This window comes from Mesoplodon bidens, assembly GCF_964165515.1.
Source record: "Mesoplodon bidens genome assembly, chromosome: X".
NCBI lineage: Eukaryota > Metazoa > Chordata > Mammalia > Artiodactyla > Ziphiidae > Mesoplodon > Mesoplodon bidens.
In genome coordinates this window covers 42821049-42965227 of record NC_138163.1, presented here as the reverse complement: position 1 = coordinate 42965227, position 144179 = coordinate 42821049, and the positions used below count along the sequence as shown (strand labels likewise).

The following is a 144179-nucleotide window of genomic DNA, read 5'->3' as shown; positions in this document are numbered from 1 at the left end:
GACCAAAGCTAACAAAATCAACAACTGTGTCTGGAAGTTTTATAATATCTTACGAAATTTTAGGTTTGCAGTGTTATAGCTGTACTTTAAAGTTCAACCATATGGATAAAGGGAGGAGTATTTACCTGGAAGCAAGATTTGGGGTAGCCCCAGCTACACGTTAAATTGCATCACTTAAAACTTTGAGCCTGTCTCTTCAGAAGATGAGTGATACCAAAATTTTCTTGAAGCTCTATATCTCTAAGTTTTTAATAAATTGATTTTGAGTAGTATTATCTCTCTATGGAGTTAGACGACAAAGCTTAAAATCTCTTCACAACGAGTTAACTGTAGTTGAAAAATGCTTCAAGAGAAATAAGAAATAATATATTAGCACTTTAAGAAATACTTTCAATACAAGTTTTAGCTAAATATACAATTACAGGTGTTCCAAGGAGCTGCTATTTCTAAGGTTGTTTTTCTAGCACAGTTTTGGAGATAGATTGTTCTCTAAAGAGCTGGAAAAGCGTTGATTTGCTATATACTGAAATACTCACCTAAGAAGTAGGAGTGGGGAGGGAAAAACATGTTAAACCAGAATTCTGTTTCAGATAAATTTCAGGGCCAGATTTTTACCCTCTTCTTAACCTCCGGTAATAATTGTTTACATTCAAATCACGCTTAGCATTGTCATTTCTAGAAAAGTATGGGATGTAAAACTGCTCCTAATACGAAAAATCTCTGGATTGAAAATGCTTATTAACCACTAATTGGCATTAATAGCGTTCCAAACTCATCCACCTACCACCATGAGAGAAGTCCAGAGCGTGGCATGATGGGCCACGCTCTGAATACCCTCCTTTAGTTAATGGCAACTGCCATATCATGGGAGTATATCACTCAAAACAAAACACAATTCCTAATTCCCTCCAAATGCTCACTAAAATTAGTATAATAAATTCAACTTCCTTTTCAATGTCTTACCCATCTGAAGAAAGCCTTCAGATTGCAATTCAGGTTCTGATCCTTCTGTTGCTGCTCTTAACTGGGAACGGAGGTGGAGGGTTCTGCCACTCACTGGCACTTCTCTCAAAATTCCAGTGGTCCAGTCGTCAAGATCTCTGCCTCTATGTTGTTGACCTTGTGGTTTGTGGTTGGCTGGCCACTCTCTGCACACATTTCTACTCACTTGAAGACCTACTCATTTGAAGATCAATGATTCCGGACTACCTGGAATTCTTTGCCCTCTACTAGTTGCCCACATTCCTTTCCACAGTAAGATTTCTGGCTGCTCATCCATAATCAAGATGCCATGGGTATGCAGTTGCACACTTTCCTCTCCACTAAGAAACCAGATTTGATTGCTATTATAGTTGGAATTTCCTATCCACTGACAGATTTTTTTGTCTACTACCATTGTAGCTGGAGTTTCTGGCCCACTATAGCTGTCCATTTTCTTTTCCACCATGACACAGGATAACCTATTGTCAGGATTCTAGAGTTTCCTGCTGACTCTGAGGCAAGACTACCACTACTTCTATTATAGCTTGCTTCTACCACACTCCGGTATTTTCCTCATACTAGGAGAATCTCTCATGCCCTTAATTATTTTTCTTCACCAAATTTGCACTTGGGGACAAAAACCAATGCCAGTCACATCCACAAAGTTTTTCTTGATAAGCTAGTTGTATATAATACAGCTTAGCTGGCCATGTATTCCCCCCCTTTCTTCAGATAAGCATTTACTCATATGGATCAGACAACATTAATAACTAGTCTAGAAACAAATGCCACTGCAATTCATTTGGGATGACACTTTTTCTTCTCTTCCTTCAAATCAGCACTTACTTACAATTGATCAAGCCCTATAACTAACTTGCCCAGGATCCTATATCACCAGAATTAATTTTGGTATTAGAATTTGTTCCCCTCCTCTCTCAGATTAGCATTTACTTATAAGGATTAAACAACACAAATACTAGCCTAGAAACAAACATAACCTCATATAATTTGAGAAGTGACTTTTTTCTTCTCCCTCTTCAGAGAAGGGGTTACTTATATGAATTGGACCCCATGAATACAGGCATATCTTGGAGATATTATGGGTTTGGTTCCAGACTACCACAACAAAGCAAATATTGCAATAAAGTGAACCACACAAATTTTTTGGTTTCCCAGTGCATATAAAAGCTATGTTTACACTATACTGCAGTTTATTAAGTACATAGTAGCATTATGTCTAAAAAATATGCATAACTTAATTTAAAATACTTTACTGATAAGAAATAGTAACCATCATCTGAGACTTCAGTGAGTCAAAATCTTTTTGCTGATGGAGGGTCTTGCCTGGATGTTGATGGCTGCTGACTGATAAGGGTGGTGGCTGGTAAAGTTTGGGGTGGCTGTGGCTATTTCTTAAAATAAAACAACACTGGGGCTTCCCTGGTGGCGCAGTGGTTGAGAGTCCGCCTGCGAATGCAGGGGACGCGGGTTCGTGCCCCGGTCCGGGAAGATCCCACATGCCACAGAGTGGCTAGGCCCGTGAGCCATGGCCGCTGAGCCTGCATGTCCGGAGCCTGTACTCCACAATGGGAGAGACCACAACAGTGAGAGGCCCGTGTACTGCAAAAAAATAAAATAAAATAAAACAACACTAAAATCACATCAAAAAGAATAAAATACCTAGGAATAAACTTACCCAAAGAGGTGAATGACCTATATTCTGAAAACTATAGAAGATTAATGAAGGAATTTGAAAATGATACAAAGAAATGGAAAGATATCCCATGTTCTTGGGTTAGAAGAATTGATATTGTTAAAATGGCCATACTACCCAAAGCAATCTACAAATTTAAAGCAGTCCCTACTGACAGATGAATGGACAAAGATGTGGTACACACACACACACACACACACACACACACACACAATGGAATACTACTCAGCCATAAAAAAGAATGAAATAATGCCATTTGCAGCAACATGGATGGACCTAGAGATTATCATACTAAGTGAAGTAAGTCAGAAAGAGAAAGACAAATACCATATGATATCACTTATATGTGTAATATAAAATATGACACAAATAAACTTATTTACAAAACAGAAATAGATTCACAGACATAGAGAAAAGACTTGTAGTTGCCAAGGGGGAGGTCAGTGGGGAAGGGATGGATTGGGAGTTTGGGACTGGCAGATGCAAACTATTATATATAGAATGGATAAACAACTGTATAGCACAGGGAACTATATTCAATATCCTGTAACAAACCATAATGGAAAAGAATGTGAAAAAGAATATATATATATATATATATATATATATATATATATATATGAATCACTTTTCTGTACAACAGAAACTAACACATTTTAAATTGACTATACTTCAATAAAAATTAAATTAAAAAAATAAATAAAGCAGCCCCTATCAAAATACCCATTACGTTTTTCACAGAACTAGAATAAATAATCCTAAAGTTTATATGGAACTTCAAAAGACCCCAAGTAGCCAAAGTAATCTTGAGAAAAAAGAACAAAACTGGAGGTTATCATGCTTCTGACTTCAGACTATACTACAAAGTTATAGTAATCAAAACAGTGTGGTACTAGCACAAAAACAGACACATAGATCAATGGAAAAGAATAGAGAGCCCAGAAATAAAGCCACACAGCTATGGTCAATTAATCTATGACAAAGGAGGCAAGAATATACAATGGAGAAAAGACAGTGTCTTCAATAAGCGGTGCTGGCAAAAACTCAACAGCTACATGTAAAAGAATGTGATTAGAACATTTCCTCACACCATATACAAAAATAAACTCAAAATGGATTAAAGACCTAAATATGAAACGTGAAACAAAGGCAGAATACTTTTTAACATAAATTATAGCAATTTTTTTGATCTGCCTCCTAAGGCAAAAGAAATAAAAACAAAAATAAACAAATGAGACCTAATCAAACTTGAAACCTTTTGCACAGCAAAGGAAACCATCAACAAAATGAAAAGACAACCTACAGAATGGGAAAAATATTTGCAAACAATATGACCAAAAAAGGGTTGATATCCAAAATACATAAAAAACTCATACAGCTCAATATCAAAAAACTAAACAAACCAATTAAAAAATGGGTAGAAGACCTAAGTGACATTTTTCCAAGGAAGACATACAGATAGATGGCTAACAGTCACATGAAAAGATGTTCAACATCACTAATCATTAGAGAAATTCAAACCCAAACCACAATGAGATATCACCTCATACCTGTAAGAATGATGGTCATCAAAAAGTCTACAGTTAACAAATGTTGGTGAGGATGTGGTGAAAAGGGAACCCTAGTACACTACCGGTGGGAATGTAAATTGATGCAGCCATTATGGAAAACGGTATGGAGGTTCCACAAAAAATTTAAAAAAGAACTACCATATGATCCAGCAATTCCAGTCCTATGTATATATCCAGAAAAAAGCAAAAACACTAATTCAAAAAGATACATACACCCCAATCTTCACAGCAGTATTATTTACAATAGACAAATGGAAGCAACCTAAGCATCCATCAACAGATGAATGAATAAAAAAAAATGTGGTATACATATACAGTCGAATATTACTCAGCCATAAAAAGCATGAAATACTGCCATTCCCAACAACATGGATAGACCTAGAAAGTATTCTGCTTAACAAAATGTCAGACAGAGAAAGACAAATACTGTATGATATCACTTATATGTGGAATCTAAAAAATGAAACAAATGGATGTATATAACAAAACAGAAACAGACTCACAGATATAGAGGACAAGCTAGTGGTTACCAGTGGTTAATCCCAAACCAGGGGTATGGGATTAAGAAATGCAAACTACTATATATATAATAGATAAGCAACAAAGATATATTGTATAGCACAGGGAATTATAGCCATTATCTTATAATAAATTTTAATGGAGTATAATATGTAAAAATAACAAATAACTATGTTATAGACCTGAAACTAATATAATAAATCAACTATACTTCAATAAAAAATAAATAAAATTCTGATAAAAGTGAATAAAGCATTTTAATCTATAGGAAGGAAGGAGGGAAGGAAGGAAGGAAGGAAGGGAAAGAAGGAAGGGAGGGAAGGAAAGAAGACAACAATGAAGTTTGCTGCATTGACCGATTCTTCCTTTCATGAATGATTTCTCTGTAGCATGCAATGCTGTTTGATGGTATTTTACCCAGAGTAGATCTTCTTTCAAAATTAGAGTCAGGGCTTCCCTGGTGGCGCAGTGGTTGAGAGTCCGCCTGCCGATGCAGGGGACACGGGTTCGTGCCCCGGTCCGGGAGGATCCCACATGCCACGGAGCGGCTGGGCCCGTGAGCCATGGCCGCTGAGCCTGCACATCCAGAGCCTGTGCTCCGCAACTGGAGAGGCCACAGCAGTGAGAGGCCCACGTACCATAAAAGAAAAAGAAAATTGGAGTCAATCCTCTCTAACCCTGCTGCTGCTTTATCAACTAAGTTTATGTAATATTGTAAATCCTTTATTATCATTTCAAAATCTTCAGAGCATCTTCATCAGGAGTAGATTTCATCTCAAGGAACCGCTTGCATTGCTCATCCATAAGAAGCAACTCCTCATCCATTGAAGTTTTATCATGAGATTGCAGCAATTCAGTCACATCTTAAGGCTGCAACCTTAATTCTAGTTCTCTTGCTATTTCCACCACATCTGTAGTTACTTCCTCCACTAAGTCTTGAACCCCTCTAAGTCATCCATGAGTGTCAGAATCAACTCCTTCCAAACTCCTGTTTATTTTTATATTTTGACCTCTTACCTTGAATCATGAATGTTCTTCATGGCATCTAGATTGGTGAACACTTTCCAGAAGATTTTCAATTTACTTTGCCCAGATCCATCAGAGAAATCACTGTCTATGGTAGCTATAGCCTTACAAAATATATTTTTTAAACAATAAAACTTGAAAGTTGAAATGACTCCTTGATCTATAGGTTGAAAACTCATGTGTCAGTAGGCATGGGAACAACATTGATCTCATTGTACATCTCTATCAGAGCTCTTGGGTGACCAGGTGTATTGTCAATAAGCAGTAATACTTTGAAAGGCATCTTCTTTTCTGAGCAATAGGCCTCAATAATGGGCTTAAGATATTCAGTAAACCATGCTCTAAACAGATGTGCTGTCATCAGGGCTTTATTGTTCCATTTATAGAGCACAGGCAGAGTCAATTTAGCATAATTCTGAAGGGCCCTAGGATTTTCAGAATGGTACATGAGCATTGGCTTCAACTAAAGGTCCCCAGTTGCATTAGCCCCTAATAAGAGTCAGCCTGTCCTTTGAAGCTTTGAAGCCAGGCGTTGACTTCTCCTCTCTAGCTCTGAAAGTCCTAGATGGCATCTTCTTTCAATAGAAGGCTGTTTCATCTACATTGAAAATCTGTTGTTTAGTATAGCCACCTTCATGAATTATCTTAGCTAGGTCTTCTGGATAACTTGCTGCAGCTTCTACACCAGCACTTGCTGATTTACCCTGTACTTTTATATTATGGAGACAGCTTCTTTCCCTAAACTTCATGAAACAACCTCTGCTACCTTCAAACTTTTCTTCTACAGCTTCCCCACATCTCTCAGCCTTCATAGGATCGAAGAGAGTTAGGGCCTTGCTCTGGATTAAGCTTTGGCTTAAGGGAATGTTGTGGCTGGTTTGATCGTCTATCTATACCACTAAAGCTTTCTCCATATCAACAGTAAGGCTGTTTCACTTTCTTATCGTTTGTGTGTTCACTGGAGCAGCACTTTTAATTTCCTTCAAGAACTTTTTCTTTACATTCACAACTTGGCTAACTGTCTGGCACAAGAGGCCTAGATTTTGGCCTAGCTTGGCTTTTGACATGCCTTCTTCACTAAGCTTAATCAAAATTTCTAGCTTTTGATTTAAAGTGAGAGACGGGCGACTGTTCCTTTCACTTGAACACTTAGAGGCCATTGTAGGGTCATTAATTGGCCTAATTTCAATATTGTTGTGTCTCAGACACACCTAGAGTCTCAGGTAATAGGGAGGCCCAAGGAGAGGGAGAGAGATGGGGCAATGACCAGTTAATGGGGCAGTCAGAACACACACAACACTTATTAAGTTTGCTGTTTTATATGAGCACGATTCGTGGTGCCCCAAGGCGATGACAATAGTGAAATGAAAGACTACTGATCACAGATCAGCATACAAGTATAATAATAATGAAAAAGTTTGAGATAAAATGTGAACATTACCAAAATATGATACAGAGACACAAAATGAGCAAATGCTATTGGAAAAAATGGTGCCTATAGACTTGTTTGATGCAGGGTTGCCACAGATCTTCAATTTGTGAAAAGCGCAATATCTGCAAAGTGCAATAAAATGAAGCCTGTCATTCATACAGAATCCAATATCATTTGGATTAATTTTGGTGATGATGGATTTCCCCCTCCTCCCTCAAATAAGCATTTACTTCGATGAATCGGACAACCCAGACAACTAGTAGGGAAACTAACATTGCTGGATGTAATTTTGGCAATAACTTCTTAATCCTCTCTTCCTTCAGATAAGCATTTAAGTATATTAGCCAGACCCCAAAGCTACCTCGTCCATCCTCAATATCACTGGAATTAATTTCAGCGCTCACCTAGAGCCTAAGCTTTCCCCTGGGCTTTGGGGTTTTGTCTGTTTCTTTGCCCAGTCACAACCTCAAGCCTTGCCCTTTTCTTGTACCATTCTTGCTCTTTCCACTCTAGTTAGCACTCTATTTCACCTCTCCACCTCATAAAAATACAAGATTCTTCAACTTGGCATCTATAAATTACTTGACTATCTGGTTTAAAGATTGTCTGAGGCTGACACACTCTAGCCTTGGGATTGAATGTAAAGAGTCTATATTGTAAAATACAAAGAGAGAAAGGACAAGCGGAAGCAGAGCAAGATAGTACAAAGAAGCCGGTCACATAATGTGGCTTATAATCAGAAAGAGCTGAAGAATGCCAGCTTTGATGTATGAAAGAAAACCCACATAAAACAGGAGTTGGTCCACTGTCTATTTAGAACCTTGAGAGTCATGCTCATAATGGATAATCAGTCTCCCTATCCAGAAATAGCCTCTGATAAGCTCTGCCTTTTATCACATAGCTCTTTTCCAGAAAGTTCTGTCCTCATTCCTCCACTTTCAGAGAAACACTCAGGGGAGGGGGTTTAGTTCAGCTATTCTTCAACCAAACACACCTGACCTTCCACCCTACTGTTTGATTCTTCCTGAATGTTCTGTTTTCATGCCCCTGCCCTTGCAGAAATTCCCAGAGAGGGGAATTCTACTCAATTTTCCTTCCATCAATCACGTTCTGAGCCTGCCCCTGATATTTTCCTCAACTAGTTTTCACAAGCACTCTTGATTAGGCTTCTTCTGCTTCCAGAGGCTAAGTTGTCTGGCCTCTCCAGAGCCTTAGGCCCAGACAAGGCCCTGAGGGAAGCCTGCTCAGGAACTGTGGCAATAGCGATAGAGAGCTGGGTTTGGAGGGAGGGGCCTCATGGATACTGTCCGTGCTGTGTGCAACAGGTGGCCCTACCCTCAGGACACACACATGGCTAGACATGCAGGTCCTGGGGAGTGGGCCACGGACACAGCTCCTCAGGGTGAACTTCTGAGAAGAGGCCTGCCTGAGGCCTGAGCTTGAGCAACTTTTTCTGGTTTCCCTCACGTCTCCATCAGTCCAGCTCAAGAGCTTTGCCTCACTCATCCAGACCATACAGCAGCTCCCCCAAATAATACCCTAATGAAATGTATAAATAATGATGAATTGTCTTCTCCTCTTCCAGCAAAACAGTCCCACTCTCAGTGTATGCATTGATGGTATTTTCATGAACCAAAAAGTAGGGCACATTTTCTGTTGTAAGGACTTAGAGCCAGACAGAGATTTTGGAATTGAGTCTACCTTGGGGGATCCAGACCTTTTGGTTTCCAGGGAGTACTCTAGACTAGTTTGGGGGAGGAATCTGAAGTCGAGTTCACTAAAATGAACATAATTCATTCAGCTGGACTTTATGAGGTACTTCTGTGGTCAGCACTGTGCACTATCAAATCAGAACTTTCATCATCCTTGTCCTCAAGAGAATGACAGATTGTTCCATCTCCAAAATGTTATAAAGAGCACAAATGTATCCTTAAATGTGAGTACGTATAACAGCTGGATATGCAAGGACTCTGATGACTGAATAGTCTGAACACTAAGTAAACATCCTCAGAATGATTATTTATACAATGTAAGTTTTGTCCATATACCACTGACTATCAATACATATTGCAAACATTTCCAAATCATGCCTTGTACAAGTACAGTGATGGGTGACAAGAGTTATGAACTGGCCATCAAGAAACCCAGGCATTGGGCTTCCCAGGTGGCACAGTGGTTGAGAGTCCGCCTGCCGATGCAGGGGACACGGGTTCATGCCTCGGTCCGGGAGGATCCCACATGCTGCGGAGTGGCTGGGCCCGTGAGCCATGGCCGCTGGGCCTGCGCGTCTGGAGCCTGTGCTCCGCAACGGGAGAGGCCACAACAGTGAGAGGCCCGCGTACCGCAAAAAAAAACAAAACAAAACAAAAAAAAAAACCAGGCATTACCTTAACCAATATAAGTTGCTTAAAGCAGGTTATCTAAAAATCTTTGCCAGTTCCACAGTGGATCAGAGCCTCCACCTTGGCAGTTTTCAGGATTCAACAGAAAGGTAAACAGTAACAGTTTGGAGCAGTAAATTGTTTCTTGGCTCTATAGGCTCTCTTCAAGTCTAGGTATATCTGGAAATATAGGTAAGGCATCTCAAAGGAAGAATAACTCCTCTCTTTCTCCAGACTAAGAAAGATGCTGTGGTATACACTGCTATCTTTGTTCAAATACGAATGACCACTCTACTCAATGGAACCCAAAACAAGGTTGAGGCATTTCTCTCTTTCTTCCAGAACCAGACATGTGTTGCTAAATTTTAACAACTGGCTCTCCAGCAGGGAAAGTGGTCTCTATTTGTAGCATCTACATATTCCAATGGTATAAAAATCTCTTGCTGTGGACTATTTCAAGCCATCAAAGTGATAGCACTGAATGGGGAGTCAGGAAGAGGTGCACAGAATTAGCTCTCGCGAGATGATGTGAGCCAGTTCCGGCTCTGTGACCAGAAATGTAAGTCATTCAGAAGAGAAGAGAAAGTTAAAAGGATAAAGAGAAGTAGCTTCCAGTTGTGAAGGGCTATCATAAAAAATGATGATCATTCATTTATTTCCATGGTGCAAAAAATACGTGAAACTGTATATTGCAGGAAGATGAGCAATTGGTATAGAATATAGAAATTACAGCCAATTAGGATTCAAGTCCTGGTTCTGTCATTAACAACTTTGGTCACTTAATCTTATGGAGCTTTAGAATCCTCATCTAGCATAACTTAAGATGGTAGTACATGCAGAGTTCTAAGAACAACATATAGCACAGTCACTAAAATATTAGCTCTTATCATCATCATCACTATTATCTGCATAATTGGTATAACAATCAGCCTATTTTCCTCACAGGGGTTTCACAAACTGAAATGCTGCATGTGAAAGTAATTTGTAATCTACAAATGCTAGTCCAATCAGGTATTTCCATAATCATTTATTAACCTAGAGATGTAAGAAAACTAAAGGCGTTCCTGAGGGAAATATATCCTTTCTCTAGGAAGCTCTAAAAATAAGAGTGTCATTGTCTATGAAGGATCGTGTCATAGTCACAATCATGGGGAGTTTGTTAGGTTTTAGAGATCATCTGATCCACACCCTCTTGTATGGATGTGAAAATAGTTGCTGAAAGTTCAGGTAACTTAACTAAGAAGTTATTAGCAAAGCAAGGATTAGCATCCAGTCCATTTGACTTACAGTATTATTGCCATCAAGGGCACATCAATATTGGACCCTACACTCTTCAATCACTTGCAGATCCTGCTGACTAGGTAGCTAAAGTGGGATAATAAATGAAAATGAAATTCTTAACCAACATCCTAAGATCAGAAACTAGTGGGAGTTTTGATACATGTTACATGCTTAATTCAGTCCCAGGGTTTTGGATTCTCTCTTATGATATTTTGTTACAAGGTAGAGAAACTGAAGGATCTGATTTAATCTAAGTTCTACTGCTGCACTTGTATTCTGAGGTCATTTTTTGCCTATCCTTTTCAGGCACAAGAAGAAAGGCCCCCTGGCCCACTGAGATCCAAAGTGTAATCTCATCTAAAAAGTCCCATCACCTCCTTGAGCTTCAGTTTCTTCATCTGTAAAGACAGATGGTTTGATTAGCTATTTTAATTTTCAGTTTGGAAAACATTTATTGAGTACCTAGTATGTGGCAAATGTGCTAGACTCTGGTGATACCAGGAGAAAGCAGACAAGCCCCTATCCCTATTAAGAGTCTAATGGAGGAAACAGACACATCGGTTACACTACAAATGTAACTGTACTACAACTTGTGCAATAATAGCAATATGTACACGATACCACAGAGGAGAAAATGGCCCCTGGTAATGAGGAAGGCTTCAAACAGTGGGTGACATTTAAGCTAGGTCTCGAAAGATAAATAAGAGTTTAATAGGTGAAGAACTTACTTAAGATAGAGCATTCCAGGCAGGAGAAACAGCATTCACAAAGGCAGAGAAGCATCAAAGTTCCTGGCTGGTTTTGGTGACATCAAGGAATTTGGAATGACTAGAATTGAGTGTCTAGTAATAGTAGCAGCTAACATTTATTGAGCACTTCATATGAGGGGAATTGAAACCACGGGGATGGATGAGGTCAGTCAAGGAAAGTGTGCGTGTATATGTTGCAGAATGAGAAGACAGGAGGGCTGGGGGGATCAGGAAAGCTTCCACACCAAAGGGGAGAGCAAAGAGAGAGAAATGGTCAAAAACTTATGAGCAGAGCCAGGGACAGAGTTGTGTCTCAGGAGCCAAGGAAGGAGAACCTTTAAAGAAAGGAATAGACAACCATATCAACTACTGAAGACTGGTCGCAGTGGTTCAGGAGCCTGTCAGCTCTATCATTATACAAATCCATGATCAGTTACCTAATGTGTTTTCAAAGATCACAAATTTAAATTTTTTAGTGGAAAGAAAATAAAGACAGTAGAGCCTGAATTAAACTGCCTTTATTTTCATTTTAGCTAAAAGCTCCCTCTTGTGTCTAGAAAAGGGATTTCTTTGACAGTTGGCAAAAGGTTTTGTGGTTTTTGTTTCTTCTTTTTTCTTTCTAATGGAAGTAGAGTTAATTTACACTATTGTGTTAGCTTCAGGTGTACAGTAAAGTGATTCAGTTATACATACATATATATCTACTTTAAGAACAACTGTTGATTTATATTTTTCCTAATATTCTTCCATAATATTCACTTTTGCCAAGAAATGTTTATGAATGTTATAATCAAACAGAAACATTATAATAATAAAAAAAAGACAGTGCTTTCCCTTCAGATTTAGGGCTGCACTGGAAGGAAAGTCATCATGTAAACACACAAAAAAAATCCGTTAAGTGGTATAACTTTCTCGAAGGGGTAGAGAGAATTCACTAAGATTCAGTAACAGCTAGGAAAGATTGACGTGTTTAACAATCATCTCAGGTGTTCCAGATCAGTTTAGAGTGAAAACTGTCTCTCTAGACCTCCAAACTCTATCTATCGTGTCTCCACTAAAAGGAGAAAATAAAAACAAAAAAAACTCTCTTTTAGGGACCCAAGACATCTGTAAGGCTCACAGTTCAGACACAGGGAATAGAGTAGCAGTGGAAGGTGCCAGAAGCAGAGGTCCTAGCCTGGTTTGTTCGACTGGTGGAGGTGCTGGGGAATTAAGAGCACTGTCCTGGGAAGCTGGAGGCCTAGGGGCTGACATTCCAGCTCTGCCTCTAAATGTGTGTGTGTGTGTGTGTGTGTGTGTGTGTGTGAGTGACCTTGGACAAAGTCCTTCCTTTTCTGGACCTCAGATTTTCCTTTGACTGGACAATTCCATTCCATGATCTGAGTCACACCCCAAAGGAGGCAAGACTATAAAGCAGGTGATCTTTCCCATCCTCTCATCTTACCTGTTTTCAAGGCTATTATCCCCATGAGAGCCCAAGGCCTGATGCCTCCAACCCTAAACTACCAAGGACCCTCTACCTCAGCACCCTGTGCAAACCAGGAGCAACTTGGACCAACCTCCTTTCCACAGTGAATCTTACCTGTGACATAAGGAATGCTTAACAATGGTTCCACAGTTACATTTGGATGAGGAACTGAGGGTTTTTGTAGAATAGGGAGTAGTATACCTTTTGTTAGGTTTGGGTTGTTTACCCCATTGTATGTGTACAAGTGTGTGTCCATATGCGTGTGTGAAGCAACACTTTGTCAGTTGGAATCTGTTTCCCTCATAGCCAAACACCTTTGAGAAAAGTAGATTCCCAATGAGATGTTACTGGCACCACATAACGATAGAAAAATATACAGCCCAGGAATGTTACAGGGTACTCAAATACAAGAAAGAGAGTTGATTTGGTACTGTGGGCCAGACACTGTGCTAGGTCCTGGAATGAGAACCCAGGGTGATCCCGTTCTACTTCCTGTCCTCTCTCCATCATATCATATACTCTCCTGACCCCAGAGTAGAGAATGGGAAGGCTGTGGCTCAAAAATATCCATCACTTGTTTAATGAATTTCTGAGGCGAGAAGCAGGGAAAGCCACATGAGCTAGGCGTGAAGCCTGGGGACAACTGTTACAGAGGTTTTCTTTTTTTTTTTCTTTCTCTCCTTTTCTCTTTTCCTTTATCTTACCATTCTTTTTTTTTCTTTTCTTTTTGAGCCAAAGGCTGAAAAAAAAATTCCCTTACCTTCATCTCCTGGAGACAGAGGTTAAGAAAGTGTCAACAGCAGCGGAGACTTGGCGGTGATGAAGGCTGATGTTTGTGTGGTAGCTATAGCCTGGCCAGGGGACAACAACCCTCAGCTGATTGATGAAGGCTCCACCTTGGATGAGAGCACAGCTTACCTGTGGAGCAGCAAAGGGCAGCAGTTTTGTAGGGGGCTGTAAGGAGGAGTGGGTTATTGTAACATGGGCTAGAGTTTTGGTTTTTTGATTTCTATTTTCAAACTCAACACTGTACTTAAAAAAAAAACAGGTATGTAGGAAACAAAAGACTCTATCTTCCCCTCATGAACAAATCAGGGGTCACGTTTGGATTAGATTGTTACCACTAGTCATTGGGAAGAAAATATCTTCGTGGGATTTAGGACACATGTGGGTATTAACTATTAAAAATACAAAGCACACACAGGAAAGTAGTGCATAGCAATGGCAATGCATCCTCTCTTCCCTTCCTCTTACTCTCTCCTCCTCCCTCCTCTTTTTCCTCTTTTTTCTGTTTCTTCTCTCTCTCTGTATCTCTCCACTCTCTCTTCGCTCTTCTCTGCTCTCTCTCTCTCTCTCTCTCTCTCTCTCTCTCTCTCTCTCTGAGGTAATCCAGAGTCTTTGCAGAGATTTATTACAATTACGTTGAGAGAAAGCAGAGTCGCTTGGTTCTCCCCTGTAAAACCCTATGCACAGATGGCAGCTCAGTACTCACCAGGGAGATCTCTAACTTCCCTTCTCCTTTAGGAGGGAGAGGATGTAAGCAGCTAGTCAGGCCCGCCCGCTGAATGGAGGCCAAGTCGGGTGGGGGGAAATGACTGAGTGCTACTCCTGTGCTGGAGTTTGCCTTGAGAGCCAAACCCACTAAAATGGGGTCTGGAAGCTATCAGAGAAGAAATCTGATGCATGTATGTTTTTACCCACAATCGTCCATCACCAAGGATTTTTGCATCTGAGGCATGTTGCAGAGACTCAGGCAAGCTGCTGTATATCAACTGTGATCAGTTTTTAACATGCTGTAATAATCTAAAGGGAAACAGCCCCTGGAATCTACATACTGACTTTTTTTTTTCTTTTTCTAATATGCCTTTCAGTATGAAAAAATTAAAACAAAAACCTGAAGGGCAAGATTGAAGTTGAACCATCACTATTTTAGAAAGACCTAACTTACTTTCATGGTGTGTGTGTGTGTGTGTGTAGTTACAGGATAGTGTGTGCATATTTAGGTAAAAACAATGAATTCAGGTAATGCCACTTGAATTGTTTTGGCCACCTGCTATGTTGCTAAGCGCTGTGCTTGGTGCTTGGTGCTTTACCTAGGTTAAAACTAAGAGGAAGCAACTCTTTCTGAGTCAAAGGGATGTGGTACTTCAAAGCATTTAGGTAAATGAGACAAAGAAAATAAATAGAATATTTCTGCTTATAGAGGTTTTTAGTTAAGGAACTCGGGAAACTTTGTAATGAACATTTTTGCAAAGCAATTTGCAACAATATTCAGAAGAAGTTACTACATTAGAAGTTGAAAAACATGCAGTCCTAAAATTTGTTAAGATCCTTAATCATATAGGCCACAAAAAAGGTTTTAGAAAGTTCCAAGAAGGAAAAATTGGGGCTACCATGTTGGGGTTTCTCATTCAACCCCATGATTCCTAAAACATATAGTCCAGGGTAAGCACCAAACTTTCCTGAACCCTCTGCTCTGTCTGCCCATTGAATACTGATAGTCCAAAAAGTTTTTATCTTTGGCCCTCCTCTATTTTCACTATACATCCTCTCTCTGGTGATCTCATCCCCTCTGATGACTTTTACCATCATCCATATTCTGATGCTTTCCAAACCTAAATCTCCTGCCTTGACATCTCCCTGGAGCTCTAGACTCATATATCAAAAAATTTCCAGTGGACATTTCCACTTGGATACCCCACAACCATCTGGAACTCAAGATGTCCAAAATTAATCTCATCATTTTTCTTCCAGATTCTGCTCTCCACTCTTGGTTGGTGAAACCAAAATTCACTCATCATTAAGGCCACAAACCTGAGAATCCTGCTTAACTCCTTTTCCATCAACCACCATATCAAATCAGCCACCAAGTCCTGCCACTTTTAATTCCCCCATCACTCCCCTCCTCTCTATCACACCTGCCTCACTTTGGTTGAGTCAGTCATCATCTCTAGTGTGAATTGTTACAATAATTTCCTACCAGGTTTTCCTGCTTCTGGCCTTGCCTCTTTTAATCTCACCCCCTCCAATCCCAGCCTCCACACTACTACTAGTCTAATAGGTGCATCAGTACCTCTGGTAGGCCCTTAATTAAATTACTTCAATGAAAGGGAAACCTCCTACACTGTTGGTGGGAATGTAAATTGGTACAGCCACTGTGGAAAACAGTATGGATGTTCCTTAAAAAACTAAAAATAGAACAACCATATGATCCAGCAATCCCACTCCTGGGTGTATATCCGGAGAAAACTATAATTCGAAAAGATACATGCACCCCGATGCTCGTAGCAGCACTATTTACAATAGCCAAGACGCTGAAGTGACCTAATGTCCATCGACAGATGAATGGATAAAGAAGATGTGGTACATATACACAATGGAATAGTACTCAGCCATAAAAAAGAATGAAATAATGCCATTTGCAGCAACATGGATGGACCTAGAAATTATCATACTAAGTTAAATAAATCAGAAAGAGAAAGATAAATACCATCTGATATCACTTATATGTGGAATCTAAAATATGACACAAATGAACTTATCTATGAAACAGAAACAGATTCACAGACATATAGAACAGACTTGTGGTTGCCAAGGGGTGGGGGTAGGGAGAGGGATGGAGTGGAAGTTTGGGGTTAGCAGATGCAGACTATTATAGAATGGATAAACAACAAGGTCCTACTGTATAGCAGAGGGAACTATATTCAATATCCTGTAATAAACTATAATGGAAAAGAATATGAAAAAGAATATAGATATACATATATATATATATATATATAACTGAATCACTTTGGTATACAGCAGAACTTAACACAACACTGTAAATCAACTATACTTTAATAAAATAAAATTTAAAAGAAATAAAATAAATTACTTCAATGACTCCCCTTCACCTACTAGATTGAGTTCAAACTCCTTGGCATGGCATATAAAGTTTCCTCAACTTGGCCTCTGCATTTTTCCCTAACCCCATACCCTACCGCTCCTACCCCTCACCTTTGATGCACTCTCTGCTCCATCTATACTGAAATACCGGTCGGTCCTCCCACATTCCATGCTGTTGCCTATCTCTGCACCCTTGCTGTGTTACTCCTACGACTGGAATGACAACACTACTCCTGTCTTTTCTTTGCTTGGATAATTCTTTCCACCCTTCAAGACTTAGTTCCAGAAGTTCCTTTTATGAGTAGCCTTTTCTGACCTCCCCTCACCCCTGAACAATGTTCTTTCTCTGTACTTCTCTAGAGCCCTGTGTGTGGGGCTCTCCCACTGAGCATACCACATTGTATTGGAACCGTTGGTTTGCCTTTGATTTGGGAACTGTCTTCTGCACTATATTGTGAGGCCCTTGAGGTGAGAGTAGAGGCCACATTGCAATTGAACTTATCTCTGTGTTCACACTGCTACTATGTTAGTACAGACCCTCATTATCACTAGCTTAAATTCCCTCCCTGTATGCAGCCTTTCCACGTCTTTGATGATTCTCTCGAGTGTAAAGTCCAAACTCCTCAGTGTGGCAGGTACAAACGGGTCTCAGTCAACCTTCAGGTCTATTTCCTGCTGATACCCACCTTGCCCACATCTGCACTCCAGCTATGCTCAACTCCCATGCATTCACCTTTGCATACTCTCTGCCCCTCTCGGTGAATCCTTGTTTATCCTTCAAAGCCAACCCTGTATGAGCTCTCTTCTGTGATGCCTTCCCCAGATTTCCCCAGGAGGGGTTAGACACGTCCATCTTTGTATTCCTATTGCACCTGTCTATTATAGCACCTTCTACACTCAATTATAAGCATCCTCTTAACTGCTCTTAGCCTCAGTTTCCTCATCTGGGAAATGGGGGATAATAATAGTTTCTGCATCATAGGATAGTTGTAAGAAGTAAAGGACACAATGCATGGAAACCATGTAGCACAAAGCGTGGCAATTAGTAAGCACTGAATAAACAGTAGCTGACATCAGTTGAGCACTCACTATGTGCCAGGTACTTTACAGGTACGAGCTTGTTTCACTGTCCACGTGAAGTAGATACAACTATTGCCTCCCCATTCCAAATGAGGATACAATGAGTCAGAGGAGGAAACGACTGGCCCAAGGTCACCCGGCTGGTTAGTGGAAGATCTGGTTGAATTCATGTGGCCTGGCACCAGGGCCATGTTCTTAACCATTATACATCTGTGTACACTTTTCTCATCCCTAAACATAAATTCCTTTAAGACAGGAACTAAAAATTAGACTCACATTCTCTAACTTTCTCAGTTCTGCTCCCAAGAGGAGAGAGGCACACAGGTTTCAGGCCCTCAGCTCTGCTTAGACAAGTAGCACTTTACCTCTCCTCCCTTAGTGGCCCCCAGCTATTCAGCCACGTTGCCCTAAAACAACTTGCTTTACATTTCTAAGCCTGTCTCCAGCTGCCCTTTTGCCCCTTCACACTGCCTCAGTGCCTTTAATGCATTCCAGATCCACCTGAGGAGGCCCAGAGCACTTCAGGTGAATAGCATGGGGTTCTACACTGCATAAGGATTTCAATCAATGCTTGTTAACTGTTTTATGGAGTACAGTTTTATAAGGATTACAAACAGAACTGCAAGGGCACCACAGAGGCTGTTATCCTGACTGATATGTCCAGGCCACAGTCTGGGACCTATATACCAGGTAAATTCTACAAACATCGCAGTCCATTCCAAAGATGTTAAAAGTTGGTATGGTTTTGCAGTCTTGAGAAAGAGAGTAGCATCTAAAGTGGATGGACAGTGGTAACTCCAGAATTTCTATATGGGGAAGCTGCCCCCTTGTCCCTATATATATATATATATACATACATATATATATATATATATATGTATGTATATATGTATATATATATATATATATATATTGTTTTTGTTTTTACTGTTTTTGTTCACATTCTCTATTTATGTGAAGGGGCTTGGTGGGGTTGGTAAAGATTAAGGGATTTGTCTTGAAGGTGTATTTGTAGAGCAAGCAAGCACACTTTCTGTAAGCTGATTTGGGGTAACTTGAGGGTGGCTAATATCCCCTTCCACAGGCCAAATGGCATTGTCACTGAGAACGGCCCATGGTCACATAGTGAGTCTTGGGTAAAAGATAAATTAGAAGTCTCCATTTCTTAGCTCCAATTGCTGGGTTACAGAAAACTTAGTTCCACCATCCTTTCCAGACACTTACTAATTTTGGAGAAGATGGAAACCCTTTGCTGGTGAGAAATCCCAATTAGAAAGACAAGAGAGTCAAGCCAGGAAAGGAGGGAGTGGGGGAAGAATGGGACAGGAGCCAGGAAGAAGGAAATCACACCCACACCACAGTCCAGGCAGGGTTTGTAGTTCCCACTAAGAAACCAGAAAGCTCAAAACAGGAAGAAAGAGGTGAGGTGCAATCCAAAAAGCAATCAGCTCACTGACATTTTATTTATTTGTACCTGGGGGAAAGGGGTGTGGGGAGGGCTGGAGCTCCCAGGCTGACCCAGCAGCTGCAGCTGCTATAAAGGAAGTGGGTGTTTGGGGGAGGGGAAGATGGGACCGGGGCGGGGGGGGAGGGGGGCGGCCGGTTCCTTGCCCCCAAAGGAGTCTCAGAGAATCTGAAGGAAGGAACCTGAGACTGTGTGAAGCCCAAGAGACTGAGATATTTCCAAGCCTCACAGAAAAGGAAGCTGCTCTCCAAGGACACGGAATCTACCCCAGTCCGGACCTGGAAACCCAGAGGAGACCTCCCAGCTCCCACTGCCTTTAGAAGGCACTGTTTGCAGATGAAGGCAATGGAGGCGCAAAGGGGATGAAGAGAAAGACGTAAACTGTACCAATAAGATATACAAAATTAACTGAAAACAAGACTTTCCTGGGATTTTTCCCCTGGCCTTATAGCATCTGGTTTCATTTCTCCTCCCTGAAGGAAAAAAAAGAAAAGAAAAGAAAAAGGGGGTGGGGCTGGTGAACACAGCACGTATGTTTTCAATGGAGTCCTTTAAAACATACACAGGCAGCTGGGAGCCCGAGCCCTGCCGGGAGAGCATATGCTGAAAGGTATAATAACACTAGCCCTAACATTTTCTAGAAGCTTTCCTGTGCTTTACCTGCGCTTTCTCACTTAACCCCTGCAAAACTTGAAGTGATTATTATTATTATTGTTCCATTTTATAGATGAGAAAAACAGATAATAAAGAAGTTGACTTGCCAAGGTCAAACAACCAATAATTGGAGGGACTTGAATTCAGTTGTACGGACTCCGGAGCTTTTAAATCCTAGATTATATAAGGTAAGATTGTTGGTATTATTACTAAATTGTACACTTCGTGGTTTCCACAGTTCGTCTGGAGGAAATGTTAAATCTGAGTACAATTTTCTTATCTGATTTCGAGAGATGAGGACTGGGGTACTTCTGCCTGTAAACTAGGAATTGAGAGAGAGAGGAACATTTGATGCCATGACGCAAATTCCCAAGTTATAACTGGAGCAAATGACACCTCCCATCAGGCATTCTGGACTCAGGAATGTCAGCTTGAGCTAGGCAAGGAGTACTTTCGCTAAGGACCGCTGTTCTCAACCTCTCTGTAATCCAGTTTTCTCGTCTATAAAACGGAACAATAATACTACTTATTACATCCGGTTTTGTGGGAATTAAATGAAAAAATGCATGTAAAGCACAGGAAACTTCCAGCCAATGTTAGTGCTTTTATTATTTGTCTCCTGTCACTCAAGAGTAGCATCCACGTGCTGCTTCCAACTACACCCTCCTAAAATCCAGAGCACATGGGGGAAGGAACATGCCCACTGGGTATGGAACAGTGGAAAGATCTCTGGAGTTAAGGATGAGATCCCTTGAGTGCTATCTTTCCCTTTCTCTAGCAGTATGACCGTGGGCAAGTCACTTGCCTGTAGGTTTATGGGGTTAATCATACTTGCCTAGTCAGCTCACAGAGTCATAGCCCAAAAGAGAGAGAGCAGTACAACAGAAAGTTATAGAGTTGGTTCCACAGGCCGCATTCTTGACTCTGCCTTGTAATATTAAAGACTGAAAAAAACATTCTGAGAACTTGAAAGTAATATTTTAACATAGTGACGCCCTTATTTTTTTTTCATGGGTTTAGAATGCAAGTTTTATTTTTGAATCCCCATTGAAATAAATATGTTAATCTTTGAAAAATATTTGGTTATATGCCACTAAAATTATCCCTAGAGCCCCCAGTGATAGTCGTGCCCCATTCTGGAAAACACTATCATAGGGAATTGTTGGAGGTACCCTGGGGTGGTAGGATGAGGCCACTGTTTGTTGGTGACACCCTTATTTTTAAGTGGCATGTCACATCATTTGTCAATGAAGAGACTAATTTTCAGCTTTGTCCCTACTGAAAAGAAACGCCCCCCCCCCCTTCACTTCCTAAATTTTAAACATATGTCTGGGTGGCTGTTGAGAGAATATGATGATCAGAGACTTAGAAGAGGAAAATGTGACCAGCCAGGAAATCACCCTGGAGAGTAAAAATACAACTCTCTTTTCTGGCCATGGCTTAGCAAGTAAATATGAAAAGGGAGTGAGAGAAGTGGGAGATGGAAACAGATAAAGGAACAGAGAGGCAGAAGGCAGAGCAGAGGCAAAGGGAGGAAGGCAGGGTGAAGGACTAGGAGTTGAAGAAATCCAGGTGGAGTCTTGGGCTTTAACACATCCAGCAGAGGCTTGACCTGGAGCAGACTTGGAAGGTTGTACAGATTTTTAATTTCCTCTGTGAAAAATACAAAATAAGCATTCGGTTCACATGAAGATAGCTGGTGATTTCTTTTGTCAATCAGTGTTTGTCTGAGTGTAGACACCAAAGGATGTTTCTCTGCTGTGAACTGACTCGACTTTTGCTCCAAGTCTTTCCCATTCCCTGCACTCTGGGGCTCTCGGAAGGTATTGGAAATGTTGGGGATGGGAGCAGAGGAGGGGAGAGAGATTCAGAACTGAGGTGACTTGGATGAGAAGGGACTCCCTGGCCTCTACAATGGTCCCCAGACTGGCCAATGATGCCAGTGTAGTATGGTCGCGACGAGTATGGGCACCGAAGTTGCCCAGACACAGGCTTGAATTTTGCTTCTGCCACTTACCAGATATGTGTCCTTGAACTCGTTGCTTCCTGTCTCTGTGCCTCAGTTTTCTCCCACGTCATGTAAACATAATAATCACTTCTGTCTCCTAATGTTATTGTGAGGATTAAATGGGTAAGGACACATCAAAGGCCTGGCGTGGGGCCTAGCACATAGTCGTAGGCGCTTAATAAATGTTCAGCATGACTCTCATAATTCAGAACAAGAAAGAGCTGCCGGGCTTCCCTGGTGGCGCAGTGGTTGAGAGTCCGCCTGCCGATGCAGGGGACGCGGGTTCGCGCCCCGGGCCGGGAGGATCCCACGTGCCGCGGAGCGGCTGGGCCCGTGAGCCATGGCCGCTGAGCCTGCGCGTCTGGAGCCTGTGCTCCGCAACGGGAGAGGCCACAACAGTGAGAGGAGAAAAAAAAAAAAAAAGAGCTGCCACCTGAGCCATATATTTCGCAAAACTGTCTTGTCTCATGCAGAGTGATCGACAGAACCAGACTAGCCCGTACCCTCCATACTTTTTCAAACGTTTTCTCAAAATAGTGAAAAGGTTTTTCTTTTATCCATCCCTTTCTGCTGCCCTAGTACCCTCTTTGGCTCTCTCACGCTCTCTTGTGCTCTCCCCGCCCCGCCTCCCCTGCTACCACCAAAGAAGCCCCCAGTGCTCCAAAGAGATATAAAGATGTGACAGTACACAGGCCCGGCTTCATCTGAAGCTGTGGGTAGACTCGTCCAAAACGGATGACAATATTGCTTTTGTTTCTCAGATCCTAAAATCTCCCACAAATCCTTAAGTGGACATTCCAGCGCCTCTTCAGCCCACTCCTAGCTACTTCAGCCTGGGCTCTCAGGAATCCAACAGTGCCACCTTTAAGGCCTCACTCACAATTCTGACACCTGCATCCTGGCTCCTATAGAAGCTCTTTCCCTCTTCTCAATGTATGTGACGTTGAGAAAACTACAGGATGAATGGGGAAGGCATAATCATAATGTTAATGGGACTTTAGACATGCAAATGTATGTTCAAAGCGGGGATGAGCTGAACAAAGTCAGTGTGAGGGGCAGGAATGGACAATTGCCATCAGAGTCCCAGATGTGTGATGTTGGGAGGAGGGGACCGAGAGACGATGAAAGGAAACATAGGGGCTATTTAGAAAAATGGGACATTTGAAGGACTCAGTGAGAGGTGTGTCAATGGACAGACAGCATGAGAAAGTCGGGGAAAGAAGTCTGAGTGCCTGCAGGGAGCACAGTTCAGAGAATTCTTGAAAGCCAGAGAGCAGGAGAGGAGCCCGGGTGGGAAACTGCTGGAAGCTGGGGGCTTTGTGCTCAAAGAACTCCAGGACAGGAGGCCATGGGAGCCTGTCCGTTCAGGCTGCCAGGTAGATTCTGAACAGTTTCAACCTGGGACCAAAACACTCACCTAGGATTCAGGCTGAAAGGATCTGGCTTTCCCCTGATGAGTTAAGATGGCCTGTGAACCTAGGCTTTTGCTGTGTGTAACCTTTGAACCTTGCATTTCTTCCCACTGTAATAATGCATTTCAAAGAGCTAGCTAAAAATCCTGGCAAAGAGGAGCGAGGAGACTGAAAGGGCACAGGAACATCCCTGTTTTTGAGTCTAACCGGCATCAGTGTCTAAGTCCCAATAAATTGCTCTTCTCTTAACAGTGTCTTTCAAATTATGGACAAAACCAGAGTATTCTGCCATTGAAGATGAAATGACATGATAGTCTTTTCCCCAAATTTTTCAAGAAAGAGCAATAAGTTAATGGATAGAATGTGTTCTGGTCCTGTAAGTTTTGCTGACATCCTTGGTGTCTATACTAGAATATATAAGATAGCACTTGAGTTAGCGTGGAATTATATTGGTAGATATTTTATGATTTAGATATGAATATTTTATGATATTCCACAACGAGCTCTGTGATTTTCAGTGCTATGTCACTTAAACAGGTTTAGAGGCTCTAGAATTAGGGATTGAGATCATTATCTTTATTCTGCATGATGATTTTCTCCCTTTCATGCTTGTTCCCTTCCAATTCATTCTCCACGATGTAGCGAGAATGATCTTTCTAATATGTCAGCAAGATCATGTCATTTCTCAGCTTTAACTTTCTTAATGGCTTCTCATTGCCCTTAGACTAAAATAAAGCCTCCTGACCATGGTCCCACAGGCCCTGTAAGCTGGCCCCTACCCGCCTGTCCACCCTCATCTTGCCCCACTGTCCTCCTTGCTCACAATATTCCAGCTACACGTGTTTCTTAGTTCCTCAAATATGCCAAGCTGGAGTCCATCTCATTGCACTGGTGCATGCTGTTCTCTTGGCCTGGAATACCCTTTCTATCTGTGGGAGGCCTGATAAGACCTTTGCAAGGGGAAGAAGAAAATAATACACATATGCACGTGCACATGCAACTTCGCATACAATTTCAGGGAATTCAGAGATGTCATAAACCTCAGATTAATTTATATGCTACTTGCATCAAAGGGTAGTCACATTTTAATAGAGGTTAGCTGGCTTTGATCAGATGAGCTTCAGATGCCCTTCTAGGTTTTAGATGGGCATTCCGGAAGCTAGGGAAAAGCCTTTATGACTCAAAGACATTACATGCCAACAGTAAGGTGACAGGTATGGTGGTGGCTAGGATTTTAGGGATGAGGCTCTAACATCCTCTATGACTAAAAACCATGTGTCCCACTGCTAAGACCTATAGGTCTGTAGCAGTCTCTCTGGTGGAACCTAATATTCCAAGTATTTGTGAAGTCACCAGAGATTTGAGAATAGCCTGAAGCAAAGTGAGTAAGAAAGCTCACCACAGAGCTGTGAGCTTTGAGGGAGGCCAGGATTCCTAACCACCCAGCTCCTGTGGTTCAAGGTCTGGGAGCTGTAAGAGTTTCCCTTTCTCCAAAAGTCCCCGCCCAGCCCTGGCTCCGAGGAGATTTCCAGTCCCCCTCTGAGGACTGTTTCATCAAATCCAAGTATTTGTGTTCCCTCTCAGCTTTGTGTAACACTTGAAATTCCTTCCAGATAAACAACAGGATTGTGCCCAAGAAGGAGCCCAGAAAGAAGTGAGAGATAAGGCCGTGAGGTTTGATTGATGAAGTCGAGTTTCTGAAAACTGCTCGTATCCCTCAGTGGCCGGCAGCAGCTGGCAGACTTCTCTTTTCCAGCTTCGCTGCCACCATCCTAGGGTTTGCCAGGGCTCTTCTGTTGCCCACAACCTTGGAATGCCACCCTCCCTTTCCCTACCTCTCATTTCCTTCCTCACAATGAGTCAGGATGACCCCAGACTCTCAGGCTGGGCTTCTGGGGGGCAACTGAAACTACTCTGGGGCAGGCAGCAAGGAGAGCATCAGTACACGCAGTTCACGTGCAAAGCTTGCTCATTCTCCACAGACAGGGGCCACCCCAAAACCTGTGTTCTCTTAAGAGTCTGGACATTTTCCAGCTAAATCTCCTTCACTTTTCTAAATGGCCTGCTTGCTCCCCATAGCCTTCCCTAGGGTTTCAGCTTCCAATTTGCAAGGGGAGAGCATAGTGGTTAAGAATCCAGGCTCTGGAGCCACGCTGTCTAGATTCATATCCAGTTCTGCTACTGTTTGCTAGCTGAACGGTGTGGCCTGCTGCCAGTTACCCAACATCTCTGGGCCCCTTTCCTCCTCAGCAGAAAGTATAGTATCGTTACTATGAAGATAGTAACTATAGCCCTGAACTCTTGGTGTTACGAGGATTCAATGAGTTAATATAAGTAAAGCACTTAGAACACTGCCTGGCTCACAGTTAGCACTCATCGAAATGTTAACTATTACGCTTTACCTATTCTGGGAGGCAAAGAATCCTCTTGTATATCCGTAGCACAACTAGATACCTTACCTGCTGCTTTCGAGGCCATTGCTATGTATCATATAGAGCAAGGTGTGATGGCCTCAACTTGGAGCTATGCATTGCCCCACCTCATTAATAATAACAGACATGACTTATTGAGCACTTGCTAAGTTTCAGGCCCTGCCCTAAACACTTCACACACATTATTTCTCCTAATGCTCACTAGAAACCTAAGAGGTGGATGCTGTTGTTTTCCTCACCTACCCCATCAAGGCACAGAGAGATTAAATAACTAGGTAATGTAAAATAAATGTAAAATAAATGTAAAAAGTGAGCTTTGTGCAAGGGGTAATTGTCATGGGTTGGGGCAATAAAGGAATGCTCTATGGAGGAGACAGAACACTGATTTTTGGATCACATAGATCCATAGATCATTCAGATAAGCAAAGGGGAAGAGGAGGGAGAAATCCAAGTAGAGGAAATCAAGGAAATGGAAGGTGGAAATGAGCCTGGCATGTGTAAAGGGAAAAGACTGTCCTGATTGGTCCAGAGGCCAATGATGGAGAAAGATAGGAACTCAGGCTGATAGCATTATCCTTCCCACCTCACAGATTGAGCAATTGAGCCTTGGTCCTGGAACAGCCACTAAAATCCAAAAGCAGCAATCTTTTGCTTTTCTGCCCTAGTCTATCCACTTTAGATGATCTTGCTTTCTAAATCATCCCTCCGGGCTCCCCCCACCATGGGCTCCATGGCCACATGATAGACCCTCAGTTTCCAAGGCCAAAATCTCACCCCCACTGAGACTTAGCAAGGTGTATAGGCTAGGTCAGGAGAGTAAGCTTTGTGAAGTCTGAGCCAAAGTGGATCTATTCCCTACCTTAAAGCAGGGCTATCCCCTACCTTAGGATCCAAAAGCAATTCAAATCCATGTCAGAACCTTACCCCACCCCCATTCCTGCCCTCATTTAAATTTCTTGCTTCGCTGCTGACCACGACTTTTGTGTTTTGCCCCAGGTGGGGAGCGCCCTTAAGAAAACTAATATTTATTTTTGCCACAAAAGCTTGTGAATCTCTCAGCCATGTCAGACTGTTGGTGGAATCAGGAGAAAGGAGTAAGGAAGGCTGGATTTCTAAGGAAGCAGCTACAGCCAGAACAGTTTTTTTCCAGGCCAGGAAGAGTTAATGCAGCACAGTATTTTATATTGCAAGCAAAATACCAATGAAAAGAAAAGCTTCTCCTCTCCCTCCCTCCCTGCCTCCCTCCCTCCTTTTCTTCCTTCTTTTCTCCTCCCTCCCTTTCTTCCTTCCTTCCTTCCCTTCCTTCACCTTAAAAAATGAGGGCATTGCAAACAGGAAGAAAAGAGAGTGTCCACCTTCTTATCACCCCACCCTGCCCTCCCCCACCCCTAACACTTGACAGTTGGAGGCCCATTCTCTTGGAGTATCGAATCCCATCTTGACAAGAATGAGAGGCCAGGCAGTATGTGAGAATTCTATCTTCTCCCTTGAGCCTGAAATGCATGCCCAGATGTTGCTATGGTAACTCACTAGTACTCAGACTCCCATCTACACAAGCATGATGCTTCTCTAGTGACCACCGGTTCCCTAGCTTTTATGTTTGTTTCACCTTTTCTGGATGTAAATAACATGCTGGAGCCTTAGCAGATCACAGGCTAATCTGAACAACAATTGTACCACCAATAAACACAAAGGGAAAAAGAGTAGGCTAAAACTGGTCTGTAAGGTGGAAGACTGGGTGTTATGTGAAACTGCATTAGTGGGCTATGTAACTTAGCAAGATGCTTCACCTCTCATGACCTCATAGTCCCTTCCTAGTATGGGGGGGCATGGGCTAGCTGATTTCCAGAGGCTTTTCTCTTCCCAAAATGATTCCGTGCATATCTTTAATATGCACAGAAATGTCAGTGGTAACTGTTTATAGAGCATCAGCTGGCATCCTGAGAATTTTTAAAAGAGGCTATTTAATGAGAGGCCTGTGAAAGGAGTGGGAGAAAGGAAGTAAATGGTGGGTTGGAGATGGCTGAGAGTAGGAGACAGATTGTAACTTTCTACCTCCCAGTTTGGTGGGAACACTCAGAGTCAAACACAAGTGGGAAATGGAGCCACCCTTTCACTCCTCTGTCCTTTGTACCTTCTGGGTAGGTGGTGTCCCTCACTTTACTCAATCTCCCAAATTTCTAGATTACAGGAACTCAGTCTCACTTTCTTGCCTTTATGTGGTCTGCTTTCCCCATCTGAACTCCATATAATCTCTGCCAACCAAATCCTACATATATGTAAAGTTTAACTTATGCTCCATCACCTCCATAGCTCTCTTAGGCTATAGAGATCACCCACGCTTCGGAATGTGTATGGCTCTTGGGATGTCACCTCCTAAATCTTATCATAGACTGCTCTCTCATTTTAGCTACCCTGATTTTTATAGTTTTAAATATGCTTCCTTTTTAAAATTTCATTACTTTCAAATTGATTTTAAGTATGGACAGATGCAAAGAAGAAAACAAGAATGAACCATAATCTTCCCCTTTCTAACACTGTTGACCTTTTTTTGTAAAAGTAATACCCATATAAAGGTTAGAAAATTCAAACTATGGAAAGGTACCAAATGAAAAGCAAAATTCTTTCCCAACCATCCCTAGTCTCTTTCCCCAAGTTAACTATAAAATATTACATATGGTATTGTCCATAAAAAAAGAAAGCAACATATACCAGCATACATATGTATATCTATATTACAGAGCATAATCCTTTATCCTAAACCCTTGAGGCCAGAAGTATGTTGGAATTCAAAACTTTTAAGATTTTAACATGGTGAGATAGTGCTTGTGACATTTAGCATGTCACTCCCACAGTGGGGTTTGGGAGAGCAAAGACAGATTAGACATGTTCAATATTAATCAAACACATTAAAATTTGTCACACTGTTTTGAGATAAATGAAGATTACAAATAGCCACATGTCAGTTAATATCAGGTTTTTCCCCAGACGAATTTGTGCCAAGTTTTGGGGAAAAAAAAATGTGTTCTGTTTTCAGAGGTTTTAGGCTTAAGGAAGAGCAGATAAGGGATTGTCTTTGCATTCATATTCTCTCTCTCTCTCTCTCTCTCTCTCTCTCTCTCTGTGTGTGTGTGTGTGTGTGTCTCTCTCTCTCTCTCTCTCTCTCTCACACACACACACACCTACACACACACACAGAGGGTACTATATACATACTGTTCTGCTCTTGCTTCCCTTTCTCCTGAATAACTTATATTAGGGAATTCTTAACGTCAGCCGATACAGATCTAACTTTTTCTTTTCGCTATCCCCCAATATTCCAATGTATGGTTGCACTAATATTTACTTATCAAGTCCCCTACTGGTTCACACTTTGGTAATATCCAGGTTTTGAGTTTTGGTTTTGGTTAGTTTTGTGTGGGTATTTTGGGTTTATTTATTTTAATTTTTTTTTTGCTATTACAAAGTTGCAGGGAATATCCTTCTTTATACTTTTTGGTGAACTTTTGCATTCTATCTGCTGTAGGGGATATCCTTACCAATAGAATTTGATAAACTTTTATGTGTTTGGATCTTGTCTTTTTAGATAAGTTGCAAGCTCCAAAGAACAGAGTTTGTCTCTTTAAGTTCTTTGTTATCCACCTCAGAGCTTTGACATATAGTGCCAGTAAATGTTTGTTAAATGAGTAAAAATAATAAAGATAATGAAAAAAATATGATAATGAAAACCTTTATGAAGGTCCTCATATAGATCTTAAAAATCAGACAAAAATATGTAGCAAGAGCTTAAAAATAGCATAACCATTCGACCCTGTAGTGCACCTCCTGGTTATATTTTTCCTAAGGAAAGATTTTAAATGTATATATTTATGAATAAAAATATCAGTTGGAATAGTATTCATAATAGCAAAACCTTTGAGAATGTCTAAATGCTCAACCCTGCTGGTTTGCAGAATGCTTGTTTGCAAAATGATATAGAGAAAATTTTAAGATCAAGTGGGGAAAAAAAGCAAGGTAGAAATTATATGTACAATTCTCAATTATCGAGAGGTGTTTTAAAGGCACTGTAATAAAACTGGACTAAAGCATGAACAGTGGCTGTATCTAGGTGGAGGAATAATCAGGAATGTTTTCATCTGCTTTATAACACTCTTCTGCACCATGCTTGTTATATTTCTACAGTGAGCTTGTATTGTTTTGATAATTAGAACCAAGATTTTTTTTTAAGTTAGCTAGAAGGAAAGTATCTTAGTCTATTTGGGCTGCTATAACAAAATACCATAGACTGGGTAGCTTTTAAACAACAGAAATGTATTTCTCACAGTTCTGGGGTCTGGGTAGTACAAGATTAAGGGGCTGGCAGATTCAGTGTCTGGTGAGTGTCTACTTTCAAGTTCAATAGACAGTGCCTTCTCTCTGTGTCTTCCTCCACATGGTGGAAGGGATGAGGGCTCTCTCTGGGGCCACTTTTATAAGGCACTAATCCTATTCATGAGTGCTCCACCCTCATGACCTTATCACTTCCCAAGGGCTTCACTTCCTAATACCATCACACTGGGGGGGGGTTAGGATTTCAACATATGAATTTTGGGAGGACACACACATTCACTCTAAATCAGGAAGGATTCTCATTTTCATCTCCACATGGAAGTGAGGGGACATCGTTTGGTACTTGCTCATATTTTCCTCCACCTGGTACCCTAGTGAATTCTCACAGGGTCCCTAGGATGCATTGCTAGCCATAAGGTATGTTCTGTCATGTACCCATTTTATAAACTCCAGCCCAGGTTGAATCACGCCTTCCTCAGAAAGTCTTCTTCTCCCCATCCCTGGCTCCACACATACCTACACCTTGGGCTCATTCTAGTTCAAATTAGTTAGGTTGACTACTTAATCATTTTAACAGCTTTTCATTCTTGGTATGTTTTTCATAAGGGTTGGCTGGTCTCTCTCTCTTTCTCTCTCTCTCTCACTCTCACTCTCACTCTCTTGGATGTTGGCCCACTTGAAGTTCCCTAAGATCTGGGGAAGAGTCATGCCATTTATCAGAAGGAGGAAAGCCAAAGAGGTTAACAAGAGAGTCTGCTTGATTTGGATCGTTGTCTGGCACCACCTTTCTTCTGCCTGATTGGTTTCAGATGGATATGTTTTTTTCTGGGTTCTTTATTCTTGCCTTACCTTTGGGACTTCATAGAGAGTGGAGGCTGTTTATAAAGCCAGGTCTGAGTAGTACCCCACCTCTATCCATCCAAAGTTATGTTTCCAATCCATTCTTGCCTTTCTTATAGTCACGACCATATTTTCCCAGCTGATATGAATGATTACATGTTCTAACTGGGGAAAGGAGGCCTCTCATCTACATGCCACCTACCATGTGAAACACATTGACTCTTGGGACTTCCCTGGTGGTCCAGTGGTTGACTCCCCGCTTCCACTGTAGGGGGCACCGGTTTGATCCCTGGTCGGGAAACTAATATCCCACATGCCACACCATGGCAAAAAAAAAAAAAAAAAAAAAAAAAAAAATCTCTGGCTCCACCACAGATGCTGCAGGGTTTGGGGGTGAGGACTGGAAATGAAAATGAGGAGAGAAGTCTAGAATGTCCCTCTGCTGCCTTATCTATGTGACTTCTCTTGTGGCCTTACACACCGGTGACCACTCTATTCTTGGAGTTCTCCACACTTTCTCCTCCATCTCTGGCCTGTTTTACTCTTTATTTCTGTGGCTCCTCTTGTGCTCTCGTCCATTAGCTCTCTCCCATTAACCCGGGGTTCTCTCTCCTGTTGCCACTCTTTCAGGCACCTGGGTAGATAAAGGGGTCACTGAATTTACCCTTGGCTCTGTTGTTCTCGCAGCATCCTTCAGATTCTACCCAGAGAGGGATAGGTTCTAGAAGGAGTTGGAAGCCCTACTTAAGCCTCTGACCTAAACTATGTACTCCAACCCAATTTTCCTAGAGAATCATGTATTGAATTTTCTTCAGCTTTTCTATTAAAGTGATGTTTTGTCCTCCATTTGGCTACTGTTCTTTGCAAATCTTTCCCTTGGAAATCTCATGAGGGGAAAGGGCTGATTGGCAGCAAAGAATTTCAACATTTCCATGTACTATAGACAAATATCACCTAAATGCAAGCAAAATTTCACCCCAATTCCCAACAGAAACCTTTTCTCTTGGTTCTCTCTTTTCCTCTCAGTCTGTTCTATCCCAGGCTCCATTACTAACCCTCCTTCTTTTGTCAACCCTTTACATGCTGCTGTGGCCCCAGATTCTTTCTTTGTTCCTTTTCTCTTCACACTGTACACACTCTTCTTGATGAATCAAAAAATCTTTATCTCTAGTCTAGATTTCTCTCCTGAGCTTCAGACCCATATATTCATCTGCCTGCTGGTCATCTTAGCCTGGCTACCCCAAAGGCACCTCAAATCAACAGGTCCCAAAATAAATCAATTATCTCTACTCTCTCCCTTCAAACCTTCTTCTCTCCCTATGTACTCTTACTGCATGGCATCTCTTTTCCCCAAGACACCCAGGTCAGAAACCTGGGAGTCATCTTAAATTCCTCCCACTATACCTCCCTCACCACATTCAATCACTCACTCTGTCCTATGAATGTCACTTCCTAATTATCTCTGAAATCCACCCCCCCTCTCCATTCTTATTTCTACTATTTGCCCTGGTTTAGGCACTCATTATTACTCATCAAAAAAGAAAAAAAGCAACTCTGGGAACAATCTGCTTCAAGTCTACCCCTTTCAATCCATCCCCCAGACTGCCAGAGTGATTTTTCTAAATTGCAGAGCAGGTTATGTCCCTTTCCTGCTTTAAAACCTATAATTCTGCAGAACATCAAGTCTAAATCCCTGTGTGTGGCATGTAAGACTCTGTATGATGTGACTTCTGCTTTGCACACTCTTCTTCAAATACATCCTGCCCTAGTTGTCTTGAGCACCTTGCATTGCTCAACTCCAAACTCATCAAGCTATTTCTGACCTTCGTGCCTTTGCCTAGAATGCCCTTCCCCATACTACCCTCCCCACAACAAATCTTGTAGCACAGCTTGTCAGTGCTTTGCTAAGTGACAAGCTAGCTAACATCTGATAGACATTCATACTGAGATGGCTGGTGGCTACTTCTTGTCAAAAAATAATACTAGTAATAGACAATACTTATATAGTGCTTACCATGTGACAGGTATTCTTCTAAGTGTTTTCTTATATTAACACAGGTAATTTTCATGACGGCTCTATGAGATAGGTACTACAATAATCCTCATGTTCTAGATGAAAATACTATGGGTCTAAATCACAGTCACAACAGCTCGTGGGTGGTAGAGATTCAAACTCAGGCATTCTGGCTCCAGAGTGTGTGCTCTTGACCACAGCTCTCTTGGTGTCACATTTCCATAATTCTGTCACCACTTTGGGGAAGGCAGTATGGGCTCTTCAGCCAGAACTTGTTTCAAATCGAAGCTCTGCCACTTACTAGCCATTTGACCTTGAAGAAGTGAATTAACCTCTCTGATTCTCAGCTTCCTCTCTGTAAAATAAGGATAGTTATTGTAAACGTTAAATGAGATAAGCAATATTTGCGAATGCGTAGAACAGAACTTGATACATATTAAGTCTTTAATAAATACTACCATTGTTGATTGTTATAGTGAATAAAAACAATGACTCTAATGGTGATTTCAGATATCAAAAGGAAGGGAATATAGAAAAGTGGTTAAGAAAAGGACTTTGACTTCTAGCTCTGCCTCTTGATAACTGAGTGATCTTAGGCAAATTATGTAATCTTTCTGTGTCTCGGTTTCTTCATCTATTAAATGGGATAATAATAGTATTTATTTCTTAAAATTATTTTGAGGATGAAATGAGTTAATAGATGTAAAACTTTTAGAACAGTGCCTACATAACTGTTGGGTTATGATAACAAATATATTCCCTTGAGGCCCTTGCCTCTTCTGCCCATGTGTATGGACCACCCTATATGCATCTTTATTTTGGTAACATTTGTGCCAGATGGCTACTGGTTTTTTAAAAATCACTAGTGTCCTTCATAGAGAATGGACTTGAGGACACGGGGAGGGGGAAGGGTAAGCTGGGATGAAGTGAGAGAGTGGCATGGACCTATATACACTACCAAATGTAAAATAGCTGGCTAGTGAGAAGCAGCCGCATAGCACAGGGAGACCAGCTCGTGCTCTGTGACCACCTAGAGGGGTGGGGGGGGGAAGTGGGAGGGAGATGCAAGAGGGAGGGGATATGGGAATATATGTATGCGTATAGCTGATTCACTTTGTTATACAGCAGCAACTAACACAGCAATGTAAAGCAATTATACTCCAATAAAGATGTTAAAAAATCATTAGTGTCCTTAAAGGCAGAGAATTGACTTTTTCAGTATATCCCCAAAGCCAGCATAGTCTCTGGAGCATGGTCTGATGAGTCAATGAATAAATGAATGAATGGGTCTGAAGAAAAACATGAATAAATAAACAAACAGAAGAATGAAAAATTGGGTTGAAGTTCTGGGGCTGATATAATATCAGCAGGTTGGGCCAATTTTTCTGACCAAACAGTAGAATGGAAAATTCCTTCCAGCCCACTCTGGGGATTTAATAAATATTTAATAAATGGCACTTAAATAGCAATATGCAAATGGCATATTCCATTTCACTTAGCTCTATGTGCTGCCTCATAGTCCTTCATTTGAAAGAAAACATGACAGATCATTCATTTTGCCTTACATATAAAGCATCAGAACGAAAAATCTTCCTTTTTTCAAATCATGGCAGCCTGAGGGTCTGCAACTGATCTAGCTAAGGAAAGCTCAGGTTGGCTTTTGTGGATACGTCCACCTGTTAGTTTTGGAGGCCCTCTAAGGCAAGGGTTTTCAATCCTGACTGTGCATCAGAGTAACTTGGGAGTTTATTAAATATGCAGATACCCAGGTCCTTTAACAGAACTACTCAATCATATCCTCTGGGAGCAGAGGTCCAGGGCCTTGCACTTTTAAAAATCTGCCCTTACTCTAAAGCAGTGCCTTAAGGGTAATCAAGATTGACCAGTAGCTGTCACTGAATCCTTCCTAGGCTCTATCACCTACCTGTCCTGTTGTCTTAACCTTTACATACTTACTTGGAATATTGTCTACAGCAAGTAGCTCTGACCATATCCCAGAGGCATCCATAGCTCAGGTCACATGGACCATGAGAGAGAACAAGGGCCCTGTCATACATAGCATCTGGAAACCAAATGTTTTCCTGGGCAGCTTGGTAGAGCAAGCTTGGTGAAGCCTGTGCAGGAAGCAGTCCCCAGGCCTGTGGTTTTTCATTCCATCTTGATGCATTGACTGCTAAAGTGATATAGTCTGAAGGAGCCACTGTTCCTTTGGGTGCCTGGAAATAAATAGATCTGTTAAATGGAGCACAGAATCAGAAGCAGCAATTTTGTTTCCTTTAAAAACGAAAGAAAAAGAAAAAGTTTAATTTGTAAATCGACTTCAATTTTTAATATTTCTAGTTCTAAAGAAACAAGGAGGGGGAAAGCACAACAAAAGAAGGTGCAGAAATAATCCCATCTGCTACAGAAGTCCTCTACAGAACTTGACCACTAAAAAAAGAAACAGACTGTTCCTTGCTTCAACAACTCAGCCTCTCATGGTTCAATCGAGACAATCGTACCACAAAAGGATTCAGGGATTTGCTCAGAAATGTGGCTTTAGTTTAAAACACAAACGACCCCCTGCTGGAAAACAGTTGTGGTGCTCCTTGTCTGGGAAGGCAGGCACCACTCATTCACACACCACACACCACTGCTTCCCATGTTTAGGGGCCTCAGATCAGGGTGGAGTTTCCTCTTGATTTGTAGCCCTTTCCTCCATGGCCGCTGTGTGCACGTCTGCATGTGCCTGAAGTGTGTTGGCAAGTACCTTAGTCAGCACGGACTACCAAATACCATAACAAATACCATAGACTGGGTGGCTTCAACAGCAGACATTTATTTTCTTACAGTTCTGGAGCCTTGGGAGTCCAAGAGCAAGGTTCAGCAGGGTTTAGTTTCTGGTGAGAGCTCTCTTCCTAGCTTGCGGACAGCCCCCTTCTCACTGTGTGCTCACATGGCCTCTCCTCAGTGTTCACCCATGGGAAGAGACATTTCTCTCTCTTCCTCTTTTTGTAAAGCCACAAATTTTATCAGATTAGGATCCCATTCTTATGACCTCATTCAACTTGAATTGCTTCCTAAAAGTCCTATCGTCAAATATTGGGGGTTAGGGTTTTAACATATGAATTTGGGGGTGGCAGGGGACACAATTCAGTCCATAAGAAGAAGGCAGTGTAGGAAAACTGCAAAGAGACACCCAGACCAGCCTGCAAGCACCTTCTGGAAAGCCTCAACCGGGAAAGAAAAGCACATATCAGATGAGGGAAGGAGCCCAAACTCAACTGACACCGAGCCAGTCAGTCTGTACTCCCCAAATCCCACCCTCCCCCGCCCACACCACCCTGTGGCCATCCCTGACGGCCAGATGTGTGCACACTGCCAAGGCGTATCGGCTTTAACTCCCATTTCAACAGGGACCCCGGCCAGAGCATTTATACTCTCTAAGGCTCAATTATTCTCCCTCTAAGGAGAAGGGGAAGTTGGATATATTGGGTACCAATTATCAGCATGATAAGTAAGAAAAATGAATAGTAACTAGATTTCACAAGAGCAGAGACATGAAAGCCTTGCATAATGATGATCATAATTGCATTTGTAGAGTGTGGTTTACTTTGACTAAGTACATTCTGATATGTTACCTATTTGATCAAAGTAAGTCAGGAGTTACTAGTCCCATTTGACACATGAGGAAACAAGTACAAATGACCTATGACAGTGCCCAAGGTCACAGACCAAGTTAGTGTTGAAACCAATACTGCACTCTTAAAGAATGTAAGCAGTCGTTGATAAATTAACAGGGCCACCCTGGCCCCCTGGGCACCAGAAGTGCTGTTATGAGGACAGCACCACACAATTTAGCACTGAATTTCTTTCCTATTCTTTCATATACATTTATTTGGTCTCCTTGAATTGTGAGTTTCTCAAAATCAGAGACCTAGGTTTGTATATTATCGAATTGCCCATAAGGCTTAGCATAGGGCTGGGTCAAGAGAAAGAAATCATTGAAAATACTTAACTGTTGGTATAGCACTTTACAGTTTGCAAAGTGCTCTCACATATACTATTTTATTTCGTCTTTATGACAACCACCAGAATATCACTTTAGAAAAAGTCATTTTGTCTTCTCACTCTCATGATGCTTATTTTAATGCATTCATTTTATGAAATATTCACTGAGAACTTACCATTATTTTTATCATGAATAACTAACACTGATTGAGCACTTACTGTGTAACAGGCGTTGAACCAGGCCCTGGGCCTAATGCTGAGAATACAAAAATAAATCATGTGTCCCCACCCTGAAGGAGTCTCCTGAATAAATAAATAATGCTGTTTGATGAATGCCTGTTAGTGATCATTTGGCTTCTGAACTGTACTGCTCTAATGATGAGGACCTAATTATCTTCTAAGTAGCTTATCTCATTTGATTTTCCAGATAGTTCTGGTACAAAGCTCTTCCTTACCTTGTATCTCCTTTGCTTCCACCCCTTTGCTCTTAGACCTAGTCCTGGGGCCACACAATATAAATTTTCCTTTTCACTTGACAAACTTCCAAATATTTGAAGGCAACTGGTATCATCAGCCACCCCATCCTAAGCTTCCCTGTCTCTGGCTCTGCCTGCCCTGGCTCTCCAGCAGCTGGGCCCACTGATTTACCCCCAAGGACTCAGCCCTTCCCCAGTTTCCAGAGCGACAGACTAGACGCTTGAGGTCAGAAACACTCAAGTGGCCAGCCTGAGCCTCCTCCATTCCAAATTCCAATCACTGAGGCTCTGCATTAGGGCACTCTCCTTGTTCTGTTAGTTTCTGAATCTCAGCTTCTTCCCCACCTATGCCCTAGTTTGTAAAGCAAGAGATGAACCTGCAGCTTGAGCACTTTAATTAAAGGGGAGGAGGAACTGATAAGGGAAAGAGGGGATTTTGTGGGTGGACCAAAGTGCTTGAGGAGATAAGGATGAAGTCCAGAGCAAAGGTGGAGATGAGGGGATTGATCTTGATCGGGAAGAAGGATGCCTTATCCACAGAGACTGAAGGAAAATGGTGAGCTGAGCGGAGAGGGCTGGGAGTTGAAATTGTTCCTGAGGCTGATTTTGACCTGGTTAACACCAACATGGTGACATCACCTGTTAAAGCTGAAGTGCTTTCTGAGTGGGCAGGGGTAGTCCTTTACCTATTGTTAAATATTTTCTTCCAGATTCAGTGAGATATAATTGACATACAGCACTGTGTAAGTTTAAGGTATACAGCGTAATGATTTCACTTACATACATCATGAAACGATTACCACAATAGGTTTAGTGAACATCCATCTTTTCATATAGATACAACATTAAAGAAATAGAAAAAACTGTTTTCCTTGTGATGAGAACTCTTTGGATTTCCTCTCCTAACAACTTTCATATATAACACACAGCAGTGTTCATTATCTTTATCATGTTGCACAATACATCCCTATACCTATTGTTACATATTTTTAATAATAACCTTGGGTTCCCAAATGAAAACTCTGCTTTCACACTGAAGTGGGAGTTGAGGCTATCTGTGAGGGAGGGAGGCAGGCGTGTAATTGCAGGCTTCTGGGAGAAGAGTGCTATGTGTGGAATACTTCCTGAGGGGAACAGGAAACTGGCCGAAGGCAAAAACAGAAGTTCTCAGCTGGAATTCCAGCCTCTGGCTGTGTAGTGGCACCAATTTCATTATCTTTCTTCAGCAACCACAACAGCTTAGATACAGGAATGGAGAATGCAGTTTAATTCATTCATTCATTTATCAAAAAAAATTTAGTGAGCACCTACTTTATATCAGGCAGTATTCTAGGCTCTGAGGATATAATAATGAACAAAAATAGGGTCATTTACAGTATCAATATGTCTGCATAGGTCAGCATTTTCCCTTTCACTTCCTGGAAATTATGCAAGAACAACAAGGAGAATGGAAAAAAACTCTCCAAGCTCCACTTATCTACCAAGACAGATATAATCTCCAGACTCCAAACTGCAGCTGCCGAAAGTATTTGAGATAGGGGAGGAATGGGAAGAAGGCATGGGAAGTAAAGAAGCACTGAGAGTGTAGAAAGAACACAGAAGATCTTAGGAAGCTTCAACAAAATATACTTCCTGAAGGTGACTGGTACATCCTGAGGTATGAAAGCTAATTCTCTAGTTGGCAACAACAGGTCCAAGGACTAGGATGAGTACAGCAGGGGCAGATATCCTCCTAGACTAGGTTTGACGCAGAGAAGCTGACAAAATGAGACTAGAGCAAGAACCTCACAGAGGAGCCATATTTGCTGTAAGATATCTTTGCCTGCAGGGGATAGAGCTTTGGGGTAGTGAAACATGGAAGGCTACTCTGGCCCATTTTCCATCCCTGGAACCTCCTGCAAATAGCTGAGACAGGATAATCCAAATCATTCAAGGATGGATAATAAAAAGGGAACTGACATAGTATTGATAAAAGTATATTATCTGGGCTTCCCTGGTGGCACAGTGGTTAAGAATCCGCCTGCCAATGCAGGGGACATAGGTTCGAGCCCTGGTCTGGGAAGATCCCACATGCTGCGGAGCAACTAAGCCGGTGCGCCACAACTACTGAGCCCGCGTGCCACAACTACTGAAACCCGCATGCCTAGAGACCATGCTCCACAACAAGAGAAGCCACCGCAATGAGAAGGCCACGCACCACAATGAAGAGTATCCCCCACTTGACTCAAATAAAGCCTGCGTGCAGCAATGAAGACCCAATGCAGCCAAAAATAAATAAATAAATTTATTTTTTTAAGTATACTATCTTTTAAAAGGTGGAAATGTGTAACAAAAACTAAACACCATAAACAATTTTGCCACTGAGTAGATGAAAATTATTTCCCAAAATTCCTCCATATATTTAAAAAACAATGAGGTAAACAACTCTCTGAATGAAGAACACAAAACAGAGATGAACAAATTCTGGAAGAGATAGTGATATAATAGAAGGTGAAGCTAGCAGAACTCAAGGGAATGATCAGATTCTGGGTATATTTTGAAGATGGAACTGATGGGATTTACTGATGGCTTGGATGTGGGATATGAATTCCAATGCCCTAGGAGAGTTCCTAGCAGTGGGTTCACACGGTAGTGTGTTTCTATAATATTTACAAACATAGGAGAGCTTAACCTTTTGGTTAAAATTGGTTAAGACTGCTATGATTGTCAATTTTATGTGCCAACTTGGCTATGGTGGCCAGTTGTTTGGTCAAACACCAGTCTAGATGTTGCTACGAAGATATTTTTTTAGATGTGATTAACACTGAAATCAGTAGACTGTGTAAAGCAGATTGCCCTTCATTATATGGGTAGTTCCCACCAAATCAGTTGAAGGCCTTAAGAGCAAAGACTCAAGTTTCCCCGAGTAAAAGCAGCTCTGCCTCAATATTTCAAACTTGATAACTTCTCACTCTTTCTCCTTCTCTCTGTCTCCCTCCCTCCCTCCCTCTCTCCCCTCCCTTATATTTTGCTTTTTTGGAGAACCCTGACTCATATAACTGCTATCTCATTCCACTCTCATTTCCCTCCCTTACACTTTCTCTCATGTTTGAGATCCAGCAAAGGGGAAGTTCAGTGGTAGATATATTTAGTTTGTGTTCAGTGACATATTTATGTGGTTTGCAGTCAGTCCTGTGTATAGATAAATCATTGCTAAACCATCCTGGTAAAGGAATGACCTCCAGAAATACCTCCACCGCTCACTCTGCTGACTTATCCAGCATGGTAATACAAAGGTGCAAAGCCAGAGGTCTTACCACTGTAGGAATGCATCTTACGGTCCTTGGCACTGAAAGTGTGTGGGTACTGAAATAAGGTTTGAAATGTATGGATTCAGAAGCTAATCTGAGGAAAATTTCTTCAATCCCCTGGTGTGCAAAATGGTATGCAGAGTATTCGGTTTTCACTAATGCCTGAAAACAGAGGAAGTTTTCTTCTGTCAGAAATGTACTCAATGATACAATGTATACAACTATGCACAGTACTTTTATTTATTCTGCGATGGGAGTTGCATAAAATATAATTTATCAGAATTCTTCTGTGTATAGAGCACACACCTGAATCAGTTCTACAAGTATCAGTTCTACTTCAAGTGCGTGAAGTTGCATGCTTCAGCTTTCCAACTATCAATAATAACAATACATTTTGATCAACTATGCTAGTGGAAAGAGTAAGTTATCTTCCTATTATCTAGATAGGAAATGATATTACAAAACCACTGTTATATGAAGAAGCCAACAAAAATATAAAGCCAAAAGTGTAGGAAAAAAGTATTATAGAGGTATGTTGGGCAGTTAATTCATAAAAAAAAAAAAATACTGTGTTGGTCTTCTTTTTTATTGTTATGTATGTGGTATTTGCCAGCTTTTAAAATTTTGTAGTTAGTTGTGATTTCTCATTCTAAATAAGTACTTTACTATCTGGTTGTGTATTTATAATTTAAAAAAAATTCTCTTTCATAAAGAGGGCCTCCAAGCTGTCTAAGTTTCACAATTCACAAGATGTGGATTAGCCCCTGGGTGTGAGAGAAAGAAAAGAGTTTTAAAAGATACATTTGTTTTTGCTTTTTGGATCTTTTAACTTTGCTTGTTGGGAAGAATACATATGTTACATTTTTGTCACAGAACTAGTTTTTAACACCTAGCAGGTTACAAAAATTTTATTTCCCTTTCCCCTTTTCCTAGCTCTAGTTAGTTCCATGGGTATCATGGTGGCTCAGCAAATGCCATCCTTCTCTTGGCCATCTACTGCAACATGACACATGCCTTGATTACTTCCCCTTTTACCCTCTTTTGTTTGTGTGACTCAGCCCCCTACAACTGGATAAATGTGAATTACAAGAGACTCATGCCTTGAAAGAAATGTAAACTATCCTTCCTTCCCTCTGTTTTGATCTTCTCAGATTTTTCTGGGAAATTTATTTTTGTGGATGTGTCTTCTTTGGAAAATGACATGTATAGTAGGAGAATGAAGTAGGTATAGCCAAGATGGGGGAATAAAATGTCGAGTGTGGGCAGAACCAGTGGGAAAAAAAATTGAAGTTTGATTAATAGATTTTAGGCCTGTAGAATATTTTCAATATATTTAGAATTTAAAGTCTTTTATCTGTGCCACATAGCCAATTTTGGATGCATGTGAAATAATTCATAACCTGGGAGGTAGTATTTAGTCTTACGGAATCAAGGAATAGAAGAATCAAAAGGGACATTATTAAATACTGTAGTATTTATTCTGTAATTTTGTATCTTGAGATACTCTTCTTGCCTTTGACACTCTTTCTTATTTTGGTTAATAAGTGAAGAAAGCATTATAATATTTTTATATCTTGCCACATTATATCTGTTTTTTCACTTCATTGCCAATGTATTTATCATCTTGTGTAAATAACCAAAAATTAAAGATTAATTTAAAAAAAGGGACATTAGAGATCGTAATCCAGCGACTTCATATTATAGAACAGTCATTGGAGCTAAATGAGCTAACCAAGATCATAAATATGTTGGTGGTTGTCTCAAGGACTATAAACCTTGTAAACCAATAACAAAAGCAACCAACATGTCTTGTTTGATCAGAGCAGTGAATCCAACCACTTAAGAGTTATATCTGGGGAGAATAGGCAGCTATTTCACCATAGGTACTAAGGGTGAATGAAGAAAATAAAATGGCTGCCTACTGAAGTAAGGGTGTGTGTGATAGCTAATATTCAAACTGGACTTTGAGGAACTGAAGAGGGGAGGGGAAGTAAGATAAATGCCAGGAAATCTTCAGCCAATGTTTCTCAAAGTTCTGTATTCTCAGGACAAACTACATCAAAGTCTCCTGGGAAGCTTGTTAAATTGCAAATTCCTGGGTCTTATGCTAGAACTACAGGGTAAGTTCTCTGGGGGCAAAGCCAGGGAGTGTGCATTGAATAAACACCTGCCTGAGGTGATTCTGATACAGATTGCTTGGAGAGGACTTCAAGAAGTACTCTTCTAGATTAGTATCAGAGAAAATAAGGATGCCATAGCAGTAGTGTCCTATAAGCATAAGAAAAAGAAGGTACTCAGAATAAAGCACGATAATCATTCTACTGGAATAAGAGCCCAAGATATCTGCATTTTAGTTTCACAACCATCAACTGTAAAATTTGGGGTTAGTTGTTTAACTCTCACGGACTCATTTTATTCACTTTGCAATGGAAGCTTTTGAAAGATTTTAAGCAGGGGAGTGACATGAATTGTATTTGTTGCTGAAAAAAATATAAATATAAATATTTGTGCTAAACAGGTAAGAGAGTAGAACAAGAGCAGGCACGGCAGATCAGTTAATATGCTATTGAAATAGTCTAGGGAAAGATAATGATAGCTTAAAATATGTTGCTGACAGTAGAGTTGGAGAGTAGTGAATGGGTTTTGTTATTTATTTTGTTAGGATCAGTGATGGATGGTATGTCAGCTATGAAGGAGAGGGAGGTGTCAAGGATGACTCATGAGTTCCTGGCTTGTGATGAATGATTGACATTTTAAGAGGTATGAATGATTTGAGGGTTCAGTGATTGAGCATGAGATTCAGATCAGGTAGGTCAAGGCTAAAACCCTACAAGGAAATGGGGACGTCAGAGGACTTTGAAGTCTCTCAGAAGTCAAAGGGCAGATAGAGTAGAAGTAGGAGAACTGGGAGGATGGGAGACTGTGACCAGAAAGTGGGGTCCTGGTGTATGTGATTTCTACGGTGGAGCGGTTCTGCGTGTTGCCAAGGTCTGTGTTAGCCATGGGCACAGAGGACTCAAGTGGAATGGATGTGGGGGTCTGTGGAGCTGGAGAGGGCAACGAGCTAACAGGCCAGGACGCTAACCGGGCTTCTGAGCCTGGAGAGGACAACTGTGATTGGGGGCCAAAATCATCATCGCGGGCTTCTGAGCCTGGAGAGGACAACTGTGATTGGGGGCCAAAATCATCATCGCACTTAGGATAGTGACCAAATTGTTAGATGAGAGTAAACAAGGACTAGCTGGATGACAGGGACTTGAAAGGAGCCGGAGCTTTTTATACGAGTGGCAGAGAAATAACAGCTTAGAACCTGCACTGGGGAGCCTTTAAAGAAAATATCTTCCCCTTTGATATGTGAATTGTAGGAAAATGAACTCCTCCATTGCTGAGCCTTGAAGTTGCAGTTTAAGGCAGGAGTTGTGGTATCAAACAAACAAGTTTTGCAAGCAACGAAGCACAAATGTGATATCATTTTGTTTGGTTGGTGAGTTCTACGTTTTGGTTCCAGGAGTAGCACTTTAAATTTTTCACTATTAAAAATTTCATCTTTATGCATACAAAAATATTTTTGGAGGAAATGCTATGATGTCTGGGATGCGCTTCAAAATAATATAGGATGGATGGGTGGGAGCTAAAAATGAAGCAAGATTTGGCATGTGTTGAGAACTGCTGAAGCCCAGTAATGGTGACATGGAAGTGCCTTGCACTGTTCTGTTTGTGCAAGTTTGAATTTTTCTTTGATAAAAGTTAAGTAAACCACTTCATCTTTATAGATCCAGCCTATCGTTTTGACTTGCATTTTTTATATTCTCACTTTGTGAAGCTCTCTTATCCCCTCTCCGTGAGGTTCACAGGGATAACTATTTATCCCCATTTTACTGATAAACTTCTTGGATCCTGTTAAGGGATTTGTCCAAAGGTAAACATCTGTTAAGCGACAGATTTAGGACCAGAACTCCATGTTCTTTTGACTTCTGGACCAGTATGTTCTACCACCTACTGAGTGAGTTTTTAAGTTTCCATTAAGAGGTTGTTAAAATTTAGAGTAGTTATCTAGGGACTTTGATCTTGGAAACAGTCTTCATTTGGTTGCAGGTCTGACGAAGTGAGGTTGCCTTTGCACATGCTATTTCTTTTGCATGGAATGTTTGTTCCCACCCCCTAGTTCACCAGGTTAACACCGGTGCATCCTTCAAAGCTCAGTTTCGTTTTTCCCACACACATACACTCTCTGTTCCATTCCAACAATCATTCCCTCCTTTGCCTCGTACATAATGGCAACATCTAATATGGAGTTATTCAACAACTCCCACCAACTGAAACCACTGATAGAGGCAATAGGCTAATGAAAAAACATGGGAGCCAAAATCAATACCCTGGACTTGGCCAGTTTGTGTATGAGGAGTGAGTACTTGGATGTGGTATGAAATTTTGGTGCCGTGGAGAACATTTCTCTTTTTGGAAACTGTCCTGCCGTTCAGGTGTCTTCACTCAAATACCACAGTGATTGCCAATCAATGTGGAAACTATTCTAAGACCAAATGACTTACACTTTTTTCCTCCAATAAAACCTTCCTTCAGGATCAGATGGAAGTGGAAAAGGTGAGAAGCAAGAGGTGTTTTTTTCCTGCAATGTGTAACTCATACAGACTGAGCAGATTGCTTATCATGGCAGGGGAGGCCCACAGGATGGGAGGTGCAGTACCACAGAGATACGAAGATTGGTTATAACACTGGATAATATATAGAAATGCTCCTACAATATGATCTTTGTCACTTTTAAAGGAATACTTGCTTTTTCTCTCCACGAGTGACTGCTCATTAAGAACTAGATACAATATATTTCTGAAAGAAATGCTTCACAAAGCTTTGTAAGAAGGTGTGGTTAACTTAATGCTGTCTTCTTTGTCCTGAAAAATAGGAGTGGGCTTTCACACGTACAGTTTTCAAAGCACTCATCATAAATATGGAGGGAATTTAGCCCAATTTAATTAAAAAAATCAAATTTAGAACGGAATGAATTCTATACCCTCTCCCTATCCATTCTGCAACACCCATCAAGCCCAATTTCACTGTGAGAAGTGTCATTTCAAAGCCTGTGGGGATCTTATCCTCCTGGGTCAGGCTGGGACTCAGTGGTAAACAGGAGGCACAGAGAGGGCAGTGTAAAGGCAGCTTTAACATTTTCAGTGAAAAGAGCCAACTTGTTTGTGGTTTTGATTTGCTTTTAATAACAAGCTCCCTCAACCAAAACTGATGAATTGGCATAAGAACAAGGGTACAAAAGGAACATCAAGGGGCCTTCCAAAATGCTAACGAAAGGATGAATTCTCTGCTTTGGGTGGCCATCATTTTATCCCTTGGAACCAGGAGATAAAAAGATGCAAAGCTTTTAATATATGCTGTGTGAGTATATAAAGGAACTGATTAGACCATGTGGCCCGTGGTGGTGTTGTCTTAATACTTTATAATCACATTCCATACTTTAAGCAAATGCAAATTCTGCCACATGCTGCCCTTGAAAGGCCATTTCACTGCATACTGAATTGAAAGTAATCACTGACACAGCGTAAATAAAGCCTCTGTTGGGTAAACACCAAAGCATTTTCCACACAGTATTGCATTTTAAAATAGCTAAGTTTATTGTCAGTGAAAAGATAGGCACAAAGTGGATTCAAACCTGCTTAACTTTATTGGAACTAGCTCAGTCAATTACAGAATGGGGTCTCAATCATGATGGGGCCACATACATTTTAAACCAAAGGTGATCCCTGTCTAGCCATCTGCCAACCCCAGCTATCCATTTTACAAACACATGCCATCAATCACAAGGGAGGCCAGAAGGAGGTTTGATGGCTCCATCGTTGCTACCGGAAAAAAATAAACAAACTCCCAACACTTGTCCAACTGATGATGGATGGTACTTGGAAGCTATATTTCCAAGGATCATGGCGGGCTAAAATTGGTGGCAATTAGCCCATAGCTGATGCCTTCCTTTGAAAACATGTTCAGTAAGAATGCACACATTTTAAGTAACACATTCCATATGTGAATGAGCAATTGAGATAACAGGAGATGGTATGGCTAACAGACATAAGAATATCATTTATAAAGGTTAGTGCATATGTATACACTTGAAGCTGCCGCATTATGAGTGTCTAGGCTCTTCATAAAAAGTAGTCTGGGGCTTCCCTGGTGGTGCAGTGGTTGAGAGTCCGCCTGCGAATGCAGGGGACGCGGGTTCGTGCCCCGGTCCGGGAAGATCCCACATGCCGCAGAGCGGCTGGGCCCATGAGCCATGGCCGCTGAGCCTGCGCGTCCGGAGCCTGTGCTCCGCAACGGGAGAGGCCGCAACAGTGAGAGGCCCGCGTACCGCAAAAAAAAAAAAAAAAAAAAAAAAAAAAAAAAAAAAAAAAGTAGTCTGCACAATCAGTTTGTTCCATTTTCCAATTGGTGTCCCCAACCCAACTGTGTAACAAGAAAAAGAATGCACGACAGGGCTCTCGGTGTGTTTCCTATGGCAGATGACGGCAGATATTTCAGGTTCCTGCTATCCTGTCATCCTGAAGCTCAAAAGCAGCATTGAGAATAAATCCTTCATTAAAACAGCAATCAAGATACATGATCTTAAAAGACAGCTCAAGCTAGTTTTATTTAATAAAAAAATTGTTAATAGGAATTTTATATCAAGTAAAGTTTGTTCTAATGAAGTTTTTCTGTACATGGGACATTGGTGTACAACTGACTTAGGAGGTCCCCAGAGACCACCAGGCAGTACAAGTTAAGACAACAAAGTCACCCTCCTGTCCTGAGGTGCCAGTTAAGATGCATAGATAGATGGGAGTCCAGAAAGATCCCCCAAATGTTATTACATCCACACAATCATGAAAAGGTGGCTAACTTGAGATTTCTCCCATAAACCTGAAGTTTTTAAATGACACCTATTAGAGATTTTCTGAAAAGGCTGGATCTATCTTCCTCGTAAACATAATACACTGACATGGACTTCTTCCACCTCTTAGATGTTCCATATTATTTTAGCAAATTACCTGCGATAAAAAATTGAGCCAAAAGGAACTGCCTCTGGTGTGAGGGGGCAGAGAAGTTATGGAAAGTTCAAAATAGTAGTTGGCCAAGAACTTCCTCCTTTCCCCAAAATATATGAGTCTAAAGAGATGGCTGCCCCACAGTGTGGAATGTATGACATTTGTCACCTTAGAGAATGTGATTAAAAGGATGGCTCCCAGAGCTAGCAAAAATTCTGGCAATGTGTCATAACCATGAAAGGAGCAGATGAAAGGTTTCTTTTTATTTATTTTTTATTTATTTGAATAGAAAGTAGCAGTCCTGAAGTTTGCTACTTGTTGCTTCTACTATTTGAAGGATTTTTTTCCCCCTGTGACTATAACACAACTGCACTTTTAATTTCTATTTGCGATTCACTTGATGACTGAGGACTCGTGTAGGATGATCACTTCATCTTTGAAAATGTCGGGACTGGCTGAAAAACCACATCACCTTCCCTCCTGTCTCTCCCTCACCACATACAAAATAATTCCTTTTAGGAATGACCAAAAAAATATTGTTAAATATACCATTCCTATACTCGCAGAGGGACCCTGTAAGATGATCCAAGATAGCCAATCCCATAGCAAGAAAAGTGAGGTTGATTTCTTAGGGGGATGTTTCATGTGGCTCAGTGTTGAAATAAGGATCAGGAAAGGGAAAACCTTGCAAAAGGCACTGCAGGAGAGGCAAGATAGGAATTCAAAACCTTGGACAAATTACTCAAGCCAGGGACATTTTCCAAAACGCATGTGCCCTGGACCGTGTCAATGTCTTTTCTTAAAATGGGGCTTTTTGAATATAAGCGTTTCCCAAATTAAGCATGGTAATCGGCAGAGTGGAAAGCTGTGTTGTGTGCTCTTGAAAAAGTCACTTAACCTCTCCAGGTCTCAGATTCCTCATTACTAAAATGAGGGGGTATGGCTATATTGCTAAAGTTCCTTCCAGCCACTATGTCTCACAATGTAATATATCAGGCCTACTCTTCTATGAATTTGGTTTCTAACTAACACATCCCCAAACCTCTACCCCCCCCACCCTTACCTAATACCCCCCACTCCCCTCACCCCCCCAATACCCCTGAAAACTGATCTTAATGACATTGTCTATGGATTTGTCACCTTAATGAAGGGCAGAGAGGCGACACAGGGCAGAGACCTGTGGCAATAGGCAGCCCTTCTGTGTCCCGGGAGGCAGACCCAAGGCAAAGCTTGGAGCCATGGCCTCCTTGGTCCCTGCCCACATGTGCGTTTCCTGCTGCTCTCCAAAGGTATTCCAAGATGGAGTCACTGGCAGTGAGAAGAGGTAGCTGGGGATACTGCTGCAGCCCCCCTCTCCTCTGACTGCAGCATAGTACTTTGGGCTTCTGATGCTATTCCCTTGGAGGTGATAGTCATATATGCCTTTTAAGACGTATGCTAAGAATTTGGGCAAACAACATGAGTTATTTCAAAGTAGTCACCAGAAATTCAAAGCATTCAACCTGTTAACGAAAACGCTTCCTCATTTTGCAAATGATTGGCAATTTGAGACTGGTGACACAGCCAGTGAATTTGTGCTGGAGAAGAAATAAACACTAAGCAGGTTGGTCTTGGGAAAGGCAAGCGAGCTATGTTCCTGGCTACACACAGACCACACAAGTCTGCATACAGCACCTCATGCAACTCTCCATCAAGGCCTCAGATGGTCTAACTCCCTAAGAGAGAAGAAGTTGTACATCACTCAGCTAATTTACTCTCCTAGCATCTGAAAGCAATATATTAATTATCCAAATGCATAAATTACTCCACAGTATATATATGAATGTATGAACCTCCACGAGGGAACCAAAAGAATCCACTTCCAAAGCACCACTGAAATAAAGATAAACACAATCTCCTGGCCCAGGGTAGCTGGGAAATTGGGAGGGAAAATTAGCTCCAGCACCCTTCCACACCCCAATACTCCCTACCTTTGCTTCAGTTTACATAGCTCTTAAAACTATTCCCTTTCATGTGCCCGAGGCGAGAGCTCTCTCTGGATGCTGCCTAGATGGAAACTATACAAAACAGCACACACCCAAATCCTCTCTGGCTTCTGAACTACATGTTACACACTGTCTTCCAAACATACTGTGCTCTTCGATAAAAGAATGATCCAGAATATGGAAATGCTAAACAAATTTCAGCACATTGAAAACACTGATGTATATCCAGCTATTAAGAGTCCCAGAATTTGTATAAATCCAAACAATAAACTTTAGAGCACATTCTGATTGATCTGGCTTCAGAGGTGCTCTCTAAGTGTACCAGAAGACTGGAGTTCAATGGTATTACCTAAGAACTATGTTGTTTCAATAAAAAGTCCCTTTAAAAAACATCCCCCCACCCAACCCTTGTCCTCACCCTCAAAATAAGAACAAACAAAAGGGAAAAATGATTAAAAGCATTCTTGCTGATAAACTGCAGCTCTTGATTAAGCCATTTAGATGAGATATTCCACCATCTCTGCATCAGGCTCTTGTCCCAGGATCTGAATGGGAGCTTTTCTTTCCAGAGTATTGGAGTGGAAAACAGGGCCATCTAAATGGAAATAAGGGGTTAGAAAACACTTAGGGACAAGGTGAAAACTCAAATTTTAGAAGTGGCTTTAGAGCCCCCATTAAGCCTATGGCAAAGTGACATTGGCCCACTACACTCCCTCTGTTGTTCACCTGAGCATTTACTTTTACTGGGAAAATGACCTTGACTCATCCCCGTCCTATCCTGGAGAAGTCATTTACAGACTCTCTGCCCTTATCTCCTCTGATTAATCTGCTTTAGAACTTGAAAAGCGCTGCCCATATGACCGAGCTGTGCCTAAACAGCAGGCCAACCACCCAATCTGTCACTGAGGGCAGAACCCAGGGCTACCTGATCCGGAGAATTACTACCTGTCTTATCTGGATTGCAGCTCAAACTTGGTATAGACAAACGACGTGGTCCAGAACCGGCAGGTGGACTTGCAGGAGCCTCAGCCTGAGCCAAAGCTGGAGCTGGAGCTGGAGCTGGAGGAGCAGCTGCAGCCGGAGCTGGAGTTGGTGCCTGAGTCTGAGCTGGAGCAGAAGCCTGAGCCGCTGCTGAAGCCGGAACTGGAGTTGGAGCCGGAGCTGGAACCGGAGCCGGAGCAGCTGGAGCAAGCTGAACAGCAGCAGCAGCAGCAGCAGGAGCAACAACAGCAGCAGCAACAGCAGAGGCAGCAGCTGGAATCTGAGCAGCAGCAGCAGCTGGAGAAACAGCAGCAGCAAGAGCAGCAGCAGCAGTTGCTGGAGACGGGGCGGCGGCGGCGGCTGGAGCAGCAGCAGCAACAGCCACTGGAGCAGCAGCTACCATGGTGGTGGTGTTGGTGGCAGCGGTGGCAGTGATGGCGGCAGCAGTGGCGGCAGCAGCAACTGGAGCAGGAACAGAGATGGGAGCGACAGCTGCGGTTTTGTTGGGTTCCGTTCCCCGTTCTGTTTGCGTGCTGCAGTCCCGGCTGCCTGTCTTGGAGTGAGCTGACAGTAGGGGAGTCGAGGGCGGCACAGGCGAGGGGGTGGAAGGGACAGACTCGGCACGGTAGTCTCCACCCAGGAGGATACCTACAGAGGAAAGAGGGAAGGAGCTTAGAAAACGACAGGCTATTCCAATATAGACATCTGATTACCTCTTCTTCCTTGCAGGAGGTTCAGGAGGAATAGGAATGGTCCCAAATCCTCTACTTTTGCCTCCAGTGAACCCAGGAATCAGTTTGTCAGGCACCTCCCACCGTGGCTAAAAGCTTCTTTCAGACTTGGCAGATCCCTTCTGGTTCTCATTCTCTAATGCCCCAGCGAAACGTATTAAACCTTTAAGTGTCCTGGGTATCTGTTCTGATTTATTTTTCCAATGGTGATTGATTTCCAACGAGCTGTCAGAATGCTTCTACTTGGTTCCACTTATAACCAACACCAGCCATTACCAAACAGCTGGAAAGGATCAGGGAAAGAAGTCTGTGGTCGCAGAGGAGTGTGATAGTAATTGTGTGATCTAAGGTTCTAACCATGACCATGGTCCCCCAAATACCTACTCTAAGCAAAGGACACTGCAAGTGTCAGAGGACCAAGAAAGGTATTAGAAGCAACAAAGAGAGCTAAAATTAAAATATACATAGCTTGTTTCCTCAGGCTCCAAAAATGTGCCTCGTGGTATCCACAATACTTCTGGGGTTTTGATTAGAGGGGAAGGAATGGACAGGAATGGAATGAAAAAGTACATTCTGTTCTCATCTCAGAATATTCTGGTAACAAAAACCTGCCACCCAGCTCCATTTAGCTTAACTAGAATTCTGTGTCCTCCTATTATATGGGAGGAAAGAACACAGAAAAGGCTGGAATTCTGAAATTTTCAATGACACGAAAGCCACATGGGCTTTGGACAAAGACAAAAGGTTCCACATGGCAAAGGCCAAAGCTGAGAATTTTTAAGAGGAAATTGAAGTTATCTTCTTTCCCACCCAAACAGAACTCAGGATTCTTATTGTCTAGGGCTGTGGCTTCAACCAGTGTTCTCTCAGTGAGACTTCATGGTGTCTCCTAAATATGCAGTCAGCCTCTCAGGAGGACAAAACCCAACCAGGTATATCTTCCTCTCTAGAAGTGGGACCATTACTCCTCATTGCCACGTGGGCACGTATCCAAGTCAGGGCTCTCTTTAAACGTGTCACTTTAATCTTCCTTATTTACTGTCATTACCTAGGCTCCCCTTCCAGCTCTTGTCATCCCGCTTCTCTTCCATGATGGGGGTGCCAGTCAGGGTGGAAGAATGGGAGAGCAAGCCTGATCCAGCATTGGAAATGGACATCAGAGACTTGGCTGGCCGCATAGATGACAGCTGCTCTGTCTTACTTGGCTCCTTCCGGGAACGCTGCTGGAGTACCTTGATCATGGCATCCTTCTCAATAATCTGGGCATGGAGGGTCTTAATCCTAGGAGCCAAAGACAAAGAACATATAAAACATTGTTGCCACCTCCAGGTTCTGGTCTCACTACCTGCATGGACTTGAGCTTCCATTATCTTTTTTTTTTTTTTTTTTTTGCGGTACGCGGGCCTCTCACTGCTGTGGCCTCTCCCGTTGCGGAGCACAGGCTCCGGACGCGCAAGGCTCAGTGGCCATGGCTCACGGACCCAGCCACTCCGCGGCATGTGGGATCTTCCCAGACCGGGCCACGAACCCGTGTCCCCTGCATCGGCAGGCGGACTCTCAACCACTGCGCCACCAGGGAAGCCCCTCCATTATCTTTTTGACTAGGGGGTGGTCTACTTATTTCTGAGTTGTAAGACAAGAGACAGTGTGCAACAATTTTTAATGCACACCCATATGGGCACAGAGGAACATCCAGGAGTTGTCAGTTAAACCTTAGGAAGCCAAAGAAAAGTATCTGTGAAAAGAAGGGCTGTATATGAGAGAGTAAACTGATGTAGTGGGTACCTTAGTGAACAATCTGAGTCAATGGAAATGATGAGTCAGTCAGTGAGAAGATGAGAACTTCTAAGAATGGGCTACTTCGGCTAATAAGTAAATGATCATGCGCTTGTAAGAGACATCAGATGCCCCATCTCCGAGTTTGAGTGGATGTCCTTTTTTTTTTTTTTTTGGTGGTACGCGGGCCTCTCACTGTTGTGGCCTCTCCCGTTGCGGAGCACAGGCTCCGGATGCGCAGGCTCAACGGCCATGGCTCACGGGCCCAGCCACTCCACAGGATGTGGGATCCTCCCGGACCGGGGCATGAACCCACGTCCCCTGAATCGGCAGGCGGACTCCCAACCACTGCACCACCAGGGAAGCCCTGAGTGGATGTTCTTTTACTGAGCACTCTGCTGTACCACAGAGTTGAGGTGCAATGCTAGAAAGAATACCTCAGAGTGCAAATACCAACAATTCAGTTCTGGCAGAGGGCATATGGAAGCAATTTACCAAGGACAATGGGGAAAGCAGTGTTACTTGGAATTCCAGAGTTAGTGGGAATGATCAAGGTAAAGGTCATTGCATCTCAAATCCTAAATAACAGGCTGGCAGGGGTGCAGGGCTGGGGGGAGGCTGCATTATCAGGTTCCCCTGTTGTGAATGAAGATGCTTGCCCTTCCCTACTGACCTATCTGGTCTCCATACCAACTTCTCAGATCCACCAGAGTCCAGATCAACATTTTACCTGCCCTCCATGTCAAGGCAACGCTTGTTGGCCATCAAGATTTCTTCTTCCTCCTTCTGGATGCGAGCTTCTAGAGCTGTGTCATAGCTGGTGTTAGGAGAGTGGCTGATGACCGTTGTGTCCCTGGGAAGGAAAATGGCAGTGATAATGATGGGAGGGCAACAAAATCTCTGTCCTAAGTCAAAAGCCTTAGGCTGGAAGGCCCTACACTGAAATCAAACTTATTAGGAATGGTCGGTTTCTGGGTGACTTACTGATAAGAATCTCCAAGATGGGAAGGTTCAGCTTTCAGAGCTAGAAGAGGTTATTGACAGACATAACTGCAAAAGTAAGTGATGGATTCTATGAGAAGTGCACAGGCTTGCCTTCAGAACTAGAGAGACACCCTCCCAAAACCTCTGGCAGAAAGTCCCTTCAAGTTTGTAGATCATGACCAGGCAATAGGAAGATATTCATATTTCCACTTTATATGATTATTTATATTACATATGAGATATGCCCACTTTATTCTCATGACAGTCATGAAGGGGAAAAGGCTAGACTTTGAAGGAAGTCAGAGAAAGTACCAAAGAGCTATTGCTACATTCAACAGCTGTAACTCCACCTGAGTGTTTGCTAGAAATGAACTCTAGACATGTCAACAGCCAAGTTCAGGCAGGGCGTGGGAGCTGAGTGAGAAGCAGGGCCTTTGAGTCTGTGCTGCTTGATTCCAATCTAAGCTATATCTGAAACATTCAAGTGCCAAATCAATGAGTCTCCCCCAACTAAGTGACTAATCTCTTGCCAGAGTCCCAACTGCATGAGGGACCATCATGTTCCATCTTCAAGTGTCTCATGCCATTAACTCAAGGGGTAATTAATAAGGAGACGTGTGTGTGTGTGTGTGTGTGTGTGTGTGTGTGAGAGAGAGAGAGAGAGAGAGAGAGAGAGAAGAGAAGTGAGGAAAGGAGAGGAGAGGAGAGGGGAAAGGATGTAACCCACGGGCAAGGCTGATGTTTACAGCACAAGTCAAAGACATAATGGGAATCCTATACCCTCCTGATAAGTGACGTCATGCATCTTTCTTTAGTTCATTTAGAACTAGTGGTAGAGAAAAGAGGGAAGGGAAGAAAGAAAACTGGATCGTATTTGAGTAACTTGGAGGGAAAGAAAACGAGTTTAGGAAGAATGTTGATGTAATTATATTGGTCTTAAAGAAAACCAGACTATAGGCTGAGGAAACAATGAACTGGCGCTGCTGCATTATACTTCCTCTGAGAATGAGGATCTGTGGGAGAACTCCAGGCATCTTTTCTGCTGGCAGCTGGTTATGTCCTGTTAGCATAGAGATTGTGACCAGTGCAGATGGCTGTGAAGGAGCAGCGGAATGAAGAGGCAGAAAGTTGGTATTAAAGTTGGGGAATTTTGGTGAGCTTCTGCAAAATTACTGTTCCCCAAAATGCCTGCATCTTATATGCGAGGCAGAAACAATACATTTGAATGGTGAAATAATTGGAGAACAAGAAGGGAAAGGACCACAGTGGCTTTCATCATTTGCTAAATTCAAAATATTTTAGTATCTCGGAATTCTACACTTGCTCTAGTGCAGTTCACTTGCTTGCATCCTACTGCGAATGGCCCCTGTGTTCCCAAGTACCCAAGAGGAAGCAGCATTGTGTAGTGTTGAGAGCACAGGCCCTGACTATAGGCCACGCCAGGGTCAAGTTCCACGTTCCCTAGTCCTCTGCCACTAACAAACTCTATGAGCTCAGGAATTGGGTTAACTGCTCTAAGCCTCAGGCTCCTTGTTTGCAAAACTGAGATAATAATTATACTTATATCTCATGGGACTTTGGGGGGGATGAAATGAAAGTGTGCATGTAAAACATGCAGTGCCAGGCACAGTAAAAACACTCAACAAGTTATTATTAAGAGAGCAAAGTGTACATAGAAAGAGAATAACATACAAGAGAGTATGAGTTGAATGAATTCCAGCTCTTGGTATGATCCTGGAGGCGACCCCCGCAGTGCAGTTCCAATGTGATGGCAGAGGCTTCAGAGGCAGGCCTCTTTTAAAAGTGTATAGTGTCTATGGACACTGGGGACTTGAGCGTACGGTTTGTCCCTGGGGGAGCCACTTTCATTGCATAAAAGACCATTCTGGGGACACAGAGCCCTGCCAGCTAATTGATATGGACACTGTGAACTCCTGAGGAATGGAGCCTGAAAATGTGGGGCACTTAGTGAATTCCTACAGAGCTGCCAGGACGGCCTTCGACATCAATCTTCCTTCTAGAAGACTGGGGCTACGGAGCAATGGCTTAAGCAAAAGCAAGCAGGCACAGCATTTGAGGGAGCAACTTGACCTGCTAACTTCCAATACTCTGAGCCTACCCTTAAGCACATCAGTAGAGAGATGCTGGGCTTGAAATGACAACCTACAGACCCCAAACTGCATATCCCTGAATTACTATCCTGCAACTCAAATTCTTAAGTAAATGGTTTCTGGCAACTATTCCTCCAGTCATCTTCTCTCTCCTTCCTCTGATGAAGTTATCCCCGTCACATTACTTACATTGTTTTCTAGAATGTCACCCATGACCTCCTAATTAAAACATCTAGCGGCCTTTTAAACTTCAAGGCCATCTTTTTCCTATCGGTAGCACCCTTTTGTTTATTTAAAATGGGAGCTCAACCATGAGTGGAGCAGTGTGTTTGAAGTTCCTGGGAGGCTGGAGAGTGGATGGACATGGATAAGACTAGTCCCCGACTGTAGGGAACTTGCAAGGGGAGGGGAAAAAAGTAAATAATTAACTATTACAGAAATGAGTTTGGACTTTATTCCAATAGGCACTGAAGCTTATTAGAGCTTTTCAAAGGGAATGAAATGATCCAAGCTATGGTTCAGGAAGACAGCATTATCTCTGCTGAAATGTAATGGAGGGATTAGAGGAGCCATAATACTGGAATTGGGCAGACCAGTCAGAAAGGTTATAATCCCAGCAAGAGATGTTGAAAACAGGACCCGGTGAAGTGGCAAGGGAAATGGAAACAGGCTACAGGAAGCAGAATTGCTAGAACTTGGAGACTATTTAAATGTGGGTGTTAGGGAGAGGGAAGAATGAATGAGGACTTTGTTGTTTCTAATTCAAATGACTAGAAAAGATGGCATACTGCTCATTTTCTGTGATAGGAAACCAAGGAGAACTTTCTTTCTTTTTGGAAAATGCCTATAATGGGTTTTGATTTTAGTTACAGTGGACTTAAAGTGTCTTATGAATAGCCATATGACAATATCCATCCAACAAGTTGTTGAAAATTCTAACTTTAATCTTAGAGATGTCAGAGTTACTATCTGAAGCTATAGTGGAGAACAAGATAACTAAGACAGAAGGTAGAATGAGAAGAAAGCAGAGAACGGAACCTGAGAAAGGCCTCCACAGCGCCAGACTAGGTAGACATGCGTCACGTGTGTGACCAGTTTCTACCTTCTGCTTTCCCTTTCTTTACTTCCTTCTTTCCCAGATTTACTTTGTCCCAAATAAAAGCGAAACATTGCACATTCTGAGAAAGGTAACAACCTGATTCAGTAAATGCAAATAAATAAATTACTGGTTGATCGGGTGTGTTATCTTTTTGCTGCTATTCAGAAATAAATCACCATTTGTGAGCTGAAACTAAAAATCTGCACTGCCAAATCAGTTCTTCTGAGATGAACTCCTACTTGGTAGCAATTTCCCTCATCTACATTAAGCATCTGGAGAGGAATACTCTAGGAACACGATAATATGAAGTTAAAATATAAGCCATGTTTTTGTGATTATTTATGATAATCTAAGAAACTAAATAATAAGCCTCAAATAGTAACTCTTGAACAGGTAATATTCCCTATTTCACCATCTTTGAAATCATCCTATCTGGGAGGCAGTAGAGTATATATAGCACTTAAGGTATCAAAAATGTAGATTTAAGTCCTGGTTCTTCTGCCTCTTAGTAGCTGTGTTTTCTTAGGGGAATTCTTTAATCTGTCTGTGCCTCAGTTTCCTCATCTGTAGAATGGATACCAGTACTTCTCTCAAAGAATTATTGTGAAGATAAGCAATAATTGTAAAGTGCTTAGAAGTGTACCTTATATAGTAAACACTACATGTGGTTTCTTGCATTAACAGCTTTCCCTTTGACAAGAGATGCTTCACAGAATCAAAATGCCGGAATGGGTATAAAACAGATAACCCAATATGTCTTCTCACCTGAGAAAAGACATATGTCTATTCCTATATTTAAAAATCTATATTTTATTATTCACAGTGGCCAAACACTGGAAACAATCCGAATATCCATCATCAAGTGAATGCATGAACTGTGGTACATCCATGCTATGGAGCACTACTCAGCAATAAAAAGGAATAAACTATTGATATACGCATTAACTTAGAGCAAGCTCAAAGTAATCATGCTGAGTGAAAGAAATCAAACAAAAAAAGTACATATTATATGGCTCTGTTTATATGATGTTCTAGAAAAGGCAAAATTACAATGACAACAGATGTTGTCTGGGGTCAGGCATGGGAGGAAGGGATCAAGTTAAAGGGGCATAAGGGCACTTTAGAATGTGTCCTCTATCTTGATGGTAGTAGTGGCTACATTATTATATACAATTACCAACATTCACCAAACCAGACACTTAAAATAAGTGGTTTTTAAATATGTGAACAATACTTCAATTGAAAAAATTCAACAACTACCATTGTATGACCCCAGCAACATTTCCTAATGGTGCAACTTATTATTTATGTATGAGCTATTATTTTACAAATATATTAAGTTTGAGATACTTAATGTCTCAGAATAATAAGCAGAATACACAGAAACTGAGCAGGCTGGTACAATGTGGCACTAGATTTAAGGATTTAAGTTGTATAGAGTTAGAAAGCATTTCCTTTCTTCTTTTACTTCTTCCTTTTGCCCTCTTTCTTTTTTCTCCTTTTTTTCCTTCCTTCATTACTCAAACATATGTTGAGCACTTTCCATCTGCAGCCAATATCCTAGGTACTTAAAAATTATTTTGCAAGAAAATAGAATATAAAGCCTTTACTACAGAAAGGGGTGAAGAGCAGAACCTTGGTCAGTACATTTAGGGTTGGGAGGAGGGAAAGTGAAATCACTGGACAGAAAAGAAATGGCAGAAGAGATGCTAGAAGGGAAGGCAGAAGAGCCCACAGGTTCTGAAACAAAGTTTTCTGAATATTACTTTCCAAATTTGAAATCTCATAAAGAAAGAAAGAAAGGAGGAGTAGGAAACTAATCTCTGTGGCAGAGCATAAGAAGCAAATCTTTGGAAAAATAGTATAATCTTAGCAATAGAAGGGTCTGGAACAATCACCTAGTCCAATTCTCTCATTTTACAGGAATTCAAATACAATCTCTCAGTCTCTTCTGTGGGTTGTATTAATAGGCATGCAAAAGGTACACAGTCCAGATATGGAATGTTTGTCCAGGGAACTATTACAAAGTGTTCCTTAGGTGGGAACTGGCTGCTTTTTACCATATTAAATGATAAGCATGCACATTTTACTGAAAACAGTGATTGAATGGAAACTTTCTACCTGGTGATTTAAAGGAATTCAATTTAAATCAAATCTATTTTATGGGAGCCAACAGATTCTGGAAAGAAATCCATCTGAAAGGGGATTCTCCCAATATTCAAAACTTTCCAGGGAGGAAGGAAAGGGGTAGTTTCTTTATACAAGGCCCCCAAATGACAACCTCCTAGCTTTCCTGCATTTTGACCTGGAGTCTATTCTGAAGTCAGTTTCAACAGTGAACTTCCCAGCACCAAGAACCCTGGCTTTCCAACATTTTCTCACACCGCACACCTTCATGAGCTGTATCTTTCTAAGTTTCTGCCCAAAGATGACAAAAATGCCCTGCACCTCTTTGTCAGTGTTAGGGTTTCCTGAATAACCTCTGAACCAGCACTGGGCACAGGTGTTTTCTTGGGAACCAGCAGCTAAAATTACACTTCATTCTGCTTCTAAGCTGCCTACAAACTTCTCAACCATCTTCCAGCCCAGCTGCGGCTTCCTGCACTCTATTACTACACTGGCATGGACTGAGCACACCGTTCTCAGAAAAAAAAAAAAAAACAAAGACAGGTAAGCTTAAGCCCATGAGGACCTCAAAATCAAGGCACAGGCAATTTCAATCTGTTTAAGGTTTATAGGGGGTATCTGGAGACAGACAGAGCATGTTAGAGAAACGTAAGATGTCTTCCTGAAGAATTGGGAATAGGTTTACAAACCACCAGTCCAGCTTTTAAGCATTGACCTCCCTCTGATTTGACATGAGAAGGACTCGAAAATAAATGTATCCACTGCCCCCTCCACACACATATTCCAACCCAAAGTCTGGCAAGAGCTGCCAGACTCTGCTCACCACATTTAGGAGAATGCTAAAAACAATGCCATGATTTTTAATAACTTTCTGGATAGAGACCTATCTGGGTGCAATATGCTATAGCCTGCCTTAGATACCCAACTCCAGACCATGGCTCTGTCTGTATCTCCAACAATCCACATCATCTCCTGATTTGAATTTAGTTTTTGTTTCTTTCCCAACTGATGATTACAAACAGCAGCGAGACAAACTGGATAAGAGCACTGTGTCCTCCAAAGAGCAATAATAAATGTTTATAATGAGAAAAGGGGAACACATAAAGGGCAAAAAATGAAAACACCTCCTGCCATTTTCTCTCCCTTACCAAATGGAATGTGACTGCTTACATGTGATGAACTTGGAGGCACAGAGAATGTGGGCTTCAAATATAGACGTTCTCAAAGGGCAGGGATGGATTCATGTTCAGCACAGTCTTTGGCATACCTTGGACAAGCCAGAGCTATCAAATGGCAGTAGCCACTCCTGAGTGACATTTAGTTTCTGAGTGGCATTTCTCTGGAGAAGCTTTCATTCCAGTCCTGGGGCTAAACAAAGAAGCCTACACATGTGGCTGAAAGAACCTGAGGCTTTGGGGAAGGAGGTGTGCGGACGTTCAGTTGATCCCATCTGCAAGTGTTCTGGCTCCTGAAGAAAGCTGAACTATGATTCCAGTAAGTTCGTCAGTAACTTTAATTTACAAATCCCAGACCCTCTGCCCCACAGTTGTTCAGTCTCTGCATAACCAGATGGAAAAAAACAAAAACCACACACTTAAGCAGAAACTGAGAAAAAAGAAACAGAACATTATGGGGGAAAAAAAAAACACTGGAAAATCTATTAATCAATCAGTCACTTTTCTGTTCTCCACACCACCCCTGCCCTTCATTCAGGGACTCTACCAGCCAGCCACTTACCTCTGAGCAGCTACGGTGGCCGCAGCATCCAGAGCAAAATGTCTCATCACATTCTCCTCTAAATACTTCTGTTCCCACTTAGTCATGTCAGCTTCCAGGGCCAGGATCCTCTCCTCCTTCTCACGAAGGAGCTCCATCAGTGCAGCGGCATTGTATTCTGAAACACTGGTGGGCTGAGAGTTGCCCTGGCGCTGTTGGAGGAGATGCCGAGACCCCTGATGTTAATGAGTTAGGACCATAGTGGCTGAGTCCCATTTGAAGAGCCCTTATTTTTGGAAAGGATTACTGCCCAAGCCAGCCACTTCAGTTTGGATTCCGATTCAGAAGCAAGGGGAATTCATAGGACTTTCTACCTCGGGCTTGAGTATGAGACTCTCGATCACGAAAGGAGCCTGCCATGTCAAATGGTCATGCTGCTCAGAAAGTGGATCAATGGTTTAAAAATTACTAGCCCCAGGGGCTTCCCTGGTGGCACAGTGGTTGAGAGTCCGCCTGCCGATGCAGGGGACACAGGTTCATGCCCCGGTCTGGGAAGATCCCACATGCCGCGGAGCGGCTGGGCCCGTGAGCCATGGCCGCTGAGCCTGCGCGTCCGGAGCCTGTGCTCCGCAACGGGAGAGGCCATGGCAGTGAGAGGCCCGCGTACCAAAAAAAAAAAAAAAAAAAAAATTACTAGCCCTGCCGGCCAGCATGGTTCTCCATAGAAACGGAAATTAAAAATCTAGGATTTGGTCTCTGCCTTGCCCCTAAACTTGTTGTGTGACCTTAAGGGAGTCATGCCACCTTTCCTGGGTCTTGATTTTCTCTCATCTAAAAGTGAGGAGATGTATGGCCAAATGATTCTAAAGACCATTTCCAATCCTAAAATGTCCAGGAGTCTATTTGTATAGCGTCTTCACTTCTTATAGGGCCTACTGTTTCTGGGGTTCATATGAAAACAAAAAGTGCAAGATAATAGGCATTAAGGATTTTGCTGTGATAGGAAGCTAAGGAAGCCAACTTCATCTTTACAATTGGGAGGCGCTCTGGAGTAAGATCAGGTGGGGCAAAAAACCTGAAGATGAGCAAGAGTGTATTTTTGGATTTTCATGTCAGACACTATCTGACAAATAAGCAATCAGGAGCAATCTCATTTTCTTGAAGTTCTCTATACCTGCTGGATTCGGAGGGATTCCAGTTCTCTCTCCAGTCGTGTCCGGAGACGGTGCTCCAGCTGCTCTCGTTTTTCACATGCTGCCTGGAGCTGTACAAGAGCTTGCTGCATCTTTTCCACCTTATCTACGTACACTTGCTTCTTTTTCAGCTGAAAATCCAGGTTGGGAGAATTACAAGATAGAAGGAAAGAGAACAACAGGGTCAGTTATACAGCCCCCAAATCCAGCCTTGTGTTTAGATCTCTTCCTGTCCAGCTCCAGAAAGGCATGAATGGCAAGAAGGTCCTTCATGAGTATCGGGCTGCCTTGTATTTACCATACAGAGAATGTCTCAAGGGATAGGAACTAGGAGCTCCTTTTTTATCTCTCCCTCCTTCCCCATCTCTATGTTTTCCCCAAGTCTATTTCTATCAGTAGAGTATGTCTTAGATGGCAAGCTCTTAAGATTCCCATTTATGGATGTCCTCACCTCTGCTCTTCTTCACTCTAAACTGTAATATTCTGGGGGAGGGTATATCTTACTTTGGTCATTATAGTAGGGGAATGCTAAAGAAATAAAAGGGGGGCTCTCCAGGGAGAAGAGTTTAATTCGGAATGGAAAGGAAGCCTACCCACTTTATATAGCTGTCTCCTCTCCAAGTGAGAGAAAAAGGGAGGTCAACTGCTGCACGTAGAGGGAGGCCAGAATTGTCTTTCTGAACTCTGTAGTCCTGGTAATTACTCAATGTAATCATCACTGCTCTCCTGGAATGTTTCTGCTCCTCAAAAGTGAAGCTGCTGGGACTTCCCTGGTGGTCCAGTGGTTAAGACTGTGTGCTCCCAATGCGGGGGGCACGGGTTCGATACCCGGTCAGGGAACTAGATCCCGCATGCCGCAACTAATGATCCCACGTGCCACAATGAAGATCCTGCATGCCGCAAGTAAGACCCAGTGTAGCCAAAAAAAAAAAAAGAAAGTGAAGCTACCATGCAATGGTTCATCTTTAGTCTCTTCATTGACCAGCACTGCCCCGCCCCAGTTCTTTATTAAAAGAACACAGGTCACTTGCAATTTCTGCCTCACTCATGAGCCTGAGTTGATAACATTGGACCGTAATCTCTCAGCTATCACTCTGGGACCTTTAAAGATATCTAAAGATGCAAACTAATGAATCAAATCTAAGACTAAATGAGATCAAATATGATTCTTCCTCTTTGCAAGCTTATGAACCATAACCAAAAACAAAGGTAGAAGCAGGCTGGGACTAAGAGTTTGAGTTCTTTGTACCCTTGTAATTTTCCAAGGCAAATCCCATCATGGTAAATCGACTCGTTGAAATGAAGGAATGAGGAGAATTTCAGAGCTTTTTAAAGAAGGCATACATACCCTCAACACCTAAGAAGATAGGGGAAGTGCAGCCTTCCCAAATTGTTAGGGATGAGCAGATGGTGCTTCTTCATACCTATAATACTTGTACGGGTGCCTCTCTTGCTAATAAAATCAACGCATGGACTCTTTCTAAAGTAGAAATTCTTCCAAGCTGATCACATCTGTTATTATTATTTTCGTGAAACCTGTGGTTAGGGATACTCTCATAAGATTTAAATGTGAAAATATTATTGATAACATGGTCCAAAGGAAATTCAAGAATTCAGCTCAACTCTATCCAACAAATTCTCCAGCCCTTGAGATACCTAGATAGACAGTTGCAATGTAAAAGGTTACCCACTTTACCAGCACTGTCCACATCCATTTAGCTGAGGCCAGACCAGCAGAACCAACCTGACACCCTCATTGCAGAAACCAGGTAAGACCTTCGTGGTAATGTGTCCAAATCACTGCTCTCTAGAACGTCCACTCAGACAGCAATGGCATGTGCTAATGGGGAAACTCTCCTTGTCTTATAACTGCTCTCTCTCCAAATTAGAATTGCTGAACTTTCTCTAGGTGGAAGAAAACTTACATTTTCCTACCAGACTTGCATTATACCTTGCCTAGGTGACTGGAAAAACTTTAAAAATTCGTGCTACACTTCTTGACATTTCCTTTCATTCCAAGGCCTAGTTCAATCTCGCCTTGTAAACCAGTTGAGGTGAGTTATAAGTTTAAATGTTTTTATCCATTAGACCTTTCCCTAGGAAATAAAAGAAACAAAAATTGCCATTCTCAACCTCTCAATAAGCTTAAACCTTTCTTTCCTGGGATATGAAACTATTTGTAATAACACTGACTAGGGCAATCAAGACCTTTAGGCCATGGATGCCTCTGCCTTCCTATTTGCTAAGCTTTGAATAATTGGAGAGCAGGAAATGTCCTCTATCCTTTGCCTTTTGGGTTCTATAATCCTGATGAGCTATTTAAAGTTGAATGCATTTATTTGTGAATCGCTCTGAAAACCCTAGGGGAGCAGTGCAATGTTAATGCAGAGAGTGTTAACTATCATTACTGAGGCTTACGGGAGTTATACTTAAAGGCAATTAAAGTTAGATAGTATGCAGTTCTTGCCTTGATGGTAAAGTACTGCAACGTAAGCTCAGAGAACTGAAAAATAAGCAGTCAGGACTAGGTGTATTTCTCTATGCCCTGCCTTTCTTGAGAAAGGAATCCTCAATGTCTTAGCTAAGGAATCCCCAGCAGTGGAAGTCACTGAGCCAACTGTCTGGAAGGGAAAAGCAATAAAGGCCCAGAGAGTTTTCTGAGTTGGCTGAAGATAGTCACACAAGTCAGACAACTTCCACAAACCAGGCCAAGGAAAATCCTATTATGCTTTGCCACTGGGATGATTTTCCACAAGGTACCAGGACCTCTATTGTTGGCATAATTCTTCTACTTCCTTTTTTTTGCATATCTTTTTTTTTATTGTGCAAAGTGCCAATCTATTATGTCAACAGATCCAAATAACAATCTAGTAGTATGGAAAATCAAGGACATTTGCAGATATTAAAACCAAGAGTCACAGACATTAAAGTCCCCCAAATAACTATTTTAATAAGAGAGAAAATTTTACAACATAATATCCAAATCCCTAGGAATTTTTCCAGATAATTTCAAAATTCACAAAATCCTTTGCCTATCATAGTTTTCTCTGAGGAAAACTTTTACATCTTCCCTAACAAATCTCTTAACTTTACAGCCAATTATGAACTCACAATACCCATATACAGGACCAAGAAAAAGTGCAGCTCAGCCATAAACACCAAGATCACCTACTAAATGCTTAATACCTAGGTAATTTAGGGTACAAAAGGACAACTGTTGGATGCTACCAGTGCAAGATCCTATAAAGATGCAATCCACAAAGTCAGCTATCTTCTAAGTTACATATTCTGTTTTCTAGATCTCATCTATACAGAGAAAGGAACAAAGGTCTATGTGGCTTATTAACACCTGTACTATCCTGAACTTTATATGCTTCACTTTTTCCTTCATTATGGTAAATCCCCTTTTCTGCCTCTCTTCTATAAACTTATCTCCTGTGCTAAGCTCCTCAAATGTTAGCTCAGTAATTAAGACATCCTAGATCCCCAACTTCACCTTTCAATGCCATCAGAAATGTCAATGGTTCCTTCTAGGTAAAGAGAGAGGCCATACAGTAAAATGGTTAAGGTCATGAGCTCTGGCCTCAGGCTACCCCAGTCCAAATGTTGGCTCTCCCACTTACTAGGTATGCAACCTGAGGAAAGCTACTTAATCTCCCTGAACTTCCCTTTACTCATTCATACATAACATAGAGATGATGATAATTTGATATACCTCTAAAAGGAGCAAATGAGATAACAAATGAAGTGCTTAGTAGAGTGTCCGGCACAAAAAGTACACAGAGTTGTTTTTCTTTTTTAAAGAAAAAGTTAATCCCAATTCACACATACTCTAGTCCTCTCAACTTTGAACATTCATTCCAGGTAGCCTTGACATGGTTCTCATTATCTCAATAACTCTAATTAACACATCAATTAAGACATTAAAAACACAGCCATTTTTCCCCAGGAAGACATATAACACTATGCCTCAAACGCTTCATGCAACAGAGCTTCAGATATCTTTATAGGGCAAGGCCTTTCATTGGAGATACAATTAGAAGAGAGTACTGAGTAGCTGCAAGGACACCATATTCTCTCAAAATGACACGATTTAGAGGGCACCTCCACTTTGTGAGAGATACTTTACCTATAGTCAAAGGTACTGTTTAACTAAAGACACTTAGGCAGAGCTCATTCCCTGCCACACACACGCACGCGCGCGTGCGCGCACACGCACGCGCACACACACACACACACACACACCAGGAATTTCTATTTGATAGCAAATTGAAAGGTAAAGGAACAAGGTGGCAATCAGGAGACTTGGGTTCTAGTCTTAGCTCTGTTTTTAATAGTAATTTGCTTCCCTGTTCTCAGCCTCAGAGTTCCCATTTATAAAAAAAAAAAATGATGGGGGTTTTGGGGGATCAGCAAACCAAAATGGTCAGCAGTGGGCCAAATCCAACCATGCCCATTCATTTACCTATTGGCTAGGGCTGCCTTCCTGCCATAATGGCAGAGTTGAGCAGTTGCAGTTGCAAAAGAAACTCTGTGGTCCACAAAACTGAAAATATGTACTATCTGGTCCTTTATAGATAAGGTGCCAGCCCTTGGAGTGATTTTCAAACTGTGTTCCACAGTCCTAGTGTTCTAAGGAGTGCTTCAGAAGCCACTACAATGGGTGAGTTGTATCAAGTGGCTCCTCTTTTATGTGTTTTACAATGAGGGTTCTACATAAAACTTAATTTCAAAAAAAGACTGTTACATCTTTGAAGATACATATGAATATCCAGTTGACCCTTGAACAGCATGGGGGTTAGGGGTACTGACCCTCCCTGCAGTCGAAAATCCATGTATAACTTTATAGTCAGCCCTCCATATATGCGGTTCCTCCATATCCACAGTAGTACTATAGTATTTACTACTGAAAATGTCTGCATATAAGTGGATTCACACAGTTCAAACCAGTGTTGTTCAAGGGTCCACTGTATATATGTTCTTGTGCTTTGTCTGTTTGCCCTAAAGAATGGGCTTCCCGTCTTACCTCACTCCATCATCTTTCCACACTTGACACTTCAGCATGGTTAAATAACTTTAGGTTCCCGAGGACCCTCTCGTATTTTAGCCCTCATTGCCTTTGGATATGGCATTCTCTTTCTTAGGAACACCTTGCCCACTAGGTTTTAAGAAGTTTAAAAAAAGAAACAAAAACCCAGCAACAGTAGGATAGACAGATGTCTATCTAACAGTCTTTCAATTCACAAATATTTTATGAATCTAAGCTTCCCCTTTTCATCTTCAACACTGACCAGTAACTAAGGGGACTGGACAAAATGGGATCCTAGAAATCTGTATAGGCATATTCTTGGAGGTAAAAAAAAAACCCAAAACATAAAAGTCCTGCCTTCGTTTGTGTGTATGTACATGTAAGAGACAGATCATATAAGGTGTGTACTCTCCATAGAATCCTAGATGACTTCTTTTTCTATGCCTTTAGTGTTCAAGGAAGTGAAAGTTCACTTGAAAAGTTTCTAAAGCCAAGGTAGTGGTTCTGGTGCAGAGACGAGTACCCACAGATCTCTAGAAGAAGCCAGAACCAAATTCCCTCTAGATACTCAGTGAATGGGGGAACTCATTCCATCCATTTAAATTTTCTTACCAAATGCCAATTTTCAAAAACCTGTCAAAACCCCCCTTCCCTAGCTTTCCCTAAACGTGTGTTCTCCTAACATGGTTCCTTAAATCATTCTTCCTTTCTATCTTGATCTTTTAGACCCACCTTCCCTTCCAATTTCACCCCCATCTCCTGCTATACCCCAAAGGTCCAATCTATGGCAGTTTACTCTTTTACCTCTATACTGATGGTTCTGAACTGGGGGTGATTTTACCCCCAGGGAACATTTAGCAATGTGTGGAGACATTTTTGGTTGTTACATCTGGGGGTAGGTTGCTATTGGTATCTTGTGACTGGAAGCCAAGGATACTGCTCAACACCCCACCATGCACAGGACAGCCTCCTCCATCACTATCACCAAAGAATTATCTAGCCCCAAATGTCAGTAATGCTGAGGTTGAGAAACCTTGCTCTCCACTTCAGCACTACTGGAGATTTCCTTCATGCCACAATTCTCCCAACTGCTTATATTCATATTTTAATGTTATTATGCTCTCTTTAGTCACAGACCCCTAGCTGAGGGCAAGATTTCTCACTCTGACACAATGCGCCCCAGACTGCTTTCATCTTTATCCAAACTGATATCCCTTCAATAGTTCAGCCATTATAATCATTTATCCTGTTTTTCCAGTCTCCAAATCTTGGAATTATTGTCCTTCCTTCCCTCTTTCCTTTGACCACCATATCCAATCTGTCACTATATCTTAATTTTAAATAACATCTCTCATATTCTTTCATTCCCTTATATTTTCATAGCCTACATAGTTTAAGTCCTTATTTCACAACTAAATAATTAGAATAATAACCTAATAGATCTTCTTACTTTGTTGCCCTCTCCTATCTACACACAAGCACATATGCACAGATGAATACACACACACACATACACACACGCACAATCAGTCCATCCGACATACAATTGCTATAACAGACTTGCTCAAGTAGAACATTATGGCATGGCCTTATTTAAGAACAAAAGCAATCTACTGCTAGCGCATCCACTGAACTACTATTGATTAGGTTCCTACTATATATCGAAGGCAATTTTACACCTCCACTCTCACTTCTTTACACCACAGCTATTCTTTCTCATCCATATTTTAAACCACTTGGTATTTTTCAATTCACCTTCCGATCTACTGTCTCATTGTTCCCTGTCCATCCTAGATATGCCTCTTAGAAATGCCTTTATCAGTATCCTGGGTTCTTACTGCCTTACAGTTCTACCAGGCCTACTATGCAAATGATCAACCTTTATATTAGTCTGACCATTTCTTTTCTTTTCTTTATTTATTTATTTTGCGGTACGCGGGCCTCTCACTGTTGTGGCCTCTCCCGTTGCGGAGCACAGGCTCCGGACGCGCAGGCTCAGCGGCCATGGCTCACGGGCCCAGCTGCTCCATGGCATGTGGGATCTTCCCAGACCGGGGCACGAACCCGGGTCCCCTGCATCGGCAGGCAGACTCTCAACCACTGCGCCGCCAGGGAAACCCAGTCTGATCATTTCTTCATCCTTCCTCACCATATCAGTAAGCTCTCTGGGAGTTCTTCCAGAATAATCTTACCTGACCCTGATCACTGCTTTTCCCTAGAGCCTCTTATAACGTGCACTCTATTAGCAGTCATTTTATAAGATTTTGTTCAAGTGTGGATTCATTCATTCAACAGATATTTACTGAATGTTTATCATACACCAGGCCCTATTCTACATCTGAGAGCAGTAGTGATGCAATGGGAGGCAAGACAAAGTCTCTGCCCCATTGGAGGGCAGTATCCCATAAGCCACTTAAGGGTAGGGCCCTCTATCCTTCATATCTCTCTTAGGTTCTGGATCTAGTTCATTTTTCACTACATTCTTGGTGAGCAGTTAATATTAAATAACTGTCAAATACAAAAACAAAAATGAGCAAAGCATAGCTTAGCTATAATACTGAAAATATAAAAATAATAAACACACACATTCATAAATGTATTCACTTTGCTTGGAAAGTCAAGATAAGGGTTTCAGATCATTCCTATTAAGAAATAAGTTGTTAAAGGGGAGTCATAAAATTGGGAGGAAGAACAGCAGGAACGCAACCTATTGAAGAATAGAGCAAATACTCTTGAGCTCAATCAATCATGTTTTTCCATTGCACTTCTGCAATAATTTGAACCCATTCCCAAGCATTTGGCAGATCTCTTAACCCCCTTCTGACTCAGGAAAATCTGATCCCTGCAAATGAATACCACGTGATGGCATCTCTTCCCTCCTTCCAACAACTGCAGATGTCTTTCAAATTTATTTTTTCAAGGATGGCTATACACAAAATTACCTCTAGGGCCCCTGAAGCTACCCATTTGTATCAGCCATTTGTAAGGAAGTGATTTAATCATCAACCTTCTCCATTTATTCACTGGTGGACAAAGCATAGTATGGGATATTTTGGAATTAAGAGATCTGGGTTTTCTTCTAAATGTATTACTAACTGTATAAACTGTTTGCACTTTAATTTCCTACTCTGCTGAAACTTCCAAGCTTCATAGTGGGGATGTAGTAAGTATTTGGAAATATTTTTGAAAGGTTAAAAATACATGGTAGGAATGAATAGGCAGAACACAAAGGATTTTTAGCACAGTGAAAATATTCTGTATGATACCATAATGATGGATACATATAATCACATACATTTACCAAACCCACAGAATGTATACTACCAAGAGTGAACCCTAATGTACACTACGGACTTCGGGTGATTATGTGTCAATGTAGGTTCACCAGCTGTAACATATGTACCCCTCTGGTGGGGGAAGGTGATAACAGGGGAGGCTGTGCATATGTGGCAGCAATGAGCATATGGGAAAGTCTCTGTACGTGTCCCTCAATTTTGCTGTGAACATAAATCTGCCCTAAAAAAGTAAAGTCTTAATAAATAATAAAAAATATAATATGGATATAGAGGGGGTGGGCTACTATTATTAGGTAGATGAACACCAACATATACACACACTCTGATGACTAAAGGACATTGAGACTAATAATACAGAACTAAGTCCAGTGTCACAGAGGCCATCTTTCATTACGTCTGATTTTCATCTTCCCTTCTATCGCCCAGAACTCCAAACACTCATGGTGTCACAAATGTCACAACTGAAGTGTACTTTCTTTGCTCCTCTCCTTCATACAACTAAGTTATATGTTACTCCATGAGCCTTCAGTGATTTCCATTTGATCTTATTTAGCCTTGCCCAGGAGCCCATGGCTCCAAGTAAGAGTTCCCTCTGAAGCAATTTGGTAACACTACCCTGGTATTAGCAAGTTGCCTGTGTCCACTGCCAAGAAGCTGTGGTCCACTGGTAGATATTAAAAGAATTGAAGAGTAAAAAAAAAAAAAAAAAAAAAAAAAAAACACGCCTAGAAACTTGCTACCAAGGGAATGGAGTTCATTCTCTTAAGGAGGCTAAAGAAAATACACAAGACTTTCAATCTGGGAATTTCAAAAGCCAAAATCATAGGAAAAGCTGAGAAAATCAAGCTTTGAGAAGTAGCTCCACCTCTATTGGGGGTGGGGAACATAATTACTTATACTGAGTGGAGCAATACCTACTTCAAAGAAAATATGCTGCCATAAATATGGGAAAAGTCATCCTTAGATGAAATGCCCTTCAAATAAGTCAACAGAACACTCTGGAAGATTCCTGGGTAGATATATATTTTATCTGAATTCCTATCAATACTCTCAATGCACACACAATTCATACCCTCAGATCTTCTATCACATTTATAATCCATTATAACAATTGTATGAGTTTTACCTATACCAACAAAAATCCTACTGTTTGAGGATTATTTTGGATTAGATATATAAATGTCTATGCCTAGGACATCTTCCTCTAATACTGGGAAAGAAGGAGACTAGTTATGGTGCTGTGTGGATAGGTGTGATAGCAGAAAATGATGTATCTCTAAAACCAAAGAGACAAATCAAATAAATGGCAAGAGATCTAGAAATAAGAGAAAATATGAACCATGAAGAATAATGGTGGAAATGAAGTGAAACAATATGAATTTAGTTTTGGAGAATTGAGAGGAGTGGCAAAATGACTCTGGAAAATGCACCGCCACAAAGAGTTTTCACTGCAATGTCTAAATGTCTGCACCAGACATTGCAGTTGAGAAAAGGTTAACACTTGGGTCCTTTTTTCCCCTGAATCTTTGTGGCTGTCAATCTAGCCTAAAGCCAAAGAACAAGGCTCACTGGCTCTTTCTGCCAGCCCTCCCACATTCCGCTCTATCCCTTCCTATGCACTCTGCTCAGTAAGCAGCCCACCCGCAGCATCTTCCCTCTTTGATCTTGCCAGGGCCTTTTTCCCACCATCCCTGAAACAATTACCCAAGCAGTGGCTCGGCTCTGGATCATCATAAGACAGCAGCCGGCCAGAAGCCTGGGCTGCCTTGAGCCTTGAGAGTGGATATGCCAGGCATCTGTCAAAACTCTCCAGTGAGGTCAAATTAGTGGGGGGCAGAGGGAGGTCTCTTTGAATGGGAGAATACCATGGTTGCTGTAGGACACAGAATTCTTTTGACTTGGAGTTTAATGAACCTCCACTTCAACAGGACCTACGTGTCCCGAAAGATAAGGGCAGGGATGGAAAGGCACCATTTACGCCAGCCAGCTGCCTGCTGCATAAGCTGTAGATTGGTGGCAAGACCTGGATTATAGTGAATCACCAAAAAACAGGTCTGCTCTTTAGAGTGCTATCCCCTTCTCAGCAAGATACCATATCCCTCGATGTTAGCAGAGCAGGGTCCGTGAGAGAATCTGTGCTGAACTTGGAAGAGGAAGGAAGTTGTGATTGCAGGAGAAAGTTCTCTGTAAGCCTGAGGCACCATTTCTGTATAGAGCTTAGAGCACAGTGAATGTTGAGTGTCATGGGCAAAAGACTTAATAGGGTTAGAAAGATGGAATGGATTTTAGGAAAAGTATCTAAATGAGGACGTTGTAAGGAGAAAGACATAAATATATGCAAGAGTCTTCAGACCATTAAAGTAGTCATAACCGTTCCCTAACCATCTTTTTTTTTATTGAGATATAAATGACTTGTAACATTACATGAGTTTTGGGTGTACAACATAATGAGTCAATATATGTGTCAAGTGTCAACCTGACCATCTTGATGCAACGCAAAATAGTTAAACCTGAGTGGCCTTGCACTTAGTAGGCTAAGAAAATACTCCCTAGAATAAAGGCTTAATTTGGGAAAGTTCCCCTAATTCTCATTTGCTAAGTAGACTAGAGAGGTTTTCCCTAGAAGAACTTCTAAGGAAAATGCATGGTGCCATTTGTAAGCCATAACTAAATTATGTTTCTATGAGACATAGGCAGGCATCTGACATATCCCTCTGCCTTCCAACATGACCTGACTTGAGCCATCTCCAACAGATAGAGGGATATATTTTCTATTTGTGAATACTCTTATTGATTTAGAAATGCTCACTAATTTTGTGAAGGAATCACAATGAAGAAACCTTACTAGATTAGTTCCAGGGCTACCTACTCACCTTAAATACCTCCTAAACGTTCTGTACTTAAAAATTTTACCCCAGGAAAAATGAGACCTAGTGGGGGTTGAGTCACAGCAAAAAAGCAAAACTTCAGTTATCAATTCCTGTCTTTGAAGATAAGGGAAAGGAATGTTTTCCTTTGAATATTATGGAGGAGATAGGACAAATACCACCCAGGAGCAGACTCAGCTCTGATAGGCTACTAAAATGAAAAGGAAAATAGCAATCTGTGGATTTTCCCTGAGATGTGGTTTCAAGCCCCTATATGTGCTAGAGGTGATCTGGCTTGAGAGTCTGGAAGGCATTACATGGCCTCTGCCTCTGATTCCACCGGGTAGAAGCTTGCTCTCCCCATCAAAGGTTCCGCCTCCTTTAGCAACAGCAACTCAGAATTTCCCAACAACTAGACTCCATGCAAAAGAACAGGTTGGATGAGGAATAAAAAATTATCAATAATTGATGAGTTCATGTGAGATGTCTCTGACCACTAAACGCCATCATTCAATCCTAGCCCAATATTTAGAGCTTCTTCTTTAAATTGTAAATCTACATATTTTGGAGCAGGGCCTTGGAAAATGACTAAAAATCTCTGGAACAAATTCCCAGAAAAGACTCAGAAGTCTGAAGTCAGAAATATATGTCAGGCAACTGTTTCAGTGAGGGCTGCCTGGTGGGAACTACAGATTAAGATCCTCTCCATACAAGTATACTATTTCCATGATTAACAACCAGTTACCACTGAGCCCTCAGACACTGCAAACCAAGATGGTTGCAGAATCTTTGTTTCCATTTATCTCCAACTGGATGGGCACCCTTCCAGGACGGGCAGTGGGGCTGTTTATACACCCCAATCTCAAAGCAGTCCAGACAAGCTTCTCATAGTCTGTTGAAAAACAGGGGTCCAATGGATAAAGCAATTTCTTTTCAAATTAAAAGATGCAGAGGTTACTAAATCTGAACAGGCGCCCACATTTTCTTTTTGGGAGTGGAACCAAAGGATGATTCAGACGGGGAGACAGGCAGCAGGGTCTAGGGAATGAAGAGTCATGAGATTCCAGTTTTATTCCTGGCTCTGCCCAAGACTTGCCATGTGACCACCAGCAAACTACTTCTCAGCGGGTCTCTCAGTTTTCTCTTCTCTAGAAGAATACAGTCTTATCCCCATCCTGTAATTTACTCTGTCATTTCCTTGCAAGAAGGGAATATATGAGGTATGGCGAAGGGCTGGCTAAAGGGTGTGCTAAGCTCTTAAGACCTGGACACCAAGCATGTACAAGTATCCCTCATGTTCAATAAAGCAACTTGGCAGTGTTTCTGATCTAGACAACTGATGAAGCAGAACATCAGCCTGACTTTATACAACCTGAAGTTTAACAATTAAGCAATTCACGTTAAAGGACATCATAGGTTAGATGGCATCACCTACTAGAAAAGCATGAGCCCACAATATAGCTCCAACAAGTGTGTTAACACCCACAAAAGAAATCAAAGGATATCTGTAAGTCAGGAGATCTTTAAGAATTAGACATTCTTACTAAGGGAGAGGAAGCAGGCAATGCATGAAAGTAGGAAAGGTACCTCACCTGCAATAGCCAGAATGCTCAAGGTTTGGTCACTAAACACTTTTTTGTAATCTCAACTTTATAAAGATTTCAGCTTCTTATAATGGAGGCTATTTTTTTTCTTTTAAAACAATTCCAATTTTAGAATAGACAAGTCAGTGAGATGTGAAATTTTCTTTACCAAGTTACATCTTAGCATCATTTTTTGCTGGAATATACCCATTCCCTGAAGTACAAAACATCTAAGACCTAGTAGTATTCCAATACAATGACAACTGACATCCAAGATTAATGAATGACAGGCCAGCAGCAAAGTTCCCTCTATTTCATATAAGCACAGCTTAGTGTTGCAATTGAGTAACATCTACATTGAGAGTAATCAGATACATACTAATCAGATGCTTAGTAGTTTGGGGGCCCTTGCATTTGTCAAGGAAAGTCTCCATCCCTGCACACAAATAACTGAGAACTTCACCCTACCACATACCTACATTCCAGAACCTAGCCAGTAAGAGCCAGGGCAGAGCTCTTGGCCTACCATAAACTGTAAATGGTCCTTGGATCCCATCCTGTGCCAGGCACCCCAAGATTGCTTCTATTCAAAAATCAATCTGCAAAATAAATCCAACAAGAGGCATAGCCCTCAAGATTCATTTTTTTGCCTGAGAGAACCAACTTCCCATTGAGCATGGGGAGACAAGGACCATTCTGATTTCAATATCCTTGGAGTACCTTAAAATATCTGGAATCATTTTCTAGCCCTTCCAAAATAAAGCTTTAAAGCCCTGTAAGAGCAGGACTATATATACATACATACATACATACATACATACATATATATATATATATATATATATATATATATATATATGTGTATGTATGTGTGTGTGTTTGTATATATACATACATACACGTGTACATATACATATGTAAATGTATATATATATATATATATATATATACATAAAATCTGTCATAGGCTTAATTTAAGGCAGGGCTAGGTACACAGTCAGAACTTAGGGAAGGCGGGTGGTTAGCTTATTATATGAATGAGCAAATGAAAATTTATCCTTGACCTTGGTGACTTTCTATTCTGGAGCAAAAGGAAGGAACTTGAAGAGAAGAAAAAAGAAATCAAAGTCTACTCACATCAGTACAGTTATAACTGGAAGTAGCAGATGGCACCTTCCTGTTGGGGGATGATGTAGCTGCCAGTTTGCCAAAGTGGGGGGCCCCCAGTGCCCTTGGTTTCCCAGCTCTTCTACCCTCAAGCTCATATGCTACCCGAGGAAACTACACATACCTCTTCCTCCAGCTTTACCACCTTGGCCTGGGCGTTGCTCAGGGCCTGGTCTCGGATTTCAATGTGTCGCCTTTGGTCCTCGTTGGTAGAACGGGCAGTGGCCAGCTCCGCTTCCAGTTTCTCCTTCTCCCGCTGGCTCTCCTTATCTATCAGGACATGAAATATCAATACTGCCATTCCAGAGCTAGCTCAAAACCTTACCTGAGCAAAACTGACAATCATACCCATAACTAGACGCTCTAGTGTTCTCACACACAGCCACAAGAACGAGGACACCAAGATCTGGACTCTTATCACTGGCTCTACCACTAACTTGCTGTATAAATTCAGAAGTCACTTAACAATGGTGGTTGTGCAGAAGCAGTGAGAAAGTAGATGTAAAAAGTGTTGTGGAAGGTATTATACAAAGAAGAATATACATACATACACATACACACACACATATGTCAGAAGAACAGGTAGGCTTGTCTCCTCAATTGTATTTCTTCAGTCTTGTCTTGGCCAATGAGCAACTGAGCTTCCACAAATTTTCCCCATTGTTTCCTCATGACAGTATATTAAATTGATATAAAAATGGTATTTCATAAAATGTATAAAACCGCAACTGCCACCCTTTACTCACTAACATGATTTTCTAACTGAGGTCAATCCATGATCACATTGTAGCTACAGATGACCATGACACATGTAGTTATGCTTCATGCCTTTCTAGGTCCCTCCCCTTTTAACTAGGACAGACCTCATACCAGAAACTCAAATGAGCGGTTTTGATTCTCATGGGGAGGTAGAGTGCCCTTCCTCTCAAGACATTGATATATAAGTTTGTAGGAAAGACTTTAATAGGACAGCCTCACCTTCCTTCCCACTCTGACTTTACATATCTATTCAGATGTACCTTGGGAAGAAATAAACATTTGTTGAATACTTATTGCATACCGAGTATTGTACTAACTTAATCCTCAGAACAACCATACACGGCAGGTGTTGTATTATTCTCTTCTCCACCATGCATATGAGAAAACAGAGCCTCTGAGGGCTTGAGTAACTTGAACCAGGTCCCACAATTGGAGAGTAAGTAGTGGAGCCCACACTTAAGGCCAAGTTGTTCTAAGCTTTTTGTACTGTACCACACCGCCTTCTCCTAGGATTGCGTTGGTCTGGCCTCTCTAGGGGGCCTTTTCAAGAGGGCTTTCTTGGCTCCTGACATACTTCCAACCCTGTGGCGTCCTGTTGACACCCAAAGGCAAAAGAAATTAAAGTCATGTCCTCTTCCCTGCCTACTAGGTAGAGTCCACTTTTCCCTTCTAGAGCCATTTGACAGTCTTTCACCCTGCTGTGAATACAATTTGACCTACTAAATTACCACATTTTATAAAACAGCAGCAGAACTCCTAGGACACCTGAAATACCATCTCCATGCAGGGAGGAGTGTGAAGTAGCAGATCCAGGGCCAAGAATCCATACATTTTCTGTTTTGTTTTATACTGGGAGGCTGCCACCCTCTCCACCAGTGAAGTAGCTTCCAAGATAACTGTGACACTGCAAAAGCAACTTCACAACAATTTACACTAAGCACTGATGACACCAGAAAAACTACATTCCTTTCTCTAAGACATACTGACAGAGGAACAGGAGGCTTAGGGAAATGAGGAAGAAAAAAAAAAAACGCTAGTTCTAAAGCCAAAGCACAAGAGAACAACCCAGGAAGGGAGGGAGATGTTGTTAAGTGAAGATCAAACAACTTGTAAAAGCTGACTGGAAGCCGCATGGAATGGCTTGAAAGGGTCATGTGGAGGCCCAGCAAAGATGGGGCCTGACAAGTCCCCACCAAGCGCTCCTCCAGCTGGGAACCACACTGGTGGAGGCTAGGGGTAGGGGACACCAACTATGGGCATCTGCAGGAATCAGGGTAGATCATCTGTTTCCCCCGAAATTCACTCTCCCTATGGACTCAATCCACTGTGTAGTTTTTATTGCTGGTTTTACTGTGGCAATTGGAAAGAATGAGGCATTGTCTAGCTGGGTGGAGTCCATTAGGGACCTGATAAAGAAGAGGATTAATTCATTGTCAGGGGCCTAGGAGTATTTCCAGACAAAGCAGACACTATTAGGAGGAAGACATAGCTCTGCCCTCCCCCACACTCTCCAACTCCACACCAGAGTCACTAGTTGAGGCCTTAGCAGTGGTCTCCCTCCAGCTACCCTTGCAATCCCCCAACATGGAATGATATGATACAATACAGGGTGTTTAAGGGAGCCCCAGGTACAAGTTGGGTATTCTAAGCACTAATCATCAATCCTGTATGTTAATCCCATCTCTTCCAGAGCCAACACATGGAGCCTTCAATGATAAATCCCTTCAATATTAAGGGACCCCAAGCTTATCAAGGTCCTTTTCAGCTAGCATGACAGAAAGCAGGGATTCCAAGGGGCTCCTCTGTTTCAATACAGAAGGAGTTATGTTGATGTGACTAGATGTTGCAGCAAGCAGCCTTCTTGGCCAGAAGGAAAAGAACACAATCTCCCAACTTCGTGCGTGAACAGGAAAGAGAATCCTTAGATGACATTCACTCTGCCCTGGTTGTTCTAGAAGGCTAAATAGAACTGTGTAACCTTTTCATACACCTCACTCCCACCCACATATTAATACCTGCTGCTGAAGCTTTCAGACTTACTTTTTGCAAAGAGCTGAGAGATGGTTTTTCTGGTATCTTCTGACCCCTCATATTCCTTCTCTGCAAGCTGCTTGTTGGCCGTCTCTAGACGCTCTGTGGAATTTGGAGACAATCAACAGGGCCCTAAGGACAAACTTCCAAGCACATGCTATTTGCCCTCTAAACAGTGATCTTGGGCAAAACAAGCCTGTCTCTTCTTGTTACACAAGAAGGGGTGACACAGATATAGGTTTGCAAATGTGGATCCCAAAACAATACTAGACCATGATGGGGAAGGAGGAGGTGAGTACTTTAATACTTTCACTCCTCACTGACAAAACCTTAGTGCAGATTTCTAAATTCCAACCAAGGAATCCATCCCTGAATATATGATAGCTTTCATTCACCAGGAAAAAAAAAATCATCAAAGTTATTACAAAATCTTTAAACCTGGAAAGGAAGAGAGGTAACACAGACTATGGGGACAGGCCAAGTGGGTCCAGGAGACCCGGGAGGGATACTGTCTGATTCACACATCAGTTCATCCCACTTTGATTAAGAAAGCTTAGGACCAGACACTATTGTAGTCACAAAAACCTAGCCTGGTCTATGCTCTGCAATTTGCTGACTATCCTAGTGGGCTGGACAAGACCTAGAAGCCTCGCCATGTGCTCCTTAGCTTAGCCCTTCCCTTCACCATCCTTTTTTTTTTTAAATTGAAGTATAGTTGATTTACAATGTTGTGTTAATTTCTGCTGCACAGCAAAGTGATTCAGTTATATGTATTTATATATATACATTCTTTTTTCATATTCCTTTCCATTATGGTTTATCACAGGATATTGAATATACTTCTCTATGCTATACAGCAGGACCTTGTTGTTTATAGTAGGACCTTATTGTTCCCTTCACCATCTTGACTGATGCTTCAGAAGTGATTCCCTCACCTCTCAGATCCCTGTTAAAGTCATGCATCCTCCGAATCTCGCCCTCAAGCTTGTTTCTCATGGCTTTCTCCAGGGCCTCTCTTTTGGAGGATGACTTCACAAGGTTCTCATATGCCTCTGAGACACGCTGGATTTCTGTCTCCACCTGAACAACAACAAAAATGAAAGATAGTGATGATGACAGGAAGTTGATGGGGAAGACGATCTGAAAACATATATGTAAATCCTTAATGACAACTTCTCCCAGGGCTTTACAGGTGGCCAGGAGGCAAGCATAACACAGTCAGATGAGAAAAGTTTCCTGGAAGAATTTCTAAGTTCAACTTTGAGCTCAGTAATTAACTCACCGGGTCACGAGATTTCCTCAGGTTAAAAACAAATACATGTTTCTGCCTTCAGAGAAGGTGGTAGGAGAGGATAAATTTCATAGTTATAAATGATTTTCCTTTCCGAATAAGAATTTCTTAATTTTGAAAATATTAATAATAATGTATATAGTTATTGCAGAGCATTCAAAGGGCTTTCATATGTTTATTTCAATCCGGGATGATATTGGCCTACACAAGGGTACCTCTTCTTATTTTAGCAGAGAGGAGACTTCAACGGCCTTTTCTAGAGCAAGTCAGTGGCAGAGGTGAACCCTAAAAACCCGAAGCCTCAGCCTCATGTAGTTAGTTCAGTTCAATTTAACAAACATTTACCAGGGGCCAAGTATTACAAGAACTCTTTAAAGCACTGTAGGGTGTGTACATATGAATGAGGATATTATAACTGCCCTCAAGAAGCTTTCAGTCTAATCAAGTAAAAGAATATAGGGAAAGATACATTATTAAGAAAAGTAGGAGTAAAGTTATAAAGTGTAGGGGAGGAAGAGGTTATTCCTGCTTGGGGGTGAAGTGAGAGGAGAAGAATTTCAGGGAGGAGGTGGCATTTAGAGTCGGATCCTGAAAGCTGGGTCAGATTTCAATGAGCAGAGGTGAGGGGAAGGGTATTCTATTCTGAGTGAACGAATGCATTCCCAGAATGACCAGTAGTCTAGTTTGGCTGGACACTGTGGGGTACACAGGGGGAAGCTGGTGAGATCTGGCTGCAAAGACAGATTGGAGTCAGATCATAAAAGGGCTTTAATGCCAGGCATTTGGACTTTATCCCGTAGTCAGTGGGAAACCAGAACAGATTTTTTAACAGAAACTCAGGATCAGAGTTGTTAACAGAAACTCATGATCAGAGTTGTGTTTTATGACACCCCAGCAAATCTTGTAAAAGGGAAACACACACACACACACACACACACACACAAAACCTCAAAGAGAAAGGGTCCTGCCCTGAATCAGCCCAAATCAGGAAGAAAATAAGAAATTAGACTCCAGAGTCTTTCTGGAACCAGTAGAGTTTCATTGCACATGTCACAACCACAGAGATATTTGCATATGATTTGTATAAGACAAGTAAACCTCATGGCCTATTAAGCAATTTTCAAATAAAATTTGACTCCTGCAACCATTCTGCATTCCTTCTCAGCTTTCCACTATCCTCCTTAACAAAGCTCAGGGTACTTTATGGGGAGAAATATCAGGTCCCCCGTGGGAGACTCGGAGAAAGGTGGGGTTACCAAACAACTTAGATTCCACCTGTCCCAGCTCCAAATTGATGCCTGAGGCAGGACTGCCTGCAAACAAATGAGGATTACACCACAGAAAAGAGCAGACTTGAGAGTGTTTTTCTCCTTGCAGATGGCACCAAGATAGCAGCACAGAAGGTGAAAACTGGTGAATGGCATTTAGAGACAAGATCTGCAAGGCCTGAGCCTGATAAAGCTTTTGCATGAAATTCAAGTGCTCAGTAGATAAAATACACATTTCCATTTGAAAGAGCAGGCTTGGTATTGGTCTGCTCTGGGCAGCCTTTAGGGTACAAGGCTTTCCAGTGCCCCACAGAATGCCACACCTGGAAGGCAGTCCCCATTTTTTGTGTTTGTTTGTTTATGGTTTTTTTTTTTTTTTTTTTTTTTTTGTGCAGTTCGCGGGCCTCTCACTGTGGTGGCCTCTCCCTTTGTGGAGCACAGGCTCCGGACGCGCAGGCTCAGCAGCCATGGCTCACAGGCCCAGCCACTCGGCAGCACGTGGGATTCTCACGGACCAGGGCACGAACCCGTGTCCCCTGCAGCGGAAGGCGGACCCTCAACCACTGTGCCACCAGGGAAGCCCTGTTTATGGTTTTTTTATTGAAGAATATTTGATGTACAATATTATATGTTACAGGTGTACAATATAGTGATTCCCAATTTTTAAAGGTTATACTCTATTTATAGTTACTATAAAATATTGGCTATATTCCCTATGGTGTACAATATATCCTTGTAGCTTTTTTTAAAATTTATTTATTTTATTTATTTTTGGCTGCTTTGGGTCTTCGTTGCTATGCACGGCCTTCTCTAGTTGTGGTGAGCAGGGGCTACTCTTCTTTGAGGTGCATGGGCTTCTCACTGCGGTGGCTTCTCTTGTTGCAGAGCATGGGCTCTGGGCACGCAGGCTTCAGTAGCTGTGGCTTGCGGGCTCTAGAGCGCAGGCTCAGTAGGTGTGGTACATGGGCTTAGTTGCTCCGCGGCATGTGGGATCTTCCCAGACCAGGGCTTGAACCCGTGTCCCCTGAGGTGGCAGGCAGATTCTTAACCACTGCGCCACCAGTGAAGCCCTGTAGCTTATTTTATACACAATAGTTTGTACCTCCTAATCCCCTACCTCTATTTCTCTGCTCCCCCTTCCCCTCTCCCCACTCTTAACCCTAGTTTGTTCTCTATACCTTTGAGTCTGCTTCTTTTTTGTTATATTCATTAGTTTGTTTTGTTTTTTAGGTTCCACATATAAGTGATAATGTACAGTATTTGTCTTTCTCTGTCTGACTGATTTCACTAAGCATAATGCCCTCCAAGTCCATCCATGTTGCTGCAAATGGCAGTTTCATTCTTTTTTATGGCTGAGTAGTATTCCATTGTGTGTGTGTGTGTGTGTGTGTGTGTGTGTGTGTACATACCACATCTTCTTTCTCCATTCATCTGTTGATGGACAGTTAGGTGGCCTCCATATCTTGGCCATTGTAAACAATCTTGCTATGAACATTAGGATGCATGTATCTTTTTGAATTCGTGTCTTTGTTTCTTTCGGATATATACCCAGGAGTGAAGTTACTGGGTCATATGGTAGTTCTAGTTTTAGTTTTTTGAGAAACCTCCATAGTGTTTTCCATGGTAGCGACACCAATTTACATTCCCACCGATAGTGTACAAGGGTTCCCTTTTCTCCTCATCCTCATGGAAGGCTGTCCCTTTACTCAAGCTGTTCAGAGGACTCTTTCAAGATGTTGTACCGATCCTTTCCCTACCCTCTTTGTAGATACTGTTCCCTCCAAAAGGGCAAGTTGTACATCTGTCAACAGGACCTTTCAGGAAGAGAAGTCACAGAAGGGTGTATCCATTGGTTTGGTCTGTGGGCAGGGGAGAGGGAGGATGGTGGTGGGTTTCCAGACTTATTCTGTCTACTTATTCCCCTCATGAGCCTCGGGCCTTCTTTTTTCTAGCACCAGCTGATATCTACCTTATTCTCCCCACTTTCCTTGTCCTCTTCTCCCCCACCTGTGCCTCTAATGCACTGCAGCACTGGGTCGGCCTTCACTTCTCCCAACACTCAAGCTGTCCCGATTATGCTTGTTTGAGGCATCTTTCCCCATACTGGGGAACAAAACAACAACCCAAATCCTATTCTGCTCTGCTTCCCTGCCACCCTCCCTCCCCCTCAAAAAAAAAAATTCATCATCCTCTGGCAAAGAGAGCCTGCAGATCTGGGTCCATCATCCTTTGTTTACTGCATCAAAGATGGGGCCAGGGCCACCGTGAATAGAGTTTAGGGAGCGGTGTCAACTGTTAAACCTAATCAGCCAATGGGCCAGTCTGCTTCTAGTGTGTGAGTGTGATTAATTTATTGTACCAATGTGATGGGGGGGCAGGTATGAGAGGAGGGAGAAATTTTTAAATTGTGGGCAAAGCTGGGAAGAAACATTTCTTACCCAACAACCCCCATGCAGACTGGGGAACACGGGGTAGGTGGTAAGCATTTTTTGCTACATAAAAATACTTAGCTGATAGTAAGCCCTCCTCTTCATTAGGACCCAGATCTGGTGTTTACATATTGTCAGCTTCATTCAGGCCCCTGAAATTTCCACTCCTGGGTGTCTCCTAAGGACAGTCACTGAACAATACCAGGCAACATTCCTTCCCTCCTCCACCTTCACCCTCACCTCCCTGAACAGTCTGCATTGTCGGGAGATCAAACCACAGGAGCTCCACAATGACAAAAGCTGTAAAGAGGCTGCCAAAGGCATAACCCCATTCACCAACAGCCACTGGAAGCCAAGAGGTAAGGTTCCTAGCTGAGGGCACTCAAGAGCTAAAGTCCCAGCTGCAGTAGACTCAGGAGGGGCCCAGGAAAGAATGTGAACTTGGGACATATACTCCTTTTGCTACTTCCTCAGCCTAGGGCTGTCACCTGTCACCCAGCTGTGGTGCTAAGCCCCTCCTGCCCCCCCCACACACAAGAGAAAGAGAGCAGATGTTGAATTTGATCTGCAGGGAAGGACCAAAGCAAGAAGAGGGAAAAGGAAAGGGTGTTGAAAAAGGGTTACTGTGAGAACTGCCACTCAGAAAAGTACTCTAAGCCCTTTCCAGAACAAGGCAGGGCAGGATCTAACTTCAGTGGTGAGATTTTTCTGGGAACTATGGGTTTATATTTAACGTTCAAAATCAGTATTTGGGAAAATATAATCAAAAGGAAAAGTCTTTATGCTGGCAGGTCCTTCACCTACACAGACCTCTCCAGTGTTCTTGACTTTCTGAAGCAGTTTCTCTGCCTTTCGTATTTCTCAAACACTCAATTAAGCTTTCTTGAGGGCTATGGTGTCTGCGAAATGTTACTTCTGCTAGAAAGACAGGCAGAAGGCTTTTCCAAAGTTTGCTCCATCTATAACCTTGAAATATAAGAATCCTGAAGACATGCCCATAAGTCATGCAGGGACCCACAAGTGGAGACTTTTACATCGATATTAAACCAATAAGATTTCAAAAAGACTCAAATATCCCCATAGTGGGGCCTCACCTTCTGCAGTCTCGCCACCTTCTCGTAGCATCCTTCCAACTCCTGCCGCAAGTTCCGGTTCTCATCTGAGAGAATCTCAACCATCTGCTGGGCTCTGGAAACAATGGCAAAAGGGTCGGCTGGCATTGGCTGATACGAAGCAGACGACTGCTGGGCCCGAGGCATAGCTGAATAGGCTTCTCCTGGCTGCTGCTGTGGCTGCTGCTGCTGGTGATGGTGGTGATGGTGTGGCAGCGGTGGCTGCGGCTGACTCAGGCCAGGCTGGGGGAGACGGTAATGGTCCCCCTGGTGAGCCTGGTTAGCAAGGAAATGCTGCTGCGGCCTAGGCAGGTGAGCTGAGTGGTCTCCTTGGTTTGGGACCAAGGGGTGTTGGGCAGGAGATAATCTAGTGGATGGTGGAGACTGCAGCAAGGGTAAGGAACCCCCAGACGTGAGGGAAGAAGTAGGACTGTGAGGCTGAGAGTTCCGGGCTGACAACGGCAATGAGATGTCCTGCGCTGGCCTGGAAAACATGGAGGGTGTGCTCAGGTTAAGCTCCCTCTAAAGGCACTGGGGAGAGGGGCACAAGAAAGGGAGACGAGGAGGCTCCCAGGGCCCCCAGGCAGCTGAGAAATGAGGAGCAGGAAGGGTTAGACTACGGGGTCCTGTGAATACCTGACCGACAGAGGTGTGATCCCATGCAGGATGGAACCAGATGATCTCAAGGGTTGCTTTGTGAAAATCTAAGTGATGCATCCTTGTACACTGATTATTCAAGGGGAAGCATTTTAAATTCGTCTTCAACTAGGTAATTGTCACCTCAGGATTTTAAACAAACCCTTTGCTGGCATTCTATATGTGGCCCAGCACACAGAGTCACAGTTAGAAAGTTCGTTCCACTTGCGCAGAAGGAAACGGCAAACCGTCGCCAAATCAACCCTTCATCGTGTTATCTGCAACTCTCTTGGATAATTCATATAGTCACAAAAAATGACTTGAGGATATATAGATACTTATTACATTAGAGACACCAAATAATTATTGTTGATTACAGTTAATAATTGAATGATGCCTTTTAGCAGCAATAATCCCAAGATTTGGAGGGGATTACAGGCAACACTACCATACTATTTTTGACTTAACTGAATCACAAAATGTAAGGACTGGAAAGGCCTTAAAGAAATCCTTTAGTTCAACTCTGTCATTGGACAGAGGGGGAAACTGAGGTACAGAGAGGGGAAGTGATCTGCCAAATATATTACAGAGTGAGTTAGTGGCAGTTCCAGGGTAGAACCTCAGTCCCATTTTCTGGTTCTTTCCACTACTATAATGCAATGATTTCCACTGATGTTCAGATTCCCAGCCTATTGCTTATAGAAAGTTCTAGAAAGAGAACTTTGGTATGTGGTTTAATGTGACTCTTCCATTTTTGTACCTAATACTGGACTATCAGCCATTAAGGGAAACAAGCAGAGTATACAGATGGATCACTTCTACCATCACCACGACCAGGAAGAATATGTCGGTATACACTGAAAGCAAAAAACTTGTTCACCCCCCAGCCCATGCCCAGCTACCCTCATATACTCCCACATCCTGTGGATGCCTGTCCTACAGTTGATATTTCTCAATCCAGGGAAGACAGATGGCTAAGAGCACAGGATTTGGATCCCAACAGAGTTTGGAGACTTTTCCTACTGCTTACTAGCTGTGTAACCTTGCTCAAGTTACTTCATCTGCATGAACCTATTTTGTTCCCGAGGTCACAAATGAATTACAAAAATACTGGACTCTTCTCAGTTTTGAGCTCCATAGGAATTACAAAGAGTCTCATATCTACCTCCCAATGAGAATGGTTGACCCTGTTAGTGATTTTACTTACGGGATATCCACTTAATCTTTGCACTAAATTGCATAAAATTTGTGGTGAAACTGGGACGAATCACCAGGAGCAATTAACTTTTAACAGGCATTCCAGATGCTAAAGCACATCCCTCCCACACATACTCCAGTTGTCATTACTGTTCATTTATCTCTCCCTACAAGAGATCCTCACTATGAGGGATTTTTACAGCTACAAAACCATTCCAAACACTTGCTCACAGATATCCAATAACCCAGATGTTCGCCGGAGCCCTCAAACCTGCTCAAGCCGAAGGTTGTCTCTCAGCCCCATCAATGCGTCTGGTGTACCCACATTCTTCCAATTTCACACATCTGTCACTATAAATAATTGTTGAATATTGAAGAGGGAAAAGTTTTTGTAGACAGAAGAATTTACATGGTTTTTATGATTACAACTGGAAAGTTGCTACCATACCTAACCATTATGTCGAAGAGCTCAAAGCACTCATTCAATCAAAAGCCTGGGAGCTGTTTATAAACTTATTTGGGGGAGAGTCTTTCTGCATTTTTCATGCTGTGGATCTTCAGTTTCCTCAGAGGTAAAATGGACTATGTGCTCTCCTTCCACTTCTAGTAAGAGCTATTATAATTTATATATATCCCTAGAGTTAAAGCATGATGTCCTGGGATTTGCTGGGGCTTTTGTATATCTTGCGCAGAAAAGAGGGGCTTAAATTTCATGTTCTTCAATCCAGCTTTCAAACTTTAAGGGGTAAATGACCATATTAACCTTCAGCCTCAGCGCCACAAGTTGGAAACCCAAGGCCCGGGAGGTGTTCTCTTTTAAAGACTGAATGCCCAGTTGTGAACTGGACCTCCTTCCCACAGCTCCCCTGGGTCCCATCAGCAACCCAGACCTCTCTCTCAAACAGACCGGCCGCTGGCCTCCCTCCTGCCCTGGCCTCCCTCCTGAAAGGCCCCTCCATGCCCTGGACAGAACATGGCCTCCCAGGGGCCTCGGGAAAGGAGAGACCACAAGGTCTCTGGGAGGAGGTCTCCAGAGTAGGATAAGCCCAGGGTGGCAGTGGCCCCAGCCGCGACTCTGGGCTCTGCCTAAAGATAAGTGGAGAAAAGGCAGCTGCCCCTTGGCTTCCCCAGGCTGGAAAAAGGAGCAGATTTCAGTGCACCGTGATGTTGGGAAAACCAACGCAGTCCGTCCCTGGCAGGTTTGCAAACACGAAGCAAGGTTTGGGCAGTCGCAAAAGGAGAAAAAGCCCTCCAGCCAACGAACTCCATCTGGACTCCGGCATCCGCCCACCATGAAAAAGTAGGACAGTATTAACACTCCTGTGAATTTCCCCCTGAGAGAAGGGGACTGAGGAATGACGGGAATGGGAGCGAGCCGGGGGAATGTCAGAGAAAGCGAAACTACACTCAAGATTAAAAAATAATCAGAGTAATAGTAATAATAAAGGTGGCAGCTGGGTGAGCGGCACACTCCCCAGGTCTTTCCACTGCACAGCAGCAGGAATCTCTCCCCACTGACACATTAACCAGGAACAACAAGCCGCCTGTACACAACACAATCACATGATCCCATGGACGCCCTGACCTGCCTCCCTGCCCCTTCCCTCCCTTCATCCTTCTCCTTCCTAAGACAACCTGGGCCCCAGGTGCTCTGCGGAAAAGGAGACCTTGACATACAGGCAGGACAGAGGCCAGTGACCAAAATCAGCATCTCCTCAAAGCCGGGGGAAATCCCTCCCAGAGACAGCTTGTGAGGACACAAAGGGAAAGCAAAAGCAGATCCATTGAGCTGACACAGCAACTTCCACCCTGCCACCTCTCTGACTGGAGCCCCTGCCCTTCCGAGACACACAGCCCCCCACACACACCCCCAACGCACGCTATACACTCCTGGCCTACATGTGTGCAAGCCCGCACATGCACACTCTCACCAGAGCAGGTGCCAACAGCCTGGAACCCAATTTATTCTCCCCACAGAAACTGTGCCTTTCCCAGGCTCTGTGATGGTTACTCTCTGAATCCTGGAGAGGGCTGCAAATTCCTGATTGTTTCTCTTGCACAACCAGCTCCGCTCTGAACTACAGAGTTAGGTCACCCTTAGATTCCACTAAAAAAGGATTTCAAGAAACCTCAGATCTGGGCACGATTTCAACAATTGAAAGGAGGTGGCTGCTTTACAAACAGAAAGGATTTAATTTTTAAAAGCAGTTGATAAATGTATAAACCCCGGATGCAGAAAAGGCTCAGCACTTAGAAAGACAAAGATTCAGAAAAGTTTTAATTCTTCAGATGGCTTGGCCTTGTTTCCCATCTGGAGTTCTGGGCATTCAGGATATTTATTTTTTAAGTGGGGAGGAGGGCATAGGGAAGATGAAGTAATAAAAAAGACTGTTTATAACGTTTTGTTCATTTTAACAGCAAATCTCTAGCATTTCACCGCACCTCTAAAGGCCAACAAAGGTTTTTTGAACAATTTGTTCAAAGAGCTTACTCTGAATCTTGATCTGTAATCTGTGGATTAAGAACTAAGGATTTTGTCTTCTAATCGTTTGGTGCTAGCGGCAGTTACTTGGAAAGGTACTCACAAACTGTCCAGCTAGTTGGTTAAAGGAAATAAAGGAGGAAAAATGTGCCACCACCTAAAAGTGGTATACTTACGGAAAGCAATTCAAGGACCTCCCCTTGCCAGTAATTTGTCAATAGGTGCCACACCCTCACCCCAGGCTCTGCAAAAATTTTATTGCCAGAGTTTGTCTGCTGCAGACCCAAAGCTCACAAAAGAGCACCTTCTGGTTAGGATTGTCTTAGGCTTGATTATTCTTTGAGCATATCAAGCACCCTATTCCTCTCCCATAGAGGAAAAAATAAAAACTGTTCCAGCAAACCTGTGTATTAAAATACCACTCAAGAGAGGGTAATCAGCTTGGAATCTACTGCTTTGGGGAATAGAGCGAGAGAGCCACAGATAACATAGGAGGAAGGAGAAAATACAAATACCTTTCGGTTAAATATATGCAGCTAAGTTTCTCTGGTGGTTTAATCAGTATGGGGAGGAAAAAAGAATCTCTCTTTGGGCTCCTTAATATTTTTTTAGGCAGATCAAAGGGCTTTTCTATCTAGCTTCAAACACTGTGGGAGTCATTTCAGATCACAAACAATGCTGGTGAATGAGTTCTGAAAATAGCTTTCCTGGGAAGGCGGGCCATGTGTTGAGCGGGGCTTGGATTCTGCTCCACACCCCAGCCAACACACTCCCCTCCCACAAGGCAATACACTTACAGCCCACTCACATATAGGAGGGAGTGCCACACACTCTTCCATGCTGATAAGAAGAGCAAAATAAAACCCCCCAGCTTCACTGCCATGTTGCTGGTTTGGATGGGTTTCCATTAAGCTAAGCAGTCCAATGGACCAACCCCTCCCTGGGTCTTCCGTTTCGTTGGGCAGATGGGAATTGGGTTCTTGCTCATTTAAACCGGAAGGGCCCTGTCCATTACCCCATTTCCTGTTTCAAGCCACTTATCAGACATTAGGCTCCTGCCCTTTGAATGCTGCACAGAGGAGGTTGGAAAAGGTTAGGAAATCAGCCTGGGTTAAGGAATTAAAAAAATCCTAAACTGGCAAAGTTAGAGGTGGAGCCTAAAGTGAATTAATTGCCTCTGGCTAAAACACAGGACCTAGAGGTGAAAAAAATGAAATACCAGGAAATGCCAGGTGCATTCTCTTACCTTTACCCTACTCCACCCCGTGACTGCCTTCTTTCTTAAGTCACCCACTATACTTCAAGCCAAGAGACTCTTTCCCAAATGAGTAAGAGGGGACAGGAGGCAAAAAGTTAGGCATCAAAGAGATCACAGGCCTCGTCTAGGGGCTGCCTATGGAAAAAAGCCACCCATAACCACCCATGGTAACAAGGCAGGAATACCACACATAACTGCCATCATTTTTGCCCAAGGTTGAAACCTTCCCTCTGTCCCATATGCTGAAATACTCCTGACTGGAGACATGGCCCCAACAGGAACAACAGGAACAATGAACAGAATCATAGAATCCTAAGGTCTGGTTGATACAGCAGTGAGTCAATAGGTCCCTGAATAATTTAGAAGTACATTTAGGAATTAATGAATATACAAAACAGTCCTCCTGAACTAATGGCAAGTTGTACAGAAGCCATGGGAATATTTTTCCTTCTGCATTTTAGCATCTATACGATATGAGGTGAATTTGACTTAGATGTTTAAAAATGTCACCGGCAGCTAACAAACTCTCTACAGAAGAAAGATGAAGCAGTCCAGACTTCATGAACTGCAAGGAAGTACAAGGCAAGTCACATTCTGAACCTGCACATATATAGTTCTCCCAACAATAATATCTGGAGGTTTGTTTAGTGTCTGAGAAAATCATACAAATTCTGCAGAAAGATTTGTTTGCAGAAATTAGTGAAGAGAGCTTTGTGGAGGAGAATAAATGAAAGTGATAGGATATTCCAGACTCAAGCGCAAGATAATTTACTTCCCCTCAAAGAAGGGCTTAATAACTCACAAGAAGAGGAACACTGACTCTTCCTTCAATATCTGAGGAGACCAGACAGCAAAAAGCTGCTGAAATCAAGACTTGTGCTCCTGTTCAGCCACTAGGCAGCTGGGGCCATGCTCAACCTATAAAGTCAAGGGTATGTTAATACAGGGCTAGTGACGGCTGAAGAGGCTAGAAATTCAGGTTGGCAGGAAATTTGCTAAGCCAGGGGCCAGCCATGCACTGCAGAGTTTGTTATACCAAACACCTGCCCATTCCTTCCCTTAAGACTCCCAACACACAGCAGAAGCTGGTTGGGGATGAGGTCAGGGAATGACAGAAAGGGAACTCTCTTACCTGGCTGCTCCATACTCAGGGGGATGCTGATACCTCATCAGTTGCCCCTCTGTTCTCCCTGGCTGGTTCAGACGATGCTCACTATAGAAGTGCCCTGGCTCTTGGGGCTTGCACACTACAGATTGGGGTGGCATGCCCTTGAAGGGATACTCTGGTGGGGGGCCTCGGTGTTCCATGCCCTTCAGGCTATGCTGGCTGGGAGGTGGCCCTTGGGCCTTGTAGAATTCACTGGAACTTGTGGGATTCTTGTAGAGGTCATTGGGTTGTGGTGGGGAGAGGGGAGCGCTGGTAACAGGCGGATGGGCCTTAACTCCACTGGTGGCCAGTGACATCTGCATTAGTCGTTCACTCAAGGAGCGAACATGTCCTTGCTTAAGGTCTCTGAGTCCTTCATCCTGATGCATTTTTCCAGGATTGAGCCGCTGAACTGATGGGCGTCCCTCAGTCCTCATCTTCTGGTTGGTCACTCCCGTGACATAGAAGGCAGCTCCGACACTGGCATGCTGTTGGCCCCGAAAGTACTGGGACTGGACCTTGGCTTCCTCATAGGTCGGGAGTTCTTCGTTATTCTGCATTCGAGGGGAAAGCTGCTTCTCCATGATGATGTTTTCTGACTGGATTTCCTGCCCCTGGGGTTCTTGTCGAGCAGCATGAGCCACAAGCTGTTGGTGGTGGTCTTGGGGACTCAACACATCATTCTGAGGGCCTGGGTTCCCACTGCCACTGGGGAAAGGAGGGCCGTTCCCTGTGGCTTGCTGGTGTATGGCAAGCAGGTTGCGATTCTCATTAGGATTGCCATAGCGGAGCTGCTCTTGTAGCAGACGCTGCAATACTGTGGTTCCTCCACTTGGCTGTTCTTCAGAATTTCTCATCTCTATTGCTGGTGGTGCCTTGTGAAGAGAGAGAGAAATTGGGCACCTGGGCTGCCCTTGACCTGGGAAGGGGAAACAGGAAGCTTAACATCCAGGTGATGGATAAATCAGTCCTCTAAAGGGGAAGAAAATGAGTATTTGGGGGTGAGGATTCCACTGCAGAGACAAAGTAGAGAACTGAATCTAGAATTAATCAGTTAATTGTTGGGTGGCTTCTGGCTCTAACATTGACATGATGAGGAACTTGGAGGCATAAGAGCCCTCTGTTTCCTCTTTTACTTTTAGCCTGGGTTAAGTATTCAATCTTGACTTAACTCCTAAAAGCACTGGGGAAACGTGAAGCAGCCAAGTAGGGTGATCAGAGAGGGCAATTTTCCTAGGTCCTTACAAAGTTCATCTCTCTGTATTGTACTGAAATGAAAAATCCAACTCTTATGGTTGTGGCAGCGGGGGAAGGACCGTGAGGGAAATTACCCCATAGGCAGGATCTGTAAAGCTGTTCAGCATGTGGAGGGAGCTACAAAATGCCAAATAATAACTCAAATAAATAAAAAGTGAAGAGAGCTTGGCTTGCACCAGATAGAAATGATCTCTGCTTGATGCAAATCTTTTTCTCTGATCTCATAAAACTCTGAAACATATCTTTTTTTTTAATCCTTTTTGTATTGTCCATTTTGGATACTCCTTGGCTTAGTAAGAGAAGGGCTTGGGAGAATTGTTATTGACAAAGTTTCTCTTTCAGCCATCCAGAAATAGTCATTGAGATTTTGTTGTTGTTGTTGGGTAAGAGGAGCTTAAAGGGGAAGCCCTCTTTATTTGAAGTGTACCACTGACAGCATTTAGAAATCGAAAAACTAAAAGGTCATCCTTCTGGAAAGGGTATGATTACCATATCCCTTCCCCCACCCCAATTCTTCTTAGGGAAATAATATGGGTTGAGTGAAATGGATATCAGTAGTAGAGACAACTTAAGACTCAAATTCTAATCATGCTATGGGTTTACAGGTTAACCTAAGCAATTGATTCCTCTTTTCTTGGCTTCTGTTTTCCCACCTGAAAAATGGTAGTGGGTGACCTCTCTCTCTCTCTGCACAGCATAGTCTATGCAAATTCATTAGAGGCTCATAAAATCTTTGGACAGAATCTGTCTGTCATGTTAAGTCCTGCAATTCAATACTAATATTCAGTAGTGAAACTTTCACTTTAAGGATCTTAAGTAGTGCTGGAGAATGGACATGATGTCACACAAAAGGTCACAATTAGGTCAACCTAACCAGCCTCGGGTTCCTAGATGAGAACTTTGGAGTCCTGGCTCCCAGGCCCTGACTTCTATGATTTGAAATAGTCTCCGGTCTCTCTGGAAACATGACCCCCTTTCCTTTAGTCTTGCAGGGAGTGACCCAGAAGATGCGTGTGGTAGATGGAAAAAGGTCATCCCCCCTCCTTTTGCACTTCTTGCATGATTACTGCTACCTGGTTTCTAATTGTTCTATTGAGCAGTTTCACCCCACAGTTAACCTTCCAAAGGCCCCTTTTAAATCTCATTCATCATATTTTGGGGGGAAGTACGCACCAAGGGGCTGAGCAACCTGCCCTTAAGTCCACTTTCCCTCTCTCACAGTGACCCTCTGGGACTCCTGTACTTAAACTGTCAGATTGCGATTTTCTGTTAGGCTGACAGGTATAACATATAAATTTCTGCTGGTGCCTGAAACTGGAAAGATGACTAGAAAACTACTTCTCTTCTCTCCAAAAAATAGAAATGGGCCTCCCTGGTGGCGCAGTGGTTGAGAGTCCGCCTGCGGATGCAGGGGATATGGGTTCGTGCCCCGGTCTGGGAGGATCCCATATGCCGCGGAGCGGCTGGGCCCGTGAGCCATGGCCGCTGGGCCTGCGCGTCCGGAGCCTGTGCTCCGCAACGGGAGAGGCCACGACAGTGAGAGGCCCGCATACCGCAAAAAGAAAAAAAAAAACAAAAAACAAAAAAAACAAAAAATAGAAATGGGAGCATGTATGGTTCAAACAAAACTCACTTAGAAACCCTTCCTGAAAGGCAGGGAAATGCAGACTCTGAAGAGCGCGCCACCCCCTCCCACCCCACACCCGCCCCGCCCTGCACACACCCGGGCTCACACGCACACACCGGCACCCACTCACACCGATGGTCCATACCTATTTCTGCTTTCTTTTAGGCTTAAAGCCTTGCTCAGGATAGGGAATTCTTGCTTATGAGCAGCTCCAGAAACCGCAACGGCAGATTCCCTCTCCCCTAACACTCAGGTTCAGGGTAAGCGCCGCCAAGAGTCCAACCACTGGTCACTCTGAAATGGTCAGGAGGGGGAGGGAGGGAGAAATAAAAACGTCGTTTCTATTTTGCCACCAATGGCCAACAGTTAACCAAACCAGTCCTTCCAAGGGGATGACTTTACCTCCCGTGTGCTTGCCTTTTATGTGAGTGGCAGAGTCCATTTCCACAAGAACAAAAAGAAACCTCACTCTCCAGCGGCTGTGTTCAGGGGGTCGTCCAGTCTCCAGGGGATGGAAATGTTCAGGATTGCTCTGCTCTAGCCTCACAGCCCCCAGGAGCAGCTGCTTCCATTCTGACTTGGAATGGTAGGTGACGACAAAAGCTATAACCACTGTCACCTTTTGGGTGCAACATTTAAACTGCTATCAGTAGCAGGAAAGGTGAGTGAAGCTCACTGGCCCACATCCCAGAAGGGAAGGCAGTCATCAAAAGGTAGATTTTAGACAAAAAAAGGACACTCAGTGAAGCTCCTGATTTAACTGCTACAGCCTCAGAGGGGCAGAAGAAAACCCAAGCTTCTTTTCAACCAAGTCATTAAGTACTTCTTGCATCCTGGCTATTCCACACATTTGCCAGCCTTGTGCTAAACACAATGAGGGTTACAAAGGATGCACAACACGTAGTTCCTGCCCTCACAGAGCTTACAATCTGATCAATGGCCCATCCATTCTTAGCAAAGGTGATTGACCTTCTCCATACATAGCAGCGACTCTTCTCCAAGAAGATGCCTCAACTTGCTTTCTCAGCACTTCCACTGCCCCAATATCTCCACAAAAGGAAACTACTGGACTCACATTATAGAGACTAGATGCAAACGCCCACCAGATATGGATCTGACATAGTCCTCATTTCGAATTATTCCTTTGACCCTCAGAAAAGCCCTGCAGGTCCAACCAAAATGGTTATGAAACTGAAGGGTTTGTGTTTAGGTGAGAGGCACATGTTCTACATTCCTATTTTCTGCCCTGGCCTAGCCATGACTCACTCATATCACTTAAAGGAAAGCCTTTAATCCGCACCAGGGACACCATTTGAGGAGCAAAGCAATGCAAAGGAAGCACACAAGCGTTCCTGTATTTTGGGAGCATGTCCAAAACATCCAAGTTTAAAAAAAAATCCACAAAACCACACAGTGATTAATTTAACATTATTTCCTTGCAATGTTGCCAAAAATAAAATGAACAGATACACAGCGAACAAACATGGAAATTTGTCTTTCCATCTTGTTTCGGTCCAACGTATAATCACAAGCAAAAGCAAAATCACCTCCAATATGCAAGGTAATTATTTTTGGGTGTCTCCCCTAATTTCAAAACAGAGGAACAACTTCTAATTGGAATCAAAGCTGGGCTATTAACAGAGCTATGGTAAATAACCGCCGTGCTTCTATTGTCCAATTTTGAACAAAACAGTTGTCTTTTTTTTTTTTCTTCAACTGAAACACGCAGAAAACAGCCCAAGGCTTTTAAACTTGAGCCCCTGGTGAGAAACCACTACAATTCTTTTCCAGTACTATTTAGATTCTTCATGCTGATTTTGACTGGCTTGCTCCTGGCACCCAGCGCCTCACCAAGAAAACTTTACATATCCAAAATCTTACTCTCTTCCTTTAATTTTGTCCCCTCTCCTCCATATCCTTTTCAAAACCCAAACCACTTTATGTCAACCGGACACAGATTGTCCCTCCCCACCACCCCGCCCCCTGGCCTTTTTTGTTTCTGTTTAAAAGAGGAAAAGAAATCCGTCTAAGAAAAAAGCTTTGCTGATTCCTCTCCAGTTTACTGATTTTTTTTTCCTTAAAGAACTTATGTTCATCTACATGATAAGAGTCACATAAGAAGGGGAACACTACTCCATTTATTTATTAGAGAAAGGAAAGGAAAAGATTCCTTGTCTCATGTGCAAGAATTAAAATAGTTATGAACTCTGCAACCTTTAATCTGCCCACAGCTTTAATCATGCCACTGCCAGGGGTCTGACATCATCTTCAATCAATAAAATAACCTTGTTTCCCCTGGACAAACAGACTGTCCCTGAGGATACTTGATAGGGGGAGAAAGGATATCCATGGCTCTCTCTTTAAAAATGCAATTGGAATCTATATATTCAACTCTTTTGTAACAACAACAGGGCAGCAAGGCCAAGCTAAATTCTTACTCCATTTGCAGTCATCGGCCACTCCCAGTATACCTGAGGGGCCGAGCCAAAATGAAACACATTAGTGAGAGCCCAGATATTTCCCAAGCCAAGACCCAGAAAATCAACATTACAAGGTGGGCAGGGCAGACTGAATTCCTACCCTTCAATTCATTTCAAAATCTGCCTATAAGATATTCTTTCTATCCCTTCTACCTCCTCCTCCTATTCTGCCCCCACCCCTCACTCCACCAACCAGGATAAAGAATTTAAGTCTAGGAAACCTGTTTCTCTGCTAAATCTTGGTCAACTTGTTTCATACCATTCTACTTCCAGCTAAATGGAAAGAAGCCAGTTCAAAGTTTTCCCTATACCTACGTGCACGTATTTGTGCATAAAACACACACACAGTCTCCACCCACCCACACACACACAACCTCCCACACAAAGATGCAAAACAGCCCACTGAATTCTCTCATGTCCTCTCATATTGGTCCATATTGTGGCCTGAAGTGTCCTAGAGAACTGCTTTCCCAAGAGTCTTGCAATGCAAGATACTAATTGCTTCCTTTGGAAGGTGAGAAACAATGGTCCCTTTGCAGGTTATCCCTAAACTTTCACTGGGTAATGGGCAGGCAGTATAAATACCATGGTTAAAAGCCTGGGTCTAGAGTCACACTGCCCAAGTCTGAATCCTGGATCTATGACTTACTAACTGACTTCATACATGTCTCTTGATCTCCCTAAGTCTCAATTTCATCATCTGCAAAATAGGGCTAACGGTGCTCATACCTCAAAGGGTTGTTATAAAGATTAAGGGAAGTAATCTATGTAAAGTGCTAAGCTCAGAGCCTGGTACATAGTAAAGGCTCAATAAACATTATCTATGAATATCATTTTTTCAAAGGGGTCTTTTTCTAGAAGGGTACAGCAATTTTATGAAGTAAGGGTTTTTTTCTTTTAAACCCTTTATTTGCAACTCAGTCTTTTGTGCAGGTGTCCTTAGATAAGTGAAGGCTAGAAGTAGAAAGACTCTTGGGAGACCATCTAGTGCTTCAACCCTCTTTTTCTATAGATGAAGCTGCCAGAGCTTAAAAGTGGTCAGAGCCAGGACCAGAGTGCAGGTTTTATTACTCCTAGGGTAATAGCACTTCCACTATAATATATTATCTAGCATATTAGCTCGTACATAGAAGATGCTTAATAATTATTAATTAAATTGAATTGACTCTGGTTTTAACAGATTATAAACCTGGCTTAATGCTACCTTCAATTTTCCAATTTCATTGTAAGTAAAATGTTAATGGCAGGAGGGAAAATTCAAAGACGTAAGAGGAAGGCGTTTAGCCAGAAGTATGGCAGAAGGACCCTGAAAAATCTCTCCTCTTTAGGCCACGATATGCAGGTAGGTTGGAGAGCAACAGGAATCTCCACTGATCAATGTTTCCAGGACCCTGTTCTAGGTCTTGTCAACATCACACCAACTTGGCACTTGCTGTTATTTAAATTCAGCGCTAGCTTAAGAACAGTCTTTGAGTCGGCGCCACCTCTTTGCTCCTATCTCTACTTCTATCTAGATTAGGTTGGAAAATTATTTTAAGAACCACAGTAAGTCCTTGGCATTTCCAAATCTTGGATCAGTGTCAGTTATCTGTTTCGCAGATGATAACTCAAGGCGAGGTCAATTTGGTAGTTTTACTCCTCTGAACTCTAAAACAATTAGCTTGAACATGGTAATAGGCAACAAAGGTGATTAACCCTAAAGTGTACATGAGCAGTGAAACACTGAGTAACAAGGAGAATCCTGTTGCCACCACCCCTCCACCTCCCTCCACGCACACCCATTCCAAGGGAGGAACAGATCACACCGTAATGTCCTATTTCTTCTTGCCTCAGAAAAAGTATAAACAGTCCGTGAAATCAGATTGAGCATAAACTGAGAAAAGTTTAAGAATATACCTACAAGCTGCCTGCTTTACCAATCTCCTGTCTTCACTGGCATACTACCCACTTTTATTTTTACTTTATTTTACAAGTAATATAAGCACAACATGCAGATGTTGATAACAAAGAGAAAAAAACCACTCATAATCCCAGCACCTCAACCCAAGCATTGTTAGCAATTTAGAATATTTCCTTTAGTTTTTTCCTATGTGTTTTTGTATTTTTACAAAGCAGTGGAATATTAATGTACATATCATTTTGGGTCCTACATTTCACTTAGTCATCAGCACTTTCTCCATGCTGTGGCATAGACTTCTTAACAAACATTGTGTGTAACAGTCCATTAGACCAGTGTATCAAGATTCACCGACGCATTCTCCAATTATTAAGAGATTTAAATTGCTTTTCATTTTCTGCTAGTCTAAATCATGTTACAAAAACATCTTTGTGATTTAGCCTGTTTTTCAATATTTTGGATTGTTTCCTAATGATAGTATCCCGGAAGTGAAATTAATGGGTCAAGGAACATGAATGTTTTCAGACAACCCACTAAAAAAATAAATAAATAAAACTAACAAAACACCAAAGCCCCATGAAATCTCTCCATTTAATGAAAAGTTCTCCTGCTCCCATTTTTCCACCAGGGCAGAGCAGGACTCCTGGGAGGGAAAGAAGCCAAGAGGAGCAGTGTAGTATCCCAGTGGCTTGCGAAATGGCAGAGTGGAATGTGGGCTCCCCTGTGAATCCAGCTTGCATGCACTTGCCCCAAATTGCCACCCAGCCAAGAAGCTAATTAGTAAAAGCATCAGGTGGGTGAGAACAGGTTCATGGCCTGTAATGGCTGATATCATGTTTCATTTTTGCCCTTGGAAAGATCTGACAGTCAGCTCAAAGACATTCAGTTCTAGTGACCCAATGTGCTACCTTCTGAGACTTAAATCTGTTAATTTTCAGAACCAACCTTCAATATATTTTAAAGGGCATTTTGCTGTATAGAACTAAGCATACATGACCCATGAGCCTGTGTGTGTACCTCTATTTTCAACCACGGTTAAAGAGGCACATTTAAGGTCAGCTTTGTTTAATATTATATGACTAAGTGGCACCTGTCTTACATGGTCAATGTGTTATAGACAGAGGTTTATTTGCAGATCCGACCATAAAAGTCATCCAGTCCTAAGGCAGGGGAGGCAACTGGCCAGAGATGCCCCTGGCTTAGCAAGAGCAGACACAAGAAGCATTTCTTTCCTGGGCTGCTTTGTCAGAACTCTCAGAAGAGGGCAGTTCTGCTCTCCACCTTCTCCTTGAAGACTTTTCCCTAGTCCTTCTCCATCTTCCCCCTGCCCCCAGCTCTGCTCAATATGGAAATTTAATTCTCTTCTCAGTCTTCCTACTGGACTTTGGACACACATCTCTATCACAACATTTATCACCATATTTTCCACAAACTTTATTGAGCACTTACTATAGCCAGGTACTGTATGGGCTCTAGGATGGATGAAAAAGAGAAATAAAACAGGGTCCAGTCCTCAAGGAGCTCCCAGCCAAGCAGAGGGGTCACAATCCAATGGGAAACCAGAGGTACGAGCAGATAGCTCAGGCAATGCAGAGGACCCTGCAAAAAAAACTCTGGGCCACCTGAATAAAATTCCCTAGAGGGGGCTTCCCTGGTGGCGCAGTGGTTGGGAGTCCGCCTGCCAATGCAGCGGACACGGGTTCGTGCCCCGGTCCGGGAGGATGCCACATGTCGCAGAGCGGCTGGGCCCGTGGGCCATGGCCGCTGGGCCTGCGCGTCCGGAGGCTGTGCTCCACAGCGGGAGAGGCCGCGGCAGTGAGAGGCCCGCATACCGCAAGGAAAAACAAAAAAAAAAACCTCCTAGAGGAAAAAACTCATGAGCTGAGTAGGAGACATAGAATCTGATAACCAATGTTGGGGAAGCTGAAAAGGGAGGAGTCAAAGATAGGTTGATATACATCTTTGGGAGTTATTAGCATATGGATAACAGCTAAGGTCAAAGAGAGGGCTGGATCATATAGAGTAGGAGCAGAACAGAACCAAGGATGAAGCTAAGGATAGACGCCTGAAAAACAAGTGATCATTCAAGGGTCAGGTACTTTGCAAATGTGGGAGTGAGAGAGAAATTCCTTTATTTACACTGCACGGTTTTTCCCCCACATATCTTCAATCTCGACCTTGTAGTACACCGCTCGAGGGACAGAAGTCCCCAGTTACAATGCAGAGAGGAAAAATGAAGTTAATTCTTGTCTTTTATGCTTCTAAGTACCCAGGCAGAAATCATTATAATAGGCTGAGCCAGAAATGGAAGTTGCAATCTTAGAGGGCATGGACTGGGTGCATGATTTTCCTCTGTATCCTTCCCAACACCTAAAATATCAACTGGTACATAAAGCATGTTTAATAATTGCCTATAACTTTGCAAAGACTTTGCTAGAGGCAACAGAAAGAGAAGAAAAGGAATGAAAGCCATGGAATAGCAATAACAATAATACTCTTACCTTAAGTTTCTCAGCCTTTCTTCTAAGGAGACAAGAGCTCTTTCACTTCTGTTATCTTATTTGTCCTTCTCTGCAGCTCTGTGAGGAAATAAAGGCCGATGTGATTAATTCCATTTTACAACCGGAGAAGCTTAAGTCCAGGACAGATAGCTCATGATAATTAATTTGACCAAGGTTTCACTCTGGCTTACTGGTGAGGTCAGGATCAGAACCCAGGTCTTGTGACTTCCTGCCCTGTGCTGGGTTACTAGACACAAACCTCTACAGAACTGAATCTCCAATTATTAAGAGGACAGCTCACAGGAGAAATTCATTAGGAAAGCAAATTCCCTAGGGACTCCAACAGTCAGTCAGTCAGTCAGTCAGTCAGTCAGTCAGTCTCTCTCTCTCTCTCTCTCTCTCTCTCTCTCTCTCTCTCTCTCTCGCAAGCCAGTGCACTGCACCTGTAAGAAAATATCTAAGACATTTCCCCATACCAACACTAGAATGGCTGGATGTAATCATTCACAGTCGTGCTCCACTAACATAATTGGGAGCTCCCCGTTTTGTTGTACCCCTTTTGAAGGGAGCTCCATCTGCCTTCAGTCTGGTTTTTGTGTCTGAGTGGGGCTCAGGTGCTGATTGCAGGTGTGGCATCCAGCAGGTGCATGGACAGAAGCCAGCATTTCATATCTTCATACCAAAGGGCCTGAGTCACTCCCCAAAGGCAGCTGCCCCTCCTCCCTCTGACTTGCAAGCCCCAGGAACCTGTCTTGACTGAGTTGCCACTGCAAAACTAAATCTAGACCCTGACTTCCCAGGAAGGGGTAGGGTGAAATCAGTTAAACTACAAATTAGATAACTCAGCCAACCCCCCCCCACTTACTCTCCAGAACTAGTGCAGGCATATGCCGCAGGCATAGCATCAGGGAATATATGTACAGAATGACTGTCCCTCACTAGTTATGGGAGAAAGGAAGACTACAGCAGACCCATGTTACATATTTAGCTACAGAGCACTTATTCTATTGCAAATGGCCTTGAACCCTCAGGAGCAAGTATTCATTTCCCTAAATAAGATGGAATACAGTAGAAAGCACATGCTAGAAATCCTGCACTCCAGTTCCCATCATAACCACTCTCCTTCAGGCTGCCAAGGGAGAACCACTCAGTGTAGTCACAAAAAGTACCAGGACAGAAAAGTCATCACGTTGTCCTAATGGAAGGCTAACTGAGAGCCTGAGGCAGACAGAATGTTCTAGGGGGTAAAGCGGGGGGTGTCATCAAATTTTTCTTAGCTCCAAAAATTTTTGTTTTAAAAAGAAAGCAGGGGCTTCCCTGGTGGCTCAGTGGTTAAGAATCCCCCTGCCAATGTAGGGGACAAGGGTTCGATCCCTGGTCCCAGAAGATCCCATATGCCACGGAGCAACTAAGCCCGTGTGCCACAACTACTGAAGCCCGCGCACCTAGAGCCCATGCTCTGCAGCAAGAGAAGCCACCGCAGTGAGAAGCCTGTGCACCACAACGAAGAGTAGCCCCCGCTCGCTGCTACTAGAGGAAGCACACGCACAGCAACAAAGACCCAATGCAGCCAAAAATAATAAATAAATTAATTAATTAATAATAAATAAATTTATTTTAAAAAAAGCAATTTGCCTCCACCAAACACACACACGCAGCAAAGAGAAACTAATTGTAGGAGAAAAAAAAACAAATGTTATTTTAATAGAATGGTTTATTGTCATTTGTCATATTTCTTCAATTCATATGGGAAACTCAAATTAACAAGCTTTGGTTTACAGCCCATGATCCAGAAAGTAAAACTGGCTACTAAACTAAAATGTGATCACTGTATATAAACAGAGTGAAAGAAAAATCTGAACTGAAAACCTAAATGTAATAAAGAGGAGATTAGATTTCTTCAAAATAGGCAATCTAAATAATTTTCCCCATCTGTGATTTTTATCTTAGTTTGCTATCACATGGAAAAGAATGTCATTAATTCAATGCAAATCCATGCCCCTTGAAAACAACCAAAATGAGTAAGTGATGTACTAATTAGCTTCCTAATGGGGAAGGTTTTAATTGAACCATTCTATAACAACCTTCATCAAAGTTTCCAGGGCAACTTCATAAAAGGATGTCAAACCTGGCCCATATTTTTATCCCCTTAAAAATAATTCTCAATGCACAGAAACACGGAAAGCTTATTTCTCTTCAATGCTGTTAACACTCAGGCCACTACATTTTCTGATGTCAGCAATCTCCTTCCCACAAATATTCCAAGTATGCACCACCGTCATTCTCCTTTCAATTATGTGGTTTCTCTGCTCCTTTACTGATTGAGTCCAGGCCTCTCGGATAATGAGAAGCATGTGCAGGGAAAATATGCTCTTAAAAAACACATACATCAGTTTCATCTGCATTATGAAAGGGGGGGATCATTTGTCCATATCAAAAGGATCAAAATGTGAAGTTTGCTATGGGATATATAAAGGAAAAAAAAAAGATCAGCATCAATGTCTAAAGTTGGGGGGCAGTTATTGTGATCTGAAGCAACACCAAAAAGAATAAAGAGGACTCCTCCAATCCACCCTTTCTAGCTTGGCCACATTTATACTTAATGTTATCTTAATGTTGCTTTGGGGGGTATTTAAGTTCTGACATACACATGGAAATGAGCCACGAATTGTACAGCAAGCATAAATATTCCATCATTAATAAAAACCAGCTGTGTATAAAACACTACAATGGCTGGGTTTCAGTTACTGGCTATCATCAGTATGTGTCACAAGCAACTGTTACTCAAAACTTTCCCCCTTAACACACACACACACACACACACACACACACACACACACAGATACATGCAGAATTATTTTTTTACTGTTTTTAATCTTTTGGAAGAGCTTTGAAGAACTCACTGATCTCTATGGCACATACCAACTAATGTCTCTTTTTGAAGCTATTTTTCATCACCCCAGCAGATGCTAGAGTCCTCTTATTAGAACTTCAACTTACCACATAGAATGACAATGCTTAATTTTTTTATAAAAGCCAAGAGGGTCAATAATACAAATGTTGGGACAATCAATTATAGGCAGTAAGGGATTTGAGGCACCAAAGGGCACTGTATAAGAGAGCAAAGCTCATTAAAAGTGAACACCTGCTCAGAACCCTATAATAAGCCTGCTCCGCCATCATGCAGACACCTTTCATCCAATGACCTCAAAGCATGTGCCTAATATGAAGCATGCCTAAACACCTCTGTGAAATATTAATATCCTTGCTTCCCAGAAGGGTAACTGAAGCTCAGAGCATCTAATTCATTTACCCTTGGTCACGTGGCAAGTCAGAAAGGGTTGGGCAGAGCCTGGCTTCAAGTCATGCAGTCTAATGATATTTCATGGAGTTGGGGCAATAGTGAAAGTGACTTAACAAATGTCAAGGGCAGCCTATACAGTTAAAAAAAAGTAGATTTTCAAAAATCACCTTAGGAGATGTTAGCAAATATATCCATCTGCATTTTCCCCATGAACATATATCATAAAAAATGTTCCTGTACTTAACTTGGTACTTTCTAAGTACTAAAACCCATACTTTACTTTCCTATTCTGGCTAATGAAATTTAATCTAATTTATGAAGAGCCATTGGTTTCCAGGAGTGAGTCCATCCAAAATTGGAGATCATATGTATACTATACCTTCATTATCAAAGGAAAATTAAAGGACCGTGTGACTGAACTTTCATTATATGGTAAAGCCTCCAACGAAGAACCTCTTATGTGTGGGTCATCCTGCTACACCTACATGTCTTTTATTTAATTATCTAAAGCCCTTAGTTTCCTTACTATTATTTATTCTAATTTAAACATATTATTTTCAAAGCTATTAAAAATTTTTGTGCTTTCCTGCTTTTCCTTTCTCATTTGGGAGATTTCATAATCTACCCAAATTTGTACTCTCTTGATAGGATATCATGATACAGTGATTTAAGAATCATTGCTAATGATTTAGACAAAGTACACAGTGAATCTTAGTTTTCTTTCTGCTTAAAAAGAGTGGAGGAAGGGTAATGAGGTCAAGGGAGTAGAATTAAAAGCCTTGCTACATACATGAACACCCTAAATTACAGAAATGGTTTAGGGATTACTTACTAAATCTGTTAGTTTCTTCTGGCATTGGAGGAACAAACGTGTGTGATTTCTCATATGTACTCAGTCAGGTTCTGACTTCATTCCTCCACATAGGTTTACAAAGCTAAGTCTTAGGTGAGCTCTTTTTAAAATTTAAAAGCAGCATTGTACATTTCTATGACCTTCACTCTGTAAAATTCATACAAGTACAGAAACAAGGACTTGAAAGAAACTAGAAAAAATGAAAACAGGTGATCTGTTAGGATGATGGGATTCTTGATGAAGTTTTGGGCAGGGTCTTAGCTTTTTAATTTGATATGTTGTTAAAATACAAAACACAATGCATTTATATTGATATATTGATTATTGATATCTCCTTAGAGGTTTTTCTTTTGTTTTTTTGTGTTTTTTTTTTTTTACATCCAGGTGACTACATGATTGCACTTCTAACAACCGTTGCACCTCATTCTAGTAGGAATCATTCACATTCACACCAGAAATGGAGGCCTAAGAAGAGAACCATAAGCTTTTGATAACTGGTTCTCAAAATCACCCTGTCCAATCCCCCACAATTTACAGAGGAGGAAACTTGCTAAGGGTGGTAAACTGATTTAGAGTTGGGCCCAGAGCCAAGTCCCTCTCACCAATAGGCTCACTAGGAAAGCTTATTGTGGATTCTTTGATTAAAAATGGCATCAGTTGCTATTATTTTCGACAGCCTTGCTAGATACATGAACAGAATACCAGAAAAAATTTTCTGGATCCTTGGGTTATTCAAATACAACAACTAGAATTTAAATCTTTTACCTATATGGGATAGAGTCCCATCCTTAGACTTACCAAAATCCATGAAGTCTGATATATTTCCAGAAAATCATACTAGCTCTCTTCTACAAGTAGATGTAGGCTGGGGCTAAACGTGGCCAGCATTATTACAAGCCAGAATGATTTAGACAATTAACTCCATGCCATGTAACTAAAAGATTTCAAAGGCCAAATAATGGCCTCACTTAATTCAAGAAATAATCATTACAACAAAATTCTAATGCCTTCCTTTATGCAATAAATATGTTTCTGAGCAGTCTCAGTTATAGTGAATTTTTATATATCAAGGCACTAGTTCAAAGGCACTAACTAGGAAAGCTATTTCTTTCAAAGAAAACTGTAGTGGATTCTTTTATAAAGCAAATGACCTCCTATTTTCCTGCTTTTTCCTTTTTTCTAGTTCAGATTTTGTGTGTTGTGTGTGGAAGGGGAGACATCCCTCCTTTCTCTGTTTTAAAAGGGGTCAGAAGCCCACCATGGAGGAGAGTAGAGCAGCATGGGCAGCTTGTTTAATGCCCCCTTAGTTCCCGAGACCAAATTCTAACCTTTGACTTGGGGGTGGGACCCTAGATTTTGGACCAAAGTCCACAAAAGGCAGCAAGAAACGAAGAAGTAAGCAAGACTAAAGACAACACATCATAGTAAACCACCAATGAAAATTCCTGGGGACAGGAAATCAATGGAGCACAATTCTAAACAAATTGGTTTAGTCCCAAGCTAATTAACTTGTCAAGCAGATCTCCAAACCCACTCAATCCATGGGGGAAAGAGGTGATGTAATAGGAGATTTGGGAACATTTACCCATTTACCATCCTAAAAGGCTCAGCCACGACCACACACACCTCTCTCCACTCCTTTCAGTGGGTTTAAGCTGGGCTTAATGGGTGCAAAGGACAATTTCTTCCAGGCAGTCCCTAAGAATAGACTGTTCTCATGCATTCCAAATGCTCAGTCTCCATGGAGGAGGCTACCTGGTCACAAACATTTCTCAAGGAGAAATATATCCTCAACACTTCCTCATTGGTAACACCCCCTCACCCCAACAAAACAAAATTTCTAACCATCCTGAGAACTTTGGGGCACTTTTGGGGGGAGGAAGGAAAAGAAACCTTAAGAGGAAAGTAGGAGAATGTGAGAAACTCCTCTTGTCTCCAAATGGAAAAAAGCCCTTAAAAAGTTGGATCAGAGGAAGAAAGGGGGATGGGGGAGAAGGGCTGCTTAATTACAAAGACACCCTTTTAAAGAAGGCACAGGCCCTGGGAGAGGGCTCTTAGGAGAGGCACAGAAGCAGATGTACCCACTTAGAATTCTGGCACTCAGTGGGACCTCAAGGTCATAGCATCCATCCCTCTGCTTTCTGAATAAACTGTTCTTAAGGCTTTCTAGAAAGAGACTGATTTGTTCTTTACAAAAACTTCAGAAAAAGCAACTCCATAAGACACCTTACTAATGCATTAGTCTAATAAATCCTACTTCATAAACCAGAAATGAGATTTCAATTTCCAAATCCAAAACAGTATTGAACGTGAATTTTTAAATTCCCTTCTAAAATCTTTTAAATAGGTAAACAGATCCACAACTTTCACGTAAAAGTTACTCTACATATAAGCATGGTCAGAGGTTTACTTCATATCTAGACTATGAAGTAAGAAAAAACACTTTCAATTTTACGGAGCCATAGACTTTTCCAAAGAAAGAAGTATCTTAAAATGAAGTATGATGTAGTGCCAGAAAGTGTCTGTAAATGACACCGGATAAACCCATACAGAATAGCTGGAACCTGAGTTATCATCTGTAAATAGATGCAACTACTCTACAACCACCTGGCTATTAAAATGTCCCAGGCCAGTTATAAAATGTAGTTTGGTCAGGCCAACTTTTCCTTTCCAGCTGATCTGAAATATGATAGCCTTTAAAATTGTCACCCTGTAGTGTTCCTTCTCTCCTTCCTGCTTTCTTTTCCCCCATTAAAACCAACTAATGAAATTAGGTAAAAATGTAAGTAAATATTTTGTTCCCAAATAAGCAATGTGTTGGGGACATCTTTGTAACTGGTTTTTGAACACCACCATTCTTATAAGTTTGCCACACTTGCTCAGTTGGAGGTAGGTGGGAGATTGGTGAAGATTTATCCCACAGCCAAAATGGTATTTCTAACTGTTCTTAGCTAGTAAATGAGGGTGCTGAAAGGTCTAACTGGGAATGCTTCACAAAGACTGTCCTGAGAAAGGACTTTTCACAAAGCCTAGTTCAAGGAGACTTACATACACTTAGCCCTCCATTATTGAAGATTATGGTGACTAATTATCTTCCTCTCTGAATGGGAGAAGAGGGTTATATTTTTAAAAGCCTTAATCTGCCTCCTGACTTCCACTCTTCATGGGGATGGGGGAGGACAGGGAGGATGAAGGAAAACTAAATTAGATACTTGATACACAAGGTGTCAGAAAATTCTAAAATACATGCTAGAGATTGGAAATGCCGTTTTCTACAAACTGCCCTTTCCTCTCTCATTTAATTGTATTTAGTCCCTTGCTGCAAATTACTATTGATATTATATTATTAGTAGTGGCAATTTACCAGGAATTGCTCAGTCTACAAAGACTGTACTTTCCCTCTCACTTTTCCTTCTTTTCATTTGCATATACTGATAAGTCCATCTTGCTGTTGAAGGACCTACGTACAGTCCCTACGTACAGGTCCCCCAGGCTTGGGACCCTCAACACACCTGCAGGATCAGGCAAAACTAGTTACTAACATCCATAAAGCAAATAAGGGGCAACCCTCTCCTCACGACCACACACACACATATACCTAAAAGAGTGTAGCACTGCAGATCGCTCCAGGCTAAGGCTTCAAGAATTCACAGCCCCTGGCGGAGGGGAGTGTGAGCCCCCACCCCAAACCCAAGCATTAGGAGTAACGCATCTAACAATCTGAGATAAGCGCGTACATTCCAGATGAGCTAAACGTAGCTCAAGTTTCCTTTGGTCTTTAATTCCTTTTGTGCCTAATGACCCAGAGACCTACAAGGACCCCAAGAGGCAAGAAAGTAAAAGTACCATCTATTAGTGGTACCCATTAGCATCTCTGTAGGACGGGGAAAGGTGCGCAGATTCTGTAACCTATTTAACTTGCTGCACATCCCGGAAAACTCTCAGCCAGCAAAGTAGAACACAGGCATCCCCACACACATCTAGATTGACTCACTCACGCGGAGGTTACGATCAAGTTCATGCCACCATGGGTTCCTGCCCCAGTTCCCCGCGAAAAGTAACCACGCGTCTCCTACCCCTGAAGGCAACGAAGACAAGGTGACGACTCTGCTCGCTCAAGTGGCTTCGGTCCCGGGCCAGAGGCCAGGGATAGGCAGGAGGGAAGCCCCAACTCCCGGCTGCTCCCCTCCTCGCTGCTCCGTCCGGGCTCTCCTTGGTGGCAGTGCACAGGCAGGATACCGGGCCGGAGGGTGGAACAGCGGATGGTCCGAGGCGAGACAGACTGGAGGTGGGGGTGGAGGGGGCTGTGAGAACTAAGAGAAGATGAGGCGAAAGGGAGCGGAGATGGAGGAATAAATGAGGGGGTCTACCAGCTTAGGCAGCCATAAAGCTCCTCGGAAGGAAGGGGCGTGACTGCGATGAAGGCAGCTCCTGGGCAAAGGATTGGAGGTAGGGGAAGGGGGACGAACGGGTGGCTTTTCTTCTTGCGGTGAGCGGCTAGAACCGCCCAGGAGCCGGGGAGCGGTGGATTAGGGAGTGGGGCGGAGTAGAGGGCGGGGAAAGAAGGGAGGGAATCGGCCTGTACCCTCGGGGCGGGGTGGGGGGGGGCGGAAGAGAGGCGGGGCTAGGGGGCGGGGAAGTTCAAACAATTGAACGGCGGGGTCCGTCCGCTCCGGCGAAAGCTGGTGGGGGGGGCCCTCACTCTGGTCCTCCCACTAACGTGGCACGACTCGGTTGCAGTAGCCCTGAGAGTATCTAAGCAAGGACTGGCTGGGAGGAACGAAAGGGTTTTGCAAAGACTCCAATAATAGTGTACGGCAACAGCGGAGCGGAGTCGCGTGGGAGAGCTAGTGCAGCTCCCCGCCCCACAGCGGGAGGAAGAAAAACAAATAGAAATGCTGAAAAGCAGCTTCTCGCAAAGGTTGCTTAAAATAATTCAGGAAGGAGCAGCGATCCTTCGTTTTCCTTCCCCTCTTGCTTCCTATGACCGGCAGGCCCCCACCCAGGTCGCAACTCGGCGAGACACCCTCCTTTCTTCCTCCACTCCCTCTAGCCACCCCCTTCCTCCCCCGCGCCACTCTGCGTCCCGGCCCCCCTCCCCTTGGCAGGCCGCGCTGGCGGCAGGGGTGGAGTAGGCGGAGCTCTGCCAAGCCTCCGCCTCTGGGGCGGACTGAGAGGGCAGGCCTGGGCGGAGCCGGCCCAGAGGAGTAAATCCCGCCCACCATTCTTTGGCAACTATCGGTTGGCGAATCTTGGCCTAGGGTTCCTTTGCGATTGGTTACTTGCGTCGTCGATCCGATTCTTTTGTCCCACCCGCCCTCAAAATTAATAAAACTAAACAAGAGGCTATTGTCTAGCTCTCGGTTCTCCCCCAGCTACTGCTGAGAAAAGAAAGATGAGACGCTTGGTTTCTCAGTCTCCTAAGAGAATGCAGCAGTGTGTCGGCCGGCTCTAGTACACCTTTATGGCACTGCCCGGCCCTCTGGGAACAGGTAACTTTTCTTCCCCCTTAATTCATTAGGCCAAGAGGGGGGGAAAGTATGAGAAGTGTCAATGTGGTGTTCACATTTCCCAGCTGCGAAAAAATTGATATTGCTTGAAAAACACAGAGGGTTGAGAACAGCCTCCTGGGACACTGAAAATCAACCATTTTACAGCCGGGAAACGAAAGCACAAAGAAATAGCAGAATAAGATGTAATTTGGAACTAAAGGAAGAACTCGTTTCAGACTCAAGCACTTACCAGCTAGTTGTGCGACTTTCGTTAAGTCCCTTAACTTCTCTGAGCCTTCATTTTCCTATCTGTAAATAAAGGCTATAAAACATATCCTATTAACTTACTGGCACTGGTATATGAAAATAAAATGAATTGTGTGTGAAAACTCTGTAAACCACAAAGCACTCCACACGTGTATGTGTTCCTACTTGTGTCTGTCACATGGTGGAGATTCTCACATGTGTTTGGGAATCAAATATTCTGCTCATCTGTTTTAAACATTCATAGCCAAGGTGTGTAGGTTTTGTGGCTTTATTTTAAAAAGTCAACTCTTTTCCTACACTTTTCAGGGTGGATATGAATGTGGCTCCCTGCTGTTAGAATAATAAATTACTCCTTTTCTATCCAGGGTAGGTGAGATTTCTTCTTTAAACTGTTCTGCAGTGGCGCCACGACCTAAGTCTATTGTGGTGCTGGTACTGAAAGAGGAAATCATACTGTGTATCTCTGAAGAGAACTTAAGAAAACAAGTATGAGGGAACATTTACCGTGGAAACCACCATTCTCTACAGATCCGTATTTCCTAGAAAATACTACAAGGAGGAAGCGAGTCTGTATGTAAGGCCTTGACAATGCAGAACTATTATAATGAACTCATGCCAATGAGAAAATGACACCCAATTCAAGCCTGCCTACCGGGAGCTTCTGAGGGGCCATGGACCAAAGTATGCAAGAGGAAATGTGCTCAAAGGAAATACCATCTCACTGTGAACAGGGTCCCAGAATATAACCAGGTACAGGAAAAGTAGTGGGGTAGCCTCAATGTGCAGAGGGCTCTGCTAGAGCTGCTGCAAGAATTCAGAAGCCAGAGCATGGGCAACAATGGATTCTTGATATGATTCAGTTTATGTGTGAGATGAAGTTATTTGGGTGATTTTTCCTGGAGAAAGTGAGATTTTGAGTGTTAAAGACATGGAGACACCTAGTTTGTGAAACAAAGGAAGATTATTCCAGCTTTGGTTGGAGGGATGGACAGCAGAGCTGGATAGGATGGGTATATGCTGCAGATGACTACTGATCAGAATGACAATAGGATACTTGCTAAAATTAACACTGCTATTAAAGTGGGAAAAATAAAATATGCGGGCTTCCCTGGTGGTGCAGTGGATAAGAATCTGCCTGCCAATGTAGGGGATACAGGTTCAATCCCTGGTCCAGGAAGATCCCACATGCCAAGGAGCCACTAAGCCCGTGCACCATAACTACTGAGCCTGCACTCTAGAGCCCGTGAACCACAACTACTGAGCCCACGTGCCGCAACTACTGAAGCCCGTGCGCCTAGAGCCCGTGCTCTGCAACAAGAGAAGCCACGCAATGAGAAGCCCTTGCACCGCAACGAAGAGTAGACCCCGCTTGCCGCAACTAGAGAAAGTCCGCACACAGCAACGAAGACCCAACGCAGCCAAAAATACATAAAGAAATAAATATTTAAAAACTAAAAATAAAATATGCACATGGTAAACTGAAAACAGTACTGAAAGTAGGACCATAAAGAGTTCCTCTCCACCACTCTGTTCTCATGGTCCCTTTCTCCCTTTCTCTCCATACCTGTGTATAATCTTCAAAATATATTATTTGCATACATGCACACACTTTGCATTTCTTTACTCAGCAATGTCTCTTAAATATCCTTCCATCTCAGGATAACTTCCTTTGCCTCATTCTTTTTCATGATAGTTCTGTGTTCCAATGCATACATGTGCCAAAATTCTTCTACTCATTCCCCTATTGAGAGGTGATTCAGGCCATGACAGAAGATGCTGGGAAACAAACCCTGGTAGCAAAGGTCTGGTGGCTCTGTTTGCAGAATGCCTGTCCCCAGCCTTGAAGTTGCCCTCCCAAGACTTTTCCAAACCTACCTTCCCCACAGCTAGTGGGGCCTTCATCCAATGGAAACCCCTAAAACACTTAAATATTTTAATACCCCCCTCCTCAAATCCTGCCTTGGGCATCATTGATCTCCTCCAATTTTGAATTTTGTTGGGGTAGAGCAGAGCACAGCACTGAATTTCATGGTGGATCAGGCCCCGTGTGAGTCACTTTCTTAGCCTGTGGCTAATAACAGGTTTTTTAATACCTCGTCTTTGCCCAGGTCTTCTAAGCGTCTTAGGTGTTCCTTCTCTCCTGCCACGCAAGACTTCCTTCTGTTTTTACCCTGAAAACGCTTCAGTTTGTTTAAACTGAGTCTGAATGTAAAGCTATGCTTTGCCAGCTCTACTTAAAAGGGAGGGGGAGGGGGGCCAACATCAGCAAACACTGATAGAGCTGCTATTATGGACAAGACTGAAAAAACAAAGAGGGGTGAGACTTGGCTCCTGCCTTCAAGGGTATATACAGAAAAAGACAACTAACAAGCATATGCTAAGTGCTAAATGAATGGGACTGACAGTAAAAGCTGTGGAAGTGGAGAGCAGGGAGCGAAAACTAGTTCCAGAGAGTGAGTTTATACAGTGAAGTATGCCACACACATTTAACTAATCCCCAGAGCATCCCTGTGTCTTCATATCCTGACTGTAAAATATAGAGAAGCCTCTGGGGGATACCAGGAGAATTAACCACTAACTGTAAAACACCTGTGTAAAGATGCAGGGTTACCTAAGTACATTAAGAACCTCCACATATTGATAATGGATGTAATGATCATTTAAAGAAGTCAAGAATCTTCATCCCAAACTATCTGTCCTATTTGACTTTTTTTCTTTTTTCAGTGAAATGCACCTCCTCCTTTAAAATGCAATAAAAAGCGGGAGTGGTTAGGACTCGGTGCTTTCACTGCCATGGCCTGGGTTCAATCCCTAGTTGGAGTAGTAAGATCCCTCAAGCCGAGGGGCGTGGCCAAAAGATGCAATAAAATTCAAAGTCTAGGCGCTAAAAAAAAAAGGCAATTAAAAAATCAAGGTCTCCCTTAAAAATATTATGCTAAGTGAAAGAAGCCAGACACAAAAGAACAAATATTGTGTGATTCCACTTATCTGAGTTACCTAGAATAGGCACGTTCACAGACACAGAAAGTAGCAGAGTGGTTATCAGGGCCTGAGGGGAGGGAGGAATGGGGAGTTCTTGTTTAATGAGGGCAGTTTCTGTTTGTGATGATGAAAAAATTCTGGAACAAGATAGTGATGATGGTTGTACAACATTTTGAATGTATTTAATGTCACTGAATTGTATACTTACAAATGGTTAACATGGTAAATTTTATGTTATGTATATTTTACCAAAGTAAAAAAAAATTTAAGATACCAACCCTCAGGCTCAGTGTCAAGAGAAAGGCCGATTATGGAGGCTTCTAAGAAGGCAGGACCCCTCTAAAAGGGGCAGCTTGGTCAACACCACAGGAAATGCAGGCCCAATGTAGCCAGGACTTCTGATTTTTCAAGAGAAACCAGAAGTCAAATGTGTTAGTGTAAAACCTCCTGGTTTTTTATTTCGGCAACGAATACATATTTTAATTAAAAAATCTGCCCTTTGCATGCAATATTTTCCCCAATGTACAGGAAAAGTACAAAGGAGAACGTGGTTTACAGTTGATTCCTTGATCCCTGGCTAGATTTTTCTAGAAGGAAAGACCACAAAACCATAGTGCTTTGTATTGAATGACATTCTTCCCCACCCACCAAGTCAGCTGGGAGTGTGAAATGAGCACATCTTCCTCTAATTGCCTGGTGAACAACTCAATCATTTAAATGTATTTAGAAACAAAAGCAGAGGCAAGCACATACACCAGGGAAAATAAATCCTAAGGATTTATGGGTCCACATAACTCTCCCTCTTCCCCCCAACTCCAGAAAGAAAAACAGCCTTCAAATATATTCGACAAACACTGAAAAGCAGCCTTCTCCAGGACACCTCTTAAAGTCAGTCTCTTATTTATTCACAAGGACACTAGCCGTTGCACATACAGAAGCCAGCTGATTAGAAAATAGCAGCTTTATCTGAACAGGAAAGGATCAAAGGGATACATATGCAATACAAGCATTGAGTTAAATTCTCTTCCTTTTGGGTTCCCCTCCTCCCCCCTTCTACCCTTCCCAAGCATATAAACACACACACAAACGTGTGCACACACACAGTCCAGACACAGGAAGTTTGAAGCCTGATCCATGCGTGGAAAACAGCAATGTGGGAATTCAGGAAACAACACCAGAACTGTGCTCCAAGGCCAAGACCTGCTCCAGCATTTGGGAGCCAAGTTACTCCTGGGGTACGTGTGGGCCCCAGCATTTTGGAAGTAAATCGGCTGTAGAAAAATAAAGCTGCCTGCAAGTCTATTCCCCAAGCACCTCCTAGGGTCCTGTTTGAGTAACCTGGGTTCGCCTCTTTATGATTTATGCAGGGCTTCACTTCAGCTTAACTAAATATCATATCTCCTTCAGCAGCTTGAGTTTCTGGAAAGGCCCAGACTGTCCATACTTCTCAGTAGGGTTTGTTTGCAAAGTCCTAGGTTAGCTGGTGCAAGAGGGAGGTAGGGAGACCGAGGAACACACATCAAAGTCTGCACTCTAAAAGGTGGTGGGATGAGAGGAAGAAGACGATTTAGTCAATGATAAAGAATAAATCGCTGAGAGCAAGTCAGAGGCAAATCACATTCCTGAGCCAGTAAGCTGTTTAACTGTACAAAGTTAGCAGGATTTAAAGGAAGTTCATCCTCTGACATTACACTTTGCAAATAAACTCTTGATTGATTCAGCGCTTTCTCTGTTTCTGTAGTTGCCAGAGTGTCTGAGAGTTGTTATCCCAGTTGGAGAAGAAGGCTGTGACTGGAGTAGAGATTTATCTTCTCTGGCATGATGCCCCACTTCAGTAACTACACGGAGAGGGTAGGTCAATGCCATTCCGGTGTGATTTAAGGCAGGCTCACCTTGCAGCCCCCAATTAGCCTTCTATTCACGTTCGCCACGGTCCCGTGAGATTCGCACAGGAAAGACCCCTGTTAAAGTGAAAATATGTAACCCGGGAAGGGTTAAATATTAAGCCATCTTTGGTGTGCTCTGATGGAAAGGGCGTAGGCTTTTGGAGTCACTCAAGCCTGGATTTCGGTCACAGCTCAAATACTCACCAATGAGGTAAATGACTTAACCATGCTGGGCCGTGGCTCCCTCATCTGTAAAGTAGGGATAATAATTTCTCCACCATGATGGGGTTGCTGTAAGGATTAAATGAAATAACATATTTAGGGGCCTTACCATGATTCCTGGCTTTTAGTAGTCACTTAACACCGTTTCTTTACGCCCCTCTGTTCAATCTTCTTAGGGAATTCCAGAGTTTAGGACAATGGGTTCGCTTAGTGGCCTACAGGGATTAAGGCTCTGGTAATCACTAACCCTGCTCAGTGGGGCAGTGTCGTACTAAGCATATGGGTTTTAGCACCAAATGGACCTAGTGTCACAGTCTTTGTTCTGTCACTCACTAGCTATGTGACTTTGGGCCCATTTGGAGCCTGTTTCCTCATTTGTAAAAGAGTAATAACAGCACCTATTTCACTGGGGGAGTGATGAGGGTAAAATGACAGCCTTATGCAAATATTAGCTAATATTTTGTGCAATGGCTGACTAGAGTGTACTTTTATACCAAGCAGTTACTAGTGAATGGTTTTAGCAAGAGTGTTGAAAATCCTTAAGCAATAACAGCAATGTGTTCCTGGTTTCCTGGTTTGGGCTAAGGAATTTGGGGTGCCGCTGGAGCAGCTACAGACATCTCAGTTCCAGGCAATTGGACCTTCTCCCCTCTCCCAAGATTTTCACAGTGTTTTGGCAGGATATGAACGAAACAGGGATTCCTAGGAGGTGTTGCAGGAGATTCTGGGATAATAGAGTATTCTTGTTGTGTAGTGTGGGCCTGAGACACTCAGGCCTCCAGTTCTTTGAATCCCATGCTTTTCCCTGCCTTAGAACCCTTGCCCATACTATTCTTTCTGACAAGGACCCTACACATACCTCTCTCCACTCCATTCTTCACCTCGCTGACTCAATCTTATTTCTCAGCCCTCAACTTAAATGTCATTTCTTCAGGGAAATATTCCCTAAGCAGTAACCTCTATCCTAGTCTCCTGTTTAAACATTCATGTGAATTGTATATTCTATGTGATAAACTATATCAGAAGTAGTTTTAGTATACAAATAATACTTAAATTATTCAATAGGTAAATTATTTAACTTTGTCTTCCAGTCTAGAAAATCATTGGTCCAGGAAGAAGCTTCAGGCGTATCCTATAGCTTTGTGTATGGCCTGGCACCCTCTTGCTTACTTCCTTAGGGATACACTCAGGGCTGGCCTGAGTTGGTCATTTGTTAGAGTTCTTCCTGTACTAGGTGGGCACGTTGAACTAGATGATCTTTAGGGTTCCTTGCAACTCTTGACTGCTGACAGTTGTCAGATGCTGACAAGTTTGCCGAATGCTGGAGTGGGAAGCTATGTCAGAAGTGTCATCCATATCCTCCTGCCTCCCAGTTCCTTGATCTTGGTGTATAACGGGGAGTTTTGAAGTATGGCAAGGAAATGTGGGTGTGAACTGTGTAAGCACAAGGTGGTATATTTATTTGGTGGCTAGCAAATGAGTGCTGTGAGATCAGAGGGAAGACAGTGTAAGTATGAGCGCTAGGGAGTAGATTCATTAGAGTGTGACTGGCTGGTTGAAGGCCTTTGATGGCAAGAAGATTGTTCCAGATGACTTTATGGATGGTGTCGCTTCCTGTATTCCCATCAGAACCGTAAACCAGGAATAATTTTACCAAAAGGCAGCCTAGTATAGCGGGAGAAACAAAGCAGTTTTTCATTCAGGCCAAACTGGGTTAAGATCCCAACATTCAAGTGGCTATATGACCTTGGATAAATCACTTAACCTCTCAAGTCTGAATTATAATTTGTTGGTTGGACAAATATGTATTGAGTATCCACTATGTGTTCAACACTGTTCTAACCACTTGGAATGCATTGGTGAACAAAATAGGCAAAATCCCTGCCCTTACGGAGCTTACATTTTGGAGGGATGTGGGAATGGTGAGTAGATATTTAAAGATCTGTGAGGATTCACAGTGTTGTCCACACAGTCCCGGAACATGGTAGGTACTCAATAAATAATAATAGTAGTAATAGTATTTATTATTATTATATTTTTAGTAAAGCAATCAACATCTGTGAAGCCAGGTAATTTCTATACAAACTCAAATGTCTATACAAAGGGTTGTTAAAAAGAAACAAGGAAATAAACTCAGGTGAAGCCAGGTAAGTTCTACGTAAGAGATAATAGATGACTTGAACAAAGTACTTGAGATTCATGTAATTAGTAATAACAGGTGGCTTGTATGAGTTTTTCCAACCTAAGTGGCAATATTTTTTCCTACTATTTAGTAGCAGTTCCTTCTGTGGCAAAATTTAACCCAGGGTGACCCTAAGCCATAGGTTTAACCTCCATTTGGATAAACTTTCCTCTTCGTTATCTCCAGATCAAAGAGCATAAATCTGGGATCATGATATTCCCCCTCCAACCACTCCTGGCATGCTCCTCCCCAGGTGACATTAACCAACCAAACTTTTTACAAAAGTTTGATGTCCCATGCCTCTAGTCCCATAGCCCCCTTTCTAGAAGCATAGTGTCAGAGGGGTGGGAAAGAAGGGAAGGCTGCTCATACTTTTTCATGGTTCATGGTTTCTAGTTGGATTAAAAAAATTTTTTTCAATTTTTACCTCATTGCAGAACAATAGAACCACAACTTTTGTTTCACAGTTTACGTAGTTCATTTCACAAGGTGTCACGTTTCATACACTATAGGGTTTCCAACATTTCAATTACCACTCCCCTCCCTCGAGAGTGGGACAGGCATTGAGTCAGGGTGTGCTGTGGGCTAGCGGCACCTAGTCCCTAGCTCCCTCCCTCTTTCCCTAGGCTCCAGTTCCCTTCCTAGTTCCTCTATCAGATTACTTTTCATACTGTCCTGTAGCTATTTATTCTCTTGATTCCCAACTAGACTTTAGGTTCCCCCAAGGTCATGGACAGTGTCTTAATCACTGCTGTATCCCCAACACCTAGCACATGCTGTATCTGGCCCATAGTGGGCACCTAGGAAATATTTGTCGGGTCAAGGAAACATATTTCATGACACAGGTTTTTTGTGTAAATGAGTCATTTATAATCCTTTCCAATTCCCCATCTCACTTTGTGTTTAAAACCAAAACCAAAGCTATTTTTCTCAGTATCTGTGATGAGCCGAGCAGGCAAAGTCATTGCTCCGGTGTACCCCTCTGCCCCAGGTAAAAAACCCCTGAAGCCATTCCAACCCTATCTTGGTGGCTTTCCCGGGATACCCTCAATATTTTCAAAACTCATCTCCCTGTTTCCTTGGAATGCAGAATCTGGATTCAGAACTATTTCAATGTAAAAACCTTTTCAATTCCCAGCCTTCTGAAAGCCTGAAGTTTTTTCACAGCTCTACCATCCTGACCTTTTTTTTAATAAATTATTTACTTTTGGCTGCGTTGGGTCTTCGTTGCTGCACGTGGGCTTTCTCTAGTTGTGGCGAGTGGGGGCTACTCTTCATTGCGGTGCGTGGGCTTCTTATTGCGGTGGCTTCTCTTGTTGCAGAGCACGGGTTCTAGGCACGTGGGCTTCAGTAGTTGTGGCATGCAGGCTCAGTAGTTATGGCTCGAGGGCTCTGGAGCACAGGCTCAGTATTTGTGGCGACTGGGCTTAGTTGCTCCGCGGCATGTGGGATCGTCCCAGACCAGGGCTCGAACCCTGCATTGGTAGGAGGATTCTTAGCCACTGCGCCACCAGGGAAGTTCCTACCATCCTGACCTTCTAACTTCATTTCTGTTCCCACCCTCTCCAGCTCCCAAGTGGGTCACCTCTCCCCGTGGATGTACTTCTTTGCCGGCCATTTCCCACCTTGGTGTTTTGTCACTAAGAGCACTGGCAGTAGTGTAAAAGTAGCACTGGACATGAACTCTTGAGAGATTTGAGTGTGGCACTGCTATTTACAAGCTGTGAGAACTTGGGCAAGTAGCTCAACCGTTTTGAGCCTCAATTTCCTCATCTGTAAAACTTGGGAGAATAATCTCTGTCATGTTTTAGGACCACACTGGCTTGTTGTGAGCTTCAGATCAAACAGTGGTGGTGAAAACACCTTGGAAACTGAAATATATGGTTATTTTCAGGACACCTGTGGTTAGTGTGGTTACCACCCACACTAACCCTTCCTCCTCGCAATTAAGCACCAAGCATTTATTGAGTCTTAAATGCTCTAGCCCCAGGCTATAGCTGGGTGGGGGAAGCATTGTTCTTCCTATCTTCTTGACAAGTTGATCTCAGCTTAAGACTTGTTGCCCTCAGGTCTTTTCAGTCAGCATCTGGGGGGAGCCCCTCCCTTGGTTTCTCAAAAGCATATTTGTCAGGTGTTCTTTAGATACTCTGTACTTTCTGCCTTCAGGCCTGCTTTGTCCTCCCCAGTGAAAAGTGGTTCCTGTGGGGGAATGGGAAGGGAACATTTCTAACCTCTCCCTCTCCTGCACCAGAACTCCCAGGGTCCCCAGACTCCAATTTTTCAGGCATAACTTCTTTATATCCATCAGGGTCTACCCCATAAGGTATTTTAGACTGACCCCAGGCAGGTGAGTTACATTTTGCAGAGATTTTACTTATTCCCAAAGTGCAGTCTCAGCTGCTTGGTAATTACAACGCCCAGGACTTCCCCTGCTTTGTGGTCAAAAAACACCCTGAGCGTTTGCCTCTCCTTGACCCCAGCTTCCAGACTACGTTTGGGCCTGCTCTGAAAGCTCCTGGGGGAGTTCCCCAGCTTTAATTTGGCCAGATGCTCAGTATCGTGCTCAAATCACACTCACTGATTTTTTTTCCACTTTGAACAGCTTTTGCACAGACCATTAGATTCACTCAAATCTGGCTCCCTCCTCCAGCTAGTTCTTTGTGCTGGGAATGTTGCCCTCTTTGGGGTCTGAGGATCACTGGGTAGTTAGCTTTGAGTTTAGTCTTTCCCTCATTCAGAATCCTCTTCACCATACGCATTCTTCAGGCTAAAATGGAATTGAAATTTACACACGCACCACTTTCTAGAGCAAGGGTGGACAAACTGCTGCTAAGAATTCTTTTGAAAGCATTTTTAAAGAGTTGTTAAAAGAAACAAAGGAGAATGCGCTGCAACCAAGACTATAGGTCTATAGCTTGCAAAGCCTAAAATATTTACTAGCTGGCCCTTTACAAAAAAGTTTGCTGACTCTTAGACTTTTCCTCAATATCCAAAAACAGAGTTTGAAGCAGTTTTGACCCTATCACCTTCTCTTCCAAAGCTACAGGAAATTTCTGACTTATTTATTGCCACATTTAACCATCTCATCTCTCTCTTCCATTCAATTTCTAGCCTGGCCATGAAGAGTTTAAAAGGTTTCTCTTCTACCTCCTGAACTCACATTTCACTTCTTTCCCAGGGAATAAATGAACTTCCTTTGGTGAGGCCAGCTCCCTGCTCCCTCCCCTTCTGCCTCTAATTAATATTCCTTTGACTTTGGTGGACATTCTGGAAAGTGAGAGCTCCTTGCTCATTTTCACAGAATCTTAGAAAAATGCCCAAGGTAATTTGAAGACGGAGCAGATGTTAATATGGGGAGATTTCTGTGGAGGACTAAACCATGGAGACACTTAAAATCCCCCTGCTATGGAGACTAACTCTGTTTCACCCACAAGGTGATTTATTTCCATTGCTCTTTGGAAGAAGACAGGATCAGTTACTAAGGCTCAGCTTACTCAGCAGCAGGGCTAATCTCCTCTGTTAAAATGTATTTTTCTGCCGAATTTAATCTTCCTTTCATTGGTTTTCCTTGTGCACTACTTTCCTAGTTATTGAGGGTGGGCCACACCTAAAGAATGTTGCCAGACTCAAACAAAGAACATCAGTACTTAGTCCAAACACAAATACTTACCGAACAATGAACAACTATTAGATACCTAGCATGTGATTGGTGCCATGTGGGGTACAGAGAAATCTAAACTTGGACTCAGCCTCCAGAAACTCCAAGTGTAGCTAGAAAGATAAAATGCTAAGATAAATATGTAAAGGCTTCTCTGATATAATTCAGTTGAATGAATATCCTCAATTTTAGATAATCTCTCCTGATTGTCTCATAACAAATTTATTTGTCAAACTGTCATTTTATCCTGAATATATGGTTGCTGTAACCATGCTTGCTATGTAATAAGGAAGAGAAGGGAGAGAGCTGTATGAACTTTGAATGGCAAAGAAGGTATATCGTATGTGTTCAATGAAGATTCCTTGAATGACTGTAGCTACGTAGAGAAGTTAGTAGAGGGCATTTCAAGCTCATGGAATAACTAACTCTTGCATTAGAAGAGTTTACAATTCGAAAATCTCTGGTTTGTTTTCAGTACAAGTGAGTTGTCAGTTTATGTAGAGGCTAGGAAAACTTCAGTTCAGATGTGTAAGGTTGGACCAGATTTTTCAGGAACTTGAATGACAACTAGAACAATTGGAACTTGTTCTTTTGGAGGTTTGGGAGACTGATGAAAGTGGTATTTTATGAAGAGTAACCTGGTGGTGGTACAGAATGGTTTAGAAGGTCTGTAAACTGGGGTCAGGAAGACTTTACAGAGCATTAAGAACAATAAAGGCCAAAAGCAGGAGTATACAACCTCTTATTCATTCTGTCAAGTTCTCCTTGATGCATAAATGCTATTTAGTGAGGGACCAAGACTGACAGGTACCAAGTTTGATTTTCTTGGGTCATTTACCACCCTTTGAAGAATACACTAATTACTGCATACATCACATTTCACAACCAAAGTCCACACACCTATCCACCTACCCTGGGTCAAGAGCAGATTGAGTTGGGCTGGCGGTGGGGCGCACAAGGCCAAGCGGTGGCCAAGATCATAAAATATTTCAAAGATACCTGCAAGTTTTTCCCCCCTTAACAATGTCTCTTCCACCTGCTACTGAGCCTTCGGAAGTCAGACTTTTTATGATCTCACAGAACAACAAGGGGACATGTTGACTGATTCCAAAATCAATACCATCTCTCATATCTCTTATAAGACCCAGGTATCAAACTGCATGCTGAAATCCCCTGAATGTCTCATAGGCATCTCAAAATTAACATGTGTAAATCCAAACATATCATCTGCCTCCATCCCTACATGTAATTCTCATTTGCTTCTTCCTATATTACCCATCTCCTTAAATGACACCACCATCTACCTTCTTGCCTAATTACCCAAGACAGAATCACAGGAGACCTACAAAAATCTCTCTCTCTCTCTCTCTCTCTCTCTCTTTCTCTCTCTTTCGTTCTCTCTCTCTCCAGAAATTATTACCTCCCTGGGAAACGCTCCCTCAATTCTCCTAGTGTGTGTTAGATGTTCCTCTGTGGCCTCTGCAGTATTCTGGTTATAGTTTGAATATAAAATAATGACATTCAACTCTATTGTAATGGTCTGTTTGTCTTTCCCTCTAGAAAATGAGTTTCTTGAAGGAAAATGTCCATGAATTTTTTCTATCAATGATGTCTTCACCTAGTACATCCTTCAAAGTATTTATTATTGGAATGGATGAATAAATGAATTTGACCGTATTCACAGTGATATGTAAAGGTTCAATACCTGATCCCTCTGGAGAGCAGTTTTGATAGGTAGAGCAGGGAAATCATCATGGTGACAGAGGATTGAAAATATGGGGGGAATGTTGGTATGTGGAGTATTAGGGGATGCTATGAGCAGAGAAAAAAATCATACTGAAAGGTCCATAGAAACTGCCCATCATTGGAGAGGGCACGACTTGGCAATCTAGGAATTTCTGTTACAACAGAGAAAGAGTGCAGCCTCGTTAGGAGAGCCAGCTGACTTCCTGGGAGATTTAGCAGGAGGCTATAGAAGGACGAAGATTTTCAGATTTTGGTCACAAGAAAGCATCTGAATGAATGCATCATCAACGACCTCCCCCTTCTCCCCAACCCCTGAGTGATTCTCTAGAATGAGAGTTCCTTAGACCTGTGTAAGACAATCCATGAGATATTCAAGGGATGCCAGGACTGGCCTTGAGGCACTGACTACATGATATGATTTGAAGGGCATAGGCATGCTCTACTCATTTCTGCCTCATCCCATAAGGCTCGAGGCAGAGTCTTGAACATAAGGAGGTATTCTTTCAATTTATAAGATGTTTAATGAGGCAGTGGGGTATAGAAGAAAGAGTATTGGACTGGGAGTCAGAGAGACATTGGGAACTAGTTTTAACTTTTACACATTCCTGATGTCTGAACATGAGAAGTCACTTCAATCCTCTGTCCTGCAGTTTCCTTTTCCTTAAAATTAAGATGTCAGTATCTACTTCACAAGGTTGTTGTGAAGAATACAGTGAGCTGAGTGAGTGAAAGAAAATGCCTGGTATGATCAGGCAAAGAACACATGCTCAATACATGTCAGTTGGAACTGAATACATGAATATGAGTGGTTACAGAACCCCTGCCCCAAAGGATTCATCCACCGCATGTCAGTGCATCATTAGAGCTATATTCCTTTTGGTTTTGAGTACTTTTTGATCTCTAAGATAGCCCTGTTTAAAAATAAAATACTTCTCTGAGGGGTCATAACTCAACCTGACACTTGTTATCAGTTAGTACCTTAGTGGGCAAAATTACCAAAGCCAGGCACAGCAAGAACATGACAGGGACACAAGTAAGGGCACCTTCCTGGGGGTAGGCAGAGGGGAGAAGGTGGAGCATGATAAAAAAAATGGGGGTCTCTAACTATGTATATGGGAGTGAAGTAAAGACCAATACTGCCTATTTCATCAATTTGTCAAAGGCTTGCCATGGAGGCAGCAAGGTCTGGCTTGGGCTCTATTACTGAGGGTGACATTTAATTGGCCTTAGATTTGCACCATAAACCCTGAGGTGAAGGCCTCATAGTGTGCACTAAATGAACTGTGTATTTTATTAAATTTTGGGAATGAAACAGTGCCACAGTGTGGTCCCTGCATCGTGTTTCATAAAATGTGTGAGAAGTTCCTCATTTTAGAGCAGGAGATAGATCATTGGGAATATGGATTCATTGGGAAAGATATAGGCAGAAAACCAAATATAAAGCTGTCCTAGAACCTTCCCCCTTTCCACTTCCCTACTGTCCTCCCATGGCCACTTCAGAGGGACAGAGAGCTATGTGAATGTGTCATTGGATAAATGGAATAGTCAGAAATGCCAGGAGAAATCTAGTCTTTAGAGCAACTATATATACTCTATATATGAGCAAATAAGACAAAAAATACGTGTTTGCCAGGTCACAGAGTAGGGAAAAGCACCTGTGGGGCCCTGGAAATGTCCTAATCCATCACAGAAGACAAGTCTGCTTTAAAGCAAGAATAGGACCTGTCTTATCTTTGTCTTTCCCCAGTTCCTAGCATAGTGCCTGGCACAGAGTAAATTCAGTAAATGTCTCATGGATACCCAAATAAGGGTGTGCTTTAGTTTCCTAAGGCTACTGTAGCAAAGTTCCACAAATTAAATGGCTTAAAAGAACAGAAATTTATTCTCTCACAGTTCTGGAGACCAGAAGTCCAAAATCAAGGTGTTGACAGGGCCATACTCCCTCTGAAGCTTCTAGGGGAGGATCTTTTCTTGCCTCTTCTAGCTTCTGGCATTCTTTCATGTCTGGCAGCACACCTCCAATCGCTGCCTTTGTGTTCACATGGCCATCTTCCTTCTGTGTGTCACTGTGTCTCTACACAGTATTTTCCTCTCTGTCTCTTCTCCTCTTCTTATAAAAGTACCAGTCATGTTGGATTAGGACCCACCCTAATGACCTCATCTTAACTTGATTATATCTGCAAAGACCCTGTTTCTAAGGTCACATTCACAAGTACTTGGGGTCAGGATTTCAACATATCTTTTTGGGAACATAATTCATGTCACAACAAGGCCCAAATGAACCCAGGTCCCTGATTGCATTTCCTGGTTATTAAGTTTGGAGAGCACAATCTGTCTCTGAACCTAGCTTCAGGCTTGATCTCTACTACAGTCAAGCTCTCACTTCCTCTCCCAAAGATTTTTTTAAGGGGAAAAAATATAGGTACAACCTTTTTTGAATGGCCACGTTTTTAATATCTTAATTCACTTGGACAAATGGTACGTCCATCCCCATTGTGTTAGGTTTGTTTACTTTTTTTTAAGCACTCTTTGTTCAAATTCTTTCAGTGTGACAATGTGTTTATTTTCTCTGGTTTGCAAATATTGGGGTGGGGAAAGGAGGGCTCTTGAGGAAGCAGGAAGTATCAAGATGCTGATGAAATACACAGAAAAACTTCCTGTCCTACCCTTTGATTTGCTAGGCCTGGTTAGCATGGCTGTCCCATATATTCTTCCATATCCTATCTCATATCAGGGCCTTCGGGTTGCTGTAATCAACCCTCCCTCCTCCTACTTGAATACCTAGCTTGGGGCTTACCCAAGTCCCTGGTTCCTGATCAGTAAATGAGAAAGGAGGATAAGAGCAAGGTTTCTCAATCAGGGGTTCACGGACTAACTAAAATCTACAAGACTGTGAGTGAATATGTGTGTTTCTACTAGTTTCCTGTGGCTGATGTAACAAATTACCACAAACTTGGTGACTTAAAGTAACAGAAGTTTATTCTCTCACAGCTCTGGAGGCCAGAAATCCAAAATCAAGGTGTCAACTGGGCCGTTCTCCCTCCAAAGGCTCTAGGGGAGATGCCGTCCCTTGCCGCTTCCAGTTTCTGCTGACTGCCAGCATTCCCTGACTTCTGGCCACATCTCTGCCTCCATCTTCACACTGCTTCCTCCTCTTCTGTCTCCTCTGTGCATTTCTTATAAGGATACTTGTCAATGGATTTAGCACCCACGTGTATAATCCAGGATAAATTCCTCATCTCAAAATCCTTAATTTAATTGTATCTACAAAGACTCTTTTTCAAAATCAGGTCACATTCACAGGTTCTGGAGATTAGGACGTGAATATATCTTTTAAGGAGCCACCATTCAACCCACTACAGCGTTGTTGTTGTTTGGGGGGCAGTTCTAAAAAATTTACCAGATTCTCAAGTGTCTGTGATACAGAGAAACCTTAAGAACCAGTGATTTTTGGGCTTCCCTGGTGGCGCAGTGGTTACGAACCTGCTTGCCAATTCAGGGGACACGGGTTCGAGCCCTGGTATGGGAAGATCCCACATGCTGTGGAGCAACTAAGCCCATGAGCCACAAATACTGAGCCCATGCGCCGTAACTACTGAAGCCCACGCGCCTAGAGCCCATGCTCTGCAACAAGAGAAACCACCGCAATGAGAAGCCCATGCACTGCAACCAAGAGTAGCCCCCGCTCGCCGCAACTAGAGAAAGCCTGCGCCCGCACGCAGCAACAAAGACCCAACGCAGTCAAAAATAAATAAATAAAATAAATAAATTTATTAAAAAAAAGAACCAATACTCTTTAAAGACTTTTGAAGCCCAACATTCTGCTGTTCTGTAACTGATGAGATAAATGTTACCTGGCCTTAGAAAAAGACCTTACTTGTTAGAGATGCTCAGTAAATTTTTTTTTTAAGCTTTTTATTTTTTGCGGTACGTGGGCCTGTCACCTCTGTGGCCTCTCCCATCGCGGAGCACAGGCTCCGGACGCGCAGGCTCAGCGGCCATGGCTTATGGGCCCAGCGGTTCCGAGGCATGTGGGATCCTCCTGGACCGGGGCACAAACCCGTGCTCCCTCCATCGGCAGGCGGACTCCCAACCACTGTGCCACCAGGGAAGCCCGGCTCAGTAAATTTTTGTACATTTGATTTGACATTGGAGTTATAGAAATATTGATGTATCTAACATTATCGAGCACTTACCATGTACTAGGTGCCATGTACTAGGTGCTATTCTAAGTGTTATATGTGTATCAACTCATTCAATCCTCACAACAACCTTATGAAGTACCATACTCAACCCTATTTTTCATATGAGGAAGCTGAGACACAGAGACATTAAATAACTTGCTTAAGGTTGCACAGTTAATTGTTGGCAGACCTCAGACTATTTTAGCTAGTCTGGCTTCAGAGCCTACGTTTTTAACTACTATATTTAGTGAAAGAACCCTGTTTACATTTTAAGATTTATGGAGCATCCAGTGTCATAAAAGATAAGGAACAGCTGTGGAAATATTCCAGATTAAATGAGGCCAGAAAGACATAATAACTAATTTAAATACTGCACCTAGACTGGGTCCTGTATGTGAGGGGGACAGTATGCTACAGAGGACATTATTGGGCCAATTGACAAAACTAGAAAACAGATGGTAGATTGGATAAAATATTGTACCAATGTTAATATCACTGAAGTTGTTAACTGTACCGTGGTGTGTAAGAGAATATCCTTATACCTAGGAAATATACACCAAAGCATTTAGGGGCAAAGGGTCACGATGCATGCAACTTACTCTCAAATGGTTCAGGAATATAGTTACATTAGATAGATAGGTAGATAAAATAACACGTGGTAAAATGCTAACAATAGGTGCATCTGGATGAAGGGTATGTGGATATTCTTTGTGCCTTTTTTTTTTTTTTTTGGCTGTGCGGCATGGCTTGCAGGATCTTAGTTCCCTGACCAAGGATCGAACCCCGGCCACATCAGAGAAAGTGCAGTGTCCTAACAACTGGACCGCCAGGGAATTCCCTGTGCCATTTTATTCTTGCAACTTCTCTAAGTTTGAAATTATTTCTAAATAAAAAGCTATTTTTTAATGTATGGAACATTTATGTATAGAACATAATGTATGGGGAACTGGATGGCTCCCCTTTGTTAAAATATTTGCATTTTATGCTAAATAAACAAATAACATATTTTAGGTTTATAATTCAAAGATGCTAACATTGTTGAGTGCCTACTATGTGCTAGGAACAGTTACATATATTATCTTATTTAATGATTCCCCCAAACACTATGCTATTTATTTCTAATCCCATTTTACTGATGAAGAAACTAAGATCAATAGAGACCCAGTGATTTGCTTAAAGTTCAAGACAATTATGTGACAGGGCTGGGATTTGAAGTCAGCTTCTCTGACCCCAGGTCTAGTGCTTTTTACACTATGCTACAACTACCTCCAATTACAAACGGCCAATTTCAACATTTCTGAACATAGACATCTTTAACTATTTTCAGCCTGACTTTCTGACCCAGCGGTCAGAATGTCATTGGGAGGGTTTTCTCCCTTCTCTGGCTGCTAGTGATTATAGCCTTGAGCCCCGAGGAGCCAGAAAGGGAGGATCAGCCTAAAGGAACAATGTTTCTGTCCTTGTTTGATAAATGGAATTAGCATTCCCACATGAACAGGAAATGTTGAATTGTTAATAGCCTCCCTTGGGTTTATTATATATATAGTATATCTATAACTACATGCCTTAGCTATACCCAGGAGATATTCAAGACAAGTACTGTCACCTGAAAGTAATGCTGTCCTGTTTTCTGTCAGTCTACTGACAAGAATGGAGGTTAAACATACTGATTAATTTTCTAATATTACAACATGGCACAAACATATAAAGTTAGTTACAGGTTGATTGAAACATCCTTTATGATGGGATGGACATAAACCAATCAACATATTTATTGAATGCTTACAATATTCATAGCACTGAACTAAGTACAGTGGGGAATGTATGGTAGATATAGACTATGTCCCCAGGACTTCGAAACTAATTAGGAAAATGAGACATGGAAACATAAATTATTATAATACAAGGCAATGCTTAGGTAATGACTACATAGGCCAAAAGTGCTACAGGTGCCCCAAGGGTAGATAATCACTATGGTCTGAATTCCTTAGGGAAAGCTTCTTGGATGAACTGGAGCTTGAAGGATGAGTAAGATTTGGATAGGCAGAAGAAAGGCATTTCAGCATATGGTCATGGAGGTGGGAGGGCCTAGGTTCATGGGATAGAATTGGGTCAGATTTTAAGGAGCCTTGACGTTGGTCATTGGAGGCTTATTAAAGGTTTTGAGCCAGTAAATTACATAATGAGAGCAGTGCTTGCATTATATAAGTCCTGGCAGTAGTTAGTAGAATGGAATAAGCATTGGTTCGCAACCTTGGATGTACAGTAAAATTAACTGGGGGCTTTACAAAATACTGCTGCCTCGATCCTAACGCCGAAATTCTGATTTAATGGTATGGGATGTAGCCTGGGCCTTAGGATTTTTAAAAAATCTCTAGGTATTCCTAATATGCAGCAAAGTTTGGGAACACTGTAATGGAGGAAGGAGAGATACGAGCAAGGAGACCAGATCGAAGGCTATTATAAGGTAAGCTTAAGATCATGAGTTCTGGGCTGCTAAAGTGCGTGACAAAGAGAAAAGAGAAAAAGGTTTGGATATGGGCGACATTTCAAAGGAAAAGCTTACTTAGCTTCGGGATAGACTGAAGACAGAGAAAAAGAAGGAAGATTTAAAGATGCCAGCACGATTTCTGGGCTCAATGTCTTCTTCGTGGTAAGCATCCAAATAATATTTGTTGAAATGAACTTAATAGAGTAGTTTGGAGACTCATGCTCCATTAGCAGAAATCAGGGAGGAAAAAGTCAGCTTGGGAGGAAGGAGGGGATTTTGTTCCTCGGCCAAGTATGAGATGACAATAAATTATCAAAGTCATCAGTCACTTTTGAGAGGTAGGACTGGGATTCTGAGGCAAAATCACAGCTGGAGACCGCCACTTAGAAACCATCTTCATAGTTGATAGTTGAAATCCTGAGAGCGATCGTATCACCTAGGGAAAATAATAGAGTAAGAAGAAAAACAGTTTGGTGATAAAAGTTGAGGGAAGGCAGAATCATGTCTTTATTGTTGTTTTGAACAGTCAGAAGGTCCTGTGCATGTAAGTAAGCGAAGAAGAGCAAGTTAAAACATCTAGCTGGAGCAGGGAGCGAAGAGATGCCCAGCATTCTATAGCTATCCTGAGAAGTAGAAGTCAAGGTCCCTCTCTTCGGGTAGATTATAATCCAGTTGTATAGGCAAGCCACACTGCTGGCTGTATTAGTCAGTAGAGCTGTCCATACCAAACGTGACAGTAAGTGCTTGAAATGATCACAGGAAAGGCAGGTTATTTGCCCAGGTGGGCCTGGAGTTTGCCCAGGTGGGCCTGGAGGGTCTGAGGACCCTCCTCAGACACACTGGTTCCTGAGCTTGAACAATGATTGGTGCACTGTGGTTTTGAGATTGGCAGGAAGGATGAAAGGATGAATTCATAGATTAAAGTAGAGGTAGACAGGAGAAGTTTACCTCTTAAATAGCAGGGCCCATTGCCCATATCTTCTCTGTCGCCTTCCCTAAACACTTCAGCCCATTGCCTACATCTTCTACCCTCCACAGACCCCACCCTTAATGTATCGCTGCCTCTCAATCCAGCTGTGCCCTGAGTCACTAGACAACTGGAGCAATCCCCTTAATTTGCCTTAGCCTAAGATGTCCCTGGGGGGAACATTTAAGAAAATACTGCATGGGTGACTTTAGTCCATTTCAGAATGACATGAGTTTTTCCTTAAGGTTCATTCATTTTAAGTATTTAGTGAATGAATGTGTTCTACGTGTTCAGGATGGTTTATCAAGACGAAATGTGGGAGGGTGGCCCAGACAATTCCCCAACTTCACAGTGTTGCCATGGGGCAGGCTTGACTGTGCCTCTCAGAATAATTTCAAGTTGCCAACCTACAGTGTAGGCACGACCTGAGACGCTCCCCAGGTTACTGAATCAGCTTATTATTTGTTCAGTGCCCTACCATTTGTTTGACATTATGTAGACACAAGGCTCTATTGAATGAGGAGAGTGTGCTCGTTGGTAAGGTCATAACTGGGGCCTTGGAATTACAATCCAAACAACCTGTCACATATTTCAGTCACACATAAGCAGCAATATAATTCTGTTGCTTTGGAAAGAGTTAAAAGCTAGTTTTACAATAAGAAGACAAGCTCTTGAAAACAAGGAGGGGCAGGGTTAGGGTGTGATTGACAGACTGTCATTAGTATTTGACAGATATCCATGATTGTTTTTTCTAACAGGAAAATGGTGATTTTTAAAAGCAGTTTTAGATTCCTCTTCTATTTTTGTATAAAGAAGAAAGCCTCAACTTTTCTGTGTAGTGTCAGTAAATGAACAGTTTCCTCTCAAATCATGCATGTTGCCTTGCAGCCTTCAACTGCATAGTAATATATCACAAACATTTGGATGTGGGCAGGGGAATGGTCAGAAATAACCATTTAGATCATATGGGCTTTCAAATGCATCTGTTTACACACAGAGGGTCCCTACAGAAGACTTTTATTTCAGGGAATATTTTACCCTGATGACAAACTGTAAGTCAGTGAGTCATTTTCATGGTCTGGCATTTTGCTGTAAAAGTGCTTGAGAGAGGGTACATCACTTTTACAGGCTTGCTTGTGTCCTGAAGCAAAGTTGCAGGCATTGTGCATGACACACATAGGTTATATTGGATGGAGGACCTTTATAAGACTGGGTTAAAATGGAAACTTGCATTTTTCAATTTTATTTCAATTACTTTGTTATTGAATATAATACTAGTTGCAATAATGGGTAATTTGAGAACTACAGAATAGGATTGGTATAATCTAATCACAATACCTATAATGTTACAGTTTAATTTGGCCATGATCGTTTTCTCCCTGATTAAGACTCTTCATTTTCATATATCTCTAGATTCCCATTGACACACTCACTGTACTTCCAAAAAGAATTCAGGAAGTCCCAAAGTTGAGTTCCAAAGGTTTGTTTTTTTGAACTCAGAAACAATTTTCCCATATGAACAACGTTATAAATTATGGGCATATTCCCAAACCAGTCTACCCAAAGCTACTTAACCCATAATGTGCTTGAAGTAAAGTAGTGTGTATATCATATATAATAGCATTTCTATGAAAAAAGAAGTTCAGTTGCAACATAAGACCAAAATAAATTTTCCTTTTCTTCAGTGACCCCCCTCCCCCCATCTAGTGCTGCCTCCGACCCCAACTCTGAATCCTTTGTCAGGCCAAGTGAAGGGGAAACAGCCTTGGCTCCAAGACTGATATGATTTCCTTAGCAGCAGGAAAGAAAAAGGAAGGCAGAGACTTTTAGGCAATTGAGGCTCACTACCCCCTTTCTTTTCCATCATCAGGTATTGGACTACCTGCTGCCCTGACAGCACAGTCTCTTTAAGAATTTCTTTTAGGACTTTTATTTTTTTAATTAAACATTTTTTATGTGTATAGCAAAGTGAATCAGTTATACATGTACATATAGGACTTTTATTGATAGTAGTGGTGGAAACAGGGATAAAAATGAACAGATCTGTGCTTCCCCTTCTCTATATTCATTCACTCACTCAACAATGCATTAATCAATTCCTAGGTAGCTTTCTACTTCAATCTAAACCCTGGGGATACAAACATGAATGAGCCCTTGAGGTTCCCCCAGTCTAGTAAGGGACACAGACCAATAAACAAACCATTGCCATGCAGCGTGCTACCTGCAGTGTTAGAGGGCTATACTAGGTAGGGTGGTGGGACAAAAGAGGCAGTGTTCTGCTTGGCCTGAGGAGCGGGGAAGGTTGTCAAAGAAAGCTCCACAGGGCAAACACTAAGGCTAGTCTTGAAGGATGAGGTGTTCATCAGGCAGATAAGAGACTCTGAGAAGGCATTTTAAGCAGAGACAAGAAGTCATGTGACTTTTCCCCATGTTTGGGAAAGTAAGAACAACCTGGTATGGTTTGACCAGAGATACAAAATAGGGCAGCGTTAGGAGATGGGACTAGGCAGGGGCTTCAGGTGAAGAGCCTTACATGTCAGGCTGAAAACTGCATTTTATCCTATAGTGGTTAATGGGGAGTGTTGTGGTCAGATTCACCATTCTAATGACAATATGGAAAATAGATTGAATGGGAGATAAAGGGAGACAGAGGCCTTTTAAGAAGGACAAGAGGAAGGGAGAGAAACATTTTCATTTAGCTATTTTATTTTTTTTAATTTTAATGAAAAATTTTTTAAATTGTGGTAAAATACACATAATACAAAATCTTAACCATTTTTAAGTATACAGTTCAGTGACATTAAGTACATTTACGTGGTGGTGCAACTGTCAACACCATTGATCTCCAGAAATCTTTTATCTTCTCAAACTGAAACTCCTTACCCATTAAACACTAACTCCCCATTCCCCTTCTCCCCCCAGCCCCTGGAAACCACCATTCTACTTTCTGTCTGTGAATTTGACTACTCTAGGGACCTCATGTAAGTGGAATCATAAAATCTTGGTCCTTTTGTAACTGGCTTATTTAGTTATTTTAAAATAAGGGAAATGTATGTTTGTGTTTAAAAAAATTCCAAATAACATCATCATGTGCAAAATGAAAAGTAAAAGCATGGAATGGCTGGTAGATTTTGTTAAGGAGATTTTTCGTGCCCATTTGGGAACTAACATTTGCCGAGTGTATGCCATACAACACTATGTTGAATGCTTTACATATGTAATTTAAGTTGCCTCTTAAGACATAAGTGATTTCATTTACTCATCGTACGTTATCATTTCATCATCTTCAGTCCCTAGGGAGAGGGGGTCTGACAGGAACTAGGCAAGCAGTCAGTGTTAGTGCCATAAAGACTAGAATGTAGAGAAGAACTTCTGTGCCAGTAAGAGCACTAGAATATACTCTGGGAACCAAGGAAGCCCACCCAGGCTTCAACACTGAACAGGGCAGAGCAAGGCAGGAGGAGGTTATTTGCCCAGGTGGGCCTGGAGTTTGCCCAGGTGGGCCTGGAGGGTCTGAGGACCCTCCTCAGACACACTGGTTCCTGAGCTTGAAAGACTTGTCAGACATGCTCCCTGGTGGGGTTGATGTTCTTATCAAGCTTTCTCTGGGTTGACTTAAAAACTTTTAGCTTGGCTGCCGGAAACTTCTGACAGTGTCTTGGTCCTCCAGTATAGATACCAATTAATATATGTCATACCTATTGCTACACTAGCCTAGACTAGCATTCTTTTAAGTGTATTTCATGGAAATATACTGGTTTTTCTAAGATGTTAATATATAGTTACCAAAAAGAAACAAACAAAAAAACCCTAGTCAAATATATTTGGAAAACATTTCATACTGGATGCTTCTCCTAAAGAGTGATAGCACATATGAGCTTATTAAGACCTCTGGGAAGTCCTGTAATAAATAATAGATCTGTTAAACTTTTAAACCACTATTTTCCAAACATTTTGACCACCATGTATTTTTTTTCTTTTCTCCTTAGCAACATGAATATACATTTGGTGTGACACTAGTATTCTATGGAGCCCAGAGGCACGGTAATTAGGTAGCATCTCGGCTGGGCTATATCAACCATCCAGGAATTGACCAAGGCTTCCCTGAGGCAGCATCCTAGATATACAGGATTCAGAACTGGGCTTAATAAGCAAAAAGTCAAGGAGATGTCCTCAACTTCTAATGTGATTAGACTACCTCCAAAATGCCTAGGGTGATGATTTCTTCCAAAAGGTTTAACTAAATTTCAAATCCATAAGTTCAAGTTCTTTAAACCTCTTACACAGAGGCAGCCTACCGCTTCCTACTTCCCACTCCAATTCCATAACTGTAACTGTCAATAATCCATGAATTCCTAGGCTACATTTTCTCTTACCTAGGTCTCTGAAAGGCATACAAATTTATACAAATTTGGGAGGAAGATGAAGAGAAAACCACCTTCCAACTGAATACAGTCAATGTGACTACCAGCTCACTTTCCTCTGTGTAACAGCTCTGAAGTCTCCCAGAAATTTATGAACATTGTATTTCATCATGGACTAGAACAGCATGGGATTATCAGTCTACTTTAGCAAAAATGTGATCTACGCTAATGTCCTTGCTTGAGTGACTAGAATACCTCATTCAGGACAGACTTAATGACAGCATGAATTCTACTTAAAAAACTCTGGAAATGTCAATTCAACCCTCTAAGCATCAGGTTTCTCATCTTATAAGGAATGAAGATACTACCTACCAAGGTCCACATCATTCTCTAAGTATCAAAAATATACCATAAATTGCCTATTCTTTTCAGGTTTCATGGTAGATCACCAGCATTCCATGGGAAATCTATGGCATAATGGTAAGAACACAAACCTTGGAGTTGGATAAACTAGATTTAAATACCAACTCTGAAAATAAACACTTCTGTTATCTTAACCAATTATTTAAAATAGAATAGCAATACCTATCTCAATAGGGCTACTGCCACATAATGTATATAAAATACCTGGCATAATGCCATGCACATAGTAATAATAATAATAGAACCATTGACTGAATACTTAATATGGGCTCATTGTACTAAGTACTTTATATGCATTGTATAAATTAAAATATCCAATACCATTTTGTTCATGGTCCTTCATAATTCTGGGTTTGAACATGGGTGTATCACAACTTTGGAGCTCTGACGCCATTCATTGTTTTGAAACTGGATTCTCTCAAAAATATCCACAAATATATGCACCCTTAGGCAAATATCCTGCTCCCTGTCTTTCCTTGACTATTAAAACTCCAACTGCAACCTGAATTCATCTCTTGGATCTGGAGGGTTCATCTTTGACACCTTACTGATTACATTACACTTCTCTCCTGTACATTATCACCAGATCTTTGAGCAATGACTCCATTTCTATACCTGTTATAGCAAAATATACTAGGTAGTAAGGTTGGACTTCTCGTAAGATTACATATTTCTTAGAATATATATCTATCAAGAATACTCTATTCTATACCAGATGTGGTTTTCACCTTTGTATCTTCCAAACCATGCCCACTGCTGTCTTCATTAGACATGACTAACTGACAAAGATTCTAACAGCACAAATATTCTTCAGCGAGCAACATCCTAGGACAAACAGTCCCAATCTGTATCAAATTCCTGAAGAGCATCTGAACAGAGGTCTGAATCTGGACTCTTTTGCTCAGAAAATTAGATTTTAAGTGATTGGACGCTGTAGTGGTTTTATCTGGGTTTTTCTGTTCCTTTGAGGAACTGCTCCTCCTCCTCTCCAATCATGTGACTTTTGTGAGGGAGCTGCTAAGCATAGTGCCCTATCTCACTGGCCCCAAGGTTAGCTTCTGATCCAGGCCCTTCCACACAAAACTCCATTCCTCTAACCATACCGATTGTTCTGGGTTGAGCATGTGACCACGCTTAGTCAATTCGAATCCTTCCTCGAGGTTTTCAATTTTGAGCTAGAGAAAAATGTTCTCACTTTTTTTTTTTTTTTTTTTTTTGCGGTACGCGGGCCTCTCACCATTGTGGCCTCTCCCGTTGTGGAGCACAGGCTCCGGACGCGCAGGCTCAGCGGCCATGGCTCACGGGTCCAGCCGCTCCGCGGCATGTGGGATCCTCCCGGACCGGGGCATGAACCCGTGTCCCCTGCATCGGCAGGCAGACTCTCAACCACTGCGCCACCAGGGAAGCCTTGGTCTCGCTTTTTAAGTCATAAATCTAGAAGAAGAAAGGGGCTACAAGCAGTTATCATCCCTGTCATAAGGAAAAACCTACCTCATTGGAGGAGAATGAGGCCAGCAAACAAATGGAAACAAAGACAAAAGATGGACAGAGATATCCCTGTTGGCATCATTTGAGTGTCTGGTCCAGATAGTCTAGATCTATCTAAGATTCCCCAGTTATATGAGCCAATAATTTTCTTTTTCTCTTCAAGTGACTTTTTTTTTACATCTTTATTGGAGTATAATTGCTTTACAATGGTGTGTTAGTTTCTGCTTTATAACAAAGTGAATCAGTTATACATATAAATATGTTCCCATATCTCTTCCCTCTTGCATCTCCCTCCCTCCCACCCTCCCTATCAAGTGACTTTGATTTGGGTTTGTGTTGTTTGCAAATGTACTTTCCAATGACTTCCATTGTCTATCTGGTTGCCTGGCTCTCTCCATACCTCAGATATATTCTGTGTTCCAGCAACTCCTTCTCCTTTTGTGTAAACAGGACCCCACTCCATACCTGACTTTACCACTGAGTACCAATCCAGCAGTATTAGACTCCACTGGTAATCGAGCAGACATTTTGAAAGTAGCCATCTAGTCAAGAAATTGCTCTTCAACATCAGGGCAGTGTGAAGTAGGAGCAAATAGTGTTTACAATGAAACAGTGATGCATCCTGATAGAGAACATATTACGATAATGAGGAAATTCAGACATGGGCAATACTCAGAACACGAAGATAAGAAGTTAAAGTTGAGAGAAATGTGATTTTCAGGTTTTTTTGTGTCCTCTAGTTATTCTAGCTATCTCTAGTTAACTATTTACCTAATTACTCTGGTTGTATCTAGTAACCCATAGTTATTCAAATGAGAAATTAGAATTGAGTGGAATGTGTATTTCTGATCCCTTTGGCTCACTCTAGTTATTCTGGTTGTCTGTAGTATGTAGCTATTAATTAGCTTGTCACTAGTTGACTAATTATATAATGTTTCTATTTGTCTCTAGTTTTCTAAAGTTCTCACTCACTGTTCTAACAAGAAATAAAATGTTAGATTGGAGAGGAATGAGTTTTTGAGCTTCTTGGTTTACTCTAGTTACTCTAGTTATTGCTAATCAACACTAGTTACTTCTAGTTATCAATAGTTATTCCAGCAAGAAATGAGAATTTAGAGTTGAGAGAATAAAGTATCATTCTGAGCCTCTTGGCTTACTCCAGTTATTCTGGTTATCTAGTTATTAATTATCTAGTTATTGGCTAATTTTCTCCTCTATTTTTTTTTCTAGTTTTCTATAGTTCTCACTTATTCTAGTAAGAAATAAGACATTAGATTTGAGAGGGCTTTTTTTTCTTAGTTTCTTGTTTTCATCTAGTTATCTCTAGTTACCTCTAGCTAACAAGTTACCAAGTTGCCACTAGTTACATTTACTTATCAATATTTGTTCACCAAGCTTGTTTACTTTTCTTAGGGACACAGCTGAACTATCTTTCCCAGTCTTCCTTTGTCTAAATGGAGCCACCTGACTGGTTCTCCCCCATGCAATGTGGGCAGAAGTGATGTTTTTTCTGGGCAGAAGTGGTAAGAGTGGATGTGTTTTCTCCACACTCTCTTTCTTTTCCCTCTATGATGATCTTAGAGACCATGTGTTGAAGATGACGGTGTTGTAAGATTGAAGGAATCTAGGTCCCTGAATGACTGGTTGGAGTAGAGGCCCCTCTGCCTCTTCCTGATCACATTGGACTTTGACTTGAATGAACAAAAGAACTTTACTGAGTTAAGCCACTGATACCTTGAGGTTTGTTACAGTATTTAGCCTATGCTGACAAATTCATTCTATCATAGTACTTATCATATTCTATTATAAATTGCCTGTTTTGTTTCTCTGTCTCCTCCATTAAGACTGTGAGTTCCTTGAGGTCAGGGACAGCATCTATTTATTCATTATTTTATCCCTAGTATTTAGTGCAGTGTTAATAATTACAGCAATGGATATTACTGTAAGGATATAACAAACAAATTTATATGCACTGACAGCATCCCCCTTATTGTCTCACTAATAAGGATCACTCTTAATTAAAGAGGAGATGCTAATTCTTTACTAATGGAGACTCAGTGCTTCTCCCTTAAGTTTTTTTTTTAATTAATTAATTAATTTATTTTTGGCTGCGTTGGGTCTTCATTTCTGTGCGAGGGCTTTCTCTAGTTGTGGCAAGCGGGGGCCACTCTTCATCGCGGTGTGCGGGCCTCTCACTATCGTGGCCTCTCTTGTTGAGGAGCACAGGCTCCAGATGTGCAGGCTCAGTAGTTGTGGCTCACAGGCTTAGTTGCTCCGCGGCATGTGGGATCCTCCCAGACCAGGGCTCGAACCCGTGTCCCCTGCATTAGCAGGCAGATTCTCAACCACTGCACCACCAGGGAAACCACAGGTTTTTTTTTTTTTAATTTAGTGCTGTTTTTATTTTTTTATTTTGTATTTATTTACTTTTTTAAGATGTTGGGGTTAGGAGTATATTAATTAATTTATTTATTTTTGCTGTGTTGGGTCTTCGTTTCTGTGCGAGGGCTTTCTCTAGTTGTGGCAAGCAGGGGCCACTCTTCACCGCAGTGCGCAGGCCTCTCACTATCACGGCCTCTCTTGTTGCGGAGCGCAGGCTCAGTAGTTGTGGCTCATGGGCCTAGTTGCTCCATGGCATGTGGGATCTTCCCAGACCAGGGCTCGAAACCGTGTCCCCTGCCTTAGCAGGCAGATTCTCAACCACTGCGCCACCAGGGAAGCCCCTCCCTTAAGTTTTGATTGTAGGTAGGTAGTGCAGGTAGGTAGAAGAGATTTGTAAAGATTTCGATCTAAGTGATGAGGTTCAAAGATCAACCAGTTGCTTACTCACAGTGTACTTGGAGACCCTTATTCTACATAGTTGAGTCACATTTTAAATTGCTTTTAAGTAGCCAACAGAATTTTTCTAAATAGCTGAATTTCTTTTATGGAGTCCATAGATGTCAGTATAACATAAAACAAATATACTGAAAACTGGCTTCATGGAGTATAAAGTGTATGTAGCAAAGCTATTTTGAAATTCATGTGTATGGGGGTCTATGAAATTGCACTTATGATTAGTCATTCTGGATAAAAATCCAACCAACCAACCAAACAAGCACAATTAGCCTAACTAATATTTGGCAACATGCAACCAAAAAGAAATCTGCTTATTTGAGAGACTTTTTCACTTTTACAAGTTGAGCAATAATATATAGAAAATGAGCTTAGTGTTTTTAAAATGAGTGTTTATAGTCTTCTAGCAAATTTAACTAAAATCTCATCAATCTCTAGCACATGTTTTGAAATATGACAGGCATTTTCTAAGCTGGTAGGAAAGAGAAATTTGCAGTGTTAGGTGGAAACGTTTTTCGTTGAGTCTTAGAAAAAGTCACTGAAAAGATTTCTGAGAAACTTCTAGAACATTCAGGCTATGCCACTTCCTGAATCGGTATGTCCAGTTGAAAAGGAAACTGAACCCAAAAGAAACAAAACGAAACAAAACTGGGGGTTATCTCAAGGTCTACTTCATGCCAAATAACCATTTTGCTTTTATTTTTCAACTATCCTTTTGGCTTTGTTCGATGCAACCTGAGTATGTGAGGGATTACAGGGCTACAGGGCACTGTTTGACTCGGCTATAATTCAATATACTGGGTATACTTGTTTTTACAGTTCTGAACATATTCTTATAACAGATCTTCTAAGGAAAGTACAGAGTGACAGGCAGCTATTGTGCTACTAAAAGACAATGAAGATAAGGTTGCAGTTTTCCAAATGAAAGTTTTTAGTTATAATTGCATATGTAGCACATTCCTTAACCCACTTGCATAGAAGACATTACCAATTACTTCTGAGAGTCAAAAAGGAACAATTAGGTCCATATTCATACACTAATAAGCATTGCATTATTTAAACCCGTTCTTTATTTTATAAATTTATTTATTTTTGGCTGTGTTGGGTCTTCCTTTCTGTGTGAGGGCTTTCTCTAGTTGAGGCGAGCAGGGGCCACTCTTCATCGTGGTGTATGGGCCTCTCACTGTCGCGGCCTCTCTTGTTGCGGAGCACAGGCTCCAGACGCGCAGGCTCAGTAGTTGTGGGTCACGGGCCCAGTTGCCCTGTGGCATGTGGCATCTTCCCAGACCAGGTCTACGAACCCGTGTCCCCTTCATTGGCAGGCAGATTCTCAACCACTGCACCACCAGGGAAGCCCTAAACCCGTTCTTTTTAATCTATGACAATGAGAATGAGCAGTGGCAATGGAAACATATACAAGTAGTAATTACCTTCCTCAAAGTGCAGCTTTTCACAAAAACGCATTTCAGCTGGCAGGTTTAGTAAATTTCAACAATAAAATTTGGTAGATAAAACTCATTTTCTCTTGTAGAAATAGCTTTTAAAATACAGAATATCACGTTACCTTAAAAACATCTCTAAGGAAAGAGAAGTTTGCTACAAATGCTGCAAACTTCCCATTTCTTATTTTTAAAAGCTTGCATTCGTAGAATATGCTAGAACCTCCATTTCATTTTCTTTTTCCTTTTTAGAAAAAAATTCAGCAGGAAGAGGAGCAGGAGGTATCCCTGTATTTTCATTAACTGGCATTTGTTGGGAGACTCCAGAGAGATTGGGGAACATGGCTATTTTAGGTGTTGGAAATTAGTCCCAAAAGATCTCACAGAGTATCTAGGTTTTGACATGTGTCTCTCAGAGTGAGTATTCAACAACAGGCTAATGTTTGACATTTGTTAGGTGGGTTGGCTGATGGTTAATAAAAATCAAGCCATAAGAAAATTACTCCCTGACATGCTTGAGGGGTAGATTTTAATTTACCAAGTTTATCGGTAAATAAACAAGCATGAAATCCAAACGAGGTCACACCTTAATCAGGGTGTTTCGTGGTGTTTAGGTCACACTGCACATGGATTATTTCGCACATAATGTTGAGCACTAGCTCATTATTGAACATGAGCTGTCACATCTGCATCATGCCAGTTTCACTGAGCGACCTGCCTGTCTGCTGCTTCTGCACAATGTTTAACATACTGAAAACACTATTCGAAATAAAGATGAGCATGGCACACACTGCTGTGAGATTTTCTTCACAATCAGGACCTTAGGGGATAGAATTATGAGTTCTTCAGATACCTCCATTCCTCATTTACCTTGCACAAAAGGCAACTCATACTTATGCATACTAACTCACAGTGCAACCTTGGGTAAGTCACTGAATCTTTTTGTGCCTGAATTTCTTCATCTTTCAAAAGCCTATATTAATGAACACCTGTCCCACAGGGTTGGCGTGAATATCAAAAGAGAGAGTGGTCATAAAAGGGCTCTGTAAATCGTAAAGTGTTGTGAAAGTGCAAAAGTGCAATGTTTTAATAATAATAATCTGTTAAAAAATGGATGTGGCTTTTGTTTCTGCTGCTGCCTTTGTGCCTTAGAGAAGCTAGACATTTGCCTTCTTGCCCTTTAAAAAATCAGAAATTCTGAATCAATCTATCTGCCTACTCTGTTTATGAAGTTGTTCCAAGGTGAATTGCCGTTTAGCAAATTGCACAAGCTGCAACCTCCAGTTCAAACCAGAAATAAGCTAGAAGGTGTGCTCTGTGGCATTTGAAGTCT

The 144179-nt window shown here is 42.2% G+C and overlaps 1 protein-coding gene across 1 annotated transcript; it reads right to left on the bottom strand.

The window, feature by feature from the left end:
* Positions 1-35268: 35268 nt before the first annotated feature.
* Positions 35269-95384, bottom strand: AMOT (angiomotin). Its single transcript, XM_081222055.1, has 13 exons — positions 95331-95384; positions 92287-93220; positions 85564-86065; positions 80417-80561; positions 79491-79583; positions 76816-76961; positions 62731-62880; positions 61578-61768; positions 54250-54372; positions 52792-53024; positions 50977-51660; positions 50450-50626; positions 35269-35460 (listed from the first exon to the last, which is right to left on the bottom strand). Exons 2-12 carry the CDS (start codon positions 93156-93158, stop codon positions 50529-50531), a joined length of 3237 nt encoding a protein of 1078 aa, XP_081078181.1. The 5' UTR covers positions 93159-93220; positions 95331-95384; the 3' UTR covers positions 35269-35460; positions 50450-50528.
* Between the last annotated feature and the right edge of the window lie 48795 nt (positions 95385-144179).

What these genes read in the sequence shown, in the direction of transcription:
- AMOT (XM_081222055.1), bottom strand. Translation starts at nt 93,158, where the DNA reads ATGAGAAATTCTGAAGAACAGCCAAGTGGAGGAACCACAGTATTGCAG. An exon ending in CTTTAACAGGGATCTGAGAG is followed by an intron (nt 79,584 to 80,416) that starts GTGAGGGAATCA and finishes CAAATTCCACAG; the next exon opens with AGCGTCTAGAGACGGCCAAC. An exon ending in GCCACCGTAGCTGCTCAGAG is followed by an intron (nt 54,373 to 61,577) that starts GTAAGTGGCTGG and finishes TTTCCTTCCCAG; the next exon opens with GGACACAACGGTCATCAGCC.